Raw genomic sequence first — 123,845 nt, 5'->3', positions numbered from 1 at the left:
CCTACTACCGAACAAGATGCTGGGCCGGCGACCCGGACCATGAAGAGGAGCCGTGTTCCGGTCTGGCTCGTCAGCGAGGACCGGGTCTATTGAGGATCCTGTAACCATTCTATTTAGCTAGGGTTCTGCTTGGCTTTTAACTTGGCTTTGAACTAATGGCCGGACGGGCAGAATAGTTGTGAGGGTGGATAGGAGGAATAGCTACCGCAACAATATTTCTTGTTCTTGCTCATGCTTAGATCGCTAGTAGCTAGAATCTTACATATCAATTGGCTGATCAGTGAAATGTATGCCCCATAAAAGTCCTCAGGCAAAGAAGGCTTTGCCGGGATATATGACCGTGCCTACGCTCTTTGCCGGATATGCCGACAAAAAGCCTCCGGTCCGGCAAAGCATAATTCTCCAGTAGTGACTCCCGTTGCCTCCTATCCTAGACGTAAGCCCATGCTGCCCAGAAACTCTCCTCTAATACACACGCGCGTTTCACTGATCAACTCCTCTATGTGCTGCAGAGATGCTGTCTTCTGAGAGGGAAGTCTCGGTATTTATCAGTGAGAAAAGTTGGTGATGTGGCCATGAAGTAATAGTTGTGAACACCAACCACACATGTACTAGCTTGCAGACAACAATTGTTTTTTCTTTGCTCGCGGTTGCTGCAGAGCAAGTACGTTTGCAATCTTCTATGAACGTGTGCATTAACAGAAGTACAGAACTATCGTCGATGCATGCATGTGTAAATCTATACACTTCAATTTAAAAGAAAAAAAATAGAAGCTAAAATGTGAGGACACGCGGACACGTCTATGCATGCAGCCATATATAGATGGCTGATCACTACATACGTGCCCTTCCTCTCATGGTTGATTTTGCGGTCACCAGACTTGAAAGTTCAAAACAGCCATTTTCGCACATGACACCAGCCCACTGGTGTAATGGTGTTCATGAAAAATGAAGATCCTGCATGAATTTCGCTTGAACATAAGTTAAAGTGTTCAATGATAAACTGATTTAAATTAAAGCATACGTATGAATGTGATCATCCCATTGCTTGTTTTTCCATTAGCATTATCTCTTCTAACATGTTTAAACTGAGTGTTTATAAATCGTCCCAGAGGAGCAATGAATATCTGTGATCTCGGTTTGCATTTTGCCATTGCCATGAACTTGAAGTTCTATAATAACTAGAGATTCTGCGTCCCCCAAATTGATCCATCATTTCAACTCTGTGGGACTTCAACGTTTAATTGATCCATCATTTTTCTCAAATCGTTGCTTTCCAGCTGCGGATGTGATGTGACAGGATGGTTCCGAGAAAAATGTCGATCTACCACCGCCTCATCGATCAACAGATATGGAAGTATGTTTCCGATATAGATTTAGCTGCACGCTCTCCACCTCTTAACCGTGGTCCTGAAGCATTCCGTTCCAGAATTGTCATGGACACCGAGCGAATTGAAATCGATCTCTATCACCCGGCAAGCTTGTTCTATCTTGTGGGCTTAGTAGATGTGCTTGCAACGTTGGGAAAATAAGAACTTCGGTGATGCACCGAACTCGATTATGGATTGCATGCTCTGACTCACGGGTCCTTGCTTGCTTCGGAACTTATCTCAAGCAGTGCGGTGGCTTATTCAACGAACCCAACTTTACTGCCCAGAGTGAAGTGGATGCACCTTATGCGACCAATAAACTTCGTTTACCCAACTCATTTTTTTTATCTTGCGGAAATGATTGTCTTTTGCAAGAGTAGGCCTGCTAGTTTGAGAGGTGTGAGCCTGCGGACTGTTTCGTGGGCGGAGCTGGACCCTGGGCAACCTGGGCCGTTGCCCGGGGCGAGAGAAATTTCCCAATCTGTGTATATATTTCGATATTGGGCTTGGCTCGGGCTGCAGGGGAACAGTAGTGCCTAACGGGCCTAGTATTGCCGGCCCATTAAAACCAGGGAGCAGGAATCATGGACTGGGCCCACATCGATCGATCCATATTCCCGTGCGTGATTGATCGATCGTGATTCAGGAGGTTGTCTTGCTCGTTCGCTTCGCCGGAAATTCCCGCCGGCTGCTCACGGTCCCAGCTCGGCTGCTCCTGACTCCCTGCTCGCCAGCGCCGCCATGAAGCAGCCTGCTCCAGAACCACAGAGCAAACACTAGGCCTATTATAGATGTGAAGATCATGTATAAACCTAAGTAAGTATCTTCCCAAAAGACAAATTATAACTCTATGTATGTCTCTCCGTCCTAAGAGTACAACAGTGTCCAAGTGTGTGCCTGAGACAAAGTCAGAATCGAGAGAAGTATAACATATTTTAAAATGGTGTTCTTTGACATAACACTCTGAAATTATGTGCTTCCTCCGATCCATATTACTTGTCTCAAATTTTCCCAAATATGGACGTATCTACGTTTGAAAAAAGCAAATTTTACGGTACCCAATACTCCTTTGCAACTAATGGAGTATTAGGCAGGGGTAGTTTAGGCTTTGCGCAATTGAAAAAAAAGATTAATTAAATTATTCTTAATCGTTTCTTAATCGTTTCATGTCCCGGCCATATGCCGTCCGGCCACTAGTACAAAACGGTCTATATCTCACGACCCATCGGTAATGGGTCGCGACCCCGACCGTCACTGAGGAACAGACGGGGATCTGCCCGTCTCCGCCCAGCCATACATCGCGTGACCGCCACTGATGTATCATCATTCCCCGCGAGAGTCATCAGTGGCGGTCGTTGAATGGTCGACCGTTAGTGATGAGTGGTATATCACTAACGGTCGGTTGTGGCCCGACCGCCACTGATGAGTGGTACATCACTCATGGTCGCCCAGGCAGCGACCGTCACTGATGTCGCCCCTGTTATCAGTAACGGTCGCAGGTGTCCCGACCGACAATGATGATCAACGCGTTTAAATGCACTGGATAGAGCCGCAGCTGGTCGTGCTGCGCGTCTTCACTGACCAGCTGCGGCGCCTTCTCCTCCGGCGATGGCGGAGCCCTGCCAAAATTTCCCATGGCGGCCGACGAGCCCAGCTGCAGGTATCTCCCTCCTCCCTCTCCCTTCTTTCTATCTCCCCCGGCCAGCCCCTATCTCCAGATACGGCCGCCGGCTCCGGTGAGCTCCATTTTTGGATCTCCGGCCGCCGGCCGCCGGTGAGCTCCATTTTTCGAGCCCCGAGCTTCCTTCTCCCTTGCGAGCTCTCTCTCCCTCCTGATCTTTCTCTTGGGCCTCCAATTTCTCTCTGAATGTCCCCAATTTCAAATTTTTAGTTAGCCCCTTAACCCCGGTTAATTAACACCTTAATCCCCTTCTTAATTATTAGGCTAACTATTTTGCTTTGTGTTTTCTTGTGTATTGTGTTGTAAATCGAAGGACCGTTCTTGGAAGTATGCCATGGAAAGAATCAATGCTCGATGGATAACCGAATGGACAGTCTTTTTTGAAGTCGTCAAATGTGATATGGAAAGAAAAGGTCTTGTGATGATGTGTTGTCCATGTCGCAAATGTGGAAGCACATGCATGATGAAGCCTGATGATGTTCAGATGCACGTGCTGGCATCGGGTTTTGTGGAAGGTTATTCACGCTGGACTTGTCACGGGGAGGATGCGGTTGATGTCGGTAGCGGTAGCGAAGATGATCATGTCCTGCAGTATGATCTGGCGAATGATTCCGAGGAAGAAACAAGGGTCGATGAGGAGGCTAATGTGGAAGGTGAAGGAGCTCCACGTGGCAGGATTGCCGAAATGCTAGAGGACCCGTACCTACGGGACCAGCTGGAGGACCCCAAAGATGAGGCAGAGTGTCCTCAGTTCAAAAAATTGTTGGAGGACGCAAACACACCCTTGTATGATGGAGCTGGCGAAGAAAACAACGTGCTCGAAGTAACGCTCGAACTTTTGAGTCTGAAGGCAGCAACATGCTGGTCAGACAAGGACTTCACGGACTTGTTGAGTTACCTTGCTTCGATTTTTTCACAGCCAAACAAGTTGCCCAAGAACACATACGAGGCGAAGAAGATTACATGCCAGCTTGGATTAGATTCCGTGAAACATCATTCATGTCCAAACGACTGCATGGTATACATTGGAGAGTACGAGAACCATGAGAGTTGCCACATAGGCGGTGCATCGAGATACAAGAAGAAAAACGCCAGAGCTGGCGAAGACGATGGGGAAGAAATGATGAAAGGTAGGCTGACAAAGATTGTCTGGTATCTTACGGCAGGTGGCCGATTTGAGCGTTGGATGCAGAACATTAAGGATGCGAGGTATCTCGTCCCTCATGATCCAGCGCAGGCAGCATTCGATCCTGACGGGCACTACCGTGTGGAGGAACCTGGGATCCTAAGACACCCTGCCGATGGAACTCGGTGCAGGAACTTTGACACGACATTTCCAGATTTCGGCGAGGAGCCCAAAAATCTGAGGCTCGGTCTCAGCACTGATGGGATAAATCCTTTGGGAAACATGAACAACAAGCAAAGTACATGGCCTGTGATCTTGTTTGTCTACAACCTTCCTCCATGGTTAATCATGAAGAGAAAGTACATCCACTTGTGCATGCTCATACATGGTCCAAAGTAGCCGGGAGCTGACCTAAATGTGTATCTGCAGCTAGTGAAGGATGAGCAGAAGCAGCTTTGGAACCCTGGCAGAGTGGTTTGGGACGCAAACAGGAGGGAGTACTTCACGATGAGAGCAGCACTTCTGACCTGCGTGCATGACTACCCCGCGAATGGAAATACTTCATGCCAGGTGACACATGGCTACAAGGCCTGTACAAAGTGCGGGGAAAACACGACATCAGAGAAGTTGCCCGCTTTATCCAAAATTGTTTACATGGGCCACCGAAAGTGGTTGGATGCTAAAGACTCTTGAAGGGATGACAAGGAAAGGTTCAATGGGAAGACGGAGCACGGGACAACGCTGAAGGAGAAGTCTGATATGCAAATCCTCGAAATTGTGAACGATCTTGAGGTTGTCCCCGGAAAGATTGCTGGGAAGAAATATAAGGAACCTGAAGGCGTCGTGTGGAAAATGAGGTCCGTATTCTGGGACCTTGAGTACTGGGCACATTTAGAATGCCGCCACAGCATAGATGTCATGCACTTGGAGAAAAATGTATGCGACAGCGTGCTGGGGCTGCCGATGAACATTCCAAAAAAGAGAAAAGATGGACCCAATGCACGGAAGGACCTGGAACTCATGTCTATCAGAAAAGAGTTGCAGGGCAAAGATCAAGTGTCGGCAACCGACAAGAATGGTTTCGTGACGGTGACCACGCGGTGTTGTCTTGCATGTTACAACCTGTACAAAGACGAGTTGCATACGATGTGCCAGTGCTTGCAGGGCATTAAAGTTCCATCAAACTACTCGTTGAGCATCAAGCATCTAGTTGACATGAAGAGCCACAAGCTACCTGGCAAGAAGTCTCACGACTGTCATGTCATACTCACTCAGTTACTTCAAGTCACAATCAGAGGTATCATGGAGCCGCACGTCAGGAAGACAATAATGAAACTTTGTGACTTCTTTGACAGCATCTCGCAGAAGTCAATCACCATTAGACGATGCCAGATCCTGCAGGATAGTATAATACAGATTCTGTGCGAACTTGAGATGTTCTTCCCTCCATCATTCTTCGATATCATGGTCCATCTAATGATCCACATATGCGATGAGATCTTGTCCCTAGGGCCCTCGTTCCTGCATAACATGTATGGCCCTGAACGATACAACGGGGTTCTGAAGCGCTACATTCATAACAAATCGCGTCCAGAAGGTAGCATCGTGGAAGGCTTTAGGGTAGAAGAGTGCATCGAGTTCTGCACGGATTGGTTGGCCGATCAGAAATCAATAGGTGTTCCTGAATCACGGCACAAGGGGTCTTGGACATACATTCCTTAATGTCTATGGAAGAGGAAGGGAAGCTGACTTTGAAAGAGCACATTTGATTGTGTTGTAACTGTCGATTGCTGCCGGCCTTATCAGAAAATGCACATGGAACAACTCCGAAATGAAAACGTTAAAAGAGGAGAAGTATGGATCCACTGGGAGCACAATAAAACATTCGCAGCGTGGCTGAAGATTATTGGTACGGCAGGGAGACGACCAATGAATCTGAAGAGACGGTTGCATGTTTGTCACGGGAACCTGCTTACCATGTCTCTACTTGGCAATCATATGCGATCAACGGCTATAACTTCTACACTGCGTCTCAGGACCGTAAAAGCACGTATCAAAATAGTGGTGTAGTCATGACTTCTGAGACCACGACCGACGACAACAGCAAAACCAAAGCTTTCTTCGGCGTTGTCGAGGAGATCTGGAAATTGGAGTACTCAATCACAAAGATCACAATGTTCCGTGTAAGATGGACCAAAGGTGACAAAGAAGAAAGTCATAGGTTCACGACGATGGTGCTACCTCCTGAGATCCCTCGTAAACAAGTTGACGTGAGAAAAATCCCGGCAAGAGAGGAACCATGGGTCTTTTCTAAACAATGCAAGAAGGTATTCTACATAGACGACCCGGCAAATAAAGGCCGCGTCGTAGTAAGAAGAGGGGAAAAAAGCATTGTTGGAGTGGACGGAGTTACTTCACAAGAAGACTACGAAGGTTTCCTTGATCCGACCACCGCCGCAGATGATGAAGAAGCAGAACGCACGATATTAACGAGGAAAAGGAGAGGGAAAAGAAGAAGTGATGGGAGCAAGAACGAGAAAATACCACAAAAATCCTACCTCAGAAGCACTACTACGAGGAGTCAAGTTATGACTTACCGAAGGAAGGAGAAGGCCTAGTAGTCACATTGCAATGTACTTGTACTGAATTTGAATGCAAACTTTGTACTAAGTGAAATTATGTGTGATCGACGTACTTTTGTGTATGCATGTTAGTACATGGCTTTGTCACTCCCAAAAATTCAATCCAAATTTAGCACAAATACTAGACAAAATGCATGAATTTTTTCATCAAACTTCAACTTTTTTTGTTTCATCTTTTGAATGTGACAAGTACATGTCTTAAGACATTCAAAAGGACAGGTTTTAATTTTTTAAACGTTCCTGTAATTTAAATTGGTACAAAGCTCAACAAGTATAGAAGCTCATCAGTAACGGTCGCCTGGTTAGTCGCCCGTTACTGATGTATAAACAACCTAGCAGTAGTGGGCTCTCACCTAGCGCGGGCGAAGACCTGCTGGATCTCCGCGCCGCCGCCGCCAACGCCCTCCTCCGTGCCGAGGCCGATGCCGCCGTCGACCCCGCCCGCGTCCTCCTCGAGCCGCCGCCTCCCCGAGCCCGCCGCCGCCGTCGACGTCCTCCGCGTCGCGCCCGACGCCTCCTCCCTCGAGCCCGACGCCGCCACCCCCGCCCCCAATGCCTCCTGCCCGAGCCCGCCGCCGCCCCCGACGCCATCCTCCTACCCCGTGACACCGTCCTCCTCCTCAACCCTAACCCTAGGTGCGTGCGCTCCTCTACCTCCCTCTCCTCTGATTTCCTTTTCTTTTAATTGTTCTAACCCTAATTTGATTTAGGTTAGTGTTAGAGTTAGAGTAATTTAGGTTAGTGTTACAGTAATGTTGTAATATAATAAAATCATTACATGGGCCGGACCGTAATCCTACGTGGCGACAACCAAGTCAACGAATCCCAAAGACCGATCAAATTGCCAACTAGGCATAGCCATGCCAACTAAGCACCGGTCAAAGGAGTCAAAGGGTCAAGCCTCCCATGCCATGACAAAGGAGCTAGAGTAGGGGCCAAGAAAGCTCTAGGGGTGCATTTACCACTTTACCCTCACTTTCCCTCTCCCTCAACGATAGCCATGGTCTTTTGTCATGGACCCCTAAGCTATAAATACCCCCCATGGGGGCATGTATCATTCACTCTCCATTGGAATAAGATCAAAGGGGAGAGGGCTAGAGCAACCTAAGGAGCTCGCTCTCGAATGCTTGGGTCGAGCCTAGTCTCGACTCGACCTCGGGGACGCGACTTGGGAAGCCTAGTTTTGAGGTTCCGGGCCGTCTAGTACGACCTCGACTCGAAGTAGAGGGATCGGGTTAGAGTCTCGAGGTTATCCCAACCTCGCTACTTGGGAAGACAAGTTCGGCCCAAGTCCGAGGCGGCCCCTAGAGATCTCTCGCCATAGGTGACTTGGGAAGACGAGTTCGGCCCAAGCGCTTGGCTAACGACCCCCTCGAAGCCTCTCCTAACATAGGACTAAGTCTTACCCGTAGGGTCGACTGAATCTATTAAAAATATATCGACATGTCAACTTGTCCCAAGTGTACGGCGACCTTCGCTATAAGGCCGGCGTACGTCGCCGTACACGCCCTACATATTATTCTCGCATTTGTGCCATCGAGCATTGGCACCCCGTACTCCTGTTGTTTTCTAGAACAACAACAGTGGCGCCGCCCGTGGGGAAGCCTCTCCGCAATTGAAGATTTGAAGGCACCGAGGAAGCCTACTTCATCGGGTGTCCAATTTGCCGCGAAATCTACACTGTTACAAACGAAGAAAGCAAGCGCCTCAGGGGCTCCCGAGGAAGGAGAAATTCTCACCAATCCGGACGTCGTCGTAAGCATGGGTGCTACAACGGAGGTCGTGGCCGCACCCCCGCTCCCGGCCGTTCCCAAAGGAGCCGAAGCACTCGGAACCGTCGTAGGTGGTCCTTCGGTCCTCACCGACGTGGTGGCAAGGATCGGCGAGCTACCTGCGGTTACCGCCCCCGCAAGGGACGCAGAACTTGGTATGCCTCGTTCGATGGGCTTCGTGCCACCTCCCCTGCAACCGGTGGTAACCTTGCCCTCGGAACCTACAAGGGAAAACAATGTGGCATCAGGAGGATCAGCGTCGGAAAACCAAGGAGTCCCGGCTTACGAGCCCTCCAACCTGGGACTACCTCCATTAGCGCTCGCCGCGGTCGCCCATGGAGCTCCTTGGTACCACCCATATTGGGGACTTCCGCCGCATGGCGCTCTCCAAGTCGCACACGCTCCGAACCAACCTCGCTTTGCAAGCGCCCCGCAAGCGCCCCTTGCTCCCCCCGCCGGGGCCGAACAAGGTGGCAACCAAGCTCCGCCTAAGGATGTGCCCCGCGGAGAACGAGATCCTAACGTGCACGAAAACGAGCAAGTGGCGGAGTCCGGAGCCCTCGGCGGCTATGAAAGAAATCCTTGCCGATGCTCCGACCCTCCAAGAAGACGCCGAGATCCCTCTCCAAGTGACCCTTCTAGCGACGAGAGCGACCCCGACGAAGGAGGATCGCGTCACCGGAAAAACCGAAAGGGCCGACCATCTTGTAACCCACTCACGCAGGAGATCCAATACGCGGCTTTCCCGCCAGGATTCAAGCCGCTGACGATACGGCCATACGACGGAGAGTCCAACCCTCTTCAATTCCTGGACGTCTACTCCAACGCCATATGAGCGGCGGGTGGAGGCCCCACCGAGATGTGCAAGCTTTTTCCGCTCACGCTCACCGGGATGGCGCAAACTTGGTTTTATAACCTGCGGAAAAATTCCGTGCATTCTTGGGAGCGCCTCCAGGAGGTCCTCATCGCCAACTTCCACGGAAATTTCAAAGAATCCGTGCAAGCTCACGAGCTTTACGCCGTGAAACAAACGCCGGGATAGTCTCTCCGAAACTTCTTCCATCGCTTTGCGAAGGTCCGAAGCCAAATCGCTAACCCGCCGTCGACGACCGTGATCGACACTTGCATGCAAGGCCTTCTCCAAGGAGAAGTGAATCGTGCTCTAAGTCGCAACCCGCCAAAGACGACTGAAGAGCTCTACCGGATCTTGCAAAAATATGCACGGGGCGAAGACGGAGACATTGCCAAAAAGGACGCACCACGCGGCACGCCAGAAGGGACTCCTGCATCGGATCAGCCCCAGGCATCCACACCATCTTCCAAGAGGAAGAGGAGGCGGGGAAGAAGGCGCCCGGCGATCAAGCTCGAAAGATCTTCGCCGTCGAAGGGCAAAACTCGTCCCAAAAGACTTGGCAGCCCAAGAAGCCTCCTCGAGGGAGGCGCCGGAAGATGCCTCATCCACAACTCGGCGAGCCACATCACCGAAGAGTGCAATACCCTCATCGCAGCTCGTGAAGAGTTCCAAGCATGAATGCAGGCCCGACGCAGGGACGAGAAGGCGCCCGAGGCCCCGCGCCCCGCCAATGTCATCCTTGCCGACCCTGCGCCCAAGGAAGAGAACCTCCCGTTTCAAGAACCCGCTCACCATGTCGGGGTGATACTCGGGTGCTCCACCACAGGCCGAGGGTCAAAGAGGCAACGCAAGGAGTATGCGCGTGTAGTCAACGTCGTCGGAACCTTCACCCCAACGCCACCACCGAAGTGGGCGAGTATACCCATTTCCTTCACCGAAGAAGACGCTAAGGGGATACGCTTCCCACACGACGACGCCCTCTTCGTGGCGGCCATCGTCTCAAATTGCGAGCTCAAAAAAATACTTGTGGATGGCGGAAGCTTCGCCGACATCTTGTACCTGAGCACACTAAAGAAGATGATGGAGCCACAGGGAGGATACAAGAACGGTTCCTTGCAACCGTCGCTTTACCCCCTAACCGGCTTCGTCCCAGGCAAGTCCATCTAGCCGCTTGGCCAATTTGAGCTCCTCACGACCTTCGGAGATGCCACCAATCATCGGACCGAGCTCGTGCGCTTCGACGTGGTGGACATGGAGGTCTCCTTCAATGCCATCCTTGGCAGGACGACCTTGAACCGCTTCTGCGCTGCCGTCCACCACAATTTCCTATGCATGAAGATCCCAGGCCCAAAAGGCGTGATCACAGTCCGTGGTGAGCAATCCTCCGATAGGAAGACACTATATTGCCACGAGACTAAGTGCGCCGAGAAGGGAGAAGCATCCAAAAGTGCCAACGTGCTCTCAGGCATAGGGGATCGAGTCCAAGACCGATCACCTAGAGTGCTACATCCCTAAGCCCCTTCCTGAGGGAGAACTTAAGGAGATACGCGTCTCCCACAACGACGCCACGCGCATCGTGAAGATTGGGGCCGACCTCTCGACCGAACTCGAGAAAAAGCTCATCGACCTACTCCGGGAGAACTCCGACCTTTCGCCTGGTCTCCCTCCGACATGGGAGGAGTCTCACGCGACGTCATGGAGCATCGACTCGCCATAAGGCCCGACAAGGCGCCCGTGAAGCAAAAACTCCGGAAACTCTCCACGGAGCGAAGCGAGGTCATCAAGCAAGAAATTGCGAAGCTCTCCGAGGCCGGACTCATCCGAGAAGTTTGGCACCCCGAGTGGTTGGCCAATCTGGTCTTGGTGAAGAAAGCCAACGGTAAGTGGTGGATGTGTGTCGACTTCACCGACCTGAACAAGGCGTGTCCCAAGGACGACTACTGTCTCCCACGAATCGACCAGCTAGTTGACTCCACAGCGGGATGCCAGAAGTTGAGCTTCTTGGACGCCTATTCAGGGTATCACCAAGTCCACATGGCCAAGGAAGACGAGGAGAAGACTAGCTTCATCACTCCCATTGGCACCTTCTGCTATCGCAGAATGCCCTTTGGTTTGAGAAACGCCGGTGCGACCTTCCAATGCCTCGTCAGCCTCATCCTCAAAGAGCAATTGGGGAGAAATGCCGAAGTCTACGTTGATGACTCCGTCATCAAAAGTCAAGTGGCGAATACCCATCCCGAAGACTTGCAAGAAACCTTCAACAGCCTCCGCAAATATGGCGTGAAGCTCAATCCCGAGAAGGGCGCGTTCGGAGTTCGAGGAGGAAAATTCTTGGGTTTCCTCGTCTCCCAAAGGGGGATCGAGGCCAACACGGAAAAAATCCAGGCCATCCTAGAGATGGAGCCTCCTCACTCCGTCAAAGATGTGCAACGCCTAGCAGGGAGGAGGGCGGCATTAGGACGATTCGTCGCCCGATAAGCCGAGAAGGGTCTTCGTTTTTTCAAAGTCCTGAAGGGCCTCAACAACTTTGAGTGGACCGACGAAGCTCAAAGGGCTTTCGAGGAACTCAAAACTTATTTGTCGACTCCTCCACTCCTCACGAGCCCGAAGAAAGGAGAACCTTTGCTCCTGTACCTCGCCGTGACTCTGGTCGCTGTAAGTGCAGCCCTCGCAAAGGAAGAAGATGGGTCACAACGCCTGGTGTATTAGGTGAGCGAAGCTTTGGGAGGAGCAAAGGGTCGATACACCCAGATCAAAAAGATCGAGTACGCCCTCCTCATGGCCTCTCGAAAGCTCCGTCACTACTTCATGGGCCACACCATCATGGTGTCGACGACGTTCCCACTCAAAGAAGTCTTCGGCAACAAGGAGGCCACCGGGAGAATTGCCAAATGGGCAATGGAATTAGCTCCCTTCTCGCTGGAGCTCACCGCAAGAACGGCCATAAAATCCCAGGTCCTCGCCGACTTCGTTGCCGAGTGGCATGCGCCGCTAGCCCCGCCCGAAGAAACTCGCCCAAGGACGGGCCCCCCGAACCACATTGGATAATGAGGTTCGGCGGCTCCAAGCGCCTCAACGGTGCTAGGGCTGGAGTCTTACTCGTCAGCCCAAAGGGAAGATCTTGGAGTACGCCGCCCACGTCGACTTCAACGCAACCAACAACATGACAGAGTGCGTAGCACTCCTTCTCGGACTCCGGTTGGCTAAGGCCATGGGTGTTCAACGCCTTATCATCCAAGGTGACTCCCAGCTGGTCATAAACCAAATGGACAAGTCATATCAATGCCTTGATGAAAGGATGAAAAAGTATATTGAAGAAGTTCGCAAGATGGAACGGTACTTCCTGGGCATGGAGGCGCGACGCATCACACGAGGAGAAAATCACCTCGCCAAAGATTGGCCCGAACGGCCGGTTCCAAGGAACCTCTGCCACCCGGCGCATTCTTCGAGGTGATCCGTGCCCCATCCATAGGAGAAGAAGCCGATGACTCTGACGAATCCAACCTCTTGGATGACGCCAATTATCCGCGCCTTGAAAGGAGAGGTGGATGAGGAGGCGGAAGGCCCAAGCGCCAAAACTTTGCTTGTAAAAGCAAAGATGTACGTCCTCTTCGACGGCATCCTTTACAAGAAGGGTGCGGCCACGCTACTCAAGTGCATAACCCCCGGCAAGGGGGCTGAGCTCATCCAGGAGATCCACTCTGGAGTATGCGGCCATCATCTTGTGCCAAGAGCCACCGCGGCGAAGGCTTTACGACAGGGATTCTATTGGCCCACCATGGTGCAAGAAACAATCGTAATATTGCGAAAATGCGAAGCTTGCCAAAAAATGGCTAAGTCAATCCACGCGCCGGTGACGACCCTGAAGAATATTCCAATAACTTGGCCATTTGCACGCTGGGAAATGGACCTTCTCGGACCTTTCCCCACATGCATCGGGGGTTGCAAATACCTTGTGGTGACGATTGATTACTTCTCCAATTGGATAGAAGTTGCGCCACTCGGTAAGATCACGTCACATGCCATCCAGAATTTTTTCTGGGGAAACATCATATGTTAATATGGTGTCCCACGAGAGCTAACCGTGGACAACGACAAACAGTTCGACTGTGCGGAATTCATTAAATTCTGCAAATGCCTCGAGATCAAGCTGCACTTCGCATCCGTGGCCTACCCCAAGAGCAACGGCGCATGCGAGAGAGCCAATGGACTAATCCTCCAAGGACTCCGCCGAAGGGTAGAACACATGACCAGCAAGGCAAGAGGAGCATGGGGGGACGAACTCGCCAGCGTGGTTTGGGGCATACGGACCTCCGTAAGCCGTTCCACGGGCCGAACACCATTTTCTTTGGTGTATGGCACTGAAGCAGTTCTTCCCGCCGAGGTAGAGTTCCGCTCACCTCGGGTCGAACAACTCCAAGAAGCTACTCCGCTCGCCTTCATCGAAAATGAAGAGCATCATAAGACGGCCGTCAATCTTGCGGAAGAAGCTCGTGACAAAGCCCTCATGAGGCACGCCATCTACGACCAGAGCGCCGCACGCTTCTACAACACGAGGGTGCGGGAACAAGCTTTCTCCCAAGGAGACCTCGTGTTGAAAAAGAACGTCGACCCAAAACTCCAGCGCAAACTCGACCCTAAATGGGAAGGACCATACCGCATCGCCGCGGTGTTGGGCAATGGTGCATACCACCTCGAGAACATGGAAGGGAAAAACCTCGTCCATGCCTGGAACGACGACAAACTCCGGTGTTTCTACGCCTAAGGAGGAACCTCAAGGACGACCCTCGCCGCTCCGAAAGAAGACTATCAGCGCCCAACCGGCCACTTCCCTACGAGACTTCGGGGGATCGTAAGCGCCAACGAGGCCAAGTCTGCATAAGGCTTGTAAGTGCCCATCAGGCCATACCTTAAGACAAGCAAGCGAGGGATCAATAAAAACGAGTTCTTGATAAAGAGTGACACGAGACACTCATACGACCCACCGTCGTAAAGGGAACCCCATCGAGCAGCAATGTTATGAAGGGACGATCCCCAAAACTGAGTCGCTGCCCTACTGCCGCTCACCAAGGGACGCCGAAAGGCCTACGTTGGCTTAGGCGTCAGCTAAAAATGTAATCGGACATAAGTCGCCACCAGTGACCCGTTCCTTGGTGGATCCTAGTGTGCCTCGAGGCCATCCGCCAAGTAGAACCAAGTCCCCTGAGGACCGGAAGCTCCTTAAAATGCATTTAAGGAGGACCGTAAATAAGCGAGTTATGCATGAGCCTACTTATCTCGGAGAACCATGCTACCCGCGTGCGAGACGTCGCGCATGGGCCGGCATGATAGTAACCGAGTTAAGGCTCCATGTTGCTGGGGCTGGCCGACGGAGGCTGCTGGGGCTGGAGCAATGGCCCGCGGAGGAGGAAGAGGAGACGGGGAAGAGGGCCGGCAGCCAAGATCCGAGCGCCAGCGGCCAGTTCCCCGCCGGCGGCGGCGCGAATCTGTGGCAGCGGGGTCCTCTCGTGAGCCCTGACCTAGGGCACGGGGGGAATGGGGTCGGGCGCAGGGGAATTGGGATCGGGAGCGGGGGAAATTGGGGTCGGACGTGGGCCTTGGGGAAATTTTGGGCCAGTTTCTTAATCGGGCCGCATCGCGATTAATCGGGAATCGGCCGATTAATGGGTTGTCAGACCGGTTGTCGGACCGATTAATCGGCCTGGCCGATTATCTCCTACGATTAGCGTTAATCTGTACAATGCCTGCCCGATCAGCGATTAATCGGCCGATTTCTTGAACAATGATACATGTTGCGAGATGGTGTCTGGGTCATGCTTACCAAAGTCACGACACAACTCCTCCATCCGCGATGTTGGCCAAAACCTCTACTCATCAATGATAGGATCTACATGGCTGGGGCACCTTCGACGACATTCTTGTGTTGGATTTGGCGAGCTCCAATTTCTTCACTATTCAGCTCCCAGAAGGGGTAGAGTGGTCCTCTGCATATAAACATGGGATGGGATTTCTCCATAGAGATGTTGTATTCTCAGGGCAGATGATTCTAGGGTTTACCTCATCGATTTGAAGGAACTTCGGCTTCGCATCTGGCTCCACAAGGATGATAACTGGTTGCTGGTGGATACCATATGTTTGCGTGAGATGTGTGCTGCTTTGGGGATGTCTGATGGCATGGTTGAGGATGAGCATACTACTACTGTGCGGATGAACCAGGTGGGGGACAATGCTGAGTTTGTGTTCTTACAGATGGGTCGAAGCACACTCTACTTGGATATCAGGCGCAGGGTGCTGCGTAAAGTGTATGAGCTGAGAGATCAATATGTTGGTCAGATCCATCCTTTCATGACGATTTGGCCTCCCGCATTCCCAGTGCTCAAGGATGATTCTACAAGGTTTGTATTTGGCCTTTGGGTTATTACTGCTCTTGTTTAGATTATTATGTTCTGCAAATGAAATGTGAACTGTTTTAATCTCCTATTTTATGTTGCTTTGCTTTGGCATGTGCTGTATGCTTATGAGTGGTTGACTCATGTTTTTTTATCAACATACTATTGTGATCAATTAGTTTTGATCAATCCATTGGACATGGTGTCTGGTCATTGGTCAATGAGTGTGGAAGGAAAATTGATATATACATAAAAAAATTACAGACTTAGGGATTAACAATTGGAAGTATAAGAGTTCATCTCTTGCATCTTTGTTTCTCCTATGGTCATATATGTTGCATTACATGAACTCGGGCTGCCTTTGAACTGTTTACCTCAAACTATCATGTCTCAGATCGTTAATAGTTGTTATTTTCAGAATGTTGTTGACTTGTTGTGTAATGAAACCAACTTTTATGGTTCCGCATGCTGAAGCATGCCATTTTGCACACAGATTTCAATTGTACATTCTTATTTCACACTGCCACACTTGGCTTTATGCAGCCTCTCCGATTTGTATATATTTTGATGCTGATTTCCCTCCTATATGACATGTGTGTAATCTGATCTAACAATAAGTGTCCTGGGTGACTTTTTAACCTTATGCGAGCAGTTGTTTGTTCTTTTTGACAACCTGTTTAGGATATATAGGTGTTTTATATGTTTTGCTGAAACAAATACATTGCTTTTTGGCCTTTGAGCGCCATATAATAGTTGATAGCCATTGTAGTAGCCAGTTGTCTTATTAGTTAATTTGATATTCTGTTCTTAGTTATTTTCATCCTAATCCAATCCCTGCCGTGCTTTGCTTGAAACAGAAGTGCCGCTTGAAGAACAAGGGTTGCAGGAGGATCTTGGATGTTGTCTACGCCAGTGAAAAGGACACCATCAAATCGAAGATCAGTGGGCTGCATTTTCTTCCTTTCTGGTAGCCAAAAGTTCTTAAGTTGGGAGTCTAAACTATGTTATGTAAACTGGAGCAGATGATTAGGATAAGGCCACCCTTGATGTTTGTTCTGGATCAAGATATCTTATGTTCTGCTCGAGATCTTCCTTGATCTATGCTGCCCGACTCCTTGTATCAGACTTGTTTGCTGCTTCTTCTTCCGCTAGAAATGACATCAAGGTCTCTCTGAAGTCAGAACATCCTTTGACTGATAACTCATCCATCTGATAGTCCGGTACTTTTCAAATTGACCAACTTGAAATAAAAAGGGATCTTTATGAGCATGTGAATCAGCAACCTCCTTATCACACATTCCCTTTTTGATATATACATTTGCTCTCGCTGAACAGAATCATGCATCATAGTGCCACCACAGTTTGCCTGAAGGTTTTTATTTCGTGGTCGGCCTTTTGCTGCTGTCTTCTTGTAGCTTTGCTCAGTGTTTTTACCTGTTGAATCCCCAACTTTTGGTGGTCTGTGACCTGAGTAACCGAGCAATTAATCCCAGATGGTTCGTCTCCATCCAAGTTACCAGCAAGCATCCTTGTTAACAGCTTAATTCTTGGTTTCAAGTCCTCCCGGCACCATCCCTGGCAAAGGGTACGTCCTCTCACCCTGATCCTTACGTGCAATGAGTGGTCTGATTCCTTTGAGAAAGCTAGGCACACCAATGTATGGGGAGAAGCTACTACCAAGTACCAAGCACAACAAATACAGTGGAACCATATCTTGGCGGGCAAACTGAATATAATGATCCAATGTGCTTTACATAACCATGATTCAACTTGATACAATGTTTATGCTTTCATATATAGTATAGGGGTTGCATAACCATGATCAGAATTTAGAAAGCTAGTCCATAATGAACGCACCCATGCTATGCACTATATTGTTGTAGAGGAAAATAACTGGAATAATTGATGACGAATACAAAGATGGAAACAACTGTGCATGCGGGTTGTCCTACAGCTAACATCAGGTGTGAAAACATGTGGTTTAGTTTTGAGACTTTGGGTGGGAGGAGGTTAAGAGGTCCAGGAATTTAAACTGCGGCACTTGAAGGTCAAATGCTGGTACGTACGATTCTACACATGAAGAAAATAAATTAGCATTCATTATTCGTCTCTGTGCTGATTTTCTATTCCCCGATGCTTCTGCATCTTTAGAGTAAATTGCATAGAACTACTTTTTGTGTGCCTTTTAGAAGAAAAAAAAAATCATAGAACTACAACTTTTGGACTAACTCATTGCACTAACGACTTGTTGGACTACAAAATATGAACCTTCAAACTCCAGAAGTAAATTTTTTCCTGAAATAATTCTCAGTTTGGCAGAAACTGAAAACTGAAACAGTCCAGTCCAGTCCAGTCCAGAGAGCATTTATGTACCTTTTTGGAAAAAATAGCAGAACTACAACTTTTGGACTAACTGGTAACAACCTGCACTAATAACTCTTCGGACAAGAAAATTTGAATTTTGAACCTACAAACTCCAAAAGTTATTTGTTCCTGAAATAGTTCTGAGTTTTGACTGAAACTGAAACAGTCCAGTTCGGAGAGCACTTGTGGTTTTCTATAATTTTCATTTTTGCTGGAAATTTGAATTTTCAGCCAAAATTTGAACCTGCGAACTTTATAAGTTATTGTTTCTCAAATAATGCTCAGTTTTGGCAGAAATTGAACTAATCTAGTCTGGAGAGCATTTATGACTTTCTAGAAAAAAAATTGTGGAAATTTTGAGTTTTCAGCAAAAATCTGAACTCACAAACTTGAAATTTACTTTCATTTTTCCAATAAAGACTGCTGTGTTTTGGCTATAATTCAGCATTCCAGTCATGGGAACATTTACGATTTTTAGAATTTCCAGATTTGTCTAGACTCCCAGAGTGGCTTTGTAGTTTCTAGTGCGTCGCTATCTCCAGTGTGGTTATCCAGCTTGACCTGACCGCTGGGCCTATGATATTAGTTTTGCTGTCCGAACTGTGGTTAGTGCGATTAGTTAATAGTTACTCCAAAAGTTGTAATTCTGTGGGGAAAAAATCCAGAAGGTGCACCATAGTGTTACATGTCCCCTTGAAGTTATAGTTTTATACAGCCCTCTTTATTCCCTCCATAGTGCATATTGTTTGGTGTTTGCCTTGGCCATGGTTAGATCTGAGACTGCACTTTTCTAGATTCCTTCCACAGAAATTGATCTGTTTCATGTAAAATGCATGCGAAATTTCTGTGTTCCAAACATATGCCACTGATCACAGTTTGCTTGGTTGTTGTTGACAGGATTTCTGTGTTATGCAGGACCGACCAAGTAATTATCCTCGAGTGGAATGCCAGCAAATGCTCCTGGCGTATAACCTATGAATTTTTCATCAATAAATGTGAACGCTCTGCTGATAGGCTGATACACAGGTGCATCTATCGTGGTTCGTCGTCGCAAGATTGTGCTTTCACCCCTGCAACTGCAAGCTCTGGCGGTTTGCCATTTTCTGATAATAACCTATCATTTACTTGTGAATGCCACCTCTGATTTTCTGTTTCATGCCGCATCTGAATTTCATTAATTGCAAATACCACCTCTGATTTTCTGTATCGTACAACCTCTGAATTTTGTTCAGCTGGTGAAGTAAGGAGTTCTGTTTTGTGGTTGTAAATTTGAAGTCAGAAGCGCTGATTTTCTTGTTTGAGAGATATTAAAACATTCAACTTTCGTATTTGTGAGTTCCCTCTTTTTTTTTTCTTCTCTTCCTTTCGGAACAACGAAATGAGCTATGAAGTCTCAAGAAAGCTGTTTATGCAAGAAATAAAATTATCAATATATACGTCCTTTTGAGGGAACATGAGAGCTGTGTTAATTGGTCATGAGAAAGTTAGAAATTCATGAGAGATGTATTGTTCATGAGAAAGCTAGAAATTCATTGTACATACACATTGGTTGGGCACCTGTTCTTATAAAATATAGCATTACTCCAAGGTTAAAAACGAGACTAGAGTTCGACCTGGGAATACTAAACCCGCCCATTCTTTCCCGTACATAATAGTAGCCGTCGATAAACAGCAAAAGTGAAAGTACAAAATTAGTCTTGACTCTTGAGTAGTGAAGTTTCTCAAGCCGTTTCGGAGGGAGGCTTGGTTATTTCACCATTCAAGAAATCTTCGGATTAATCGCTGATCGGGAGGGGAGCGTGCAATTTAATGCTTATCAGCATAGGAAATTGCCCAAAATCCCGATTAATATTTCTCCAAAATAAGCCCCTGCCCAAAATCTCCCCGCCCGATACCCCATATTGAGCGCTGGCGGGAAAATTGGGAGGGAAACTGGAAGCGGGCAGGAAAATTCGGAGGGGAAGAAAGGGGGGCGCAGGTGAGAGAGAGAGAGAGCGAGAGAGAGAGAGAGGGAGGGGAGGGAGGGGAGAGGGAGAGAGAGAGATCCTCCCTGCCCAAGCGGTGACCGGGCGACGGGACAGATCTGCACGCCGCAGCCACAGCTTCCTCCTCCGGCGAAGTGGAAGCAGGGCGCCAACTTCCTCCTCTGGCGCAGGTGTCTCCTATCTCTCTCTCTCATCTTTCTTCTCCTCCGCCTCCTCTCCCTTCTTCCCGTGCCCTCCCCTGCTCTTCATCCGTCTTGATTTGGCTATAGGATAGGTGTACAGAAGGCAATCGGTAATTGATAGGTGGACAATCACCAATTATGATGCTCGACATCACTGCCACATGCTATAAAAATCGTGGTGCATAAGTCAAGTATCGACGGGATACAAAGTTAAGATGCTACATAGCAATCATGGTCAGTTGCCATCTTTTCCCTTGATTGCATTTTTATTTGCTGAATATGTAATTATATACACTATATAGTATAATGGTCGACCAATTAATCGGTTTGAAATCTGACTAATCGCTAACCCCTACCTGACCGAGCAGTCACCGATTACCGATTTCTTGAACAATGCTTATTGATCGATAGTGTTGAGAGGTTGGCACTGGGATGGTTGCCATAGTTGGATCCCTGGATGGCCAGCAACAATGTTGCAGCTGCAAGCACGACAAAGAAGAAATTGGCAGAACCCATGGTGTGGTGCCTGCACGAACAAGAATGTTGCAAGAAGAATCAGTTGATGATTTAGTTCTTGGAATATTCGGTAAGCTAGGTAGCAAAAAACTGTAGGTGTTGCAGTCAGGAATGGGCTTGCAGATCAAGGAAAAATTATCGCACCTGCAGATACGGAGCGGATGCATGTGAGCGCCAGAAAGATGGCCTTGCCACAGCAGGAGCTGCCTAGATCCGGACACTCTCGAAGTCTTGGTCTTCGTCTTGTACGGGATTTATGAGCTTTATGCGTCTAGACTGTCAAAGGTAGTCCCAAATGGTCACCGATTGGCTCTACAAAGTCATTGTCATCACAAATTGCTCGTCCATGCCTTTCAGCATCTTACTGTCAAGAAGAGCAGCTGTTGACTTGTCGGTCGGGACTGGGGCTGTGTACTTGGACCAAATGGGAGGATCGTGTAATCTTGACTTGCCCGTTGTGTGGCTTTAATCAATGTAAAGCCAGGCATTGAGCCTGTTAATTAAATAGGAGCAGATTTTGATGGCAAGAGAAGTATTTTCGGAGTAGTTACAGTTAGATAAGAAGCTTCCTGATTAAGCATGTAATGACAGCCTCCTTGCTATTTCCTTTTTTCTTTGCATGCTGGAAAATATTCTAGTTTGGGATATCAAATTGTGTGCTGGATTATTTTTTTCAGCAAAATTTTCCATGAAGTTCACTGTGTCTTTTTTAAAACAGGCAGATAGAAATGGAGTGCGGCTAGGCGTCGTGTGAATAAATTCCAAGGGACTGCCTGCTCTGCTCCACACCACCGCAAAGCGCCACATTGATAGGACTTTCGCCGGCAGTCCGAATTGATCCCCCCTGACGGCGGTCGGTGCCTTCACCCCCCACGAAACCGCTTTCCCCTCTCCTGATTCCAGGTGAGTCTTGTTCTGCCCCAATTTCGTTTTTTTCATGGAACCCTAGCTCGATTTTTCTTCTTAAACCCTACCTTTCCTTTCTCCTGCAGCAGAGGGGATCAGGGGAAATTACTAGAAGTGTAAGGTTTTGATTTTTCTTCCCCTCTGTTTCAAGAAATCTGTGTATGTCGCTAAAATTCTGCACCCCACAGAGATCGGATGAAAATGGATTTCCAACCCTTGCCGGCAGCGGCCGCAGCCGTCGTGTCCAAGGTGCTCGACGACGACCTCCTCCGCGAGATCCTCCTCCGTGTCGGCTTCCCCACCACCCTCGTCCGCGCCGCGCTCGTCTGCACGCGCTGGTACCACCACGCCGCCGACCGGGCCTTCCTCCGCCGGTTCCGCCAGCGCCACCCGCCCCGACTCCCTGGCTTGTACGTCGAAGATGTGTTGTTTCATGATACAACCGATTTCCGTCCACACTTCGTTCCGATGCTGACCCAGACCCAAGAACCGGAGCTCGCCACCGTCCTCCGCCTCATGGCAACGTTAAGCTTGGACATCGACGACGCAATAGCGATTCGGGGATGACGGAACGGCAGCGTCTTCATCTCCGGATTCCGGAACCACAAATACACAGATGAAGTGCACAACCTGCTGTTCCCTGAGAGAGGCGTGGTCGCCCTCCCACAACCTCCACGTGTCATGACAGGTAACGGCCAGATCTCTACCTTTGGTCTCTTCCTTTCCAGAGGAGGTGACGGCTGTTTATCATACATCTGGCTGGCAATGGAGATCAATGTGAGTAATTGGGTATCTACCGGGAAGACATTTGGGAAGGTATATATGCTGCAAGATGGTGTCTGGGTCATGCATACCAAAGCCATGACAGAACTCCCCCATCCTCTACGACAACCAGAACCACTACTCATTGGTGATAGGATCTACATGGCTGGGGGCACCTCCAACGACATTCTTGTGTTGGATTTGGCGAACTCGAGTTTCTTCACAATTCAACTCCCAGAAGGGGTAGTGTGGCCTTCTCGACATGAAGGTGGGACAGAATTTGAGAATAGAGATGTCGTATTCTCACGGGCAGATGATTCTGGGGTTTACCTCATCGATATGAAGGAACTTCAGCTTCACATCTGGCTTCACAATGATCATAAATTGTTGCTGGTGGATACCATATGTTTGCGTGAGATGTGTGCTGCTTTGGGGATGTCTGATGGCATGGTTGAGGATGAGCATACTGATGCTGTGCGGATAAGCCAGGTGGGGGACAATGCTGAGTTTCTGTTCTTGCCGATGGGTCGATGGACACTCTACTTGGATATTAGGCACAGGGTGCTGCGTAAAGTGTATGAGATGGCAAGTAAGGAACACCATGATGGTTTGGTACATCCTTTCATGATGATTTGGCCTCCCGCATTCCCAGCGCTCAAGGATGATTCCACAAGGTGTGTATTTGGCCTTTGGGTTATTCCTGCTCGTTTCTAGATTATTATGTTCTGCAAATGAAATGTGAACTGTTTTAATCTCCTATTGTATGTTCTTTGCTTTGGCATGTGCTGTATGCTTATGAGTGGTTGACATTTCTTTTTTCATCAGTACACTGTTGTGATCAATTAGTTTTGATCAATCCCCTGCTCATGGTGTGTGGTCATTGGTCAATGAGTGGAGAAGGATAATGTAGATATACATAAGAAAGAATTACAGACTTAGTGATTAACAATTGGAAGTATAGGAGTTTATCTCTTGCATCTTTGTTTCTCCTATGGTCAGATATGTTGCATTATATGAACTCGGACTGCGTTTGAATTCTTTACCACAAACTATCCTGTCTCAGATCATTAACTTGTTATTCTCAGAATGTTGTTGTATAATGGAACCAACTTTTATGCTTCTGTATGCTGAAGCATGCCATTTTGCACACAGATTTCAATCTTATATTTCTCACTGCCACACTTGGCTTCATGCATCTTCTCCGATTTGGGTATATTTTGATGCTATTTTCCCTCCTATATGACAAGTGTATAATTGATCTAACAATAAGTTTCCTGGGTGACGTTTTAACCTTATGCGAGCAGTTGTTTGTTCTATTTGACAAGTGGTTTAGCATATCGAGGCTTTTTATCCATTTTGCTGAAACAAATACATTGCATTTTTGGCCTTTGATTGCCACATAATAGTTGATAGCCATTGTAGTAGCCGGTTGTCTTACTAGTTCATTTGATATTCTGTTCTTAGTTACTTTCATCCTAATCTCTGCCGTACTTTGCTTAAAACAGAAGTGCCGCTTGAAGAACAAGGGTTGAAGGAGGATCTTGGATGTTGTCTTCCTTTCTGATAGCCAAAACATCTTAAATTGGCAGTCTAAACTAATAGTTTGTATGTTTTGTACTGTATTTGGATAGACTGTGTTAGGTAAACTGGAGCAGATGATTAGGATAAGGCTACCTTTGCTGTTTGTACTTGAAGATATCTTATGTTCTGCTCGACGTCTTCGTTCCATGCTGTCCGACTCCTTGTATCAGACTTGTTTGCTGCTGCTGCTTCCGCTAAAAATAATCTCTCTGAAGTCAGAATATCCTTTGACTCAGTTGGTGGTGCGTGTCAGTGCTAGTGAGATCAATGAATCAATCTCTACTGGCTTTGATCATATCCTTTAGCTTTGATCAATGAAAGCTGTTTGCCTGAAGGTTTTTATTTCGTGGTCGGACTTTTGCTGCTGTCTTCATTTATCTTTGATCAGTGTTTTTACGTGTTGAATCCCCAACTTTTGGTGGTCTGTGACCTGAGTAACTGAGCAATTAATCCCAGATGGTTCCTCTCCATCCAAGTTACCAGCAAGCATCCTTGTTAACAGCTTAATTCTTGGTATCAAGTCCTTGTCTTGGTCATCAAAAAACAGCACGAGTCGAACAAGGAGGATGATGTTAAGATAAGCAAGCAACATAGTATCACATTCTGTTATGGAAATGTCAGCATGATGTCCAAACAATATTATAGGAACATCAACTTCAATCCAAGATGACATTCATGACAAAATAAATAAATCCAAGATGACACTGCATGATCAATTTACAAAGGAAATGACCGGTTTGCATTTTGCCATTGCCATGAACTAGAAGTTCTATATAATTAAGCCCTCGACTGCACACTCTGAATCGAGGGGATGGTTTTGAGAGAAATGTCGATATGCCACCCCCTCATCGATCAACGGATATGGAAGTATGTTTCCGATACAGACTTACTTGCACGCTCTCCAGTCTCCACCTCTTAATTGTTGTCCTGAAGCATCCCGATCCAAAATTTCCATGGAGACCGAGCGAAGTCGATCTCCATCACCGGGCAAGCTTGTTCTATCTTGTGGGCTTGCAACTATGGGGAAATAAGAACTTTGGTGATGCACTGAATTCGATTATGGATTGCATGCTCAGGTTCACGGTTCCTTGCTTGCTTTGGAACATATCTCAAGCAGTGTAGTAGCTGATTCAATGAATGCAACTTTACTGCTCCAGTGAAGTGAATGTGTATCACCTGCTTGTACATGTTGCTCACCTCATGTGACCAACTAACTCCCTTTCCTCCAAAAATCTAGTCCTTTCCTCATTCCCAACAATTCTTTTACATAAAGATACCCTCCTCCCGCCAATGCTTTTTAGCCCTGTAAAAGTCCATTTTCTTCCTGACACCAGCTGTGAGCTCATAGAAAGACATCATACATCGAGAGATACTACTAAGGCTGGAATTAATCATTACTGTTCTCCCCCAACTAGAGATGATCTTGCCCTGCCAACACCCCAATCTGCTTTGCAATTTCTTTTTTACCCTTTTCCAATGCTTCCCATCCCTACACCTAATTGCTGCTGACATACGGAATTACGGAGGCGTTCTCGAAGAGTAATTCAGTACCTTTTGCGTGTTTCACATACACCCATTGCCTCCCATCTACACCTAATTGCATATTGTCTTCCAACCAAGTCCACGCTGCCCGGAAACTCTTCTCCTCTGCGTACTGCAGAGATGCTGCCTTCTGAGAGGGAAGTGTGAGTATTTATCAAGTGAGAAAAGGTGGTGCCGCCCTGAAGTAATAGCTGTTATTTTTATGAGACCATTCATGAGTTCTCTGGGTGAGTTTACATCCGAATGACACCAACCAGCCTCGTCGCCGCCACAGGAGCACTGGAGCATGGCCCTCGACGGCGGCTGGAATAGGGCACCGAGGCGGGGGCGGCTCGAGGCTCTAGAGGGACCATGAGGAGCACTAGAAGATTCAGAACCTGGACGCGGAGCCGAGGGAGTTGGCGTTCGTTTCCCAGACTCGCCGGACGAGGAGATCGAGCGGCGGCGGTGCTCGGCCGTCGTTGGGGAAGATGAACGCGGCGCCGGCAATTCGTTGAAGATGGCGTCGATTCCTCCGATGGAGAGCTTCACTACGTCAAGGCGGAGCTCGGGGACACATTGATGTGGCTCGGCGAGGTCGCTAGCCGCGGTGGCGCAAGGCGGCGGCGCGCGGACGCGCTCTGGACGTCAGGCATGCCGTTCGCGTTCCGGGCAGAACAAGGAACATGAGGAGGTGCATCTTGCGGATCTGGGTGCGCGGTGATGTGGTGGTTGCGGTGGCATGGATAATGGGTCGCGGAGGAAAGCGACGGCGTCGCCACCGACGATGGAAGGCGGCCGAGGCAAAGGGCCTGTTTGGTCGCGGAGGAAAGCGAATCCGTGAGCCACCCCGGATCTGCGTCTCGATTTCGTAGTTCAATTTTATTCAACGAATTGGTTTTGGTTTTGGCTGCGGAATCGATTCCCAATCTTGTAGTACACTGAATTTATTTTCTTAGTCGAATTGGGTTGCTGGCTGTTGGTTGTTCGGGTTGCAACCTCTCGCTGCAGCCGCGTGTCGGCGTCAAGCACCGTCCCGCGCAGCTATCTGAGGACGAGAAATCTGAGGACGAGAAGAGCTTCTGCTTTCAGCTTGGGCGAGCAGATGGTAAGCACCAGAAGTGGTGATGCGTCCAGGACACGCACGCATGCCGCCGGCGGCCATCCTCCCTGCTCTGAGTGCGGCGCTCGGAGGAGCGGCGGGAGGCGGCGGACGCGCTCTAGACGTCGGCATGCCACGTCAAGAAAGGTTAGTTGCCACGCTGGCAGTCTGGCACGCCACGTCGGCCTAACCGGCGGACCCGGCTAGTCAGATTCGGGGTTATTCGCTAGCAACCGAATGATTAGAGTAATTAAGTAGTTTTTAGCAACTAAAACGTAAACTGGTACCAAATTGAAAAACTAGCCAACAATGCAGTGGTTTTTTTTTAATTTACTCATTTTTGGAATTTTCAGATTGGTCAAGGGCCATGAGGTCGAAAACGGGGGCCTACATGCCAGCGGAGCCGGCTGGGCAATGGCCAGCTCGCGGCAAATTTGGGCCGTGGAAAATATGTAAAGGAGAGACGATGGAAAAAATATTACTGGCAGGGGAGTAGCGTCGCAGATGCTGGGCCAGGCTGGTGCGGAATGAAAAGGAAAGGAAAGGACAAATGAGAAGGTGGGCCGCTTAGAGCTTGGCCCGGTGCGGAGAATGGAAGGGAAAGGTGGGCCGCTTAGAGTTTGTCAGTTTGGCCCGGTGCGGAGAATGGAAGGGAAAGGTGGGCTCTGATAGTATTCAGGTATGAGCTCAGCCCAACAAACCAAACAGACCTCTCAAAAACAAAAAAGACTACTATGCCGCCGCCGCCGGCGATCTCTCCAACCGCTGGCCACCCCACTCGCTCCTCCATGGGTCGTGCTCCCGGCGCGGAGGAGAAGTCGCCCGCCTCCTCGATCCCGGGCTTTGTGTTCCATCGCCTGCGTCGACTTGAAGGTATGTTCGAACCCTACTCATGCTGATGCCTGATGGATTAGCGCAAGAGGGAATTTCACGCAATACTAATCCCATGAGACAAATACTGCTGATTAACTCGATACTACTGATCTTACAAGACAAAGTCATTTTGTCGGAGAAAATATGCAATATAAAATTACAAGTCGTCAAGTGTGAATGTGCGACAGATGGGTCATCATCGATCCCCTTTCGTCTCAGGATTTGTCCATCATGTAGTCATTGTCGTTACAGTTGCTCCCCTCTAGTCAGGAAAAGTAATCTGTTTACTCTGTCAAGGTATGCATTGATGGTTTCCAAGTACTAACCAGAAAGTTGATGCGGCTATGTATCGATAGTGAGATAAAGTTGCCGGCAGTCAGCTTAGGGAACCTGATCTCCCTACAAGAGTTGGGTACTCTCGATGTGGACAATTTTCTGGCGATGAATTAAAAGAGTTGGGCAGTCTGACAGAGTTGAGGTTCCTTAAGATTAGTTTTTACTGCAAAATGGATGAGAACCAGGATAAAGCTTTGGCGGAGTCCATAAGTAACATGCACAAATTGCAAAGTGTAGAGTTTGCTGGTTTGGGCTTCACCAATTTCATTCCAGTAAGAAGGGTAACACGTCTAACACTCCATCATTTTGATGAAGATTTGTTCTCTACTATGCCGAGTGCATCACTTCCGTTCCTCTCCTATGTATATATAAGTGTGGATCAAGTATGAGGAGATGACAATGTGAACCTTGGGATGCTGCCTGTACTTCGTTTTCTTTACCTGCATACTCGTAGTCGTAGATCCATGGAAGAGCTGACACAGCTGGAAAGAGGGTTTGTGTTCACAGCTGATGGTGCATTTCCGTGTGTGACAGATTGCACTTTCTTGGATTTTCAGACATTTCCATGCATGTTCCCACAAGGGACTATGCCAACGGTTCGATCCCTTCATTTCAGTTTCCTGCCACGTCAAATCTTCAGCTATGGCTTCGAACTGAGCATGAGTCACCTCCCTTCGATCCAGCAAGTCACGGCTGATATTTGGTGTCATGGAGCCAATGCTGGGGAGGTGAAGTTTGCAGAGACTGAGTTCAGGCGTGCAGTGGCTGACCATCCTAACCTTCCCACACGTCTAATCAACAGATACGGCATAGACCGGTGCTTGGAGAAACAGGTATCTCTTAAGTCCTGCTTAGAGTGCATATACTTTTTTGTGTGCTAGCCACTATTGCAGATTCACCTTTTGTAATCCATGCATATACGGAGTTCTTTTGGATAATGATGCATGTATGTGACCTTGGTTTGTTCCACAGGCACTGTAGCCATGTTGTGGCTATTGCCCAGATGGGGTCATCACCATCCTCTGTTCAGGCAAGTCCTAGAGCAGGGCAAACCCAGCTCTAACACCGGTACAAGAAAGCCTACCAAGCATGATGCTAGGAAAATAGCCTTGTGGTTGCTGGTCATCCACCACATGGACAACCTCCGGAACAAACGCCTCGAGCAACCACTTCTGGAGGCTTAGATCTCTGGCAAAAATCGCATCCGTGGGTCTCTTTATGTTATGCAGTTATGTAGTTTAAACAAATAGAATCTCTGTGCATCTTGTTTTGGCCTTCCAGTGCCACATCGTAGTTGACAGCCATTGCAGTAGCCACTTGTCTTATTAGTTCATTTGACATGCCGATGCTTACTTATCTTCATCCTAATCCTTGTCGTGTTTTGCTTGAAAAACAGAAATGCCGTTTAAACAAGGATAGCAGGCCGGAGGATCTTGGATTATCTATCAGTGACATGTGCTGATGGGCACCAACAAGGAAGATCAGTGAGGTGCATTTGCTTCTACCTGGTAGCCAAAACTTTTTAAATTGCGAGTCTAGAATCGAAATTTTCTTGTTTGTTGAGTAGCAGTAAGCGGCGGAGCAGGATATGGTATGGAACTGGATTAGGAGACGCTATGATTTGTACTGGATTAAGATTAGGCTATGTTACTGTTATGTGACTGGAGCAGATGATGTTATGATAAGACCCTTGCTGTCTGTGCTGGATTAGAATCTGTTACGTTCTAATCGAGATCTTCCTTCCATGGTCTTGGGTCGTGTGGTCTGCTCTGCTTGTTTTGCAGTCTGATACTGTACTGTTTGCTTGCTTCGGCATCGCAGCATGTGTCTAGTTGGCTGCAAATAGGATTTCAATTATCTAATCATTAGATCAAAGTTAACTATATGTTGATGCCCAGGTGAGATGAGAATCCTGAAATATGGCAATGCCCTGATGAGATGAAAACCCCTAAATAATATCTATAAAATAATTGCCTCACAAGGCAGTTTAGCAGATTACCAAACTCATGTAACCACTTCTAAAATGTGCCCTCGGACGAAATCCAACTTTAGTATTGATCTGAACCTGATTTGTTCTCTGGAGTTTATGCACAGCCTCATGTAACACAACCACTTTTCTAATTTGTGCCCTCCAACGGCATTTTGAAATTCAACTTTGGTATTGATCCGAGCCTGATTTGTTTCCTTCAGTTCTACCTTCGTCGTAACTTACTAAACTTTGACCAAATTTACCTAAACATCTACAACATCTACGCTTTTAAATTAGTTCTATTAAATCTGTCATGATATATATTTTCATAGTGTACTCATTTGATATTCTACGTGTTAGATACGGAATACATTTTTTCTGTAAACTTATTCAAACTTTAGGCTGTCTAGGACGAAACTAAAACTTTATTTAAAAACGGACGGAGCTAGCAAGTGGCGAATCATATGAAATCATATTATCCCCCCTGCTCTGTCCTCTCCAGCTCTCGCCGCCGCCCTTCCGTCCTGCCATCGGCCGCCCGCCGCCTGATTGAATCGCGTCACTCGACCCCCATCGCCGCTGGAGATTCCGCTGCATCAAAGGCTGCGGTCGCTCCAGATCCCCTGTTGTGCTGCAGGTGCGTACCTAACTAGGGCTTGTAAACCCCAATTTTTTTCTTTCTCAAATCGTAGATCGACTGTGCTCCATCCCAGTTATTCTTAGGCTTAGAAATCAGATTGCTTCCGCCTGGATTGACTCCATGGTGTTCCAACTGACTTTGCAATAAAATCATTGCAACTTTGCAAGGATGCTTCCTTAACCGTGCAGGCTTTGCATTGGGCTGTCGGTACTATATTCTCGGGTAGTAGACCGCTGTTAATATTCAGGTTAACCTCTCTTTATTCTAAAATTGACTCCTGATGCAGCAGCCTAATTATGCCACATATTTGATTCATATAGTTGAGGTGAAGACTGCTAGCGTCATTTGTAATTTTCCGAAGATTTGTTCTCTTATCCAGTTCCAAGTATACTCTACAATCTGAAATAGTTATTCTACAACTATCCAGATAAATCATATGTAAATTAGGTGGTCAAAGTTCATGTTTTTTCCTGAATATTTTCTATCACATGTTTTTAACTGGTCTGTATTTCCATTGATGCTAAAAAGTGGAAAATAATGTTTATTTTTTTTAATGCGGGTAAGGGTTAGTTTATAGAGAATAGTATTTTTCAATTGATTTTCTGAAGAGTATTAGTGAAATTTCAGAATAAAAGTATATCTGGAAAGATGTCATACCAAAATCTTTCAGATACTAATTTCCATTTGTATGATTGTATCACACATTAACATTCACAAAAATATTTCAAAGACATACAAAACTTAATCAAAATAACTTGTATTCGTTTCATCCACACATCTTTGTAGCCAATCATCAATGGCAAATAAATTATCGAGATTTTGCATGTCAATTGCTGAGCTCTACGTTCTTTGCACTAAAGTTCCGGGATAGACTATTAGGAACGGGCAATTAGTGCCCATCTCAAGCAAGTGCAACACTTATGCTGAGGAACCGAATCAGATGGTGATGCACTATTATGAACTGACAAATAGCAGCCCACATGGGCACTAGATAGCGAATAAGATCACGGATTGGACCATACGATTGTGCAAATGGCTGGTGGCTTTGGCATTGGTCGGCGGTGGACGACCAGTGGATTAGCAGCGGTGGCAGGATCAAAAGTCGTTACCGTCAAAACTACCCTTACAAAAACTAGTTTTTGGGTAAATATGTCCACAATACCCTAGAAAATCAACTGACAGACTTTACTTATACTGCACACCTTCCATTCCATTAAAAACCTACCTCATAGTGAGAGGTACAACTTCGCTCAATATACTGGCCTGAATTTCTCAATTCAAAACATGCGTCCCATGCACAAATAGTAAGGGGTAGGATACAAAATAGTTGTAAAAGTCAAACTCTATATGTTGGAATTTCTTTTCTGCATTAGCCACCCTTTTCACCGTGGGCCAGATAAGATAGATGCTTGACTTGGAACTGAATATGGGCATGGATTATCTTGAACAGACATCATTTTATTTGCATTGAGAAAACTTTGAACTATGCAAACTTCAACGCTTACCGTACCTTCCAAAATCTTGATCACTGTTGCCATGGAAGGCCTATGAATGCTATTATTCTGCAAGCACCAGATTGCAAGCTTCATAATTTGAATCACGTCCTCCTCGTGTGAGACCATATCATCACTTTTCGTATCGATCAGATCAATCCATTGATTGTGTTGAGCCTTTTCCCGTAATAAATTAATGAGCTGAAGGTTCTCCTTAGGCTGAGAACGGTCAATGCTTTTTCCTTCCACTTATTATTTCCAAGATAACCACTCCAAAGCTGCACACGGCAACTTTTTCATTGATTTGCGACGTTAACCATTCAGGTGCCAGATACCCCTGGTGTTCCTCTCATCATCGCACTGCCTTACTTTGATACATGTGTATTAACTTAGGTAGTCCAAAATCCGCAACTTCGGCATTGAAGTTCTCATCTAAAAGAATATTTTGTAGCTTAATGTCCAGATGAGCAATTTTTCATCTGCAATCCTCATGAAGATAGAACCTTGGCAATATCTAGAATGATCCTACGCTGAGTGGACCAGTCAAGAGGGGCATTGTTATGGCGGTTATAGATCTACCTATCAAGTGACCCTCTAGACATACATTCATATACCAGAAGCCGCTGAGATTTCTCTGCACAGAAGCCAGTAAGATTGACAAGATTTATATGTTCAATGCTTCCTATAGTTTCAACCTTTGCCAAGAATTTTTTTCTTTTCTTGTCTAGCACCTTCCAAAATTTTTAGCACAACTCTCTCTGTATCAAATTTCCCTTAAAAAACAGAACCAAATCTACCCTCCCCAAGTTTTTTACTGAATTCTTCAGTGCATTCTCAACTTCTCTAAAGGAAACCTAGCAGGCATTACGGATAATTGATCAAAATCAGAGTCCTCATCATTCTCTTCATACTTCCTCCTTTGTAGATAAAGAATGGCAACAATGACAAGTAATAGTACAAGAATACTTGTTGGAAGTGTAATTGTTAAAATAATGTTCCGTCAGTTTGTAGGAGCAGAAGTGGAGTTGGATGTTCTATACTGAACCTTGATGTAAGCAGTGGAGTTGTAATGAAGAGCTTCTGGTTGTATTGATTGCAAGGAGAATACCTTTGTCACCCAGAAACATTCCCCATTGGAATCGTCCTGGCCATACCTGAAAACAACTTCCCTGCAGGAACAATTGTGTTGGCAGGCTTGCTTACAATCATTTCTGTTTAAATTCACAACGGTACGTGTGGCTTTCGTCAAAATAAGAAACATCAATAAGAGTTAAGAGATGATGGTGTTGCCTGTCCTGACAAAAAATTGGAATCAGTGGCGTGCAACAAAGATTTGCCTTCCGCTCGTCTACCGGCGTAGTATTAATCGGTATTACTTCGAAAAAGACATGTGCACTGCCCATTTGCGCATATCCCATAGTCCCCACACAGCGGTTTGTAAGCACTATGCACGATCACGAGAGATCTGCATTGCATCAGACAAAGTCCATTGTTTTATGTTACCAGACCATTGATGCAGCCTTAGGTGCCCATCGGACTCTAATCTCATGTGCTGGCTGGACAGTGCGGGTGGCAGCATGATATCTCTAGGTTCACTAGACTGCATAATGATGCTGAGGCTGCCATTCTTGAAGGTAACCTTTATTGGATCATTTCGTGTCTTGTAATTTTGCACCGGTGCATATGAAAAGTAGAGTTGTGGTGGTGTGGATTCAACATAATAATATAATCCATCTGGGAGTGCCGTGATATAGTACAACTGACTCTGAGTCTGAGTCGAATTTGTTGCAGATGTAATAGCTGTTAGCCTCATACTTTGCGGAAGTGATTGCACGGGGGCCAATGAATCAGTCGATGATGAAATGACTGCCGCACAGTGGAATTCTTCTGATCAAATAGCACCAGGTTGCTGAGCTTCGTGATCTCCATGCCAATCATGGATTTGTCTGAAGTGGCACTAGACCAGACCATCTTCCCATGATCCCATCGGTACACGGAGGATGAGGTTGCCATTCCTCGTAAGCTCAAGGGTGGGGTTCTCCCTAACAGGGTTAGGCCAGCCCGGTTGGCCAACCAGATATCCTGTGGTCCAGTTGCCATGTCGTAGAACCAGCCGCCACTGTCAGTGCTTACAATGAAGACAGAAAAGAGAAAGACATCACAGAGGGAGGCACAGAAGAACCCTTCAGCAAAGGACCACCCATCAAAAGAAAAAGGCCGTGCCCTTGGTGAACGGAGGACGATGTCACGGACAGTTGTACCGTCCATGTAGTTCAATCCGTTTGGGAGGGAGGCTTTTTATTGATCAACAGTGTTGGGAGGTTGACAGTGGGATAGTCGCCATAGTTGGATCCCTGCACGGCCATTAACGATGCTGCAGCTGCAAGCACGATGAAGAAGAAATTGGCAGAACCCAAGATGAGGTGCCTGCACGAATAAGAATGCTGCAAGAAAAATCACTTGATGATTTAGTTCTTGGAATATTAAGCTAGGTAGCAAAAACTGTAGGTGTTGCAGTCAGGAATGGGCTTGCGGATCAAGGAGGCCTGCAGATACGGTCATACGGAGCGGATCCATGTGATAACCAGAAAGGTGGCCTCGCCACAGCGGAAGCTGCCTGGATCGAAAGACTCTCGAAGTCTTGGTCTTTGTCTTTGAGTCTCTCCGCATGATTTATGAGCTTTAGGCGCCTGAACTGTCCAAACGAGTCCCAAAATGTCACTGATTTGGCTGTTCAAAGTCATTGTCATCACTGGTCCCATGCTTTTCAGCATCTTATTGTCAAGAAGAGCAGTTGTTGACTTGTCGGTCGGGACTGGGGCTGTGTACTTGGACCAAATGGGAGGATGCTGTAATCTTGACTTGCCCGTTGTGTGGCTTTAATCAATGTGAAGCCTTACTGTAGACAGGAGCAGGTGCTGATGGCAAGAGAAGTATTTTCAGAGTGGTTACAGTTAAGTAACAAGCTTCTAAGCATGTAATGAAATCCTCCTTGCTATTTCTGTTATTCTTTGCATGCTGGAAACTATTCTAGTTTGGGATCTCAAACTGTGCGCAGGTTTTTTTTTTTCTCAGAAAAATATCTTTGAAGTTCACTGTGATTTTTTTTGGAAACAGGCAGATAGAAATGGAATACGGCTAGGCGTCATGTGAATGAATTCCATGGGAGAGTCCCATGGTGGGCTCGGCCCGAGGCTTATTTTTTTAGACCAAGCCGAGCCTACAAAAACGGCTCATCACATCTTCAGGCTGAGCTGAGCTGAGCTCGGTCCAGGTCGGCGAGCTGGCCATTTTGGCCCCCTGGCGGCCCATGCTCAGCTTTCATGGCTCATAGATGCCTCCAGCCCAGTCCAGTCCCGTTTGCCTAGGTCAAAATTAGCTGCTTCTCAGTTCCTACGAACCCTGACTCTCCTACGCAGCCACCACCGCACAGATTGCAGCTAGCTCGGACCGAGCCAGACCGGCGTCCACCTTGAGACGGGACTTCCACCGGCATTCCGAATTGAACCTCCTGACGGCGGTCGGTGCCTGCGCCCCCACAAAGCCGCCTTCTCCTCTCGCGATTCCAGGTAAGTCTTGTTTTACCCCAATTTCGTTTCTTGCGCGGAACCCTAGCTCAACTTTTCTTCTTAAATTCCTACCTTTCCTTGTTCCAGCAGCAGAGGAGGGGAATGATACCATAAGTGTAAGATTTTGATTTCTCTTCCTTATTCAAGGGATCGGCTGACAATGGATTCCCCACCCTCGCCGGCCGCGGCCGCGGCTGTGGTTTCCAAGGTACTCAACGACGACGACCTCCTCCGCGAGATCCTCCTTCGCGTCGGCTTCCCCACCACCCTCGTCCGCGCCACGCTCGTCTGCACATGCTGGTACCACCATGCCGCCGACCGGGCCTTCCTCCGCCGAGTCCGCCAGCACCACCCGCCCCGACTCCTTGGCTTGTACGACGAAGATGTGTTGTTTCATGATACAACCGATTTTCGTCCACACTTCGTTCCGATGCTGACCCAGACCCAAGAACCGGAGCTCGCCACCGCCCTCCGCCGCATGGCAACGTTAAGCTTGGACATCGACGATGCAATAGCGATTCGGGAATGCCGGAACGGCAGCGTATTGATCTCCGGATTCGGAACCACAAATACACAGATGAAGTGCACAACCTTCTGTTCCCTGAGAGAGGCATGGTCGCCCTCCCACAACCTCCACGTGTCATGACAGGTAACGGCCAGATATCTACCTTTGGTCGCTTCCTTTCCAGAGGAGGTGACGGCTGTTTATCATACATCTGACTGGCAATGGAGATCAATGTGAGTAATTGGGTATCTACCTGCGGGAAGACATTTGGGAAGGTATATATGTTGCAAGATGGTGTCTGGGTCATGCATACCAAAGCCATGACAGAACTCCCCCATCCGCTACAACAACCAGAACCTCTACTCATTGGTGATAGGATCTACATGGCAGGGGGCACATCCAACGACATTCTTGTGTTGGATTTGTCGAACTCGAGTTTCTTCACAATTCAACTCCCAGAAGGGGTAGTGTGGCCTTCTCGACATGAAGGTGGGATAGAATTTGAGAATAGAGATGTCATATTCTGACGGGCAGATGATTCTGGGGTTTACCTCATCGATTTGAAGGAACTTCAGCTTCACATCTGGCTTCACAAGGATGATAAATGGTTGCTGGTGGATACCGTATGTTTGCGTGAGATGTGTGCTGCTTTGGGGATGTCTGATGGCATGGTTGAGCATGAGCATACTGATGCTGTGCGGATGAGCCGGGTGGGGGACAATGCTAAGTTTGTGTTCTTGCTGATGGGTTGATGGACACTCTACTTGGATATTAGGCGCAGGGTGCTGCGTAAAGTGTATGAGATGGCAAGTAAGGAACACCATGTTGGTTTGGTCCATCCTTTCATGATGATTTGGCCTCCCGCATTCCCAGCGCTCAAGGATGATTCTACAAGGTGTGTATTTGGCCTTTGGGTTATTGCTGCTCTTTTTGAGATTATTATGTTCTGCAAATGAAATGTGATCTGTTTTAATCTCCTATTGTATGTTCTTTGCTTTGGCCTGTGCTGTATGCTTATGAGTGGTTGACATTTCTTTTTTCATCAATGCACTGTTGTGATCGCCCTGCTCATGGTGTGTGGTCATTGGTCAATGAGTGGAGAAGGATAATGTAGATATACATAAAAAAGAATTACAGACTTAGTGATTAACAATTGGAAGTATAGGAGTTTATCTCTTGCATCTTTGTTTCTCCTATGGTCATATATGTTGCATTATATGAACTCGAACTGCCTTTGAATTCTTTACCACAAACTATTCTGTCTCAGATCGTTAACTTGTTATTCTCAAAATGTTGTTATATACTGGAACCAACTTGTATGCTTCTGTATGCTGAAGCATGCCATTTTGCACACAGATTTCAATTGTAGATACTTATATTTCTCACTGCCACACTTGGCTTTATGCATCTTCTTCGATTTGGGTATATTTTGATGCTTATTTCCCTCCTAGATAACAAGTGTATAATCTGATCTAACAATAAGTTTCCTGGGTGACGTTTTAACCTTATGCGTGCAGTTGTTCTATTTGACAAGTAGTTCAGGATATCGAGGCGTTTTATCCGTTTTGCTGAAACAAATACATTGCTTGATTGCCACATAATAGTTGATAGCCATTGTAGTAGCCGCTTGTCTTACTAGTTCTTGATATTCTGTTCTTAGTTACTTTCATCCTAATCTCTGTCGTGCTTTGCTTGAAACAGAAGTGCCGCTTGAGGAATAAGGGTTGAAGGAGGAGCTTGGATGTTGTCTTCCTTTCTGATAGCCAAAACATCTTAAATTGGCAGTCTAAACTAATAGTTTCTACACCCGCAACAAAAAAAAACTAATAGTTTGTATGTTTTGTACTGTATTCGGATAAACTTTGTTATGTAAAGTGGAGCAGATGATTAGGATAAGGCTACCCTTGCTGTTTGTACTGGAAGATATCTTATGTTCTGCTCGACGTCTTCCTTCCATTGGTGTCCGACTCCTTGTATCAGACGCTAAAAATGACCTCTCTGAAGTCAGAATATCCTTTGACTGATAACTCATTAAACCTTACCTTTTCCAATCTCTGTTGTTCCTGCCATCTGGTATTCTGGGACTTCTGAAATTGATCAACTTGAAATGAAAGGGATCTTTATGAGCATGTGAATTCAGTTATATTTCAGTTATCTTCTTTTTAAATTGAACAGACCCACCTTGCCTTTTCCAGTCTTTGTTGTTCCTGCCATCTGATATTCTGGGACTTCTCAAATTGATCAACATGAAATGAAAGGGATCTTTATGAGCATGTAAATCAGCAACCTCCTTATCACGCATTCCCTTTTAGATATATGCATTTGCTCTGGCAGTAAGTCTGAAAATCCAGACAACTGGATATGAAAAACTCAGTTGGTGGTCCGTGTCAGGCTGTCAGCGCTAGTCAGATCAATGAATCAATCTCTAATGGTGCATAACAGAATAATGCATCATAGTGCCAAGAGTTTGCCTGAAGTTCTTTATTTCTTGGTCCGCCTTTTGTTGCTGTCTTCATGTAGCTTTGATCAGTGTTTTTACCTGTTGAATCCCCATCTTTTGGTGGTCTGTGACCTGAGTAACCGAGCAATCAATCCCAGATGGTTCCTCTCCATCCAAGATACCAGCAAGAATCCTAGTTAACAGCTTAATTCTTGGTATGAAGTCCTTGCAAAAGATGCAGATCTTGGTCATCGAAAAACACACTCGAACAAGGAGGAGGATGTTCAGATAAGCAAGCAACATAGTATCACATTCTGTTATGGAAATGTCAGCATGATGTCCAAACAATATTATAGGAGCATCAACTTCAATCCAAGATGACATTCATGTTTAAAAAAAGAGCTCTTTTACCGTATTCCGGAATTAATACGGACCGTCTATCCATCGAGATCCAACGGTTACTTTTGTCTGGCACTCCAACACAAACCAAAAGAAGTACCACCCTGATAAAACTAGGAAATACCTTGCTTTTAGGGGTAAATGCGTAATCACGATTGTAGTTTACCTATTACTACTCAATTAATCGACACGATAAATCACTCCATTAAAAATAATATGGATTGCTCATCCGTATACGAACACTAACAGAAGTACATACTTCGATCCCCAGTAATTTACGGCAAACCCTAACCCCGAAATCAGACACTCTGCATGGTCCCATCCCCGTAATGTTGGTTCTGCGTGCCTGGGATGTGTATGCCCCTTGCCGCCGGCGTCCGGCTGGGCGTGGAGGTCCGCAGCATGCGCATGTGCAAAAGGGCCGGGGATGCCTCTGATGCATGGATTAATGTCCGGTCGAGGGGAAACATCAAGAAGAGCGAGTCCATGGCTAGCGAAGCTAGATACGATCGTGGAGCGAGGCGGCGGCGGACGGCCGGATCGATCCCAATGTGCGGGTGGTGAGGCAGGCGGCCGGATAGATCTCAATTCGAATAGAACCGAGGTTGACGAGGCAAAAAAAAAAGTCCAAGTTACCCTTGAAAACCAACCGGCCAGATATTCTTGGTACTCTGTCTTCTGTTAAGGAGTACCGGGGTACCTCTAAAAAAAAATCCAAGATGACACTGCATGATCAATTTACAAAGGAAAAAGTTGCGCATGAGAAATAATTGACTGTGATTAGTAGTGGCTGGAGGAGGAAGCCTCGCTCAGGCGCAGGCTTTTGGAGGCCTGATCCAACGTGCCTGGCCTGGATCAGGGAGGTCGGTAGGAAGGCAACCAAATAGGGTTGTGGCAGCTTTCAGGAACCACCAGGGACTGAACCAAACAGGCCCTTAAATTGGAGCCAACACCCAAGACGATATCATTTTTTTTTCACCCTGCAGTGTTATAAAGAGAAGGAGACATTGCATTGCTAGAGGTTCAAGTTTGAAGCCCATTCCGGACGTTCAAAGTCCCCAGTTGGAGGAAACAGTCCTCATTTGACTCATCTGGAACGCCGCCCAAAACTGAGAGTCGACACACACACACACATATATATATGATACTGAACCTGTGAAAGAGTTTTCTTCTCTTTGTTTCTGAGAGCATGCTATGAAAAACTCTGTCTTCAGCGAATAATTTGAAGAGCTAGTATTTGCTTCTTCTTCTTCTTCTTCTTCTTTTTGCGGATGAAGAGCTAGTATTTGCGAATGAGACGTTTATGTTTAGCTCAAGATTCTGAATTCCAAAAAATATTAAAAAAATTGAACAACTCGGTAGCTAGGCTGGTAAAAACCGGGTTCACGAGAAACACATAAGTTGAAATGTTGAATGAATTAAACTGCCCGCCAAAAGGTCAAGTCTTATGTACTCCCTCCGTTCTAAATGTAAGAGCAACTCCAGCCGCGCCCCCCATTTGGCGTCCGGCCCAGCCATTTTTTAGCCGTTTGGGAGGGTGCCGGCGGTTTTTTTTTGTTTAGGGTTCCGCCGTGACCCAACCGCGCCCCCAATAAGAATCTCCCCAAAATTTCAAAATAGACAAAATTTAATTCAATTCGGCGGAATTTAAATGAAGTAGGCAAAATTTAACTAAACTCGGCGGAATTTAATTAAACATAAGTTTTTTCATTACATAATTCTAAAATAAAAAAAGCCGCCTAGCCGTCGAGGTCGCTGAAGTAGGCGAGGTACGACTCGTCGAAGTCAATTTCGACCGGCTCCGTCTTCACCTCCGGCGCCGGCCTCTTCCCCGCCTTCTTCTTCCCGGCAGCCTCCCTCTCCGCCTCCTTAGCGCTCCACGCCAACGCCTCGGCGTCCGTCATAGAGAGGCCAAGGCATTTTGCCTGCTTGGCCTCACGCTCGCTGGCGGGCTCAGCCGCCCGCAGCCCCGGGAACTCCTCGGGGTCACCGTCCTGGCGCCATTCGAGCACCAGGTGCTCGTACTCCGACGTCGGCGCCCACTGCGGCTCCGGCTTTGGCCGGACAAGGCGGAGGTGACCGCGAGGTGGCTCCGGCCCCCGTCGACAGGAAGAAGACGGCCCCGGCTCCAGCTCCTCCTTAATGCGCAGCACCGGCGAGGAGGCGCTGCGGGAAGAGCCAGAGCCGGGGTAGTGGGAGGCGCCGGAGCCGCCGTACCGGTGCCTTCCCGCCGGTGCCGGTGGGGAGGCGGGGGAGTCTCCAAGCGGGGGTGATCGCCGGCGGCGATGTGCGCTTGCACCGCCGCCACGGATTGCCCGCTCCAGAACCGCCGGCGGTCGTCGATGTTGAATAGACCTGGCGGCAGGCGCTCGCCTTGGCCCTCGTACCGGGCGATGTCGACGGCGTGGCGGTCGGCGAAGAACGCCGCCCAATTGGCCCCGGTGGCGCGGTTCGACCCGGGGTCATCGCGTTCCACCGCCGTCAGCCCGTGCCACCAATGGGCGTTGATGGCGGCGCGGCGGTCCAGGCACGGCTCGTCGGCACTGGCGGCGTCGGGATGCCATCGATGCTGAGCGTCCTGTGCACTCGCAGCCGACAATCGGGTGGCGCTCGGTACTCGTGCTCATGGAGGGCCTCAGCCTCCTCGAGCGTGAGCATTGCCCAGTGCCACGTCTCGTCGCCGTCAGCCATGGACTCGTCGACGGGAGGGTTTAGGTCTATAGAGAGAGAGGGAGGGTTTGGGCGAGAGGGAGGAGAGGAGGCGCAGCAAGAGAATTCCAAATGCTCGCCGGTGGTCGCCGCTTTTTATACCGCCGGAATGTGAACCGGCAGGTGTGTGAACACGGCGATAAACATGGCCACGTGGCAACCGGAGGGCTACCGCCATTAATTTCCACTCGGGAGCCGAGGAGGTTGGCCCGCCGCCGTAACGCATTGCGCCGGCGCCCCCGCTCCCCCCCCCCCTCCATTGGGCTGGGTTCGGCCTGGGGACGCCGGATAACTTTTTGAGCCGCGCCGGATGAAAAACAAATTGGGGAGGCTGGCTAGGTGGGCTTTTGGGCGTCGGCGCCCCCCAAGCCCGTATAGGGGGCCTTTAGGGGGGCCGGCTGGAGAGTCGCCATATATATATATGATACTGAACCTGTGAAAGAGTTTTCTTCTCTTCATATTTGTTTCTAGGAGCATGCTACGAAAAACTCTCTCTTCAGCGAATAATTTGAAGAGCTAGTATTTTCTTCTTCTTCTTCTTCTTCTTCTTCTTGCGGATGAAGAGCTAGTATTTGCGAAGGAGACGTTTATGTTAGCTCAAGATTCTGAATTCCAAAAAAATTAAAAAATTGAACAACTCGGTAACTTTTTTTTTGAGAGGGAACAACTCGGTAGCTAGGCTGGTAAAAACCGGGTTCACGAGAAACACATACGTTGAAATGTTGAGTGAATTGAACTGCCCGCCAAAAGGTCAAGTATTATGTACTCCCTCCGTTTTAAATGTAAGAAGTCATAACTTTGTACTAAGTCAAACTTTTCCCAAGTTTATAGAAAAATTTATCAACATCAACGACTTTAAATTAGTTTTATCTCCATCATGATATGTATTGTCGTAATATACTTATTTGATATCAGAGTGATTTTTTATAAACATGATGAACTTTTAAATCTTTTTTATTTAGCACAAAGTTAAAGCTGTCATATTGGCATGCGTTGGCCTGGCCAACTAACGTCGAAAGAGGCAAGGTAGTCGAGAGCTTAAGCCAGCTGCTTAATTAATCGATTACTCGATTGTCACGGTAGTATTAAACGAGAAAATTAGCATGACAAAAGAAGAACTTGTACGTCCAATCACTAACCAATGAGAATGTGGCTAATTTTTTTTAAATAATACGATTTTTTTAATCATTTTTAAAAATAATACGTGCTTTTCAAAATTTACAAAAATAATATGGCCTCGGCCTGGGCGAGACCAAATGGGCCCAGTCAGCCTGGCCCACACCGATTAGGCGCCAGGCCGGCTGCCGAGCGCGTGGGGCCCCCACCCACTAGTCGGCCTGGCCCAGGGCGACTGAAGCCCAGTTGGCTTCGCCCAGGCCGACTGGCCCAGTTGGTTTGGGCTCGGTTTGGACCAGGCCGATTGGAAGTAATTCCAATTTTTTTCTTCGGATCCTTGCGCCGATTCGAAGTAATTCCATTTTTTTCTTCGGATTCTTCCGGTCTTTTGAACTAAAATACTCGACAACATGGATAAAAGTAACACGCCGAATCCGATTGGAAGTAATTATTCTTCGCCGCTAGTTCGTTGCATGATCAACGCATACACGGCCGATGCCCATTTTTTGTCTCGAATCCTTGCGGTTTTTTGAACTAAAAGACTTGACAACTTGGATAAAGAGTAACATATATCGATAATTTGCTGGACAATTTCTGTGTCGATTCTTTGCGGTTTGTTTGAACTGAAAGACTTGACATTTGGACAAATTAACATACATCGATAATGTGCTGGTTACGGAACCAAGGCACGACTAAATTAACATACATTGGTAATACCGCAATTGGACATAATTAAAGATAGCAAATACATTAGAAACACAAGCACTACTGAGTCCACTTAGGCCATTTTCCGCTCGTATCGCCACGTTCTTCTGCAGCCTTTACCATGGCGGCCCTTTCTCTTTGCCTCTCCCTTTCTGCCTCACGAGCATCCTTGCGCCTTCGTTCCTCCTCTTGCATCTCAAGCGCTTTCTGAAAGCGTAGTGCCATACCCTCCTGCCAATCAACCGGTGCCTGCAACGGTCCTATGGGATCACCCACCAATGGTAGTCCCAGCAGCATCGACATATCCTGGAGAGTAGGAGCCATCTCTCCCCAGCGAAAGTGAAATGTGTGTGTCTCGGGCCTCCATCTGTCCACTAAGCAGCTCAGCAGCGAGTGGTCAATTTGTAGCCGTGTAGAGTTGAAGCCTCGTCGCTTGCCCTCTACCATTTCCGCACGAGTTGCCTCAACAAGTCGTGCGAAAGGTAAAAGGCCAGCCCACTTCAAACTGCATAAATAAAATGGACATGTAAGGGATGAATAAATAAAATATAAATGCAAGGGATTATTGAATGAAATGTACATGCAAGGGATGAATAAGTAAAATGGACATGCAAGGGATGATTGAATTAACACTTAGTTTCACAGAGTACAAAATAAAACTTAGTTCCACATAGAGTACAAATTAACACATAGTTTTATAGAGTACAAATTAACACATAGTTTCACATATAGTACAAATTAAAACATAGGGTACAAATTAACACATAGTTTCACATATGCATGATAAGCCTAGTTTCTTCCTCTCCCTCGTCGTCCACGTCTCCCTCTTCCACGGGCAGTAGCTCCACCAGTACCGAAAGTTGGACAATAAGTGTCCCTGTGGCCAAAATGGTTGCATAGAAAACATTGTCGTGACGGTCCTCCGGCTTTAGATTCATCCATATCATTTCGGATGCGCCTGGACGGGCGTCTGCCTGTGCCTGTCCGCAGTAGCCCGGGGTCAGGGATGTACCGCCTTTCACCAGGGGTTACCTTGTTGAAATTGACCATTGCACGAAACCCTAGCATCTGACCCGTCCATGTGCTAAGCACAGACTCTTTCAGGTAATAGGGAGACACAAATGAGATTGCGTCCATCCCTAGCTGCCCGCAAGCAGCAAGTACATGTGAGCAAGGAAGGTGAAGCAACTTTGGTTTGTTGCAGGTGCACTCACACATTGGCCACGCTTCATTTCCAATCTTCACCTCCTGTGTCCTCAATTCATTTCCAACGCCGAACTTGTCAGTTGGCAAGCGCATCTCAAACCTGTGTTCTTGATTACCGATGGCGATGACAGTATGAGACCTAGCTTTTTCCATCTTCTCATCCATGTACTTCATAATCTTTTCACAGTACGGTGTATTTGGGCTGTTCATGATATGCATTTCAGCTCTCTGGCGTCTTTCTCTGAAATACTTCACCGTGCCATGGAAAATACCCTCGACGATGCCTGTAAGTGGTAAATCCCTATTTCCCCTCAGGACAAAGTTGTATGTCTCTGCCAGGTTAGTAGTCATGACGCCATACCTAGCGCCATGTGTGTCGTGCAGTAAAGACCACCGCTCCAGAGGCTCGTGCTCTATCCATTGCTGAAAGTTTTTGATCTGCCTCCCAACCCTTCTCCTAGTGCCGGGTGGGTCAAACCCTGGCAAGTCACAAAGCCCAACAGGTTCTTCCTCAGATGGTCTTGTTCCAACTGCTTTCTGTGCAGCCACTACTGCTACATGTGCTGCTACCGCCGCGTTTCGTGCCGCTGTCCTCTCCCTAACATGTTTCTTCGTGAACTCATCAAGATAACCACGTATCCTAGTGTACTTCCATTGTTGGTTCTGTTTGCAGAGTTTCTTGAATAGATTCATAAGTGACTTGTTCTTGAACTGCGAGAAGAAGTTGGCCCCCAAATGCCGCATGCACCAACGACTCTGCATGTCCTGCCATGGAGTCTGTTCATCAGGCCCAGGGTTTGTCAGTGTCCTTCTCGCACTGAGTATGCCTGCATGTCTGTCATGAAGGATGCACACATTCGGCTTATCATGCACAACTGCTGTCTTGAGCTGCCTGAAAAACCATAACCAACTTTCAGTGTTCTCACCCTCCACGAAAGCATATGCGAGCAGAACGATTTGATTGTTGCCGTCTTGACCAATGGCGGTCAAGATCTGCCCCCTGTATTTGCCAGTGAGAAAAGTGCCATCTACGCATAACACCGGTCGACAATGATGGAAAGCTTGGACGCATACACCGAAAGTGAAGAACAGTCGTTGCAGCACCCTCACAGTTGGATACTCTGGGTGCAGGAAGTGTTGGATGTCGACATAGGTGCCTGGATTACGGGCTTGCAGTGTATGGAGGAGGCGGACAACAGAGTCGTACGAGTCGAAAAACGAACCAAATCTTTCCTCAAGAGCCCTCTGCTTAGCCCTCCAAGCCTTGCCATATGAAATGTTGTACTTAAACCTTACCCTGACCTTATGCATGATGGCCTTCACTTCCATTGCTTTGCTCTCCACTATCTCCGTGTAAAGCAACCGAGCAAGAAGCGTCGACGAGTGGTTACGATGGTCTTGAGGGATAGTGGGAATGACACATGTGTGCAACACCAAGTCACTCACAACCCAATCTGTGTCATACTTAGAAACATAGCCATGCACCCTCCCGGGACAATCTATTTGTTCGCACTCCATTGTCAGATATTTTTGTGAAGAGACTGTTGTTTTGAAAACCCTTTGTGTGGACATTGCCCAAGCAACTATGGCATCCTGCAGATGTTTCTTGTCAGGAAATCTGGCACCCTTCGCAATGTTGTTCTGATGATATTGCCATGCAGAGTCGTGCCCATCGTTCACGGTCATAGCTGAAGAGAAGTGCTGATTCCATGATGCAGGAATCACCACCTCCTCTTCGTCCGACTCATGAGACTCATCGTCATAACAACTATGACCATCTGTATCTTCATCCTCCATCTCGTTCTGCAAGTGACCATCTTCTTCGTCCGCATCTGCCTCCCCAGTGTACTCATCCTCTCCTACTGCCCCGAAGCTCTGGCCTGATTCATAACCACCACCTCCAGCATTCAACACAGAGTTTGTATTGGACAAGTCATAACTTGATTCACCCTCGCCTTCAGCTGGATTGGTCTCATGAGCGACAACCTGGATTAAGGCGACAGGTGTAGTTCTCCTTTTCTCGCAACTTTCTAACCAGTGCACCCACTTTGATGTCCGGTCTATCGGCCTCAAAACCCAGAAAATATTTGAACTTGACTTGGTCCACAATGCTTGCACACGGACGGTGTATGTTTCAGGATTGACCGCTAAACATCCTAACAGCCATTCCTGCAGCTGACTAAATGTCCATGTTTGAGGGGCCGTTAGATCCAACTCCACATACTTAAACTGACTCAGATCAGCTCCGTGCTCGGTTGTTAAGATAGTACCGGAACTGTAGTAAAAAACAAACTTCACTACACCGGACATCTCTGATGCCTAAAAAAATGTTTAGACGCGTCAAATACTAAGCAGTACGGCATATAAAAAATATTATGACGCGTCAAATACTGAGCAGTACGGCATATTAAAAATATTTAAATACTAAGCAGTACGGCATATTAAAAATATTATGACGCGTCAAATACTAAGCAGCACGGCATATTATATGACGCGTCAAATACTAACCAGTACGGCATATTAAAAATATTAACACGCGTCAAATACTAACCAGTACGGCATATTAAAAATATTAACACGCGTCAAATACTAACCAGTACGGCATATTAAAAATATTAACACGCGTCAAATACTAACCAGTACGGCATATTAAAAATATTAATATGCATCAAATACTAACCAGTACGACATTAACCGTTGTCCAAAATAATGAGCACTACCAAACGCTAAAACATACTTCTGGGGTCACCACCATTGCTCCAATCAAAACATATACATTGAAGCGGTACACACGTATCCTCATAAACATATACATTATAGGATAAATACGTGAGAGATTAGGATTTACCCTTGAAGCGTGTGAATCCAACCTCGAGCAGCCTCACGGTCACCAAATGAGCACCACCACCTCCAAACTCTTCCAAACCACCAACATTGGTCCAACTTTGCACCACAAAATTAGCTCCACATGGCCAATGAAAACAGTAGATCGAGGTGTCTTTGGGTGCCAACTAGGTAGGGGATGTGATTTTGTGGGTTAAATGGGACCAAAATGCACTAATTTGGGCTAGAAAATGGGGGCATTTGAGGAGGAAATGAAGAACAAGAAGAAACAGAAGAGAAGAACGAGCAGAGGAGGAAGAAGCAGGGGGCGTGGCTGGGCTCACTCGGGCACGGGAGAGATGGGAAGGAAAGGGAAAAAGGAAAAAGGGAAAGATTCCCCGGTCCTGAACCCACCAGGCCGCAGTAGGCCACGGCGAGGCCGACTGGCCAGTCGTCCTAGGCGAAGCCGACTGGGCTTCAGTCGGCCTGGGCCAGGCCGACTGGCGGGCGGGGGCCCCGTGCGCTCGGCAGTCGGCCTGGCCGAGGCCGACTGGGCCTAATCGGCGTGGGCCAGGCCGACTGGGCCCATTCGGCCTCGCCAAGGCCAAGGCCGCATTATTTTTGTAAATTTTGAAAAACGCGTATTATTTTTGAAATCGATTACTGAAGAGCACGAAGGAAAAATTAATTAACAAACTGCCTCATGCATATGAGACCTATCACCTATCCTTCCTCAAAATTTGAGCATCGTCGTCTAGCTCGAGCTCGCTCTCCATTCGTAAACGGCCTTTGCCCCCCGTTTCTTCGATTAGCTAGCAGCTGGTCTTCGATCGATCTCCAGGTTAATCAAAACTGTATGCAAACTCTTGCTTAATTATTTTATCTGCTACTATTTACCTACTTTTTATAAAAAAAATATAAATTTGTAATAAAAAAGGTTGTGTGCATGCATAGGCCGGGGTTCCGCCCATTTTCGAAGAAAAAGAACAGAAGGTGTAGCCTGCAGCTCTTTTTTTTTTTGAGATGTGAGCCTGCCAGATCTGCTCTAGGAAGCGAAGCGGCTGAAAGAGTCATTAGATGGACACAGCCCACGCACGTACACTGTTAGGCCCGGCCCAATTAAACTGTTGATGTCTTTCGCTCGCTCGGTGTTGTGGTTGCGTCAAGGGTCCGGGAAGCCCAACTCAAAAAAAAGCTTTTGGAACGAGTTGCAGCCCACGACTAAGTTTTATTTCGTGTCCCCCAGCTCCTTCTTTTCCGGCTAAATTTTACTTTACTCCTACCCGGCTCTAGGTCCAACGGCTGTGTCAGCGTTTTAATGAACTCAAATTCATTGTTCGCAAGGAGCATCAATGGATATTAGATTATTTTTTTAATTTTTTTGCGGGTAAATGTATATCAGATTTGATGGTCTGTCGATAGGACAGGAGCATGCGCCGTTCCGAAATGAACCCCAGCATATGTACCACCGGCAGGAGGTCTCCATACCAGCGACCGGACTATCTTAGTCATTTCACATCGCGCGTTTTCTATCCCCTATTTGTGTGTTCTCGAGTTCTCTTGCTACGAGGGGCTAAACAAGAAATCGGAAAACGATGAGGTGCACTATAGTAGTAGTGCAACTAAGCATCGATAATTTCTCCAAAGTTGGGGTATAGATGTGCGATCAAGCTATACAATTTCCAGAGAGTGTAGGGCCTTCTCTCGGAAATTGCACCTCGGAAAATACACAATTTGTGCACTTGTTTGCCTGTCGTTTTGTCTTGTCCTAAGTTTCAACGTTATCCATCGACCGAGACATCTACATGGGTCAATTCTACGGCTTAACCACTCTTTACAAAATTAATGTAGCCAACTACCCGAGTAAGTTAATTAATCAAAGTAAGCCAAAATCAAACAGTGTAGCCAACTACCCGAGTAAGTTAATTAATCAAAGTAAGCCAAGATCAAACAGTATAGCCCTCACTTGTATAAATAATTGTAACTCTAAAGAACATTCTCTTTCTTTTCTTTTTTGGATTTTACTCTTTGGGCTCACAGGCTTATTCGTGAACCAGCGGCCGATCAAGTCGCAGCCAGCCTGCCATGGCTATACCTAATCTCACGCGTAAGTGTACGTGCCCCTGTAATCAGTAATCCATTCATTTTGAAAATATATATATGGCAAATTCTCCCGTATCCAATACTTCATCCACCTCCAATGGAGCATTGGGAAGGGCATATCAGTCTTTTCACAATTTTGTATTAGTAAAAATAAGAAAAACTGCGTCGTCTCCTCAGTCATCACCACCGAGCCGTCTCTCCTCCATAATTTCCTCTCCCCCGAATTCTCTCTCCGCCGCCGTCCTCCTCGCCCCAGCGCCCGCCGCAGCCGCCTCCGCCCTACACCCAGCCCGCGCCGCCGCCTCCCTGGCCCTGGCCCTCACCCTCGCCCCAGCGCGCGCCGCCGCCGTCCTTCACCCAGCCCGCGCCGCTGGATTACGCCCTCCTCACAGCGCGCCGCCGCCCTCATCTTCCCCCATATCAACAGAGCAACCGTCCTCCTGCCCAACGAGACCGAACCACCTACAAGCCCGAGCACCCTCTCCCGAAGAACACCGGCCACGCCCCGAAGTCTGCATTGATATTCTCAACTATCATCAATTTTTTTGGCTGGATTTCTTATGTTCTTGCATGCGCTCACTTTTTATAGTGGTCGTTTACTTTGCCTGTTAGCTTGCCTTACTGTCCACTGGAGCGATTGACATTAACTTGTATTTCTACCATAAAGAAGAACCAGGTGTTATGTACCAACTGCATCATATTTTTAACAGTAATCTGTTATACTGGAGCATTTTTTATAACTCAACTGGATGTTACTCATCAGCTGCATCATGTTTTTAACAGTAATTTATTATTGTTTGGCATTTTCTATCCACTCTGCATCCTGTTGTTCACTTAGTAATTGAGAAAGCAGCATTATGTTTTTCCTAATTTGCTATGCAATTTTTGGAGAATCATTTGCACAGGCCGGTTTGTTCTTTTACGGTCTTGCTTTATAATTAACTAGGCATATCATTTAGAGGCATCTTAACCAGTCTGTAACACTTAAGCTTGAGATACTTGTGTCAGTCTAGATCCTTCACAATATGCATGAATAACGATTTTATATATAGGAAGTGTTGCAGCTAGCAGAGGAACAGAGTGCAGAAATAATGATTTTTCCAAAAGGTGCTCCATGTAAGGAGATATTGAAACCATTCAATGAGAAATCTAGGAAAACCAATGTGGACGGGAAAAGGATCGGAACTTGTAGTGAATGTGGCAAACCAAATCACGACATGCGAACATATCCTGTCCTGAAGTAATCATTTCTATTTTGATGTTGTATGTACTTGTTTTATCTATGGTCTAGCAGATGAACTTACTATTTTTCTTTGTTTAGGCCACCACCTGCGACGTGATGAAGTTGAGTGGTGTCCGGCTGCTTATCTGGTGAGCTCATGTAAAAACATGGATGCTGATTATGCTCCACAATGCCAATCTGCCATGTATATCTTCCATGTAGAGATTTCCATATAATTGTTTGATAAATTGTCCATTGTAAGAGTTAGGCTATGGCTTTGGAAGAGGATCCAGCAGAACCACATAGTTAAACTTTGAAAAAACTAGCCTCCATGTAGTTTATAATACATAGTTACATCTACCACTATAGAGTAACCTGCACACACAAAATATAATAGGTTGCGGATCAAGGACATCTAAAATGATCAAATTACATAGTTACATCTAGCATTCAAATTGTGACTATACATTTCCCATCTAATTAGTTTTGTTTTTATGCTGTTGAGATAGAACCACGCATATGTTCTCATTGATCCCATTCAAGTATTCAACCACAATATTGTGCTTCCTACAAAAGCTCGACTAGTGCTCCTGAAAGTGATCAAATTTCTCTGATAATTTTGTGACTATCACTAATGACCAAAGACCCATAAAAGTTCATCCGACTAATTAAGGTCCCCAACTAATAACTGGTTGGCTGTGATTTAAACATGCACAAAAGATGCAAGATAGAAAGTCTGCAATAATGGTCGGTCTAAAAATCAAGTAAGATAAAGTTGTCCAAGTTAAGCAGAAAAGGACAAGGTTCATATGAGAATCAAGCTATCTCTTCACCGTACTCCTGAATGGTGTCTCTGAATTCCTCTCATGGTCCATGCCTGCCGTTTGAACCAAACTAAACTAGTTTTCATGTCTTCCTAAGAATTTCAGTTTTCCTAAACAGTAACCTCATCTAGAGAATTCCAGTTGTTCCTGTTTCAGTTATCTCATGTAAGCGATTTGATTAGACGAGTGCCGTCATAGAAGCTAAACTGAGAGCGACAGGCAAAAATCAACTCACATGTCATCCATGAACTTGACGGCGGTGACCACGGCGGTGATGAGATGTAGGAGTCCACGGCGGCGGCGGCGGCGGCGCAGGAGGCGGTCGAGAGATGTAGGCCACCACAAACCACGTGGGGCTGCAGCCCGCGAACCACGCCACGTACGCGCGCACTGAGATGTGGGCTTCGTCGTCGCCGTTCCGGCGACGCGGCCGCCGCCAGATCCTGCTCCTTGCTATAAACAAGGGCGCCACCGCTGTGTCCCTGGCCCTCGCCCAACGCGCGCCGCCTTCCTCGCCCTGACCCCAGCGTGCGTCGTTGTGTCCGCCGCTCGCCGCTAGATCCCCCTCCTCGGCCCCCTTGCTTTCGATGCTGCTCTGCGAGGTGGCCGACGGCGGCGGTGGAACATAATGCGAACGGGTGAGAGAAAGATGGATGGGGCGAGGGGACGGGGAAACCGTCAGTCGGGGGCTTCGGGATATTATTTTTTTGTCCGACTACTCCATGTCCTGCTTTGAATACTCCACGTCATTACTCCACACACCTCAATTGAAATATTAGAAGTATCATCAAATCTGAACCCTTGGATCTAAAAAATAGACAGTTCAAATTAATTCTGAGATATTATAGAAGAGCTCATATATAGATGGGAACCCTCCCTAGTGGTTGCATGAAAAACATTTCCATCTAACGTGCATTTATTCCGTCCTAGATGTATACTGTGTACCTTTAGAAAATATTCCAGCCGTTTCTAATTATATGTACATATGGAGTTGAATTTTGACCAATCTTATAGATAAAAATACCAAACAAATGCAATATGAAAATGTACTTAATAGTGGTCCTAATGGTACTAGCTAGTTTGGTGTTACGTATGCTTGTGGTTTTTCTACAAATTAAAGCTGGTTAAGGTGACAAAATTTGACTTAAATAATCCTAAATGTATAAATATTTAGAAGCAGAAGTACTACACATGATTTTACTGTAGTTTTGTCCTAGATTCCATCGATTTGTCGGGAGATATGTCCATGTCTATAGCTTAACCACTCTTTACAAAATGTAGCCAATTGCCGAATAGTATAATCAGGATCAAGCCATGGACAGCCCACCACATACTTCAACAAGATTATCGACTGTAATTTGGTCGCTAGCTAACTAACATAACATGAAAGGTGCTAATTAACTTATGACTAATGAACATATTTACCAATATCAATCAAGAATAGAGCATTGAATGTAATACAAGAAAATAAAATATTTTTCTTAGAAAATAATAATATGGTGTATCATTGCAGCTAGCTAGTAGTATATAAGCTAGTGCACATGCTGCCTCCTCTTGCATATTTGTAGGCAACGTACGTACGGTAAAAAGTTGCTCTCGTCTGTCAGGACAATTAATTTCTTGACTTTTTTTTGTCAGACCACTCATGCGAGCGGTCATTTGCGCAGATCGACGTACGAAGCTGCTTTGTTTGGTAGACAAATCAAGGGATTGTTTTTGCATAAAGTAGAAAGAATTCATGCACGATACCAAGTCCCCGTAGAAAAAAAGTCTTGATACCAAGTCCTCATAAATTATGTTTGCAATTTTCGGCCCCCAGTAATTAACTAATTACCACGCCCCAACCTTGAATAATCAGCCGGCCGGTTGATGGTCTTGTGTGATTGATTGTCATTCTGTATTCGTATATGGTAGCATATCAAGTCTTGGTAATCCCTTTTTACCTTTTCTTCTATCATTTTTTTACCATATCATGTTTCATATCATTGTCTGGATGCTGACGAGTTTGTCGTGCTATCTCTTTTTTTTTAGTCTTCGTACAAGATACCCCAGTACATTTTTATGTTGTGTGTCCTGCCATTTTTTGCACCTCACTAATTTGAATAGTCATCCGGCTGAGCTTCTTGTCGATGTCATTGTCATTCTGTATTATGCAATATAGCATAAATCAAGTCTTCCTAGTTTCTAATTCATTTTGTGTCTATTAGCTGCACGTTTTCGAGGGAGTCTACTGCACATTTGGAGGGATTTTACTGCAATTTTAATCATGGTATACCTCATTCTTTGGTCACTATTCTACTTCATTTTCAATGTTGGTCTGTCTACTGAACTTTTTGTTGATGTTTACTGTATTTCTAGAGGCTCATGTACAATAGGGTATGAGCCACTAGAAATTCAAACATCCACAAAAAGTGCTTTTCTCTCGTTTGAAGGCATGTACTGAAATTCTCAGAATTAATTTAAGCAACAGCTATGCACAGTAATAAAAATATAGAAAGAGGCTAAAAAAGATCTAGTATAGTAAAAGAAGAAAAGAAACTACCAGCAATTGTAAAAAAAAAATTTGTAAAAATGAATGATAACAAAGGAAGGATAGAGAAGAAGGAAGTAGTACGACTGCAAGGAATCGCCTATTAGAGGAGTGTTACCCTATAAAAAACTGGCAACATGTGTGCATTGCATTATCCTAATGAGTCACGGCAAAAGCTAGTGTTTATCTTGTTTCCGCCCTCTCGGCACAAATGTGCAGTCTTCCCTTTTGAGCATCAATTTTCTCTGGTTCCATGCATCTTGCAAGAACACAACATAGTGTCTTACTACTTCTATCTGTGCTCACCATTGGTTCCACAGGTTTTCTTTGGTCCATGCTAAAGCAAAACACCACGAGTTGTTACCAACATTATTGTCCCTCAAATTAGAATCTGGCAGAGTATTATATAGATGTGTCTAAAAGCTACAATTTTAAAGATTTTTGTTAATGTATCTTGATTTATTCCTACCCTCTGGCGGGATTAGTAGTCTCATATTGCAGGTTTTACATTTTAACTCTAAATCGCATCACCATTGGATCGAAAATAAATAATACAAGAGGTGGCTCATGAATATTATAAAACAGTGCTGGTCATAATTAAAATAATGAGTTTAACACATTTATCAAATTAACATCAGTTTTAACAATTAATTCCACACCATAAAAAATGACATCCAGTGATACCAACCTTTAAAAATGACACTACCATTAAATATTATATTCTCTAGACAAACTTTCTCACCGGTAACCTTTTATTCAGCTAAGCACTTTTAGCAAGACTGTTTTGGGCAATTATCATTACCTAATAGTGCAAAACATAATTTAAACAACAATCACAAGGTCAATGTGTGTGGCATACTGAACTATGGCTTAATAGGATTGATAGGCTACCTATACCAATTTGAAGATGGGTGACCAACCGGGAAGTTTTCCCCGGGAGCACATGAGTGAGCACAAAGTGCGCTGAAAAGACATGTGTTTATCTGTGGGGCCAGTCTTGAAACCTAGAGACCTGCCAGGGTGACGTCAGGGCGTTACAATGTGCTCACAATTAAAAACAACTTTCACTCTACCCACACATCAATATAGAGAGTTAGAAAAACCACCACCAAATAGGAATTATTAAAAATATAGGTATAGATATAGATGATTCCATGTTATCTCATCAGGCTAGCTCTTTTGTAGATTGTATTTTGCCATTTTCCTTTTTTTTGAGAGGAAATAAAAATAGCAAAAATACAAACCAAAACACATGTTGTTTGTAAAAGATACCAATCCTTGAATCAACCCATTTTGTTGCCAACTGTCCCGCCAACTGCCAACTGTCTGGTGTTTTTATGGATGCTCAGGAAAATGTTCGCCCGCAAGGGCAATATGGGGTATTTTGGCTCAAGTTTTCAGATCTGGTCTGAAAAATATATTCCGGGTCAATCGATTTTACGAGATCTGTTTGGTTCATTTTTTTTTCCGGCCAAAAGCATAGAATAGAGGTTATTTTGCAGATCGGTCCAATATACGGGATTTGCTGGAGACGTTCTTACTAACTCCAACCTCTCCCAAAAATAAATCTTACTAACTCCAACTTTGAATAATTGGGCGGCTAACCTTCTTGTCTCGCTGTCAACCACGCACATAATTAACTAACTAGACGCATAGGATCTACATAACACTGCAGGACTGGACATGCATAGAAGCCGCTGGGGTGTATTTCCTAACCTTGAATGGAATTTATAATGAGCGAATGTTCGCTCTTTAGTTTCCCGGAGCAAACGTTCTGCTGGCCATCTGATCGGGAAGACTGTGATTGAGATCGCGCCACGTGTCTTGTGGTGTGACGACTTTAGTTCTGTGAGATGGCAACTTTAGTCTGTGAGGATGACAACATTAGTTCTCTGCGGTGGCAACTTTACCCCTGCCTCGCCAAAATGTTAGGGAGCGAAAGTTTAGTTATGTCGTGAGGTGGAAACTTTACTACTGTGCGGACGACAACTTTCTATGTGAATATGTGAATGACAACTTTACCCGTTGCTGGACCTGCAAGCGTGCGAAACGTTCACTCCCTCCATTCCAACATTGAATGGAATATTCGCCTCAAATGATAGGCACGTTGGCGGCTGCCCTGTCTTGCTTTCATGCTGTCATTGTTGTCCAGATCGATGATGTTTGCTATCAGACATCAGGTTTGTCTGACCTGTCGTGCTCCCTTTTGTACGTAGTTAAATAAGGCACAACTTGTTCTGCATAAAGTCGAAACCTTCATGCAAAGTACTCATTTTTGTCTTGATACCCGAGCTCATTTTTTAGCATTTATTTCCTAAATAAAGCAAACCTTCAATAATCAGCGGCCCTTGTTTGTGTGGTGTTGCAAAGTAGCGGTCGCTTTGTGCTTGTCTGCAGGCCTATTGCATGATTGCCAAAATGCTAATGATTGATCTATATATTACATCGATCTCTCACCTTCCAAAAGAAAACAGCACATTTTTAGCCCAACAGTGTATGCCAAAATCCAAGAGGCAATTAACCGACTGGATTAATTGTGACCTAATTCTCATACGCGTCGTGGTAGTAGACATAGAAGAAACCGCAAAAAATTAAAAGGAATGCAAATACAAATTAAACAAATGTTGCGAAAACAAGATATGGAAGTTGCAAGATAAGTTTGCTAGGGCAGAAAACAGGAAAACAGGAAAACCGTCCGAATTGGACGATCTTAGTTTGCCGTAGGTGGACTGGCCGCAATTAGGAACCAACCACGGGAGCTATATGCTCAGTTCACATTTAGGTAGCTAGATCAATTCACTGGAACTCCGAATTGGACGATCTTAGTCATTTCGGTGAACTCAAATACGTATACGATTTCAGATTAATTTCTTTCTTTTAGAACGTCCACTCTTTTCACAAACTGAAGTCAAAATCAATTTTACAATTTCACGGTATTATGATTCCCCTCCAGGCTCTTGCTCTTCCTGAAAGCAACTAATTAAACCACCCTCTTCCAACTTTGGTTCGAACAAGAAGTGTGGCTATCGCTTTTCTCAAGCTCCACACGGCACAAGTAGCTAGATCGAATCACCCGCGGTCTGCAGGAATAATGGCCGGATGGTACTTGTGCTCCCAGCCAACCAAGGACAAGTTGAAGCCATGGCGCGTGCGCTTAGGAATCGTCTTGGCTGTAGCCGTGGTTCTCGCAGCTACGGTTCTCCTGGCCTTGCGCTACGCTGTGATCCCCGAGGTCAAGGCTGCCATCGACGACGCCCGTCTCGACAGATTTGCCTTGGCCACAACAAACGACAGCTCCTCCTTGGGCTTCAATGTCTCGATCGCCCTGGCCGTTCGCAACACCAACAGGGCCATGAGCGTCAAGTACACGGAGCCCGTGGTGGCCAATTTCGTCTTCCACGACCGCCGACTGGGAACCGCAGCCGTAGCCGGCGAGGGGCACGAGCACCCGCCGCGCAGGAGGGAGGTGCACCTCCTGCGACTCGGCGGGGAGGTGCCATCGGGAGTGATCGGCGACGCGGCGGCGGAGGAATTCAAGAAGCAGAACGCGTCGGGCGCCTTCGATGTGGAGCTGCGGTTCGACGTGGAGATCTCGCTTGGCATCGGCAACACCCGTGGGATGAGCTTCAGCTGCCCGCTCAGGCTGCAGCTCGCGCCGCCGGGCCCCACGGTCGTCGTGTTCCGCCGGGTCTACTGCATGCATGAGGAGCAAGAGAAGAACTACTTTTGATCAACACATGCATATGTGTCTTTATAGAACAATATGTAATTTCCTTGTTGTTTTTGGCTATATATATTGTTAATCTGGAGGTTTTTTGTAATAGTACTGTGGATATGCAACAATGACAATGGGTATGAATTTGCAGTTGTTGTTTCTTTCGTGAGACTGAAAGCGGCAAAACAGTTGTGGCATCACACTGACTGCAATAGCTAAAAATTTAGCTTGTGCCTCTGGCTCCGGCCGGCCGTGGATAAATATATGAATTTGCAGTTGTTGTTTCTTTCCCACCATCGGTGGTGGCAATGTTAACCTGCGGCAATTTATGTCGCACAAAAACATTGCACCAGTATGAATTTTAATTTCTTTACATACATGATCGAACACATTTCATTACAATGCATATAATGCATATAAGATCCAAGATATATATATACACACCTACAAGCTAAACAGGAATCGGTTCCTGTTTAACTAAACAAGGAACGATCCGAACTTCCTCGCCTGCACGACTGAACTTCCCTCGCTGCGGATGTGAACTTCCCCTCGCTACGCTATACTCCTGACGGTCTCTGAACCTCCGTCGGCTGTAATATTTTGCCCGTGCCGGAGAAGGAGGAGGTGTCCAGACGTGAATGTACTGAACTTCCCTAAATACAAGTGTGAACTTCTTATTTTATAGACCGTGAACTTCCCTGGTACAAGATTTTTGGCGAGAAAATTTTGCAAATCCAGATTAACAAGGCTACTACACCCCTATTTTTGCAGCGTGCCAGCTAGTGAACTTCCCAAATAAAATTTGCCAACTCCCATGAAACTAGCTAGTGAATTTCTCAGTCTAAACAAACGAAACTCCCATGAAAGAGCATCTAAACTTCTCAGTCTAAACAAGTGAACTCCCATGAAACTAGCTAATGAACTTCTCAACATGAACTTTCCATCGACCACACGAGTGAACTTCCGTTTCATAAACTGTGAACTTCCTGACGATCTCTGAAGATCCGCCGACTGTAATTTTTGCCCGCGTTAGAGAACAAAAAGGTCTGCGGGCGTGAACGTTCTGAACTTTCATCGATACACGAGTGAACTTCCGTTTCATAGACTGTGAACTTCCTGGCGGTCTCTAAACCTCCGCCGCTTATATCTTCCTCGTTTATACTCTATGAACTTCCTGACGGTTTCGAACAGCGGACGGTAATTCAAAATCTGCTCTTAAACCGTAAGGAATTAGCAAAAACTTTATACATGAAAAAGTTGCGTCTAGTTCATAGCTTTCCAACGCCGTATCATTTGCATCATTCCGACAAATGCTTCAAAATATATCGTAAAAATATCGTCCGCTGTTTTTTGTTTGGTCGTAATCCGGCGGACGGTAATTTGCAAACTGCTCTTAAACTGTTAAGAATTAGCAAAAACGTTATAAACAAAAAAGTTGCGTCTGGTTCATAGCTTTCCAACGCCGTATAATTTGCATCATTTCGACAAGAGGTTCAAAATATATCGTAGAACTACCGATTGCCTCCGCCGCCGCTCGCTCGCCCGCGCCGGAGAAGAAGGTCTGCTCGCCCGCGACGGGAGGTAGCTCGCCATTTCTATCCCGGGCTCTCTCGCGTCGGCCTCCGCCGCCACTCGCTCGCCCGTGCCGGGGAAAAAGGTGGTAGCCGGGGGGCGCGTCGGGAGGAGGTGCCGCGGGCGGCCGCCGCGAGCTCCCTCGCGTCGGCCTCCGCCGCCGCTCGCTCGCCCGCGTCGGTGGTAGGAGGTGGTAGTTGGGAATAGTTCCTGTTTAAGGTAAATAGGAACTCTTAGGGTAGGTTCCTGTTTAGACACACACACACACACAACCCCTACGGCGAAGCGTCGGAGATGACTTATCTGTGTGGCTGCCTAAGATATATATATGACATATCTTTTCAAAGAGCGAAATGGCTTAGTAACATTTTAGCATCAATGATGAACTTGAAGGGATGACAAGTCTTGTACTCCCTGAGTACAACAAAGGATGTCTCAACTTTGACTAAATTTGAATGCATCTATACACTAAATCACGTCTAGATACATCCAAATTTTGACAAACTTAAGACATCTTTTGTTGGACGTAGAGAGTAGTAGTTTTCGTGCATGTGGGCTAGAGACCTGACTTAGCGGGTCCGAGATTGTGTAAAAAATGGTACTCCCTCCGTCCAACAAAAAATGTCTCAAGTTTGCGAAAATTTGAATGTATGTAGACATAACTTAATGTATAGATGCATTCAAATTTAATCAAAATTAAGACATCCTTTGTTGGACGGAGAGAGTATCAAAGCCTAATTAACCGTCTGTATACATATCTCGATGGACTCGGTCAGGTCTTGCGTGGTCGGGGGGCCAGAATGGCTAAGAGTGAGAATATGTAACCACCCGATCCTATCAGGATAGTCTTAATTTTGGGGTGGGTGAGGGTAACCCCTCCTACTAGACTAGTTTTTTTTTATGAAAGGGACCAAGAATCCAAGACCACTTACAAAGCTTGTGTTGCTCTCCAGTTGAGACTAGGTGATGCATGTGGACATGGAGATGCTGGTTTTGCGAGCCCAAGATTGTGTAACATAACTCTATCCGCCACCAGTCCGGAAGAGGAATCCTGGCCATTTATTCCACAGAACATGGTAAAAGTGCTTCGCAAGCTAGCCCATCTCAGACTTTTATTCCATAGTACACAATGTCACAATACAGAAACAGTAGGATCTCACACAAAACAGAAGATGCGGCAATATTAATAGCATGGTTCTTTACAACAGCACCAAAAGCAGAAGAAAAATTAAGATACAATACAACCATATATATCAGGACTAGCAAGCAGGGGAGGAACTTAATCACACACTGCACACCCAAAAGCAAGAGATAACATTTATAGTGAACTTTCTCGTAAAATCAACTGGACTGTTGATACCAAAAGAGGGAAATAGTAATGCACCAACGACATTGCAGAACCGGAAGCTATTATGGCTTCTAGTCATTGGCTCGTCGTAACTCTTTCCACTGCACGTCTGCACACAATGAAAAAGATCCCCTACATCACGTACTATTATTATATCTAGATAATCGAACTATATGCCGCCCAGCAGCAATTAGGAGAAGAGAAATTATAAGCAGGAGGATGACATGGACAAAAAAAACTGACCGCACTGATGATTCTTAGCGGAGGATTTGGACCAACTTGCATTAAAGTGTCTGAATGGACACAATTTTGAGATTAGGGCGATGGCGGCTTGCAGCAGTTTCCCATTCCTTTTTTATTTTATCAGCAACTCCAGAATGGAGTCCGACTTCCTTTAGACTTTCGAGGCTTTCGATCTCGATGCCGGGAAGATCACCTAGAGTTGCACAGAGCAAATGGAGTGAGGCAAGCTGACTCAGATCTCGAATCGTTATGTTGTGGAGACTTTGCTCGCCCACAAGGCAAATCCGCTCCAGTCTTGCGAAGGGAAGAATATGGTCTAGCATTGAGAGCCCCCCAAGTTCTTTCTCAACCAGCTTGAGAAATTTCAGTGGACATGTCAACTTACTCAGGCCTTTTTGGATTGCAGCCGCGCTTAGACCAGTCATTGAGAGGCACAGCTCATGTAGACTATTCAGGTTCGGCTTTGGATAAACCAAACCGAATTGTGCCAGATCACCTGTCAACTTGAGCGAGGTAAGCCTGCCAGGATATCCTAGGAAATCAAGGAATGATTTTGAGCACCCCTTGAGATCAATAGACAGGGAGTAATCAACAGTGGGCATACTGATTCCTCGACTCATGAATTCCTCGATGCCTTCCTTAAGCCCAGTCAATTCTGTCTCCTCGATTTTGGTGAAATCAGACCATATCTTCACCTTCCTCAACTGTCCCATATGACAAAACAGTTGTGGAATTCCTTTGCCGTCGCCAACGACAAATCCTGCTAGGGTGCCCAAGACACATTTTGTCCCCAAGAAAACCTTAAGAGCAGAAAAATCATTCTTCATCCCAAGAAGCTTCTTTGCCCCATCCATCAGGTTTAACTCTTTAGATAGCTGAAACTTCCCAAGGAGGTGTTTCAATTTGGGCAGCATGAGTACTTCTGGGTACATCGTCACTACACCAGTTGTCCTCGTCTCGAGTGTCTCTAACTCTTGCAGCCGCCATATTTTCTTCGGAATCCGACCGATATTGTCCCCGAGGCTCAGATATTTCAACAGCGACAGCTCGCATATTCTTCTCAGATGGTCTTTATTCACATGAGCACACTCTTTCAGATCCAACACCCTCAGTAGCTTAAGGTTGTCAAAATTCAATATATCACCATATCCGGCATTGGCGGTTGGGAAGACCACCATAGTCCGGAGAGAACATACATCTGGCATTACGACTCCACCATTTGCAGCTCCGCTGTAAGGATGGAGAGAAAGCCGGCGAATATTTCGCTGTTGGGTGGTCTGATTCTGACTTGCACCACACATTAAGGTTATAAAATTCTCGACCACGGCCTTGGCACAAATGTAGTTAAACACCACACCAGGAGTTTTGCATCTCTTCACCTTCCCATTGTTGCTTTTTTTACTGGTCTCGATAAAATTGCTGCTGATGAGTTTGTCCAAAAGCTCGTCCACGATATCATGAGGAGAACGGTATGCATCCCCAGGGACTGGCACTGCATGTTCAAGTAGTCCTTCAGCCAGCAGCCGCCTTATTAGACGATTCCTTGAGACATCGCGATGGCGTGGGAACATGGTGAAATACAGCAAGCAGTCCTCGAGAGCAACACCCTTGTAGTCACTGGTATACGACCCTTGCGTTCTTGCTAGAGCGGACGCACATAGTTTGAAGCGGGCCTCTGACAACACCGGCCTTGTATTAGTCACTGATGGACCAACCTCTTGAACCAAAACCATGGGTGTGCTGATATCTGGAGCAAGTGGTGGTAGATTGTTGTCACCACAACTGCAGGGTCCTGCTGCTGACCAGATGGCCGTGGTCACGATAATTCTGCCGTGCACTCTTTCATCCAAAGGCCAAGGGAAGTCAGATATTGTATTGAACAACTCTTCTGTTGCCACGTCGTCAATTACAATCAAATACCTATATAACATATAGACTTGTATTAAATTCTTCTCTGCAGACATCGGGGTATATATATATCAAAAAAATGATCAAGATGATAATATGATGGGTTGTTAAGGTTATTCCCCAGCCTATGAATGACATGGATGTGACCAACATCAAAAGAATTACAGGTTGGCTAAATAGGATTTAATTTGTACACCGAAGGACGAAGGGGCCGGGTTTAGGTATTCAAGATCTAGACCTCAAAAATAAATGTCCCGTTAGTAAATACTCACTCCATTCACAAATAAATGTACATCTAGGTTTTGTCCAAAGTCAAATATATGAAAGTTTGACCAATCTTATTGGAAAACGTAGCAACATTTAGAGTAAATTTCAGATAACCACATTTTTTGCGGCAGTGGTCTCACAAAACCACAGTTGTTGCTAACAGTCTCACAAAACCACAACTCTTGGGGCAGTGAGCCTCAAAAAATCATAATCTCGATGATTAGGCGGCTTGATGGTGTTGCTGACGACCCGGGCCCACAAGTCAGTTGCCACGTCAGCCTCCCCGACCCGTCTACAATGCCACGTTGTGGGCCTGGGTTGTCAGAAACACCCTCAAGCCGCCTAATCATCGAGATTAGGGTTTTTTTAGACTCCCTGCCCCAAGAGTTGTGGTTTTGTGAGATCGTTAGTAACAACTGTGGTTTTGTGAGGCCACTGCCACAAAAAGTGTGGTTCTGTGAAATTTCCTCCAACATTTATGACACTAAATTAGTATCATTAGATCCGTTTTCAAATGTAGTTTCGTAATATACCGATTTGATGCCAGATGCGTTGCTACTTTTTTTTCAACAAAATCGGTCAAATCTAGAAAAATTGGACTTAGGACAAAACTTAGAAATACACTTATTTGTGGATGGAGGGAGTAGCCTTTTAAGCTCACCACTAAGGATGGAGTATGGCAATTGCTAGTTAAGAAGAAATATGTAGGGCCATAACCACTTTCCCAGGTCAAAATCAAATCGTCTGACTCCCACTTTTGGAAGGATCGGTAACATTCCTCCAATTTGGATCTTCTCAGGTTCAGACTGGAGAATCCTTACGGTTTTGGGAGGACAAATGGCTACTTCACGCACCATATATGTACCCTTGGTCTTTAGTATTGTGCTAAACACAAGCCTGCTATTTGTTGTCACGGTTTTGGGGACTATACCTCTAGATTTACGGCAAACACTCATTGAGTAATTTTTAATGGATTGGCATGCCATAATGCTGAAAGTATCAAATATTGACTTGCCTCATGAATAGCATACTTTCAACTGGAATTTTTGCATACAACAGGCATATATCTTCATGGTCCAGTCGATGTATTCGGCGTTGATAGACTCGCATGTTAGGTTTAGCCTTAGACTCCCACTGACCATCGTTTTTGTTATGGTACCTTTGTCGTGGGAGTGATTGATTATCTCATAAGTTCTTGTTGTTAGGATTATATCTAGCAGCATTAGCCAGACTTTATTTGCAGATGGATGTGTAATCAAATTAATAGACGATAATATATAGAGAGAGAAAGGTTTGCCCCGATCGAGTAGACTCACTTGTTATCGCTTAGGCGTGATATGAGCTGACGCTTCAAGTCGGAGCCGGGAGGAGGGAGGACCGGCGTATTTTTGCGGAAAAAACAGCTCAGGATGGGCATGCCCCAGCAGCCCCGCAGCCCAGCAGGGGGTACTTTGCTGAGTATCTCCGTCAAAACTTCATTCATTGTCTTGCCCGCCGCGCTAACCCAGGCTTGCCGCTGACTGAATTGCTGCTGGACTTCATCATTCGTGTACACTTGCCTTGCAATATCAGTCTTCCGGCCACCGAAGCCAGCTACAGCGATCACCTTCACCCTGTTCTCCGATTGGTCCTGTACAAGAGCAAGGAGATGCTTACCCTCATCCATCGACGCAGCAGCATCTTTTCCCATGTTTGAGGATTTGCTCGCCTGCTCTTCATATCTTTTTAGCATATCAGACGTATGATCTGCTTTCTGCTTGAGTTGACCAATCTCTATGGCATAATAGTTGTCACCGCCGGTGGTCTGCCCGAACTGGAAGCGGTGCTTGCAGTCTTCAATTTCGTCCGCCAGCTTTCTGAGTTGCACGATCCAGAGCCTCCGTATATCACTGGTTTCTTCGCCTCTCCATAAAGGATGCAGAATGGACCCCTGCATACGCTGAAGCTGGCGCTTGATGGAATTAACATCCTCTTGCACCTGACTGTTCCTTTTGTCACGTATGAATGTCAACAGCGTCGGCAGTGTACCGAGCGCTCCGCTCAGTATGGCTCCCACTATGGCAGCCTCCACCATCTCTAGTTTCCTTGCTGGGTGATAAATCACTCAGCTAGATCCTCCATACCTAGCTCTAGCTACATCGGCATGTAGGCGTGCTCGGAGAAGTGGGTTATATGTGTGGCCAGAAAGCAAAAGGAAAGAGTATCAAGGCAGATTGATTCCCATAGGGAGGACAGGATACACGCACCCATCGTATATGTATGTAACAGGCCACTTCTCTCTTCTTCTCTCTGTCTCTCCTGCGTGAAGAATAAAGTGTTAATTTGCAAAAACTTGAGTGAGATTAGCTAGGCACTTTTAGCTAAACCTAAATTCCTATAAGTTAGAGTGCTGATATGCAAATTCATAATTTCGAAACAACGTAGTGTTGATCTTGTAAATGCAGACTTAAAGAAATACTAGCACACATGGAGTACATTTAAACAATTGAGTGACATATGTTGGTCTTATCAACATGACCTGTACCATGCTGTAAACAAAAAACATGCCATGTGCACTTTGATTTCTAATGGGTTGAAAGGGAGAGGATAACCTTCTCTTAAATCATTATTATTTTACAGTTCTTAGAGGCTAAGAGAAAAATATGCTTTTCTCTATTGTAATAGATAGATGTCATCATTTCTTAGTCATAAGCATTATGCAACCAAGACAATATATAGCGCTATCTCTGGCTGATGTGTCGCGTTAAGAGAGGACTGTACCTTCTCGATCACTGTACAGGCAACACAATCATAATCTTGTTTAATTAAACAGCTGTGCGCAACGATTGATGCGTAGCGTCCTCCATCATCTCTTCTCCCTAAATACGCTGCAGGCTGGATCAGGGCCAGGTTGAATCGTGGTTTATCCTCCTATATCGTGCGGAGCTCTTGAGGATCAACCTGATCATCTATTGCGTAATGGTTTCCCCCTTCCTACACACACGTTCTTGTGCTCCTTTTGTATGACGACTCTGATCACTAACTAAGCTATATTTACATGTTGTCTTGTGCTGATCATCTTCAGGTGGAGATCCGTGCTTGACTTCAAGCCTTGTTTCCGTTTAATTATGTCTTGGTTAGAGACATCCACGGAGGAGGAGGAGGATGCTTGGCTTCAGGGGGCCATGGATCTGCCTGTTAGTGTTTCGCTCGGCCCCATGGGCACCGTCTTCCATCAGCTCCATTCGGCCATGGATTCTCGAGATGCTCGGCTGAAAAGGGTCAAGGCCGAGATCCAGATGCTCCAACAAGGATTTGAGGGATTATGCACCGACCTCAAAGATTCATCTCAGCCGGAGGACGATAAGGAAATCATCGCCTTAACAGGCAACTTCTGGACGAGGCAGGTCCGGGATCTCTGCTATGACACGTCAGATTACCTCGACGATGTTCTTATGCAACCCCTTCATCAGCCCGTTGATGCCAGCGGCCGGAGTTCCGGGAAGCGAGGCCCAAAGATTGCAAAAGATTTATCACAACTGATAGCTCGCGTAGAGGAAGCACGCAAAAGCGTAGAGGAAGCACGCGAAACACGGAAAAGATTCAACCTCCGCCTTGCTGAAGAAAGTACCACCAAACCTGACTCTGGACATGCCGGTGTCAGCCACCTCAATCCCCAACTCTCACAGGTCCAAGTCGACATCCACGTCAACAAGCTCATAAAGCTGTTGGGCGCCTTTGAAGACCATGACGGTGACAGCAGCAACCACGACGACGATGGGACGAACAAAAAACTCAAGGTGACAACTATCTTTGGTTATGCAGGTGTTGGAAAGACAACAGTTGCCAGGACCTTATTTCACCAGTATGGAAGGAAGTTCCAGTGCCGGGCTTTTGTGCGAGTGTCTCGAGATCCAGATATGATGAGGCTTCTCACCAACATGCTATCACAAATCAAGGCACCACTGCCCCAGGCCCCTTCGGATGTCCAAGGACTTCTTGCCAGTCTCACCAAACATCTACAAGGCAAAAGGTAGTTAATTTCTGTCCTCATAATAAAGAAAACTAGCAAGGTTTCCGGTAGGTTAGGGCTACGTGCCTACGTCGACCGATTATGTGTGCTGACCATGTCAAAGCGGCGCTAGTAATATATGTGGTTCCAAAACGGCTCTACCAATCCAATCGGAATTATGTTGCAGCCTAGTCAGTTTTTGTGGCAAAGCCGGCTATATGTACGTTCGGGACTACTTTGCAGAATTAGTGTTTGCTAATCTCCTCCACACATAAAACAATATAGATATTCTAGAATTCCTAAATTCACGTTCCAACACATTCAAATCCATCTCATTTATTCATCACTGTTTTCGGAAAAAAAAATCGTTTATTCATCCATATATCTCAATATCATTTCAAGGCATTCACATCCATCTCATATACATTCATTCACATATTGTGTGTATATGTATAAGAAGACATAGTATTTCACAAACTGCAAATGCCACAAAAGAACTATATTTCACATATCCATAGAACTAAGCAATTGTACAAGAAATGAATGAAAGCCATAAACTAAGCAAAGAATGAAGAATGTACATGTCTTCACACTCCTTTGTCTAACCTCTACCGTAGATCTCTAATTCTTTGGTATATTGCCTACTCGTCTCCTTCTAGGTTATGCCACTGATTTCTCGCCTTAATTTTATTGAGCTGACTTCTTGAGAGCAGTAGACGGCGTGGCCATAAGTGGCATGAACAGCCTAGTCTTATGGATTCATATTTCCTAATTCATGGGTATGCATTGCAATATCGGCTAGTTTTACAATCTCAACTCATATGTGTGGATTCCTTGATATTTCTCCATCCTCCCAAAGCTAACCTGGTTTTCTCTTAGGACATCAAGGGTGCGTTCTTTTCGGCTTCTATACTAAATTTGGGGTGCGGCTTCTCCAAGAAGCTGGGAGAGCGCAGCTTCTCAGAGAAGCCGGTCCAAGAAGCCGAAAAGAACTGGGCCTAAGACTTCGGACCTATATATAAGTTTATCGGTTCGCGATTATTGCTTGCATATTTTCGAGTTGTCATGTCATTCCCAACGCATCATGCAAAATCAAGAGATCTAATCATTTCATCCTGGCAAATCCTTAACGGTATCATGCATCTCTATCTCGACGATGCTCCTAGATTTTTCTTAGACTTGACATCCAAATCCTATAGCTAGTTTGATTACAAAAATTGTAACAAGACCAAAGGGTTCTCGTTCGTGCTGGATGCTTTCAGGGGCTCTTCAAGTCTGGCAGCTCAGAAAAACAATAACCCTTTCGCCTTGTTGCACATACTCTTTGTGATCAAGTCATCTAGGACTTGCACGTGTAGTCCTAGCCAAGGCAGGCAGGATCACCAAGCGCGGGCCACATCGTTGTCATGTACAATCACCACCGTCATTTTGCCAAAACTACCATCATCTATACCAGATTAGGTGGTTATTGCAACCAACCCGTGTAGCATCTCAATGTGAGAATGTTGAACGGGTTCACTGAAAGAATTTATAGCCATTGGATTTTTTCTCAACGGTAATTTTTCTCAATTTATGCCTAGTGCAAATAATAACGCCTTAAATAGCCCAAATACGCTGTAAACCAAGTGCTTGTAGAATGACTTATGGATTTAATGAAGAGAAAAAACATTTTTTGTCCCTCCTAACTTATTGAAAAGTGCGCAGATAATTGCTCAATTTTTTTCTCGCCCAGCTGTCAAAACTGGACACAGGTGGTATCTCCAACCCATCTATAGTGGTATTAGTGCCGACGTATCATGGTTTCGGCCTCGGATTTGTCACGTCATCATATCCTGCCAAGTTGGCATTAGTTTCCTTTTAGCTTCTGAGTCGATTTGTTTCCGCCAGAAAAAAACATGAGCCAGCATGGCAATTCCTGGGCCAAAACCCTGACACTTGGGCACTAAAACCGCTTCACATTGGATGAGGGACCATTGATGTCCAGTTTTGGCAGTCAGGGACAAAAGTATACAAAAAAGTTGAGTGGACCATTTGCATACTTTCTGACAAGTTGGGGGAGAAAAATATTTTTTTCGATGAATAATAAATTTATAAGACTGAACCTTACTGAGTAGATGTGATGTGCCTAATTTCAGTTACTACTGAACAAATACGCCCAAAAACCAGGGCACACGTTTATTATGCATCAAGATTTAAATTGTCCTGTTGGAAAAGCTAGCCTCAATATTGTGCACATACCGACATACGTATAATCGCTGTTATCAGATTTAAACTATCTTGACATCATTAATTATACACACATACAATTAGACATCTGGCGGTTTCTACAGTGGAAATCAATGGGAGAAATCAATGGGAGAAATCAATGGGAGAGGCCCATTGTTTAAAGGAAATATATATATAATCAGATAAAAGCAAGCATGTCATTTTTTAGATCAACCTAACACTACTAGATAAGCTAAGAAATTATGTACTGAGTATATACTTTAAGAGCTCCACATAATGTGCACTTACACAGAAAACCAGCAATGACCAGAGTTACTTACATTTTTGTCGAGAAGGAGGGAACACCTCTGACCTCTGCATCGATTGCTATCACAAACATAGAACAAGATTATTAAAAACTTGAAAAGTTTACACTTCGCCGAGCCTATTGTTGTTGGCATGCCACCCAAACTGGTTGAAGAAGTAGAAAATTCATAATAACGTGAAATTCATGAAACATTTTGAATACATGGCACTACTATGCAGTCATAATCAAACTAAATGGATTCATGGACAACACTTAGCTTTCAAGCATCGCATAATCAAAAATAATCACAGAAGCAGCATCTATTCACATAAACAAGCCTAGGGTTTGCACCTCAAAGGCTCAAACCATCAGAGAGTAGAGCAATTATAGCATCTATCATATCAACAAGCATAGGGCCTGGTCCGTGACAATGAAGACCAAAAATATTTACCTTTATCTTTTATGTACACTTTAGCAGGCAGTTATCTCTTTTATCTTATCGTGTTTATTTATCTTTTTTTTGGTCAACTTGACATAATATTGTATTTGTTCTGGACAATTTTTTTTATGCAGATACTTGATTATAATAGATGATATATGGGACACAGCAACATGGGATATTATTAGCCATGCTCTTCCTGGTGGGGATTGTTGCAGAATAATAGCAACAACACAAGTTGAGGACGTAGCATCGGCATGCTGCGGTTATCAGTTAAAGCATATATACAAGATTATTCCTCTTAATGATGATCAATTAGAAAAATCTGAGGGTGATTATACTACAAATCATAGTTCCGAAGGGCTGAAAGAAGCTCTAAAACTTGTGTACAATAATCTTCCACTCCACTTGCAGACATGCTTGTTATATCTGAATATGTATCCAGAAGGATACACGATCAGAAAAGATGAATTGGTGAAGCAATGGGTAGCTGAAGGTTTCATCCGTGCAGTACAAGGACGGGACATGGAGGACGTTGCAGGGGGTTATTTTGATGATCTCGTCAGAAGAGGAATGATCCAATCCGTAGATACTGATCATAATGGCAAAGTGTTGTCATGTACACTTCACCACATGGTATTGGATCTTATTAGGCAGAAATCCATGGAGGAGGATTTCGTCACAATTGTGAAATATTTTCAAAGAACTCTTGGACTCCCTGACAAGGTTCGTCGACTGTCCGTCCAGTTTGGTGGTGCAAAAGGTGCAAATACTATACCAGAAAACATCAGAAAGTCCCAAGTTAGGTCGCTTGCATTTTCTGGATACTTCAAGAGTGTACCTTCCCTTGTGGACTATGGGCTTCTTCAGGTTTTCGTTCTTCATATTTGGGCTGATCAAGACAAAATTGTTGATCTCAGCAGTATCGATGAACTATATCGATTGAGATTTCTGAAGATTGAATGCAATATCACCGTCAAGCTTCCAGACAAGATTCGAGCGCTGCAACACCTCGGTACTCTGCAAGTAGATGGATTATCTAACGTTCCATCTGATATTGTTCATCTGGAGAAATTACAGCACCTTCGCCTTCCATCCGAGGCTATTCTGCCCGACGAAGTCGATGGCATGACATATCGTCCCACTCTGCGGTATTTTGGTCTAGGCAGTAACTTACAAGATAACGCGATGGATCTCAGCATGCTGGCCAGTCTCCAAGATCTTCAGCTGACCTGTTCTACAGTGAAGCTAGCTGAAAATATGGTAGCCAACATGAAATACCTGGGTTTGATTCTGGAGAAACTGAGCAACCTTAAGTCTGTAGTTCTGGCATCTCAAGTAAATACTTCAAGCATGCACATTTCCTGTGATAGCTTCAGCAGCGTGTCCCCTGTTACGGTCAATCTTGAGAGGCTTGAATTATGGCCACGGATCTGCATCTTTCCAAGCCTCCCTAAGTGGTTCAGTGCACTCGACAAACTCTGCATTCTGAAGATAGCAGTTAGAGAGTTGTCGAACATTGATATTGATATCCTTAGAGGACTTGTTGCCCTCACTGCTGTCTCCCTGTATATCCAGACAGCGCCTGGACTGGTTGTCTTTGGCAAGGCAGGATTTTCAGCTCTCAAGTACTTCAAGGTCAAGTGTAGTGAACCTTGGCTCAAATTTGAAGCCGGTGGAATGCCTAATCTTCGTAAGCTCAAGCTAGTCTTCAATGCCAAGGAAGTCCAACAGCATGGTGCTGCACCGATCTGCATCGAGCACTTGCCAGGGCTGAAGGAGATCTCCGCAAAAATTGGGGGCTCAGTTGCTGCATTGTCGATATCTGTTAGCAATGATCCAAGAAATCCAAAAATCATCGAACAAAGGCTGGACTGGAATTTCTGTGCTGACAAAGATAGAAGTATGCGGGCGATGCAAGAGCAAGGAGGCGAGATTATAGAAGAAAAAGGTGAAATCCTGGAGGAAAACATCTTTGACGTACCCCAAACCCAAGACAAGTACCAAGGAGAAGATGGGAGCAGCCAACCTTATACTCACAGCAGGTACGATCTTTCCTTCATTTGGTTCATTATTGAACCAGATTTTCTCGTGTCACACTAATTAAACGCATGGTTGCTGTGATCAGGATTTCTACGTTTATGGAGTCCTCTTCCCGGCCACCTCCGAGACGCCCCAATCGTCGTCGGGAGCTCCTCTCGATGTGGGCCAGGGACAGCAGTCCCGAGCTGGTGAGCTCTTCACCACCAACATCGTCGTCTTCAAGGGGCCCAATAATCCGCTCGACGATCCAGCGCGTGCGGATTAGTCCGCGAGACCGCAGGGGTGCTGAGGGCCCAAGGCCTCCCAATTCACTGCAGACCAGCTCTTCCCCCACCTCCAAGTCCAAGGTGAGTCCCCAAATGCACCTTTGCTCTCTTACCCCGGCCCATATAATGATATAAATGTAGTGGTGATGTCGTTTGATGCGAGTTAAGCCTGAATGCCTGATCTGTGCAGAAGCCACAGGATCTCTCCGGCAGGGCATGACAAACTGACACCCTCAGGAAGGGAAACAAAGAGAAGCTCAAGACTGTCTGCCTGCTCTACTCAAAGCCAGAGGAAGACTCTGCCTGGGGGTTTAGTTCCAGAAGCCTCATGCATGGATGTCCTTTTACTTTTTTTTCACCAGTTTTGTAATATGCAAAATTTTCTACTCACTCCATTCCATAAAGATTGGCACGAATTTGAACTAGAACTAGTTCAAAGCCACGCCAATCTTTATGAAACGGAGGGAGTAATTCCCTGGACTCTTTCTTTGTAATCTGCAAAAATTATATTTCCCAGGACTCTTTCTTTGTAATGTGCAAAATCCTCTAATCCCTGGACTCGTCGCTGCCAGTAAGCTACATTGATGGATGTGTTTTGGTTATCGAAAAATTGATGACTGTAACCAGATAGATGCAGATGCGATTTTGGTTTAGGCACGAGAATGGTCGGTATAATTTGATAATACGAGGTTCAATACCTAACCGTGGCGGTGATCACGCTGGGATGAAGCCACCACGGCCGTGCTGCCGCCGTCGTTCCCCGCCGCGGGTAAGCGCGCCGTCGAGGCCGCGAGCCGCTGCCGCTGCTTGCCGGGACGCGCGGCCGCTGGCCGTCGCGAGGCTCGGGCCACCGTGCACCGCCATCCCCGCGCGTTCCACTGGGCATTGCAGCGCGACGCGTCCGCCACCGCCGCGAGTCGCAGCTGCTCGCCGTTGCCTTGGACGGCGCAGCAGCTGGTCCCTGGGGCCTCTGCAGGCGGGCTGGGGGGGAGTGGGGTGGGGAGGCGCCAGCGTGGCGGCCTTGAGGCGCGGGGCGCAGCCACGGTCCGGGGCGGGTGTCCGCGGCAACGGCCTAGGTTGGAGAGGGCGCGGCGGCGGCGGCGTGGGATCGGGGGAGAGATAACTGTCGGCCCAGTTTCACCGTCTGGGCCGTGCGAACTAACACGTGGGCTCAAATTAGGTGTTCCGAAAATACCGCCTGAGCAAGCGAAACGTCGGTCACAACCCATTGCTAAGAACGAGCTAAGAGCATTCTGAAAAAAAAGGGAAGGAGCTAAGAGCATCTCCATTCGTCCCCGTAAATCGTCCGGCGTTTGCTCGTATGGGAGGCGCCGGCTACTTTTTAATTATAGGGGGGATTATGGACCAGTCACATCCCCATATCAAAATAAAAATTGCCTGGCATTTTCACAAACACCTCGAGCGTGGTCAGACGAGCAGGGGAAAAAGGACACGGCCCCGCGCAGCCACGAGCGGGAGAGAAGACCGCGGATGTCCACCGGCGCGCCCTGGTGCCGCGGCATTAGGACCAGAGGCGGCACGCAGGACCCGACGACCCCTCCTCCTCCGCCGCGTCGAAATACTCGCTCCCCTCGGCGTCTCGTACGTCGGCCGAGGAGATCGGGCCTTCGTCCGAGGGGGTAGACGGCGGCTGGGGCACCCGGGCGACGCGGCGGAAGAAGCCGTTGGTCACCTCCTCCAAGACCTCGTCCCCGAAGTCCGCGACGTCTCGAACACGTCCCCCTCGTCGTCCGTCGACGACGATAGCTGCGCAGCCACCCGGGGCGCCGAGCACGGCCGCAACAGTGCGTGGGGTCCCCAGGAGGGCAGGGACGAGGCGCCCGAGGAAAGCGAGGAGGCCGTGCTTGCGTGGCGCCATAGTCGTCATCATCGGGCACGGAGAGCCCCGCGCGGATGAGGAACGCCATGCCGATACCTGTGGTGGGTGGTGGTGCGGGTCAACGTCTTCCTCCGACCAGCCTCGACCGTCCGTCCAGCCTCGCCAGAGGCACCGCCGCCTCCATGGCCCCGAGCCCTTGCGTGTTCGCGCCCTGCTTCGGTGAGAAAAGGAGGAGGGAGAGAGAAGATGCTCTAGACACGTGTGTATTTTTTCTTTTGGTTACTGTGTTTAGCCGGCATCCCGGCTTGCCCTCCTTTGGCTAGGGGTGGCCTGAGGGGCACCGGCTGTTTCGTTGGGCCACGACGGATGAAAAAACAAATTGAGAGACACGGTAGGTGGGTTTTTAAGCACTGGCACCCCCGTTTGGCCTTTGGGAGGCCTTTAGAGGGGACGACTAGAGTTGCTCTAAGCAGTTGAGAACAAGGGTCTAGCCACTGCAGCAAGTTTTGCGAAGAAATTTTCCTGGCGCAAGTACTTGCCGCTGCTCCAAGTAAATATAAAATTGTTGTTGATTTTGGCGGGGCCCAACCAAAACTCGGTAGTTGGCCAACAGCTCAAAGCCAACGACTCTTTTCAAACAAAATCACTGTTGTTATCAGCCGTTTTCAACTTTGAGCTATACACATAGAGAGAGCTCGCAAACAACACATCAAAAAATGGAGCTCAACCGGCCACCAAATTTTATAGCCATGCTCAACTCTGCAACGACAATTGTAGATCCAGAAAATCAAATTAGCCTAGACCAACAACACCTCCAACCTGCTCCCATGAACTTGCTTGCATCCTTCAATATCCCTCCAATCTGCATTCCCACCATCCAGTCATCAATCCCTTTGCCCAATGCAAGTGCCACTCTACATCAAGACAAAAAATGTGTATGCTAGTGGTCATTCAGAGGAAGGACGAATGGCTTAATCTCTACATGGAAAAAGACCTGGAAAGAAAGAGACACACTTGAAAGTTGAAACGGAGGTAGCAAGTAGCAAATCATTATGAAATGGAATTATGTGGAAGATTTTGAGAAGGAAGAAGTCCACATAACCCCATCAACTATGTCAAACCGGCTACTTAACCCTCTCAACTATAAAACCGGGCACTTAATCCCCTAATCTTTTCAAAACCGGGCAAATCACCCCCTCAGGCCAAATCAAGTCCAGCGTGGCATCACCCAAAGTTGAGGGGGTGAGACAAGGTGGCATCTGCAGTGTGAGGGGGTGATTTGCCCGGTTTTGAAAAGATTAGGGGATTAAGTGCCCGGTTTTATAGTTGAGGGGGTTGAGTAGCCGGTTTGACATAGTTGAGGGGGAAACGGAGGTACTCACTCTAAATTTCTGTCGTTGTTTTAGGCAGTGTCTGGGTCCAAAGTGAGATGAAATGGAACGGTTCTAGTCCTATATGAATGAAATATAATGAAACGGTTCTATTTATTTTTTATTCTAGAACCAACCACTTAAACCTCCTACTCCCTCCATCACAAAAAAAGTGACATGATTTTGTATAGATTTTTATACAAATTCACATAACTTATTTTAGACGGAGAAAGTATTTTTTGAAAAATAAAATTGTTAATAATATTTAAGGAATATTCTTTTTTAAAAGAATCATATGGTTTCATTCTAGATTTCTCTATTCTGAGAACCAAACACAGCGACCATCTCAATTTTACCAACTGGTACTGCCCTCTGTCCTCTCCACACCTCTCGCCGCCGCCCTTCCATCCAGCCACCTCGATCCGCCGCCCGCCCTCCCTCGAAACCTCTGTCCCCGCCGCGGGCTGCACAGTCCGGGTGGGGGCCGCGTATGGGCGACCATCACGCTGGGCTGGGGGATTCCGCGCTGCCGCCGTAGCGTCGCCGCGTCAAAGGCTGCGGTTGCTCCAGGTTCCCTGTTGTGCAGGTGAGTACCTAGCTAGGTCTTGTAACCTGATTTTTTTTTCCTTCTCACATCGTAGATCGACTGAGTTGCCGCTGCTCAATCGTGGTTTAGTTCTTAGGCTTAGAAATCAGATTGCTTCGGTCAGGATTGACTCATAGGAAAGGCCGGTGTTCCAACTGACTTTGCAATAAAAGCATCGCAACTTTGCAAGGATGCTTCCTTAACCGTGCAGGCTTTGCATTGGGCTGTAGGTGCTGTGCTCTCGGGTTGTACATCGACTGTTAATATTCAGGTTAATCTGTATTTCACTAATCTCTCTTTATTCTAAAACTGACTCCTAATGCAGCAGCCTAATTAAGCCACATATTTAATTCAGATAGTTGAGGTGAAGGCTGCTAGCGTCGTTTGTAATTTTCTGAAAATGTGTTCTCTTATCAAGTTCCAAGTATGCTCCAAAATCTGAAATAGTTATTCTACAACTATCCAGATAAATCATATGTAAATTAGGTGGTCAAAGTTCATGTTTTTTCCTGAATATTTTCTATCACATGTTTTTAACTGGTCTGTATTTCCATTGATGCTAAAAAGTGGAAATCAATGTTTATTTTTTTTAATGCTGGTAAGGGTTAGTTTATAGAGAATAATATTTTTCAATTGATTTTCTGAAGAGTATTAGTGAAATTTCAGAATAAAAGTATATCTGGAAAGTTGTCATACTAAAATCTTTCATATACTAATTTCCATTTGTATGATTGTATCACACATTAATGTTCACAAAAATATTTCAAAGACATACAGAACTTAACCAAAATAACTTGTATTCGTTTCATCCACACATCTTTGTTGCCAATCATCAATGGCAAATACAATTATTAAGATTTTGCATGTCAATTGTTGAGCTCTACGTTCTTTGCACTAAAGTTCCGGCATAAACTATTATGAACGAGCAATTAGTGCCCATCCCAATCAAGAGCGACACTTATGCTGAGGAACCGAATCAGATGGTGAAGCACTATTATGAACTGACAAATATAGCAGCCCACGTGGGCACTAGATAGCGAATAAGATCAGGGATTGGACCGTACGATGTGCAAATGGCTGATGGCTTTGGCATTGGTCGGCGGTGGACGACCAGTGGATTAGCAGCAGTGGCAGGTTCAAAAGTCGTTACCGTCAAAACTACCCTTACAAAAACTAGTTTTCGAGTAAATATGTCCACAATACCCTAGAAAATCAACTGACAGGCTTTACTTATACTGCACACCCTCCATTCCGTTAAAAAACCACCTCATAGTGAGAGGTACAACTTCGCTCAATATACTGGCCGGAATTTCTCAATTCAAAACATGCATCCCATGCACAAATAGTAAAGAGTAGGATACAAAATAGTTGTAAAAGTCAAACTCTATATGTTGGAATTTCTTTTCTGCATTAGCCACCCTTTTCACCGTGGGCCAGATAAGATAGATGCTTGACTTGGAACCGAATATGGGTATGGATTATCTGGAACAGAAATGGTTTAATTTGCATTGAGAAAACTTTGAACTATGCAAACTTCAACGCTTACCGTACCTTCCAAAATCTTGATCACAGTTGACAGGGAAGGCCTATGAATGCTATTATTCTGCAAGCACCAGACTGCAAGCTTCATAATTTGAATCACTTCCTCCTCGTGTGAGACCATATCATCACTTTTCGTATCGATCAGATCAATCCATTGATTGTGTTGAGCCTTTTCCCGTAATAAATTAATGAGCTGAAGGTTCTCCTTAGGCTGAGAACGGTCAATGCTTTTTCCTTCCACTTATTATTTCCAAGATAACCACTCCAAAGCTGCACACGTCAACTTTTTCATTGATTTGCGACGTTAACCATTCAGGTGCCAGATACCCTGGTGTTCCTCTCATCATCCCACTACAGATACCTGTATATTAACTTAGGTAGTCCAAAATCAGCAACTTCGGCATTGAAGTGCTCATCTAAGAGAATATTTTGTGGCTTAATGTCCAGATGAGCAATTTTTCGTCTGCAATCCTCATGAAGATAGCATAGAACCTTGGCAATGTCTAGAATGATCCTACACCGAGTGGACCAGTCAAGAGGGGCATTGTTATGGCAGTTATAGATCTACCTATCAAGTGACCCTCTAGACATACATTCATATACCAGAAGCCTCTGAGATTTCTCTGCACAGAAGCCAGTAAGCTTGACAAGATTTATGTGTTCAATGCTTCCTATAGTTTCAACCTCTGCCAAGAATTTTTTCTTTTCTTGTCTAGCACCTTCCAAATGTTTTACCGCAACTCTCTCTGTATCCAATTTGCTTCAGGTTGTATTGATTGCAATGAGAATACCTTTGTCACCCAGAAACATTCACCGTTGGAGTCGTCCTGGCCATACCTGAACACAACTTCCCTGCAGGAGCAATTGTGTAAGCAAGCTTGCGTACAATCATTTCTGTTTAAATTCACAACGGTACGTGTGGCTTTCGTCAAAATAAGAAACATCAATAAGAGTAAAGAGATGATGGTGTTGCATGTCCTGACAAGAAATTGGAATCAGTGGCATGCAACAAAGATTTGCCTTCCGGTCGTCTACCGGCTTGAGGTAGTATGAATCGGTATTACTTTGAAAAAGACATGTGCACTGCCCATTTGTGCATATCCCATAGTCCCCACACATCGTTGGGTAAGCACTAAGCACAATCACGAGAGATCTGCATTGCATCAGACAAAGTCCATTGTTTTATGTTACCAGACCATTGATGCAGCCTTAGGTGCCCATCGGACTCTAATCACATGGACTGGCTGGACAGTGCCGGTGGCAGCAAGATATCTCTAGGTTCACTAGACTGCATAATGATGCTGAATCTTCCATTCTTGAAGGCAACCTTTGTTGGATCATTTCGTGTCTTGTAATTTTGCATCGGTGCATATGAAAAGTATAGTTGTGGTGGTGTGGATTCAACATAATAATATAATCCATCTGGGAGTACCGTGATATAGTACAACTGACTCTGAGTCGAATTTGTTGAAGATGTAATAGCTATTAGCCTCATACCTTGCGGAAGTGATTGCACGGGGGCCAATGAATCAGTCGGATGATCAAATGACTGCCACACAGTTGCATTCCTCTGATCAAATAGCACCAGGTTGCCGAACTTCGTGATCTCCATGCCAATCATGGATTTGTCTGAAGTGCCACTAGACCAGACCATCCTCCCATGATCCCATTGGCATCACGGAGGATGAGGTTGCCATTCCTAGTAAGCTCAAGGGTGGTGTTCTCCCTGACAGGGCCAGCCCGGTTGGCCAACCAGATAACCTGCGGTCCAGTTGCCATGTCGTAGAACCAGCCGCCACTGTCAGTGCTTACAATGAAGACAGAAAAGAGGAAGACATCACAGAGGGAGGCACAGAAGAACCCTTCAGCAAAGGACTACCCATCAAAAGAAAAAGGCCGTGCCCTTGGTGAACGGAGGACGATGGCACGGACGGTTGTACCGTCCATGTAGCTCAAGCCGTTTGGGAGGGAGGTTTTTTATTGATCAACAGTGTTGGGAGGTTGACAATGGGATAGACGCCATAGTTGGATCCCTGCATGGCCAGCAACGATGCTGCAGCTGCAAGCACGATGAAGAAGAAATTGGCAGAACCCAAGGTGCGGTGCCTGCACGAATAAGAATGCTGCGAGAAGAATCACTTGATGATTTAGGTCTTGGAATATTCGGTAAGCTAGGTAGGAAAAAACTGTAGGTGTTGCAGTCAGGAAGGCTTGCAGATCAAGGAGACCTGCAGATACGGAGCGGATGCATGTGATAGCCAGAAAGGTGGCCTCACCACAGCGGAAGCTACCTGGATCCAAAGACTCGAAGCCTTGGTCTTCGTCTTTTGAGTCTCTCCGCATGATTTTATGAGCTTTAGGCGCTTGGACTGTCCAAACGAGTCCCAAAATGTCATTTATTGGCAGTTCAAAGTCATTGTCATCACAAATTGCTCGTCCCATGCTTTTCAGCATCTTACTGTCAAGAAGAGCAGTTATTGACTTGTCAGTCGGGACTGGGGCTGTGTACTTGGACCAAATGGGAGGATCTTGTAATCTTGACTTGCCCGTTGTGTGGCTTTAATCAATGTGAAGCCAATCACTGAGCCTGTTAATTACTGTAGAAAGGAGCAGGTGCTGATGGCAAGAGAAGTATTTTCAGAGTGGTTACAGTTAAATAACAAGCTTCCTGATTAAGCATGTAATGACATCCTCCTTGCTATTTCTGTTATTCTTTGCATGTTGGAAAATATTCTAGTTTGGGATCTCAAACTGTGCGCAGGATTTATTTATTTTATTTCTCTGAAAAATATCTTTGAAGTTCACAGTGATTTTTTTTTGGAAACAGGCAGATAGAAATGGAGTACGGCTAGGTGTCATGTGAATGAATTCCATGGGAGATTACCTTTTCTCACCCTGTCCTGGTGGGCTGCCTGCTCTGCTCCACACCACCACGAAGCGCCGCATTGATGGGACTCAGGGTGGACGTTCGAGCTGGGCTCGGTGAGCTGGCCCGAGCCCGTGGCGAGCCGAGCCAGTTCGCCCCGAGCCTGATTTTTTTAGACCAAGCCTAGCCCACGAAAACGGCTCGTCACATCTTCAGGCCGAGCCGAGCTGAGCTCGGTCCAGCTCGGCGAGCTGGCCATTTTGGCCCACTGGCGGCCCACGCTCAGTTTTCAATGCCCATAGATGCCTCGAGCCCAGTCCAGTCCCATTTGCCTAGGTCAAAATTAACTGCTTCTCAGTTCCTACGAACCCTGACTCTCCTAGGCAGCCGCTGCCGCACAGCTCGCGGCGAGCTCGGACCGAGCCAGACCGGCATCCACCCTGGCACGGGACTTCTGCCGGCGGTCCGAATTGAACCCCCGACGGCGGTCGGTGCCTGCGCCCCCACAAATCCACCTTCCCCTCTCGCGATTCCAGGTAAGTCTTATTTTGCCCCAATTTCGTTTCTTGCACGGAACCCTAGCTTGACTTTTCTTCTTAAACTCCTACCTTTCCTTGTTCCAGCAGCAGAGGAGGGGAATGATACCATAAGTGTAAGATTTTGATTTCTCTTCCTTATTCAAAGATCGGCCAACAATGGATTTCCTGCCCTCGCCGGCCGCGGCCGCGGCCCTCGTGTCCAAGGTGCTCGACGACGACAACCTCCTCCGCGTCGGCCTCCCCACCACACTCGCCCGCGCCGCGCTCGTCTGCAAGCGCTGGTTCCACAACGCTGCCAACCGGGCCTTCCTCCGCCAATTCCGCCAGCGCCACCCGCCCCGCCTCCTCGGCTTGTACGTCAATGGCGTGTTCTTTACCGATACACCCGAGTCGGCCAAGGTTCTTCCTCGCTTCGTGCCGTTGCTGACCCAGACCCAAGAGCCGGAGCTCGCCTCCGTCCTCCGCCGCATGGCAACCTTAAGCTTGGACACCATCAACAGAATAATGATTGAGCAATGCCGGAACGACAGTGTCTTCATCTCCAGATTCCAGAACCACAAATACACATATGAAGTGCACAACCCGCTGTTCCCTGACAGAGGCGTGGTGGTCCTCCCAGCACCAACACGTGCCATGACAGACGACAGCCATAAACCTACATTCTCTTGCTTCCTTTCCACAGGAGGCGACGGCTGCTTATCGTACATGTGGATGGCAATGGAGATCAATGTCATTGTTGGAAGATCTACCGCGAAGGTACACATGTTGTGAGATGGTGTCTGGGTCATGCTTACCAAAGCCATGACACAACTCCCCCATCCGCTATGGAGGCCAAAACCTCTACTCATCAATTATAGGATCTACATGGCTGGGGGCACCTGTAACGACATTCTTGTGTTGGATTTGGCGAGCTCCAGTTTCTTCACTATTCAGCTCCCAGAAGGGGTGGAGTGGTCTTCTGGATATAAATATGGGATGGGATTTCACAGTAGAGATGCTGTATTCTCACGGGCAGATGATTCCGGAGTTTACCTCATCGATTTGAAGGAACTTCAGTTTCGCATCTGGCTCCACAAGGATGATAACTGGTTGCTGGTGGATACCATATGTTTGCGTCAGATGTGTGCTGCTTTCCAGATGTCTGATGTCATGGTTGAAGATGAGCATACTACTGCTGTGAGTATAACCCAGGTGGGAGACAATGCTGAGTTTGTGTTCTTGCAGATGGGTCCATACACTCTCTATTTGGATATCAGGCGCAGGGTGCTGCGTAAAGTGTATGATGAGATGACAGAGAAGGATCGATACGTTGGTCACATCCATCCTTGCATGATGATTTGGCCTCCCGCATTCTCAGTGCTCAAGGATGATTCTACAAGGTTTGTATTTGGTCTTTGGGTTATTACTGCTCTTGTTTAGATTATCATTTTTTCCAAAAGAAATGTGAACTGTTTAAATTTCCTTTGGTTTGTTGCTTTGTTTTGGCATGTGCTTTATGCTTAGTAGTGGCTGACAATTCTGTTTTGATCAATACACCATTGTGATCAATTAGTTGTGAACAGTATCAGCATTTCTGTACTGACAATGCTTCATTACTTTTCCCAGTGGTGCGTAATGATACATTGTTTGGTATAACTGTAATGGTGTAGGCATATGATTGATTCCTTAGGACACTTTAAGACGACCACTTCAGCAACAATATTTCTGCCACATGTCGAGTGATAATTTATAAACACTACAGATTATTTGTGTTTCGTCATAATAGAAGTTGTTTATTTGAGTTATTATCAAGGAGAAACTTGCAGGATATGGGTGTAGCATGGGACTACTGTATGATAAGGGCATCCCCTGCGCATGGTGTGTGGTCATTGGTTTGTGAGTGGAGAAGGAAAATGGAGATATGCATAAGAAAAATTACATAGGGGTCAGCAATTGAATGTGTTAGAGTTTATCTCTTTCATCTTTGTTTCTCCTATGGTCATATATGTTGCATTATATGAACTCGTTCTGCCTTTGAACTCTTTACCTCAAACTATCATGTCTCAGATCGTTAATACTTGTTATTCTCAGAATGTTGTTGTATAATGGAACCAACTTCTATGGTTCCGTATGCTGAAGCATGCCATTTTGCACACAGATTTCAATTGTAGATCCTTATGTTTCACACTGCCACACTTGGCTTTATGCAACTTTTCCGATTTGGATATATTTTGATGGTGATTTTCCTCCTATATACTCTGTATATGACAAGTGTATAATCTGATCTAACAATATGTCTAAACTAATAGTTTGTTAGCCGTAAGGGGAGAAGGGTGTGGTGTTTGACTGGATCAGGGCATGCAAATGTTTTGTACTGTATTCGGATAGACTATGTCATGTAAACTGGAGCAGATGATTAGGATAAGGCCAACCTTGCTGTTTGTACTGGATAAGATATCTTATGTTCTGGTCGAGATCTTTCCTTCCATGTTGTCCGACTCTTTGTATCAGACTTGTTTGCTGTTTCTTCTTCGGCTAAAAATGACATCAAGCTCTCTCTGAAGTCAGAACACCTTTTGACTGATAACTCGTTAACCGTGTTTTTTCCAAATCTTTGTTGTTCCTGCCATCTGATATTCTGGGACTTCTGAAATTGACCGACTTGAAATGTAAGGGATCTTGATGAGCGTGTGAATCAGAAACCTCCTTATCACACATTTCCTTCTTTATATATACATTTGCTGTGGCAGCTACCTAAGTCGCAAAATCCATCTCTTAGATTAGCTGATGTATCCACATTTCTTCAGTAAGTAACAAGTGGATATGAGAGGTTGTCACAAGCAGCCGATGGCGGTGCCGCAAGTTGTTATGTTGTTGCCTCTTTATTTGTGGAACTTCATTCGGCGTGTACGCTCTTTTCTATACTGGTCAACTTGGCAGAAAATTATACTGAGAATTTATATGACTTCTGTTTTTAACTCTGGCCGAGCGTCATACCATGAAAATGGCACATGTGTATAGTTTTGGGTTATTAAGTAGATACTGAAACTTAAGTTTATTTAGTGAGAGTTTATGTTGCAAGTTGTTTTGAGGAAGTAATAAAAAGATCCCTTTTTGTTGCAATCTGGCTTTGCCGTGATCTACTAGAGGTAGTAGTACCGGTCCTAGTGTCAACAAAATCCCACTTTGGTATACTTGGCCAAGAATAAGATCTACAATGATTATTGTTGTGAGCCTTGATAATAGTTGCGAGGTGACACATAAGTTTAAAAATGATGAAAATATACAAGTCAATATGTGCGTTTGCACAAACTAGTAAATGAAAATGCACCGGGTTGCTTACAAAGTACAACAGTCAGCCTCGCATGTTGGAGTCAACTCCGGCCGATTTGAATATTTAGTTGAGTAACTAGGTTTTTTAATCCTTGAGATGAAGTAAGCTTCTTCTTTTTCTTTATAAGGTAAAGAGCTTCTGCTTATTTTAGTGGTAAGGAAAGTGCATTCAAGCAAGGCGACGTTAATTTTTCTTTTTTAGTTACAATCTGAAACCCAAGTGCACAAATGCTGCATTCTGAGAGGACAAAGAGTGCTTCGGGCCGAATAACAATTTTTTGGTTAGGATCTGGAACCCAGGTGCACAAATGCTTACACTGAGACAAAGAATGCTTCGGGGCCAGAATAACATACTCCCTACTCCAATTTTAGTTAGAATCGGGAACTCTAAGTGCACAAATGCTACCTCTGAGAGGACAGAGTGCTTCGAGGAGAGAATATCTACTGCGGAGTTGATCGCCGTATGCAGCAAAAATGCGAGAACAGGGAATCCAAACGAAAACTTTGGAGTCAAGATAGCGAAAGAAAGTAGAGTTGCAGTGGCTAATGCTATAGGAGTACGAACAAAGGGAAATTTAGGTTGAAATGACCATGCTCTAACTCAGCGGCAACAAGGGGAAAATCTGCTTCGGACAAAAGAACCGGAGAAACCTATACTGTGCAAAAAAGAAAGAAGACCTAAACTTATGACATGACTAGAGGCGGAGGCTACGCTGCTACTCCCTCCGTTTCATGTTAAGTGACTCAAATTTGTCCAACTATGGATGTAACAGACGTCTAGATACATGTAATAGAATGTCATTTTTATATGGGACAGAGAGAGTATATAATAGGAAGTAGCAGAACAAAAACCAATTGCGAACAAATCAAGGGAACAAGAACATGAGAGAACAGATAATAAGTTGCAATCTAAGAACTCGCATCCCAGAGAAGTTAAACAAGGGCACAAGCATCAGAGCACACAGGTTTTAACCGAACCGAAATAGGAGTACAGTATTTAAACGACAGACATGAACATTGCTTGCATTCCAAGAGTCTCAGCAATAAGAGCAATGCACATAGACAAAACTTAAGAAACACTAAAACTGCAGCCAGACATCTCAATCCACAACACAGGACAAATCATTTCTTCTTGGCAGCCGCCTTGGTGACCTTGGCGCCAGTTGGGTCCTTCTTCTCCACGCCCTTGATGACACCAACAGCAACTGTTTGTCTCATGTCACGGACAGCAAAACGACCAAGGGGAGGGTACATAGCGAAGGTCTCCACAACCATGGGCTTGGTGGGAATCATCTTCACAATACCAGCATCACCGTTCTTCAAGAACTTGGGCTCCTTCTCCAGCTCCTTACCAGATCGCCTGTCGATCTTGGTCACCAGCTCAGCAAACTTGACTGCAATGTGGGAGGTGTGGCAGTCCAGCACTGGGGCGTAGCCGTTGCCAATCTGACCAGGGTGGTTCATGATGATGACCTGGGAGGTGAAGTTGGCAGCCTCCTTGGCAGGGTCATCCTTGGAGTTGGATGCCACAAACCCACGCTTGAGATCCTTCACAGCAACATTCTTGACGTTGAAGCCAACATTGTCACCCGGAAGCGCCTCCTGGAGAGCCTCATGGTGCATCTCAACAGACTTGACCTCAGTAGTCAGACCAGTAGGACCGAAGGTAACAATCATACCAGGCTTGATGACACCAGTCTCAACACGGCCAACAGGCACAGTTCCAATGCCACCGATCTTGTACACGTCCTGGAGGGGAAGACGCAGGGGCTTGTCCGAGGGCCTCTTGGGCTCATTGATCTGGTCAAGAGCCTCAAGCAAGGTGGGGCCCTTGTACCAGTCAAGGTTGGTGGACCTCTCAATCATGTTGTCACCCTCAAAACCAGAGATGGGGACGAAGGGGACCTTGTCAGGGTTGTAGCCGACCTTCTTGAGGTACGAAGAGACTTCCTTAACAATTTCATCATAACGGGCCTTCGAGTACTTGGGAGTGGTGGCATCCATCTGGAACAGATAATAAGAGATTCTCCATTAGTTAAATGCAACATGTAAACTTAATAGCTAATGAAAAGCTGCAGTTAAATATGATAAATAGCTTATATATATAGTAAACATTTGATAGTGGGGTACTAAAAAGTATTGAGCGAACAAGCATTTGCATTCCAAAATTTAGATACAATCATACCAAGTCAGCAACATATAGAATGTAAACAGAGCAAACAAGCAATTATATTTCCAATGGAAGATATGATAATACCAAGTTAGCAACAGATACAATGCAAACAGTCTGTACAAAGAATAGAGCAAAGCGATGATGAAATCAATAGAATTTCAAAAGATATATAATCCATGTCAGCAACATATAGAATGTAAACAGAGCAAACAAGCAATTACAATTCCAATGGAAGATATGACAATACCAAGCTAGCAACAGTTATACAATGCAAACAGTATGAAAAAACTATAGAGCAAAGCTATGATGAAATCAATAGCATTTCAAAAGTAAGATATATAATCCAAGTCAGCAACATATACAATGTGAACAGAGCAAACAAGCAAAGATATGATCATAACAAGTTAGCAACATTTATACAATGTAACCAGTATGTACAAACTACAGCAGAAAGCGATGATGAAATCAAGTCAGCAACACATACAATGTAAAACCGTGATGTACTATCTACACAGTGACGTGATGATCTGACATCACCCAAGACTGAGCACAGTAAATGGTGTTCAGTTTAAAAGGACACTACAGTACTAATTCACTTAACATTTACAAAGCCATTCTGAAGGTATATATCAAGGCGATAGCACAGCATCACATTGGATCTGAATGTTAATCAAAGAATCTTACACAGCAACACACAGATGCATAGAGAATTGGACTTGCAAGTATACCTTGTTGCAGCAGCAGATCATCTGCTTCACTCCAAGAGTGAAAGCCAGGAGGGCATGCTCACGGGTCTGGCCATCCTTGGAGATACCAGCCTCAAAACCACCAGTTGTGGAGTCAATGATGAGCACGGCACAGTCAGCCTGGGAGGTACCAGTAATCATGTTCTTGATGAAGTCCCGGTGTCCAGGTGCGTCGATGACCGTGCAGTAGTACTTGGTGGTCTCGAACTTCCACAGGGCAATATCAATGGTGATACCTCTCTCACGCTCGGCCTTGAGCTTGTCAAGCACCCACGCATACTTGAACGACCTCTTGTTCATCTCAGCAGCCTCCTTCTCGAACCTCTCGATCACACGCTTGTCAATACCTCCAAGCTTGTAGATCAGGTGGCCAGTGGTGGTCGACTTGCCAGAGTCGACATGGCCAATGACCACGATGTTGATGTGAGTCTTCTCCTTACCCATGGCTGAAACTGCAAAATCGAGCAACAGGGATTAGAAACAATAGACCGACAGCATCACGCGATTTTGATTACATCCGATCGAGTACAACTAGCAGGCACCAGTTAGATCAAGGTAACAATATCAGAAACACTACGACATGGAAAAGCTAATTCTACACCATAACTAGCTGTAAACAAAAGTAACAAGGGTCTATTCTAAGATAGGCATATCAGTACACAATTTAGTAAATGATGTCAATTCTAAGCGACAACCACAAATCCATCACAAATAGACCGACAGCATCACAAATTCAACGCAATTTTGATTACCACAATATACAACTAGGTGGGCAGACAGATGGAGAAACAGCCATCGAATAAAATTAGCAGGCACCGGTTAGATCCAAGCAAGAAATATTAGCAACATTACAGCATGGAAAAGCTAAATCTACACCACAACTAGCTGTAAACAAAAAGTAATAAGAGCCTATTCTACAGATAGGCCGCATATCAGTACACAATTCAGTAAACGATGTCAATTCTACACGACAACCACAAACCCATCGACCAATAGATTCAACTAAAACAGGACGAGTAATCTGCAACGAACCGCGCTTCCAGCTGCTGCGCCTACAAAATAACAGAGAGCCCCTCGCGACAAAGTAAACATAAACCCGAGGGAATCCTACAGATCGATCGATGCTGCGTACGTACGAGCTCAGAGAGCCTCCACCGTATCGCACGCAAAATTAACACGAATCGGCGCAGAAAAACAGAGGCACGCGCGTAGATCTAGAGCTGAACAACACGAACAAGCAGCAGATCTAGAGCTATTAGAGCCATGAACAACGCATCTGAGAGGGGGGGATAGATGGATTCGGGATGCGCACCTCGAAGGGAGAAGGAGACGGAGGTGGCGGCGGCGGCGAGGGGGAGAGGGAAGGGAATGGAGAGGCAGGGCAGGGAAGGGGGTTTTAAATGAGATAGGTTTCGGGGGGCGCAAGTTTACGCGTCGAACGTGGACCCTACAGGTTTTTGTACAGGGAAGTTGGATTAGGAAGTACTAGTATAGTAATTTTCCAATACAGTATTCTTCTTCTCCTTTTTAGCGAAAATAATAATGACCCAAACAGTTATCACCATCTCTCCTCCACTCGGGATCGTGCAGTAGCGTATCGATTTAACCGTGCTTCTTTAGTGATCTGATGGTATTGTGCCATGTCATTCCGTCTTGTGGGGACGATTGGTCTCATTATGTTGATCGATCAAGGTTCCGTGAAAAACAAAAAAAGTTAGAGCTTGTATTCGGTTTAGAGGGTTTTCATAAAAAAATACAAAGGATAGAGGATTTCACACGAAAATTCATTGTATAGGAAACGAGCAAATGGTTCACTAGAAATCCCATTGATTTCCTGAAAAAATAAACACTAGGCCCAACCTCCTTTTCTAGGTTGGACAATTCTTAAAAACCGCAAGTGCCACCTTATGAGAATCCCAAGTTTTTCTCTTTTTATATGCTTTACTTTACTCAAACCGAATAAACACCTAATAATAAACTAGCATTTTGCTCGTGCCCTGCCACAACATGCTTCGCTCCACTATCGCATGAGTGGGAATTTCCTATTGGCACAGAAGCTAATTTTTTATGACAAATGGGACCCGTTGATCAGAAGTTTGATAATTTCGGAAAAGAAAGGCTTGGGGGTTTGTGGGCTGGTTTGGCTCAGGCCCAAAGAATGGAGGGAGTGGCCAAAGGCTTAAGGCAGGGTTTTGGAGAGGTAGTGGGCCTTGAAGGATAGCCCAAGTAGGAAGGCACAAGAACAGAAGGCCAGCGGGGCGCGGAGACGAGGGACCGGTGTCCGAACCTCTCGCCCAGATCGTGGTAATCGGTAGCTCGAAATTGAAGACTCGGGGAGCGGATTGGACTTGGCGTGCCTTAATCGCATGGATCTGGGCCGTGGCATAGACGCAAACGAAAGGCCCACAAGGGCTGACCGAGCCATGACGAGCCAGCGGGCTGGACCGAGCTGGACTTATGGGCTCGTTCCTATTCGCTGATGGGCTAAGGCCGAGCCGCAGTCCCTTCATAATCATTTCATAATCATTTTGATCCTAGTTCATGCATGGGGATTGGGGAGTTTTTTTTTGAGCCGATGGGGATTGGGGAGTTGGGATAGAGAGAACGTGTGATCTTTGAGATAGTCCGTGAGCGCAGCTTGAAGGCGATGTTGGCCACCAGCATCCATGACCTCGAGGTTCTCACCAGGATGAACTTGCCGAAGTATATCGTATCCCACCGACCATGCCGCCGTCGATCTCGAGCGACGACGACCAGCAACAGCATCAGTGTCGGTACAAGTCGGGTTATTTGGTGGTGCATGCCCCACCCAATGATTTTTAAACGAGATTTATAACGAGCTGACATTAGCTCGTTGGTCTTGACGCGCAACGTGCTTGGCGTCGTCGATTTGCAGGTTGACGGTTCATCTTTTGACTTGCATGTATATATGTGAGATGCATGCATCTAGCCATGTGTGGTCGCTTGGAAACCCAAAAGGGCGGTGTCACGCTAGAAAGAGAAACATATATAGCGTGTTTGCCTCACCCAATATTAGTAACGCAGTTCCAGTTCTTTGTCCCATCCGATAGTGTAAACCTAGTCCGCCACTGAGCAGCATCAATCCAGCCTTTGCCGGCTTCCACAACTACAATATCTCATTTGGATGACTCCCTTGTATATGCCACAAATTACAATGGAGTATCTGGTGGCATATAATTCATGGACTGTAACAAGCACCAAGCCCAAGTATTTGCTATTTGCATCGTCTTTGAATGCAATTCGATCGGGTGGGAGAGGGGGCTGCCAAGACCTTACAGCAGCATGTCATCCAGCACTAAGATTACCCCAATATATCTTTAACGAAACCAACAAAACAGCAGACATCACAGGTAACTATTGCCAGAAAACTTGTTTCTTCCAAACCTTCTGATTGCACCTACAGGGCTCAACTATCAGCAGAAGCCACATGCTTGCAAGAGCAGCATCAGCCCTTAGCCTGTTGCGCTACTGGCTTCGTTTCTGAGGATGAGCCCAGAAGGCAATCAGAAATACGCGAAGACCTTTTGTCCTCGGGGAAGACAGCTATTTGCCCTCTCTACGATCAAGAGCTCGAAACCATCGACCATTTTCTTATGCAATATGCATTTTTGCGAGATCGATTTGGCACGATATGCTTAGCGGATGGGACCGGGCGCTCTAGACTCCGAGCCCCCCGATCTACTCCTTCAGGGCCCGTTCGGTTCCACCCATTCCCGGAGGGATTGAAAAGAATTTGAACTAAAATCCCAACAATTCCTGTCAATCCCCACCGGGATTCTCTCAACCGAATTAGGCCTCAATGGTGGACAAGCCTCTTTCATTCTTGTCTGGCTCGAGCAAGTGCGGGCCAATCCTGTTAGTGCTTCTTGAGATTTGGTTAGAACGTAATGCCCGGATCATTCTGAGGTATTTGTCGTTACTGCTTCCCACCCATGTCCTCAGCTTATCCATCTCGGAGATACATTCTCGGTCCAACAAAGAATGTCTCAACTTTAACTAAATTTGAATGCATCTATACTATACACTAAGTAATGTTTAGATACATCCAAATTTTAACAAATTTGAAACATCTTTTGTTGGACGGAGAGAGTATATAGTTTTTTAGGCTGTTTTTCTTGTGCCTAACGTTATCTTGCCAAAAATTTGGTTATCAAAATATTATTGGTCAAGAGTTTATTTGCCCATGAGCTTGTCAACTTTACACAAAAAATGAATTTGAGTTGGCATGTCAAAAAGTTTGGCAGCCAGCATCCACGGATTAATTTGCTTGCTTGATCGCGACGTCTCGCTTATTCTGGCTCCATTAATTCCGGCAACTTCTGGACAAAGCTACCACGGTCCGGCCGGGCGGGTTTCGTGGACACGGTGTAGAACACCTGGGGCTGGGCGCCGGACGTTTGAGATCAGAGGGACGGATATACGAAATTGACATCAAGATTTTAATTTTCGAAAAAAACTGACGACCGCGATGGAAGGCTTGGTCGACCAAATCAAGGTGATGGTGATCGATCCTATCGATGTTGGCTTCTCCATGTATTCGATCGGGCGGCACCGTCTCTTAATTAACCTTGCTTTGTCTGTCAGCTGTCAGAATCATGGTCACTTGTTCAACACTGACGCTGCCGCTGATGTGTATATATATCAAACACTTTTTTAAGTCTTAACAAAATCAAGGTAATTGTTTACGTGAATCAATGATGTAGTTTTGTTTGTCGTCGATCGTACGTGCCTACCATTCGGCAAAAGAATATAAGAGCATCTTCAGCAGGAGTCCCTAAAAAAAGCCCCTAAACAGCCTTTAGGGGCTCCCCTCAAATTCTAGGGTCCCAAAAAAATCAACCAACTTCAGCAGTAGCCTCTATTTTCCAGCCCCTTTTTTCTTTAGGACACGTGAGACCTACTTGTCATTGACAGACGTTTTTCTTTCTTCTTTTCTTTTTTTGATTCCTTCTTCTCCACTGAAATTCTCCACCTCAATGAGGCTTCTCTCTCCCAACCATGGCTGCCACCTGCTACTAGGCAAGGTGGGCGCAGGGCAGCCAGGGCGTGGGGGCTGCGGAGCACGGGGCCGCGGACGCGGGTGCAAGGCGGCGTGTGGCGACGGGGCGCGGGCTGGTGCGGCTGGTCGCGAGGCGGCGCAGGGCATGGGGCGACGCGGGGCGGCTGGTCACGGGACGGCGGGGGGCGGCGGGACGGCAGAGGGCGTGGGGCGGCAGGTCGCGGGACGGCGGAGGGCGGCAGGTCGCGGGGTGGCGGCGGAACGGCGGCACGCGGGAGCGAGGAGGGAGGCATGGCAGCGGATGGGAGATGAGGCGAACCGGTGGCGGCTCGGGGTTGGATCAGCGACGCACGAAGGCCTCGGGGGCGGCAGAAGAAAGAAGAGGCGCGCAAGGAAGATGGGATTGTGCGTGGAGATGCTGACGTGGCATGGATAGGGGCTGCCTTGGGGAGCCCCTGGGAATGGGGGCTTGAGGGGGCATTCTAAGGCCTTTCTATTTTAAGGGCTTGAATAGGAGTCCTGTTGAAGACATTTTTTTGGTCTTAGCCTCTAAAAACAGGATAGAGGCCCTGCTGAAGATGCTCTAAGGCAACACAGTCAGACGACTGCGCTCGTACTTGTATTATATGCAAAAAAAACAATTTGGCTGTTGTCATGTATGATGTCTCGTCTTGGTGTCGTCTTTGCTGTACAATACCCTAAGAAATGCGTACGTCGTCCACTTGGTGAATGAATATTTCATGTACGCTAGTAGTTGCCATATCGCTAGGTGCACCTAATCACATTACTAATTAACTACTAACTGTCCCAGAATAACATTTGTAGAGTACTACGTAATTGTTTTTTATTCAACCACGGTGTTGGCCTTAGACCAGCCTGAATCAGTCAGTTACCAACCATGAGCAGCCCTAGAATTAAGGGGTTCGTATGTTTGAATAACCTTGATCTCTTTGTCTAACAGAAACTTCTAGTGTCCATGGGTCACGATCTAGATCTGAAAATTTCTATGTACGAGCGTTGAAAACAACCTCTCATGGCGACTAGAAATTGTTTAATTAACCTGGTATACAGGAGGAAATTAGGCGACTAGGTCCAGCAAGGAACATGCGCGCATGGGTACCTACGTCAGACAGGAACCACCGGTAAGATTCCACGTAGAACAAACAACATTGCTTGTTAGATGCCGTCTAGCTACGTAGCACAAAGGAAATTAAAAGAAAAGAAAAAGGTGCCTATCGCGTCAAGTTAATTCCAACCCCGGCTGGGCTATCTAGCTGGTGTCCCTCTGATTATATATGTTCAAATTAGCCTGCCTCAAGCTTCTCCTAATGGCTGTCTGAACAACCACCTCAACCAGCGCCATAAAGTTGAACGACGTACCATGCATCTAGCGCTAGCGGAAGGGGTCACCGTCTAGGGGGCCATGGAGTTCACGGTGATGCTGGCGATGAGGGCCATGGGCTCCCTCATCCCCAAGCTGGAGAAGTTCAAGGACCCGGACAAGCTGCGGGAGAATGAAGTGAAGAATGATGTGGAGTTCCTCTCCACGCAGATGAAGACGATACAGGCTGCCCTACGCAAGGTGTCAGAGGATCAACGGGACGATGCGGAGTTCGTCCGTATGCGTGAGGCGAAGAAGGTTACCGAGATTCTGTTGGCAGGTATGGCCACACCGGAGCTCAAGGTACTCTCCGTTGTTGGGCTTGGAGGACTGGGCAAGACAACTCTTGTCAAAGTGGTCTATGACACCCTCCGATCGCAGTTCGATTCCAAGGCCTTTGTCTCCTTGTCCCCAAATCCTGACATGAAGAGAGTTTTCAAGGAGATGCTCCATCAACTTGACAACAAGGAGTATGTTGATTTGCTGGCTGAAAGAGAACTCATCTGCAAAATCAGAGAATTGCTTCAGGACAAGAGGTAATAAATGTACTGACCACACCAATCCTACTACACATTTAAGCATGCTAGTAATCTGACCATGCCTTGCAACGGAATCAAAAATATAAAAAAGTTTCTTGCAATGGATATCTCATCTCGAGTTTTAACAATAGAATAAATCGATACATGTTTCTTGTTGCATCTCTTTGATACAAATATGGTGACGTCCTACGCCTCCCCTTCAACCTGGATCCGGATTCGGTGAAGCTGTAGAGTGAAGTCACCATGAGACTTAGCCACCCCCATCAGCCATCAAATCCAAATCCAACGGCCTGCATGAAACCAATGCAAAAATAGGATAAAAAATAGAGTACAAATATAGAAATACCGAATAACATGCAGACGGAGTCTCATACACAAAACGAGCCTAGATGCCAAGCAAGCAATTTGTCAAACACCTAGGGCTCATTCGGTTTGAAGAATTCTTAAAGGATTTTTACATGGTTTCAATCGTCAAGCTTTTTTCCTATGTATAGCATTCGTTTCATAGGAATAGAGATGTTAGATTCATATGGATTGTATCCAGATTGATCTAATTCCTAAGAATTCTAATAACTAGGTAAGGCCTTATTTAAAAATCCAAAGGATTGAAGTGTGCATGCATTCCAATCATTCACTTTTCCTTTTCCTATGATTTCCAAATCCTGCCACTTCGGGCCTGTCGACCGTTGCAAGACCCCGCTCGGTCCGGCCATGGCGGAGAAAGACTCGGGCACCGTCACTGCAAGAGGAAACAGAGGGGAGCTAGAGCAATGGCCGGCTGGGGAAGGGTCTCTAGACGGAGTGGTTGCCCTGCCGCTTGCGTTTGGCGCCTGCGCCTGCTGGTTTGGGGACCGCTATGCTTTGGCTGTGATTGGGGCCGCACAACGAAGCAGTCTATCATTGGTGCTTCGGCTGGCTCCATGCTGAAGTCAGGCGGCTGGGCGAGGTCGGACGGCGTGGGGCAAAGTAGATGGCGCAGAAGCAAAAAAAACCGAGCGAAGATTTCCCTCCCATCAACCGGATTGTTGTGTTTGCGGATGCGTGCAAAACCGAACTCCCACCCGGCTATATTGGGATTTTTGGGCTAGCATATTCGGATCCCCGAAATAATTTTTTTCTGGATCGGGCCGATTACCCGGGATGTTGGGTCATTTTAAACCGATCAAATACGTACAGTAGCGGTTATTTTGTGGATCGGGCCGATACATGAGATCTTCTAGAGATGCTCTCGGTAGGAATGAGGGGTTGATGATGATGCACCCATGCATGTTTACATGCACTTGACGGCAGCGACCCTATGTTGTGTCTCCGATGCTTTTATTGCAAATATGGTCATCTTTTGGGGTGACGCAGTAAAATGTTTTATATGTCTTGCTTTTCTAACTTTATGTTGCATTATTATAGTCTTGATGTTGAGGGTTTTTATGTTTAAATATTGTAGTGTTCGTAAGCTGATTTTGCAACTTGATATATCTTCTCTAGTGTTGCGTGAGATTACTTTTTTGTGTAGCAGTGGCACTGTTGTACATTGATGTTGCACTTAAATAGTTAAGGTGTTTTTAATGGGCAAATCCTTTAATATGTTGCATCAGATTATATTGGTTGCCACAATTATGCTTCAAGATGTTGTGTGTTGCAATGTTGCCTATTGTTACGACTGTTATTTTTAGAGTTTTTCCACTGACTTACTGGAGCGGGAGGATGCATCGGCTGAGATCGAGGGCACAGGGCACACAAGTAGATCAATAAGCAGTGGAAGAGGTCTATATAGATATTTTCAGATTAATTCCCACCTGGTTGATATGTTTCTTGTTTTCTATATAATTATGTACTACTATACTATCAACAGTTTTGCTAATTGAAGGCTCTTGCATTGTCATGCACATAGGTATCTGATTGTGATTGATGATATATGGGATCTAGAATCATGGGGAAGAATGAGATGTGCCTTGTTGGATAGTAATTGTGGAAGCAGAATAATCACGACTACCCGCATTACTGATGTCGCTACAACGGCCGATAAAAGTTACGAACTAGGACCACTTTCTCCGGATGAATCTAGGATGTTATTCAATACAAGATTTTCCAGTGGTACAGGCACACACCCTTGTCCTATCTTGGATGAGGCAACAAAAAAGCTTTTGCAGAAATGCGGTGGCATACCTTTAGCTATAATCACAATAGCTACTTTATTGGCTAGTAAACCAAAGGAGGATTGGTCTACGGTGTACGACTCTATTAGCTTTGCGTACGGTGATAACAAAGATGTCAAGGACACGGCAAGGATATTTTCATTCAATCACTTCTCTCTTCCCATCACTCTGAAGACTTGCCTTCTGTACTTGGCGACATCCCACAAGAAGAAAAGAATTGAGAGGGGCAGCTTTGTTAGAAAATGGATCGCTGAAGGATTCGTGTCCGAAGATGGGTCGTACAGTCGTGAGGAAGTGGCAAATCGGTACTTTCGCGAGCTTGTCAACATGAGTATGATTCAGCCGGTGGGGCATGATGACAGTCTTGGGGAGGTGACCTACGAAGTTAAGTATGGAATGTTCGACGATCTTAGGCTAGTATCTGAGCGAGAACATTTTGTTACCTTCCTGCCAGCTGGCAATCGTATTTCAAATACCTCTCTGACGGCTCCTGTCCGTCTGTCTATCCAATTCTCTGACTCAGAGGGTTCTATTGGCAGTGGCACGAAAGAAATGGATCTATCCCATGTTCGATCTGTAACTATGTTTGGTTCTGCTCCTGCAGACTTGGTTCCATTTAAGCATTTGGGGTATCTTAGAGTGTTGGATCTAGATGGCTGCAAGGATTTGGACAACTCTGCTGTGGATGATATCTGCCGTATGATCCAGCTCAAGTACCTGAGTCTGAAGCAGACGCAGGTCACTGAGCTCCCTTCACAGATAGGGAAACTGCTTCACCTGGAGACCCTGGACGTAAGGCAGACAAGGGTGAAAGAGCTGCCCCAGGAAGTTGTTAAGCTCCCTAAACTAACACACCTTCTTTTTGGTCAAACTAGTTCACTTGGAGGTGTGAAGTTGCCGGCTGGGAGTAACCAGTTGAAATCAGTAATGGTTCTCGGTGCCGTCGATTCGCGAGAATGCTCGGCAAGTGTCATGGAGGAGATCAGCGAGCTGAAACAAGTAAGGGAGGTTGCACTCGTGCTGCATGATGGGCCTGCCGACAAGGAGCGGAATGATAAGCTACTGTCTTCCATAGGCAAGTGTGCCAATCTGCGGCTCCTGGAAATTTATGGTGATTCCAGCCCCAGCGACAAGCTTCCAGCATCCCCCAATCTTCCTCTACTGGACGAGCTCAAGGTGGTCGGGACATTTCTGGAAGTTCCCAGGTGGATAGCACAGCTCAGAGCTATTGAGAAGCTACAGATGAAAGTATCCAAACTAGAGCCAAATGATCTGATCATACTTGGAGGTCTGCCAGGCCTCACAAGCCTTGCACTTGCACTGGTTGGTATCCCAAGGAAACCAGTGGCCATTACTAGCGGTGCCGGTTTCCCGTGCCTTGAGAAATTCAATTTCGACTGCAGGGCGCCGTGGGTAACCTTTCAGGAGGGAGCTATGCCATGTCTGAAGCACCTCCAGCTAACGCTCTATGTTTACCCAGCAGATAAAAGCCCCTCAGGCATCATGCACCTTCAGGGTCTCAACAAGATTACCCTCTGCTACTCGTCACGCTACACAAGCGCTGAGGGCGTAGCTAACACAGTTGCTGTCATCAGAGAAGAAGCTTCTCGCCATGGTAATCTTATCGAGCTTTCCATCAATGGCAACTATGAGAATTATTTCCTCTCCATACCCAAGGCCAAGGTTGACACCGGGACAGCTGCAACTGAAGTCAACACAAGAGTTAGCAAAGTGATTACTGGATCCGAAATCGAAGAGGAGTGGTAGCTTCTGCGTGACTCCGTAGGTATGTCGCATAATAGGTATTGGGTAGTGTTATATTTCAAGACTTTCATCCAGTTAACGTGTGCAGTATATACCCAATTGACACTTGCATTCCATTTCTTATGCTGCTAGGTATTGATCGAATGCTAGTTTGCGGCATTCATTCCGAGTCCGGATGCGGAGATTTTGTTTCCTGGACAATTCATCAATACAACTTGTCATCATCGTTGGTTGCGGGTGTATTGACGAAAAACTTGTCCTCATTCTCTATATCTGTATTGTATTCCTGTATCTGCTTTTATGCTATTTTCATCTATTTTCAATTTTGGGAGAATTAGCTAGTATAGTGTTTCACACAAGTGCACGAAAATGTTTTGTAATCACGACTAAAATTTGATCTCACATCGGTATGTATTATCCCTGCCATTTTGTTGGCAGAACATCATATTACAATCAGATATTATGTTTGTACGTGATATTACAGGAGTCCCTAAACCTAAGTATGCTTCGTGACCTTGAGCTCAATTGGTTGTTTGTGCATGCAAACAAAGTAGGGATGCTTAGACGGTTGGTTGTTAATAGATACTCCCTCCGATCCATAATAAGTGTCTCAAATGTAGTACAATGTAAGTACTCCCTCTGTTCCTAAATACTTGTTGTTTGCACTAAAGCCATGACAAGTATTTAGGAACGGAGGGAGTACAAAATTGTACTAAATCTGAGACAATTATTATGGATCAGAGGGAGTAGTATATAACAGACTCTTACATCAGTGTGCGGATTAATTGATCGAGTTCACTACATCAAAAAATATGAAAGTACATCGATCCAGTTGCTCATCATTTGCATTATATAAGACCAGTAAGGGGCAGGGCTAATTGGTCGGCGACCACCAAAATCAGAAGGAGGGGACGAATTCCCGACAGCCCAAAAAATGGGTTGTCGGAATAAGTTTTTTTTTTTTGCTTCTTTTGTCCAGCTTTTAATTTTCTTTTCTCCTTTTACTTTTAATTTTTTTTAGCGTTTGCTTTTCCAACATTTAATTCTTACTTTTCGATTTAGAGCTTCTAATTTTTACTTTCTATTTTACCTTTTATTTTTGCAGAAAAGTTAAAAAAAAGGGGGAAAACTCACCGCCGATGAGGATGGAGGCCGCCGGCACGATCCGCGGCGGGGCCGCCGGATCCGCCCATCAACGGCGGCATGGTCCCCAGCGGCATCGGATCTCGTCGAGCCGCCGCCGGATCCCGGCGCCCTCGCTCGGATCATGTCGATGGCGGCGGTGACGGAGGAAGGAGAGGCGGCGGCGACGGGAGAGGAGGAGGAGGAGGATTCCGCGGCGCTCGACGAAGGAAGAAGGGGAGGAGGCAGCTGCGTGGGAACCGGAAGCGGCGGCGGCGGATGGGGACGGAGGAGGAAGAGGAGGGGCGCCGGTTCGGGAAGGGAGCGAGTGGGGAGGGAGTAGACCAGGCAGTTGTTTCGTCCACCCGTGGTGGAGGAACAATACTAACAGCATAGGTGGCCATCGGGCCGGGCCCCGGAAGCCCGCCCCGGCCCGGCATAGAGTTAATCGCCTCTTCCTCAGAAATAAAAATGTTTTGGCCTTGGCACTCAACCTGATACCTCCTTTGAAGTAACCATATATTATTTCATTAGACAATCCACTTGCAGAGATTACACATATGGTTACAGTATGACACAAACATGTTTATTAAGCAACTTCGCACAAAGTAATCCACAAAAAGTAAAATTGCAATTCCAGCTTTAGAGAAACTTGTGTCTCGTCAAAACTTTGTCCACCATCGTCCTCCGCCGCCACCATGGTGGCGCCCAAAAAAGAGGTAAACAGCCGTCAAACCCACATCAGGGAGAGCATCATCGCGTACAAGGATGTTTTCTGAGCCGATGAACAGGACCGCCGCAAGCAACGAGACCGAAACTTTGTGGCACGTCGACCGAGGATCTTCCCCGTGGTCACCAGAACTTGACGCCATCAACTTCATCCAACGCAGTTGAAGAAGAGGAACACCGTCGCCTACCATCATCCACTCGCCCAATTGCAAGGAAGCAAACACAACAATAGCAGACGACATGATCGCCACCCGTGAGAGTGCCGACCGACAACCACTAGACACGAATCTCACCAAATCCAGAGATCGGCGAGATGACTGGGCCACCTGCCCCTCGACGCCACTGGTTGAAGTGACGCCAAAATGGAGGAAAAGCATAAGCAAATTATTCCGATGCGGTGCCGTCTCCTCCATGGAAGCAACGCCCGAAAAAAAAACACAAGGCCAACCCTTATTTGTTCTGCAAAGTTCTAGAAAAGACCTTGTTGAGCCATTTTCATTTGCTGCCATACAAAAAAAAGCTGTCGGGCTGGTTCCTTCAAGGGGCCTCTTTAAGGTCCGTCGGGCTTACCAGGCCGGCTCGAGCCGTGCCTGGAGCCGCGCCTGGGCGAGAGATTGTCTTAAGGTGCCAGCCCGGCCCGGCACATTTAATACCGGGCTTCATCGAGCCGTGCCCGGGCCAGACCCGATTAACATGTGCTGGCCCGGCCCGGCCTGATGGCCACCTATACTAATAGCCGTCTGTAATAACAGAAATCAAATCACACGGTGAAAGCCATCTACCAATTGGTCAGGCTCACCAAAAGCCTGTCAGCGGACGATCATCGAGGCCCCTGGTCCACCAACCCACGCATATAAATTTAGAAAGAGTGAATCGGTTTTGTTATTGATAATTCTGCCTGGTTTTTGTTAGAGATCAATCGACATGTTAACCAGTCATCAGGGGCGGAGCTACGTGTTGCGTGCCCGGTGCACATGCAGTATGGTCCAAAAAAAATTAGTGCTAATTATACCTAGATTTTGATGGTGCTCCACGGATTAGCAGCATGAGTGCACCGGGCAAAGAGATTTTTGGTTGAAATTGCATATTATTTCATATGAATGTCAAAGTTGTGCTCCTGGGTATTTTTTTTCCCTAGCTCCGCCCCCTGCCAGCCATCAGATCTTGATCCAACCATAGCAAGTGAAAAATGAGAGAATAGAGATGACCCTCAGATCTTAATACAACAGCTCTCAAACGTCGACTGATATCTAAGACTCATTTCTTAAAAAATAGACTACTTGAAAATAGCCAAACGAACACATCAGTGGCTAGGACAGTCTGGCATGAGCTTGAACTTCTGAAAATTATTGAGGAAGCTTGTTTATTTGATCGCTCGGGCTCATCGATCATGGAGTTTCTTCCATGCCACCCATCTCGTTTTAGGTACAGATGGACAACATCAGAGAAAGGCTAGCCACTGCTGCCTAGTTTCTGCGGTGGAATAAGGCGGTGTTGTGTCCAAGGCGAGGTGATTGGAACACCGAAGCGATCCGCCTTCTCTATCAATGCTCTCGTTGCCAACTTTGTTGGCGCTCCCTCCCGAGAAGAACAATCGCCAGGCATGGCTGGACCAAACCTCCATCTGACTGTGTGAAGTTAAGATGTGGATGCCTCCTTTGATGCGGACAATCTCTGCGGAACAGCAGGTGAAAGATCGAGTACGTCACAGAGGGAGGGTGAATGGGAGGGTGAATGTAACCAGTTTTAAGATTCTTCAAAATATTAAGACTGAAGACTGACAACAGTCACAACAGCAGAGATTTTAACTTAGCAAATTTTAGAGTTGCAGCGGAAAGAAGAATGTAAAACTAGAGTATAGCAGCAGCAACAGAAGTAAGAACAGCAATAACATATTTACTTCAACCGGTGCAAGAATACAGGAGTGAGGAACGATATCACCAGAACACGAAGACACGATGATTTGTTTTCCAAAGTTCAGATTGTTGGCACAATCCTACGTCTCCGTTGAGGAGGTTGAGTCACACAAGACTCGCGGACACACAAGTCCACCCAATCTTTCTGAGCTAAGACCGAAGTTTCGCCTAGTTACTCGTGGTAGATCCTGAGGTGATCTTCAGACCTTCACAGACTGGTTGATAGCGAATCACAAGCTTTGATTGCTCTTCAACACTGACTCCTAGCCGTCTAGGTGATGTCAGTCACCAAGAGTAATAAGCTTCAAGTGCTCAGCTAGAGAATGGATCCCATTCTTCACGCTCAGTTCAGCTCTAAGGGTTTTCTTCAAGTGTATTTCAAAACTGTTTCCTTTGGGGTCACCGTCGAATCCGTTCAGGGTGGGTCGACTTATATAGCCTCGGCTTCGTAGATCTAGCCGTTCCGACCCGTTGGATAAAGTGAGCACTGAGACCCCAACTCACACTTTATCCCGTTGTCTCACAGCGGAAAGATTACGTGATCAAATCACAACGCGACAAAGATTTTCAAACACATTTGAAATCAGAGTGAAGACTTCACGCGGAAGTTTCTGTGAAGTTTGAAATGCTTCATTCTTCATTCCGATGAAAAACACTCACACACACAAAAATGGTTTTTGCCTAAGTGAACATGAAGAAAAGGTTTCACCTAAACCAGCTTCACATTTCAAACCCTCCTTAATAGTACGGCATGCCTATACTCAAATGAAGAAAAAAGCTACGGAAAGACTATTAAGAAAGCTACGCTTCAATGTTCTTCTCCGTTCTTCACTGAGTTCTTCATACTTCAAGCCTGTAGCTGTACTTCAATTTTTAGGGGTCGTCGATGCTGGCTAAACCAATTCTTCTGAGGAACTAAAACTTGAAACACTCCGTGTAACTCATTAGTTCATCAACCATGTTGTCATCATTCATCAAAACTCATACATGGGCAAAGTTTCCCTTTCTGCCGGCGATGTGATCCGCGACCTTTCTGGGGGGTTTATCTTTGCTATCACATTCAAGCTGTAGGTGGTGCAAGATGTGCTCTCAGCCGAAGCCCACGCTCTCCACATCGTCTAGGGCTAGAAGCTCTCCGTATTGCCCTCTCCTCGGACAACATGGACGTCGTCCAAGCTATAATGAAGATGGACAAAACTACTCTACCACAACAGCTATTTTTGATGATTGCTCCAGTTTAGCATCAGATTTTGTGAACATCTTTTTTAGCCACTGCCCAAGGGAGGCCAATTCGGTGGCGCATCAGCTTGCAGCCCCCACCCACCCACCAGCGTAGTACCTCTCTTGATTAAAGATGTAACTATGATTATTAATGAATAAAGAGGTTCTTGCTGTAAAAAAAAACGAACGCATTTGTGACTAGTTTCAATATTCCATACCATTTTTCGTAAATTATTAAAAATAGTTTTTTTTGCGCTGGTTGCTTAGGAGAGCCGAGAAAGCCATCATGGCTAACATCGTCAATTAGCAAAGGAGTGCGAAAACTTGGAAGATTGTCCAACCAAACATTCGGTGGATCAACCCGGCCTAAACTAAGATCATGCGCAACTTGATTTGCCGCTTCAGCAATCATGCATGGCATCATGACAATGAGGATGAAGCGATTCCTCGCACCCACAAACAAGCCTGTAGCATCCCTGATAACAGCACCAGTCGCACCTTCCTCAAACAAAATAAGCATCCACATTGAGTTTTTGCATACCATCACCAGGTCTTTGCCAACCACGGCGCTGCATACCACTTGGTTTCGAAGTTCGAACAGGAACGAGCATAGCCAGCGCTCGGATCGATAAAGCAGTCTTGGCAGGCGACTGGATCGGCTCTCCATGCATCAGTTGTCTCCTTTCCCACCAAAAATACCAGCATGCAACGGCCGAGAGCTTCCCAAATGTCACCGGTGTCATATGTCTCAGTAGCATGAACACCAGCTAGAAGATCTTCCAAAACAGCAGAGCCTGCACGGTCCAACATCAGACTTTGAGCAATGAGATCGGCAACTCCCAGTGCATTCCAGACGTACAGCCTGCGCTCTTGAGCTAGAAAAAAGTGCATGGCGGAGATCTGGTGGAGGGCGCTCACGTGAAATTGCGAGAGAACAGAGAGAGTTTTATGACAGCTATAGGTGCCGTCATGATCTAGAGGATGTATCAGATGAAAATTTTCATTCAGTGAAAACCTGAAAACTCTCAATCCTAACCATTAGATCTCAAATGAACGAATCAGATGAAAGTGGAATGTCTAATCGCTTAAATGGTTTTTTATGAAGAAAAAAAACTTGGACCTCTAATTATGAGGAGGTTTTCATAATAAAATGCGTTAAGTGCCTTTAATCCAGTCCATGATCTAATGGTTAGGACGGATTTTTTTTTTAACTTTTCACTGAATGTAAGTTTTCATCCAATCCGGGATTTAGTACAACAAGCAGAGTAGCCTTACATAAGCAAGGTCGAGACATCCGATGCACTTATATTATTGTGTTCATTTTGTTTGGAAATAAACTGACTCCAACAAGAATATGGATACAAGCATGAACCAGGGAAACAGAAAATGTACACAAATATGTGTTTGCAAAATGAAAGTACAAAAATATAAATATGAAGGCATAATCCAAAGTGATAAATGGGATCAACTGAATGTGGATAACAACAACGTAATAGAGGAGCGATGTAAGGGAGAGTAGAGTACCGTAAACACACAAGATGATTGCCCTACCAGGGTATTATTGATTCAACCACCTCCCTGGATACTTTTGGCCTGTTCTCGTGCTTCACTGCCGTCTGCTTCCAAGCTTCCAGTCCAACGGCATCAACAGAATGGTGGAGTACCACTTCCTTGAGACGGTGGAGATGTTCGATGCCCTTGACGTTACGCCATCCTGCATATTCCGGCAGACAGAGCAGCCGCAGAGAGGTGAGATTGTTCATGGCTCCTTGTTTGATGTGTACTTCTGGAAGCATTGGAGCCTCTAAGCACAGCCGTTCAAGGCTTGGGAATCCACCACTTCGGACTTCAAAGATACCACCAATGAGTCCCTGGCGAACCTCAGACAGTTTCAGGTAAAGCAGGCAGCGTAGGTTTTGCAGGACAGATAATTCTTCACAGCTCAGACCAGTAAAGGAAAGTTGCAACTCTGAGAGAGTACTATCAACAGACGAAAGGAATTTAGGCAGCTGGAGTAGAGTCCCACGCAGTTTGATGGAGCTGATCCTACAGGGACCTTGTAGAGAATGGAGGAAATTCGTAGGATAACTGTCGGAATCGATTGATATAGACTCGAGAGCATTATTGCTACCAGCAAAGAGCTTCTGAATGGAAGAAACATCATATTCTATCGCACTGGTGGAGCACGGGTATCTTTTGCACCATATCTTAACCTTCCTTAAGGAGCTCATGTGAAGCACTATGGACTCAAGACCACCATTCTTCTCCATGACAAATCCTGATAATGTCTGCAATCTACTTTCTTCTGACAAGAACTTCTGAAGCTTACTCTTTTCCATCTCATATCTGAGCTCTTCAGGTAGCTCAAAACGGCCAAAAAGATGAACTAATCGTGGCAGCATCATAGCCTCCATTGGCAAATTATTCACCTTCGTCCCTCGAATATCCAGCGTCTCTAGATGGCGTAATCTTCTTATTCTCTTGGGGATTTTGCGAACATCGCTACCCCTTAGGCTTAGATACTTGAGAATCAGCAATTGGCACACTGCGTCCAGAACAATGTCGTCAAGGCCCTTGCAGCGTTCCAAATCCAAGACGCGAAGCAGCTTGGACCTCTGGAAATCGAAGGCCTCACTGTTGTTGATCGTTAACGACCTAATGAAAGATAATCCAATTCCAGTGGCAATACTTCCGCTTCCTGTGGTGCCGCCATCGCCTTGAACAGATAGCCGGCGGATAGGATGGGGATTTGTGTAGCTGACAGGCTCATCCTTCCGAATCAGAGTGGCAAAATTTTTAGAGATTGCTTTGTTCACGACGAACTCGAGCATTGCACCATTAACTCGACACCTCTTGACTTTGGAATTGTTGCCAATCAGCACTGGCTCTATGATACTCCGGTTGATCAACTCACTGAAGCGGGCAGCAGCAACTTCTTCCGCAGTGTGTTCGGCATTTCCAGCAACCAATCCTTCAGCTATCCATCTTCTGATAACACTCTTCCTGTTAATTTGATGACCATGTGGAAATATGCTCAGAGAAAGCAAGCATGTCCTGTGACCATTGTCAGGCAGGCTGTTGAAGCATTGGACAAACACTCTATTCATTTGCCCAAAGGCTTCCTGGTAGTTAGTACCAAACCTTTGAATCCTCCCCCCCTGGTGATGCTCACGCACGTAATTAGCCACGCTAACCAGTGCTAGAGGCAAACCATCACATTTTTTGAAGATGCTTGCTGAACCATCAACCAGGGCAGGTGCAGGTTCAGTATCAAAACCATAAACTTTCCTCCAGAATAACTTCCTTGAATCAGCATCGCCAAGACCTTGCATTGCGTAAATATAACTGTGGGAGCTGAAGAAGCCAGCGGCGGTGGCCACAACAGACTGAACACTCGTGGTCACTATTATTCTGCTGTCAGGAGGGAAGGCACGTGATATATCGTACCATATTTCTCCTCGCTCAGCCTGATCAATGACGACCAAACACCTTGAGTACAAAATATGAAACAAACTTGTCAGAGGAACATAAAAACTCAGCTGTGGACATTTTGCCACTTTATGTAAAGTTATACAAACTAACATTATGGACCTAAATAATTTACATTCTTTTTGAGGAGATAATTTGACTAGCAAAATGAATCATATTAATTAAGAAATGGACACGCATTTTTAGCCCAACCCAAACTGCCCTGCCATAGAGCAGACATGCATTTGTTGCACCCGACTACACTTTCAGTCTTGCTTCATATAAAAAGGTTCACCCAGAAGTAATGTGTCTTAAACAAACATGGTTTGTAGTAACTTTAGTTAACCTGACAACTGGTACTAACGAAGTGCGGTGGGAGGAGGTTACCTTCTATCCTGTAGGATACACGTTAACCCGTAAATACTGCGGGTAGTCTTGTTCTCCGGATCTAGTTGTTGGAAGATCTCATCTAGAAGGTCCCCCGAATTTCTGCACTCTGACGCCACAACCCAAGCACGGCCATCAAATTCTTGGCAGACACGGTGGTCGTTGTAGACTACTGCTGCAAGGGTAGACTTTCCTGAGCCACGACACCCCACGATGGAGATCATCCATGGCTGCCTGTCATCAGCATGAATAAGCAGCTGTAGAAGCTCATCTCTGGGATTTTCGATGCCAATCAGATCATCCTGCCGAACATAACAACGAGGAGAAGTTCCAGGGAAGGACCTGGGCATAGCAGTAGAACCAGTGTCTATGATCTTGCTCGATATATCTGCATGACGCCAGTTCTGTATGCTCATGATCCTACCTTTCAGATGCTTCATGTGGCTCATGTGGGGAATGATGTGTACTGACAGTCTGGTCCTCAGCAGGCTGTAAATGCATATGTAGTCCTCAATATCATAAACCAACTCCTGCAGTTGTGGGACCCATTCCTCTTCCAGGTCATCCTCCTTGTTTCCCTCAATTATGGAAGACATCTGCCGCATTTCTCGCTTGATGAATTCGAGGTCGTCACCAAGATTGAGTGGAAGCTTCATGATCAGGTATGTAACTCCTCGCAGAGGCTCTGCGTAAATACAGTTAAAAAATGTAACTCCTCGCAGAGTCTTCGTGAGATGGACATTCATTTGCCTCCATCTCTTCTTCCCCCCTGCCAGAAACAATTATATCAGCAAAAATGGCAGGTCTCAGAAGTACAATGTTTAACTACTCCATCTTTCTGGAAATGAAATTCATGTTTGACTTTCATGGTCTCGACTAAACTAAATTATTCTTCCATGGCCAATCCATATACCATTGCACCTATTGGCTGTCAAGTGTAATCATGTGCCTTATAGTTATGGACGGAGGGAGTATTTTTGTGTAGGTGTGTCTATTCATGAGTTGAATGGAATTTTCATAAATTTTAAGTCTTTGTTTAAGGTTGTTGGATCAACATATAAGTATAACCATCATACTCCCCAACCTTATTCCATACTACGCACTAAAAATTGCAATAACATACTTAGCTTAAAAGTATCATAATTTAAGTGTCCCTACAGAGTATTACTGCAATTTTTACTTGATAAGTTGTACAGGGGTGACAACTGCAAGGGCAAAAGAACTTTTGTAGTTAACTTGTTGGTTTAGTGCAAATGACCAATCAGTCAACTCGCTATCCAAAACATGGACTGATCTAATCGCGTGCAGATGTTGAACTGATAGGCTCACGATATATATTTCAACTTCATAAAATTAAGATCACTCACTAGTTGCTCTAATATTGATGTAAATAGCATAATATCACGCACCTACGTTAGTCTCAAAAACTGGAAGTGATTAAATTTTATGTACGCCCGCAGTTGTCAGTAACAGAATGCAAGAACTACACAACATTATATAGTAAGTCTTGTAATTAGTTGTGAAACAGAACTATTTCGATTATTGAAGGCAAAAACTGCCAAAAATTAATATCACACCAACTTCTCTGTTCGAAATTGTTTAGCTGCAAGCCTGCAACCAACGGTTAGAACAAATGGGGTTGGCAGAGTTGAATTCTAAATGTTACCTAGTATTTGTGGATACGAAGAGAGTTCCTCTCTTGGCAAAGAGACCCTGGTAATAACATAAAAGAACCTATTAGTAGCTCTCATGCTGCTTACAAAAAAGTATAATGATTGGGTGCATACAGTAGAGAAATTGAAGTATATGTAAAATGGAACAGAGGGGCCATGTGAAAAAAGAATTGTTTGAAGGAGATTCCGTACCTCATATGAACTCGTTTATGTTTGTCGCCCTGAATAATTCGATCCACCAATTGCACATTGAAGATAGGCCTGCTTGGGTGCTTCCTGAAGATGTCCATCAGTGCAGATTTGCTGTCAGATTCATCAGCACCAATGCATCCGATTTTCGCAGAGATCTCTTTAAGACCCGTTAAGTGTTCGAAGCCAGCACGTACGGGATCATATTTTTCCAATTTGTCAGCATTGAATCTTAGCTTGAGTCTCTGCACATTGGACATTGTTCCTTCCGAGAAGGCCATGCATAGTGCAGTGCACGTGAACTTGAAATACCAGAGAACCTTGAACCCCTTGTCAAAGACAATTTGTTCTGCAGGGGTGATCCCGACATACAGCGAGAAAGCAGTAAGAGCAGGCAGTCGTTTCAGGATATCCATATCCTCCTTGGATAGCTCCCTAACTGCAATCTTTAGGACGCAGAGGCTATTGAGTTGTCCTAACCACTTGGGGAGGCTGGGAAAGATGCAAGCCTGGGGAAAAACTTCGATCCTCTGAAGATGGACCGGGGAAGGGGACACTCTGCTCAAGCCATCACACAAAATGCTCATGCTTGAAGAGCCACTAGCATCATCCAGGATCAGAGATTGGAGGTTCTGGCACTTACCCAGAATTGAACCAAGATGCTTCATGTTGCGAACCACACGGTGAAGCGACCCAGCACAACAGGTCAGATGAAGATCTTGCAGATTGGTCGGATTATCAAGGTCCAACACATTGTCGCTTGGAAGGCGAAGGTGCAGTAAACTCTTCGCACAATCAATATCTGATGGAACAGCAGACAATCTTGCATCTACCTCCAGTGTCTCCAGATGTCGGAGCCCTCGAATCTTGGCTGGAAGTTTGACGGTGATATTACATTCAATCTTCAGATACCTCAGTAGCAATAGCTCATCAATTTGAGTGAGGTCAAAGCTCGTTTTGTCATGATCAGCCCAAATATGAAGAATAAGAACACGAAGAAACCTATACTCCACAATGGAAGGCACAAGTTTCAAGAATCCGCAGAATAAGAGTGATCGAACTTGGGATGTTATGATATTCTCCGGTATCTCTGCAGTTTTTGACCCTCCGAACTGCACAGACAGTCGACGAACCTTGTCAGCGAGTCCTGGAGTTGTTTGAAGATTGTCCACAATAATAATGAAATTCTCTTCCATGGATTTGTACCTAATAAAATCAAGTACCAAGTGGTGAACTGTACATGACAACACCTCGTCATGACAATTGGTATCTACGGGTTGGATCATTCCTCTACTTACAAGCTCATCGAAATAAACCCCTGCAGTCTGCTCTTTGTCTTGCCTTTCCCCAATGAAACCTTCAGCTACCCATTGCTTCACCAATTCATCCTTCCTGATAGTGTAGCCCTCTGGGTACATACTAAGATATAGAAAACATGTCTTCAAATGAGGAGAAAGATTAGCGTACGTAAGTTTTATAATTTGTTTCATCCCTTCTGAAGTAGGATTTGTCTCCAAAGCAGATGATAAAGAATATTGCATATGCTTCCATTGATCCGGTAAGAGGCAAAACGATAACAGGCTGGCTATATTGACAATTGCTAATGGTAAACCACCACATTCACTGATAATCTCATATGAAACTTCTATGAGATCTGCAGGACAACAATCTTCAGAGCCGAAAACTCTAGTGAAGAACAATTCTGCTGATTGATCGTCATTAAGAGGATTCATCTCATATCTATACGTTAGGTGATAGCTGCAGCTTGCCAATGCTACATCCTTAACTTGTGTGGTTGTTATTACTCTGCTGCAATCACCATCAGGAAAAGCACGGTTAATAATATCCCATACTGATGTAGTCCATATATCGTCAACTACGATGAAGAATCTGCAAAATGTTCTCAGGTTAGGGTAAGGAAAATGAAGGAAATAATTACTTGAAAACTAAAAACTGCACCTGAATGAATCTGTGTAAAAACAAGTTCAGTACTTACAAATGTTTTATTAGAACATTTGAAATTGGTTTTATGCCTACAGCAGAAAAAATGATCTTTTCTCCATAAAACTATGCAAGCACACACAAAAACTTGAATACTTAGACTTGTAATTGCTTCACGATTTTGAGACACCTTTCAGCATTTTTTTAGTTTAATGGTTCTAGTAAATACTCCATACTATTCATTTTCCTGAGATAGTAGGTCTGTTTGGTGGCAACCCTGAGCAACAGGCCTGAGATTATTCCATGCCTGAGAGTAACCTGACTGGCATGGTTGCCCTCCTGATTCCACAAAGTGTTTGGTTTATTATTTGCCTGTGATTACATTCATCACTTGTTATACGTGTAATGATATCACCATTTCATCAGTATTAGTGTCACGCATACTAAACCAGTATTTTCTTGAGTTTACCGCAAGAACCAGAAGCATTGCATAACTTATAAAATGTTAGAGTAATACAATAAAAAAACATGTAAAAGTTCTAACAATTTTATTATTTACTACTGAAGTAGCATTGTTTATTTCTATCAAAGATACTCCCTAACAGATTCGTATCTCATGGAAAGCAAAAAAGAGGGGAGAGAACAAAATAAGGGCATAAGGTTTTATATTTCTACCGACGATTGTAGGACAAGAAGGAGTTGGAGTTTAGCAGTCTGAACAAGAAGAGAAATGATGAAATCGGGGGCGAAACTTGCAATCAATGTGCTTGACCAGGACACGAACAAAGCAACCCTGCAAAAATTCGATAGGTCGAAGTGTAGCGACCACCGGGTCTGCACATCGTAGTAATTCCAGGCAAGGAGTCACCATCTCCATGGATTGATTTCTTGGTTTTTCTCATCCGTGAAAAACCCTAAAAGTGAGAGGGAAAGGGGGGGTAAACTGACGGAAAGAGGACGAAAGCGAGAGGGGAAGCTGCGATTTCACTTGCGGCCTGGTGCCTGGTGGTATAGGTGGCCATCGAGGGGCGGGCTTTTTTGAAAAGCCCGGAAGCTCGGCGGGCTTGGCCCGTTAGCGCCTGGCCCAGCACACATTAAATCGGGCCGGGCCTGCTCGAAGCTCCGCCTGTGCCGCGCTTGGGCCTCAATCCCAGGCCCGTCGGGCCGGCCCGGCACGGCCCGTTTAGCAATTTTCTTTTTTTTAATATACAAATCGGTGGTGGGAATAAAAACTGGCGCAAGGGGGAGTCGAACCCGAGATCTCCATCAGTCAGCCTCTGTGTTTGGTTGTACAACAGACTGTTTTTAACCATATACTATGGCTGGGCGGATAGAAAAAAGCCTGTTGGGCCTTGGTGACTTCGGGCCTTTTTAAAGGCCCGTCGGACTTAGCGTGCCAGGCTGGCCTGAGCCGTGCCTTGTGCCGCATCTGTGCCTGCAGATCACCTTTTGGGCCCCTCTAAAACCGGGCTCCACCGGGCCAGGCCCGAACAAATAGTGCTGGGCTGGGCCGGCCCGATAGCCACCTATACCTGGTGGAGTGGGGTTTGCCCGAGAAAATAGAAAAAGGATGGGGAGGTGGCTCCCCGGTCCACATGTCAGTGACTTTGCTGCTTTATGTTGGGGACTTGTTTTTTTAGCAAAATTCCGAGCTAGCAAATCCTTGACAGCTCTTATGTCATCCGTCATGAAATTCAATTTTTGATAGAATTTCATTTGGTTGGATTTGAATTCTGGATATAAAGATCATATTTGTCTACCACCTGAATTTGTAGAGTGAGAGACAACCGCAAAAAATGATGAATTTTGAAGAGTAATTGGGTGTGATTTAATGAAATTTGAGACTGGATTTCTGTGGCCAATTCTGTATCTATCATACAAGATGGTTTCTGAAATTCAAAATGAATTTTAGACCAAAATAATCGGTGCAAAACGAGCTGTAATAATCAAGAAGTGGGACATAAATGGTCTCGTCTGTAGTAATCAAGAAGCTATAATATATAAACGAGCTGATGCGCAACCATGCCATCGTGATCTGATGCGATGGCGAAAGCCACGGCCGGCGTGGCACGGCAGTATCCGCCTCTACTGCGTCGTTGACGGCGGTGCTTCTTCGGCGCGGCTGATAGCAAACGACAGCCGCGGGGGGTGGGGGGGTGGGGGTGGTACTTCAGGGTGGACGCCGAGCCAGCTCGGCTGGCTCGGTCCCAGCTCGCGCGAGCTCGCCGGCCGAAAATTTGCCGAGCCATTTTTGCCAGCTCGGCTCGGTCTGGCACCCAACTCGGGCTCGCTCGGTCCGGTGCCGCCATGAACGCCATGGCGAGGAGGAGGAGGGCGACCAAGCTACGGCGTGGAGGACGATGGCACGCAGCGGCAGCGGCGATCAGAAGCAGTTGCACGTAGTAGCGGCGTTGCCTGCGAGCAGAAGCGGGTGCGGCCTCCAGCGAGGAGAAGGTGCGGCGAGCGGCGGATGCCACCAGCAACCATGGGACATGGCGCGGAGCAGCAGCTAGGCTGGAGGCGGCGTCGGGCTCGGGGAAGACATAATCGATCTGCTCAGGATATTGCGGAGGCAGGCGCGTGACTCGCCGGCGGCGGCCTCAGGGAGACGACGAGACGGGAGAGGAGGAGACGAGTCAGGTGGAGAGACGAGGCTCAGGCCTTAAGCGGCGCGGACGGACGGGAGAGAAGGAATGGGAACAATTGGAGAGCCTTCGATCGGGTTGCTACAGTGTTTGGGCGGGCTCGCGAGCGGGACGGAGCCGAGCCTGGCTTGGCCCGAAGGCCAAACGAGCCTGTTTAGAGGCTCGGCTCGGGCTGAATTAGAGGTGAGCTCGGGCCGAGCTGGCCCAGCTCGCGATGGGCTCGGTCCAGCTCGTCGAGCTGGGCTCGTTTGTCCACTCGGAGATGTACTAGAGTTCTGGTATCAATTTCTCTGAAGATGGGAACATGATGTGATGGAATTGTTTGAGACAATTTATTCATTGACGGGTCCTATTTGAATGCAAATTTGACATCATCTCCATTGCAAGAAAATTAAAATTTAGCATCACCGCCAAACCTATGAATGCCCTAAACAGACTAGCATTGATTTTCAATACCGCACAAAGTACAAATTATTTTCTACAATTTTTTGCACGCTACTGTTAAATTTTACATGGTTTACATGCACTTCAACCGAGGAAAATCCTACACAAATTGTTGTCCTTATTTTTTCCAATGTTCTTTCTCAGTGAAGAATCGAAAACAACCCCTAAAATACAGTATGAAGGTTTAAAGTGAAGTAAATACCTCTTGTCTTGCAGATGTTCCCTGATACTAGCAGTAAGGATCTGCGCATCAGGGAAGCCACGGACCTGGGGTGCCTTGATTTGCGAGAGGATGCTGGTGAGCAGCCTCCTTATATCCGGATTCCGGGACACCCGTAGGAAAGCCCGGCACTGGAAATCCCCTCCAAACTCATCAAACAAGGCCCTAGCAGCCGTCGTCTTGCCAACACCTGCAAGCCCAAAGATGGACACCACCTTGAGTTGTTTCTGGCTCTCGTCATCGAAAGCGAGCAGCTTGACGAGATCATCCATTCGCCGGCACCAGCGACGACGGCCGCCAGTCATGTCCGTTGGGACACCGGCGGCCTCCCCTGCAGAGCCAGCAGCTGTGGTGATCTTAGGATTGGGAGCAAGAAGGAAATTCTCCTGTCTTTTACTCGCGTCCTTCACACGGGCCATTATTTCAGAGATATCACTCGCGATGTGCAAAGGAGGACTAGTCAGCTTGGTGCAGATGCAAAGGAGGATCCGAGCGGCGATGCCGGCACCGGAGTAATGCAACGTGGTAACCTCGTCGAAGTGGTCCTCGGCGTCGTAGCAGAGTTCTCGAACCTCCTTCATCCACCACTTGGCCGTGAAGCTCAAGCTGGCGTCCTCAGCCTCCGACAGACCTTTGAGAGAGACGAACAGTCCCTCCATGAGGCCTTGTTCCACGAGCTGCTGGATCTCGGTGTCAATATCGGCCATTGGGCGGCCCTGCTGCTCGCGGGCCGCGGGCCCGTAGAGGCGCCGGATCAGGGGGCCCATGGGGCCCAACGGGGCAGTGACTGGAACATCCATGGCCAGCTTAAGCCAGGCAGGGGCATGATCCATCGCCACACAAGTTGAACTTGAACCCTCCATCATCATCATCCCGCCTCTGCTAGCACAACACAACATGTCATTTCTATGTCAAACTGTGTATCTGTATGTGTAACCCATGGAAGGCGCAGGAAATTTAAATAAGATGTGAAGATCAGAGGAAACCGTACCCGAGGTAATCACAAATCTGACGAGCTAGAGCACGATGCTCGATCGGGTGATGTCCAAGGGACAAGAATGGTGTGGAACGAACACAGCTCAACAACGACTCTGGGCATCCGCCAATATATTCCGTTGTATAGGGGAAAGCACCAAGGTCGTGCTGCTCCCGCTACCCTATGGACGGTAGCACAAATTAAAAATACTACGTGCTAGTACAATACAACTCATCTGTCACCAAAATTGTTTGTTTGAATGGTGAATTCCAGACCGGCCTGGTTTTGTTTTCTTCCCCGGTCACACCGAAAAATGGATATTCTGACCGATTCCCAACCAGAATTTTGAATCTATCTCTAATAATAAAAGCAGGAAGGTTTCCTTCATCATCGTCCACCGTGCATCAATTTCCGTGCATGTTTTGATTTTTCGTGTCTCCTTACACTCCATCGAACCTTTCTTTTCATATTCCCACAGCGTTGCCTTCCGGGCCGTCGCCGCCGACTCAACTGCCCGCGCAACACCTCTCTGCGGTGACCGCTCTCGATACGCGTTGGCGCCGAATTAGATTATCGTGCAAGAGACGAGTAAAGGGGTCCAGGGCTGATCGGCGCTATCCACCGCCGCACAGTTCCTTGTGCACTGCACCACCGCGTGTTCTGACGTCAGCCACGGCCGGCAGGCGGCGTGGACTGGGTGCCATGTCCGTGACCGCGGCTGCTAGCATCGTTCCCGAAATCATTTTGATTGAATATCCAATTATATTGTTATGTTTTGTATAAACATGAGTTTTCGTGTGCACATGTTTAAGACCACTGTGCTACGGCTACTATTCATATATAGAATCGAAACAACTTGCCTGATGACTCCCATGTCGACGTGTCCTTCTGTTGGATGACCCTAGCTGCATGCTAGATGGTGAAACCCTCTCACGATTCACGAAGGCGACATGGACTCTTCTCCTGGCGTCGGTGATTTTTCATGTGGTGGGAGTCAGTTTTGACATGACACGTGCCCGCCCATCTCGAATCGGCTTGCGCATTTGAATCTTATCTGTCCTTTCGCTAAGGCTGTCTGATTCTTACCGTAGAGCTGACACTGCTGCGCTTCACATCATGTTCCCAGGAACATGCCCTCCTTATAAAGTTTTTCCCTCTTGCTTAATGGAAATTGGAAAAGGCAGAACCAGGTTCGTAAAAAAAACAAGGTAATCATGCTTATTTTCACAATAAATTTATTTGGATATAATTTATCAGAGAATTTATCTATTTTCAGAAAATAATCGATAGGATGTTGTCATGTTGCCCATACCACCAGCTCAGTGTACTCCGCGGCCTTCATGGACAAAGGCGATGACCCCCTCTCACATGCTGGGTGGAAGAATTACGCGACGAATAACTGCCGCATCTTCGCTTGGCTCGCGCTGCGAGACCGGCTCTTCACCAAACGAATCAACGATCGCAGATTCCGTCGTGGTATTGCAAACTCGGCCGCATGCCCCCTTCTGTGATCAGCCGGAGACCACTGTGCATATGCTCATTCAATGCCACTCTGTCCAGCCGGTTTGGACCGGTCTTCAAGCTATTCATCCTCAGCCTTCCACCTGTTACTCGGTTGCCGATCTATGGAAGAATCCAGGAACGGATAAAGTGCGATCCACAGTCATTTATCTCTATTCTATGGAACCTCTGGAAAAGAAGAAACGCCATGGTTTTCAGGCATGAGGATGAAGATATCCACGTGGCGGTTCAGCGCTGTTCTAACGAACTCCTTCTTTGGGCGTCTCGATGCCCCTCGCAACCTCGCAAAGATATTCTGACGGACTGGGCCATCATGTTGTCCCATCTAGCATCGGGATTGTAATTTTGGTTTAATTTTGTATATTCTTCCTCCTAATTGCTTGTAAAAATTTCTACTGCTTCATTTAATAGATTTGTGGTGCAGGCTGGTTTTTGCTCACCGTAGTTTTCTTAAAAAAGGATGTTGTAAATTTTGGAAATTAGAGTAAACAATAGCCAAAGTCTGGAATTCTTTTTCGAGTAGAGAAAATCTACAACGGGAACAAATACAAATTAAGTTCCGACCAGGCCGCAATCTGCACAAGCGGGAAGATTCAAAGGTGCATGCATTTGTTCATCAAAGGTCATCGCCCGGTCAAGATTCAAAGAGTTGGTCACACACCGCGTGCACTGGTTACGGCACTTGTAAAATAGTACGACTGCACGTCTTCGTGAGAACGTAACCCGCATATCTGAAAGCACGAATTTGCGCTTACGTCTCTCATTAGATACTCCGTATTTTTTAATTAGTCATTTAATTTTATGTGTGCGTACGTAGCTACCCTGTATTGTACTGTATATATGTATTCCCTGCAAGCCTTGCCGGCGGAAAATAAAAAAGAATCACAACGCGGTGGTTAGTTATAGAGGATGTACGTATCTAATCTTGTATATACATACATATACAATAAGAGAAACACGTTCACGACTCAAGAGGGAGACCCAGTCAGTCGTCGTGTATTGGAGCTGCATTAGGTGCGCGCATGTATACCGTATACTCCGCTTCAATCTCTCCGTCCAAACTGGGTGCCAATTAATCATCTGAAGATCTCCAGCTAGCTCGAGCTAGGGAACAATCCCGATTCCTGAGAGAGTTCGATGGAGTTTGGCGTGGCCCTGTTCGGCGCGTTAGTGACCAACGCCCTGCCGAAGCTGCTGGCGATGATGGAGAAGAACAAGGGACACCCTTCGCCGCTCAGGGAAAACGTTCGGTCCATCCACGAGAACCTCGGGCTGATCCAGGCTGCCATTCGAACTATTAACGTTTCCTCGATCGGCAGAAATGTCACTGAGCTGCAGGCGGTCGGGATCGCGCAGCTGGGACGCCTGGCCGCCGACATCGAAGACTGCATAGATTGCTTCCACATTGGGAAGATGAGCCCCAAAGACTTCTCCCGGAAGATCGAGCAGCTCAAGGGGAGAACAAAGGAGAAGCACGAGGAGTTACAGAGGTCCATCAAGACGGCGAATGAGATCACCGCTGGGCCAGCGACCTCCTCTGCAACTCATCCGGCTGTCGGTGCTGCTGCTTCTGCTGCTGTTCCCCGGCAGCTTCAGGTGCTTCTCGGCAACACCACCGGCTCTATGCCTTCTAATCTCAACTGCTTGCTGTATTTCTGCATGTTCCCTTGTGATCACCATGTCGAGAGGAACTCTCTGATACGGCGGTGGCTGGCCGAAGGGCTCGTGATCGCCGAACGAGACGATCGCAGCAGTCTCCAGGATGTCGCGGCGCGGTACCTGGAGACCCTCATCACCAACAAGATCATCCTGCCGATTAAAGAGAGCAACAACGGGAAGGTGAAGCGGTCCGAGACCCCCGAAGAGATTCTCGAGTACATTTCCCGGCAGTCCAGGTCCACGAATTTCATGACCTTCTATGGCGACAGGGAAGAAGGGATGGGGTATATCCGAAGGCTTTCTGTCCGTCCCAACAGTGCTGCTGGGAATGGGGTGCTCAACGTGCCCCATGAGTTCTGTTATGTCCGGACTCTGGCCGTGTTTCCTGCCGAGGAACCAGGAAATTATGACGATGTCCTCGACTTTCCAAAGTATGAGGTGCTTCGGTTGTTGGATCTGAAAGAATGTGCTCATGTGGGTGACGATCATCTCAGAGCCATATGCGACCTGCTGATGCTGAAATACCTCAGCCTCGGGAGCAGCATCGTCCGTGTTCCGAGGAGAGTGGAGAAACTGAAGATGTTGGAGACAGTCGACCTGGGCAAAACCGTAGTGGTTACCGTTTACTCTGAAATCCTTGAGCTGCCCTATTTGAGACACCTCCTTGGGAAGCTTCACCTGTGTACAGATGACATCTGGTTGTGGAGGAAGGATAACCTACGAAAGTTCTTGTCCAAAGATAGTAGGCTGGAGACGCTTTCAGGATTTGTCACCGGCAAGAGCAAAGGGTTCATAAAGCTCATGAGGCACATGAAGCGGTTGAAGAAGGTCAAGATATGGTGTGATTCTGCTACAGACAAAGCTAACCTGAAGAAACTCAGACAATGCATCGAGATATTCATTGGGGAAGGCGTTGGTCGCTCCCTATGCATCGACTTCCAGGAATCCTCCGGCCAATTCCTGGAATCTCTCCAAGCTCCCGGCAGCCGACCTTCTCCCGGCAGCATTGCGTCGCTCAAGCTGCGAGGCAAGCTGCCCAAATTCCCAGACTTTATTGGACAGATGACAGGTATCAAGCAGGTCTGTCTTTCAATGACTAATCTGAGCGGGGATGAGATTATAGGCGGCCTGAGCACTTTGACTATACTGGAATACCTGAAGCTGGTGGAACAAAACCTGGAACCTCTGGTCATCAGACCTGCGCAATTCCCAATCCTGAAGAGGATATGCCTTGTGGGCGTTACAAGTCTCGGCATAGAAATCAAAGCTATGGCTCTCCCTGCGCTTGTCTCACTGCATTTGATCTGTGAAACTCTTGGTGCTCATCCTGGGACTCCTAGCGTCGAGATCATGCACATGGCAGAACTAAAGGAAATCGGGCTACATTCTGCACTCTCGCTCAATGCAGTCATAAGGGGCAGATGGGAAGCAGCTGCAGGGGGGCATCCGAACACACCCAAGCCTTTGGTTTCATTCATTACATGCCCCTAATGTGTATCATCCCTCTTCGCTTATAGCGGCATCAAGGTCAGTTGTCCTTCTCCTCCTGCTTGTACTTCCACTAGCCTCACTTGTGTAAGTATCATTAGTTTTAAAATAGAATCCTACTCTTGTCATTTGCAGTGCAAAGAGTTGCAACCATTAACCATTAATGGAGACACCTCTGGCTTCGCTTCACGATCCTCTCGCGCATGAATTCAAAGGATGAACCATCTGGATGTACGGTCCAAGTTTCTATGTCGTGTTTTTTTTCCCTTATGGTCAATAAGTTACCATGTTGTTATCAACTGATTTGCCATTTTCAATAAAAAAAATTGCTCCGTATTGTTAATTATTGTTGTATCTTCTTATTTACTATGAGAAACCCTTGCTATTCTGAACTGTATTCAAGTGAAGAACCGCTGTTTTATTCTCACCAATAAAATGTAACTTGTCAGTGATCCTCGTTCGATTTGATGCATACTAGTAAAATGGATCTACGTATGAGCCATCAATCCCTCATAGTGATTTGACACTCTCATTTATCTGATACTCCGATCCGAGAGCTGATCTACCAACCGGTAAGAGAATATCTAGTGTTAGCACCCATTGGTAGCACGGTGGCACCCTAAGAAAAACTCAAAAAATTTGAGTGAGTTCATTAAGTATGTGTCTAGCTAGAATTTCACAAAATTTTAAATACAAATTCTTTATACACAAAGAGAAAGAAAAAAAGACAAATCCAAAAATAATAGTGTCTAAATTTTTTTTTCGTGATTTTGTCTTTTTGACACACTATTCACAATTATATTTGTATTTTCATATTTCTACATGTATAATGAAGTTGGATTTGAATTTTTGTGTGATTGGAGACACATAGGTAATGAACTCACTCAAGTTTTTTTTTAAAACATGAAATATTTAGAGGTGTGAGCACAGTGTATCTTCTCTAACACCGTGGTGTACTGATCTGGTTGACGTGGTTAGACAAGTGCCCTGCAGCGCAGCAGGCCTATTTGGGCGATAGGTGGTTCACCTGACTTCAATGTTTTCTTTTGTTGCCATTTTGGCCCCTATGAAACCGAATTAACAAAAATGTCCCCCTCCCAAACCAATTGCCAAAAATGGCCTGACGGAAGGCCCGGAAAGCGCCACGTAGGGCTTTCCGCTAACTAAGTGTGTGCCCAAACCTTCCGGCCAACTCCATTGGCAGAATAGTCTTAAATCCATCTCAATTGGCGGAAACGCTTTGGCTCGGTCCCTAGGGTGTAGGGTGGAAGGCAAGGTGGCGCCACGTAGGGCTTTTCACAAACTCAATTGGATTTAAATGACTTCTGCCCGGACATTTTCAGCAATTGGTTGGGAGGGGGCCATTTTTGTCAATATTCATGTTAATGGTTCCTAGCGATGTGGACATAGGTAGGTAGGCACCGCGGCAGTGCTCAACGTGGGTGGGTGCTGCGGTTCAAAGGGTTGTGGGCTGATGTGCGGGTCGGAGAAGCCGGTCGCGCGCAAGTCTGGACGGTCTCAGTCCTAGTGTGTGTTACAAATACTATAACATCTCGTTTGGGAGGCCTCACTTCATTTCACTTGGTAGATTTTGTTGGTTGAATTTGAATTTCAAATTCAAAAATCATGTTTGTCTGCCACGTGGATTTGTAGAATGAGAGATAATTGCAGAGAAACAATGTCTTTTAAATTAGAGAGGAATTGAGTTTACATATAAGAGTGATTACATGAAATTTCGTATTGAATTCTTGTACCCAATTCCATAACAGCCAAACAAGTTGACCCATGTTCTTAGAGTTTTGCTGTACCAAACTTATTTATCTCCAGCTTGATGCATGTTGCCGCCAGCTATTTGCAGCAGTACTTTTATTTTTACTTTTGGACAGCGAAGGTAAATTTATTGACTAAGAAGAGTTTTTCCACTATGATGATTGGCACAATAAAACAAAGAGGATCCCTGCATCCAACCAAATAGATGGTGGAGTGTCCCGGGCTTGTTTGACAACTTCATGCACTACTTTATTTGCAGCGGTTGGTGCTACGGTAAATCTATAATCAGTTCTATTCTTATGTTTCTATTGGTGACTTTGAGGCTGCTATCGTTAGGTATAGCTAGTCTTGTAGCTACATCAGTAGGTGGCAAGGAATGATTTTTGTTTTATCTTTGCCGCTGGATACCCTGGATCTTATATTCAGTTATTGTGAGATAGTGGAAACCCGGCTAGCGTGTCGTATGCAAAAATGAAATAAAATGACAGATCACCCTCCCTGTCTCTCCGCTTCGTTTGTCTCTTGCTAATATTTAATTTTCGCTGAATTCATTAACTGAGAAAAAGATGCTCGACTCTTTCATACGGTACATTATATCGCCAGACCATCGGCGGGATGTTATATGTTCTGGCATTGATATGTTTAGAGCCGAGATATATAAACTATTTTTAAACACTCGGCACATGCCTGATACTCCTCGTGAAAAGCTCTGCCAAATGTGATACTCGGTATTTCGCACTTGGTCGACAAAATAGGTGTTTGGTAATGTTTTTTTTTCGGGCACCCCACAAACACCTACTCTAGAGGCTGACTTGGCGAAGGAAAGATCGACTTACAACACTTGGCAACATCATCACATGAATCTGATGAAAATAAGATGGAGGCTGACTTGGCCAATGACAGATCGATAGACTTGAGAAAAAAATTGCAGGACAAAGCTGACTTTACATTCTCCGTGACGAGCATATAGAAACACGAGTACATACATGAGCGCGCACACACAAGAAAATTGTAGAAAAGGGAATTAATTAACCCATATATTACAGAAACTCAGGAACGATGGCCCTTTCTTTTCAATGCGATCATTGAAAGCTTGGACCTCCGTGAGATTGAACTTTCTGGTAGGTAGTTTACTTGGGCTAATAATCTTCCCATCCCGACTTACGAAAAGTTGGATCGGGTTTTAATGAGTACGGAATGGGAGGCTAAATTTCCGCTTGTCTCGGTGCATGCTTTGCAGCGGTCTCTTTCTGATCATTGTCCCTTGGTGTTAGATTCTGGGGATGCCGCTCATCTTGGTAATCAGGCTAGTTTTAGTTTCAAATTATCCTGGTTGTCCAAAGAAGGTTTTTTGAGACTATTGCAACTGAGTGGAGGAAGGTTTCTCGGGGGCGGTCCTCTATTGAACGTTGGCAAAATCGTGTTCGACATATTAGACAATTTTTAAGGGGTTGGGCTAAAAATCTTAGCGGTGTTTTTAAGCTTGAGAGGGATCGCCTTTTGCGGTTGGTTGAGGAATTAGATTTGCGGGCTGAGCTTGGTCCCTTGTCCTGCGATGATTGGGCGGCTAAGCGCCTCGCTAATGTCCAGTTATTGGCTTTGTACCGTGATGATGAGTCTAAGTGGTCACAGAGGGCGAAGGTTAATAGTGTCCGTAATGGTGATAATAATACGGGCTACTTTCACTTGGTTGCTAATGGGAAGCATCGTAAGAAACGAATTTTTCAGCTTGAGCAGTCGGAAGGTACGATTGTTGGTGATGAACAGCTGAGACTGTATATCACCAATTATTACAAGCAATTGTTTGGTCCATCAGAGGCCAATACAGTTTCTATGGATGAATCAATGTTGGCTGACCTTGAGCATGTTAGTCTGGAGGAGAATACCATTCTTACTGCGCCGTTTACAGAGGAGGAGGTGCGTGAGGCGGTCTTTCAGATGAAGCCCAACAAGGCTCCGGGTCCTGATGGTCTCCCGGCTAAGTTTTATCAAAAGTTTTGGGCTGTGATTAAGGATGATTTGATGGCGCTTTTTGTTGACTTTCATGCTGGATCTCTCCCAATTTTTCGTTTAAATTTTGGCATAATTACTTTGTTGCCTAAGAAAGAGGATGCTTCTCAGATTCAG

The 123,845-nt window shown here is 46.1% G+C and overlaps 9 protein-coding genes, 2 long non-coding RNA genes and 4 pseudogenes across 25 annotated transcripts; 8 read left to right on the top strand and 7 right to left on the bottom strand.

Moving 5' to 3' along the window:
• Positions 1–19,966: 19,966 nt before the first annotated feature.
• On the top strand, positions 19,967–24,444 carry LOC100830136 (annotated as a pseudogene).
• Positions 24,445–27,293: 2,849 nt separating this feature from the next.
• On the top strand, positions 27,294–29,844 carry LOC112268917. Of its 2 annotated transcripts, XM_024455192.1 has the most exons (4): positions 27,294–27,356; positions 27,411–27,625; positions 28,496–28,794; positions 29,358–29,844. In XM_024455192.1, the coding sequence occupies exons 2-4, from the start codon at positions 27,487–27,489 to the stop codon at positions 29,421–29,423; spliced, it is 504 nt and encodes a 167-aa protein (XP_024310960.1). In that variant the 5' UTR covers positions 27,294–27,356; positions 27,411–27,486; the 3' UTR covers positions 29,424–29,844. The 2 variants fall into 2 exon arrangements, 1 of the variants encoding a protein (XP_024310960.1); XR_002960450.1 differs by lacking the exons at positions 27,294–27,356; positions 27,411–27,625 and adding an exon at positions 28,934–29,167 and having other exon boundaries at positions 28,654–28,794.
• A 598-nt stretch (positions 29,845–30,442) lies between these two features.
• Positions 30,443–33,083, bottom strand: LOC112268916 (annotated as a pseudogene).
• A 2,568-nt stretch (positions 33,084–35,651) lies between these two features.
• On the top strand, positions 35,652–38,188 carry LOC104584473 (annotated as a pseudogene).
• Positions 38,189–49,809: 11,621 nt separating this feature from the next.
• On the top strand, positions 49,810–58,098 carry LOC106866635. 5 transcript variants are annotated; one of them, XM_024454861.1, is made up of 4 exons: positions 49,815–50,878; positions 50,960–51,009; positions 53,892–53,953; positions 57,333–58,098. In XM_024454861.1, the coding sequence occupies exons 3-4, from the start codon at positions 53,951–53,953 to the stop codon at positions 57,942–57,944; spliced, it is 615 nt and encodes a 204-aa protein (XP_024310629.1). In that variant the 5' UTR covers positions 49,815–50,878; positions 50,960–51,009; positions 53,892–53,950; the 3' UTR covers positions 57,945–58,098. The 5 variants fall into 5 exon arrangements, 4 of the variants coding, with proteins under 4 accessions (XP_024310626.1, XP_024310629.1, XP_024310628.1 ...); XM_024454860.1 differs by having other exon boundaries at positions 57,233–58,098; XM_024454859.1 differs by having other exon boundaries at positions 57,168–58,098.
• LOC112268760 lies at positions 51,259–52,912 on the bottom strand. Its single transcript, XR_002960196.1, has 2 exons — positions 51,920–52,912; positions 51,259–51,831 (listed from the first exon to the last, which is right to left on the bottom strand). It is a non-coding gene; the product is annotated as an uncharacterized LOC112268760 (long non-coding RNA).
• A 2,486-nt stretch (positions 58,099–60,584) lies between the features above and the next one.
• On the bottom strand, positions 60,585–73,233 carry LOC100824331 (putative disease resistance protein At1g58400). Of its 3 annotated transcripts, none has more exons than XM_024454406.1 (4): positions 73,217–73,233; positions 64,584–65,565; positions 61,093–63,012; positions 60,585–60,958 (listed from the first exon to the last, which is right to left on the bottom strand). In XM_024454406.1, the coding sequence occupies exons 2-3, from the start codon at positions 65,339–65,341 to the stop codon at positions 61,134–61,136; spliced, it is 2,637 nt and encodes an 878-aa protein (XP_024310174.1). In that variant the 5' UTR covers positions 65,342–65,565; positions 73,217–73,233; the 3' UTR covers positions 60,585–60,958; positions 61,093–61,133. The 3 variants fall into 3 exon arrangements, with proteins under 3 accessions (XP_024310174.1, XP_024310173.1, XP_014757711.1); XM_024454405.1 differs by lacking the exon at positions 73,217–73,233 and adding an exon at positions 69,805–70,348; XM_014902225.2 differs by lacking the exon at positions 73,217–73,233 and adding an exon at positions 66,028–66,166.
• On the top strand, positions 66,085–73,076 carry LOC100828923 (putative disease resistance RPP13-like protein 2). The gene is made up of 5 exons (XM_024454404.1): positions 66,085–66,222; positions 66,332–67,279; positions 70,344–72,254; positions 72,338–72,599; positions 72,709–73,076. The coding sequence occupies exons 2-5, from the start codon at positions 66,375–66,377 to the stop codon at positions 72,736–72,738; spliced, it is 3,108 nt and encodes a 1,035-aa protein (XP_024310172.1). The 5' UTR covers positions 66,085–66,222; positions 66,332–66,374; the 3' UTR covers positions 72,739–73,076.
• Positions 73,234–76,063: 2,830 nt separating the features above from the next.
• Positions 76,064–83,467, top strand: LOC100828316. 6 transcript variants are annotated; one of them, XM_024455059.1, is made up of 3 exons: positions 76,064–76,314; positions 78,623–78,724; positions 80,684–83,467. In XM_024455059.1, exon 3 carries the CDS (start codon positions 82,048–82,050, stop codon positions 82,678–82,680), a length of 633 nt encoding a protein of 210 aa, XP_024310827.1. In that variant the 5' UTR covers positions 76,064–76,314; positions 78,623–78,724; positions 80,684–82,047; the 3' UTR covers positions 82,681–83,467. The 6 variants fall into 6 exon arrangements, with proteins under 6 accessions (XP_024310827.1, XP_024310826.1, XP_024310828.1 ...); XM_024455058.1 differs by having other exon boundaries at positions 76,064–78,493; XM_024455061.1 differs by lacking the exons at positions 76,064–76,314; positions 78,623–78,724 and adding an exon at positions 79,387–80,536 and having other exon boundaries at positions 80,684–82,640; positions 83,067–83,467.
• Positions 78,565–79,803, bottom strand: LOC104584930 (annotated as a pseudogene).
• A 1,989-nt stretch (positions 83,468–85,456) lies between the features above and the next one.
• LOC100822582 (elongation factor 1-alpha) lies at positions 85,457–88,961 on the bottom strand. The gene is made up of 3 exons (XM_003577268.4): positions 88,805–88,961; positions 87,475–87,944; positions 85,457–86,577 (listed from the first exon to the last, which is right to left on the bottom strand). Exons 2-3 carry the CDS (start codon positions 87,934–87,936, stop codon positions 85,696–85,698), a joined length of 1,344 nt encoding a protein of 447 aa, XP_003577316.1. The 5' UTR covers positions 87,937–87,944; positions 88,805–88,961; the 3' UTR covers positions 85,457–85,695.
• Positions 88,962–93,792: 4,831 nt separating this feature from the next.
• On the top strand, positions 93,793–98,825 carry LOC104584929 (disease resistance protein RPM1). Of its 2 annotated transcripts, none has more exons than XM_024455171.1 (3): positions 93,793–94,429; positions 96,321–98,371; positions 98,482–98,825. In XM_024455171.1, the coding sequence occupies exons 1-2, from the start codon at positions 93,936–93,938 to the stop codon at positions 98,350–98,352; spliced, it is 2,526 nt and encodes an 841-aa protein (XP_024310939.1). In that variant the 5' UTR covers positions 93,793–93,935; the 3' UTR covers positions 98,353–98,371; positions 98,482–98,825. The 2 variants fall into 2 exon arrangements, with proteins under 2 accessions (XP_024310939.1, XP_024310940.1); XM_024455172.1 differs by having other exon boundaries at positions 96,321–98,387.
• LOC112268900 lies at positions 97,964–100,009 on the bottom strand. Its single transcript, XR_002960406.1, has 2 exons — positions 99,484–100,009; positions 97,964–98,290 (listed from the first exon to the last, which is right to left on the bottom strand). It is a non-coding gene; the product is annotated as an uncharacterized LOC112268900 (long non-coding RNA).
• Positions 100,010–103,576: 3,567 nt separating this feature from the next.
• LOC112272497 lies at positions 103,577–115,417 on the bottom strand. 2 transcript variants are annotated; one of them, XM_024463512.1, is made up of 7 exons: positions 115,296–115,417; positions 114,287–115,183; positions 109,058–110,944; positions 108,859–108,905; positions 107,193–107,961; positions 104,862–106,826; positions 103,577–104,131 (listed from the first exon to the last, which is right to left on the bottom strand). In XM_024463512.1, the coding sequence occupies exons 2-6, from the start codon at positions 115,174–115,176 to the stop codon at positions 104,885–104,887; spliced, it is 5,535 nt and encodes a 1,844-aa protein (XP_024319280.1). In that variant the 5' UTR covers positions 115,177–115,183; positions 115,296–115,417; the 3' UTR covers positions 103,577–104,131; positions 104,862–104,884. The 2 variants fall into 2 exon arrangements, with proteins under 2 accessions (XP_024319280.1, XP_024319279.1); XM_024463511.1 differs by having other exon boundaries at positions 104,889–106,826.
• A 2,372-nt stretch (positions 115,418–117,789) lies between these two features.
• LOC104584928 (putative disease resistance protein At1g59780) lies at positions 117,790–120,291 on the top strand. The gene is made up of 2 exons (XM_010240755.2): positions 117,790–119,987; positions 120,084–120,291. The coding sequence occupies exon 1, from the start codon at positions 117,939–117,941 to the stop codon at positions 119,949–119,951; it is 2,013 nt and encodes a 670-aa protein (XP_010239057.1). The 5' UTR covers positions 117,790–117,938; the 3' UTR covers positions 119,952–119,987; positions 120,084–120,291.
• Positions 120,292–123,845: the final 3,554 nt, after the last annotated feature.

Source organism: Brachypodium distachyon, chromosome 4 (assembly GCF_000005505.3).
Source record: "Brachypodium distachyon strain Bd21 chromosome 4, Brachypodium_distachyon_v3.0, whole genome shotgun sequence".
In the NCBI taxonomy this organism is placed as follows: Eukaryota; Viridiplantae; Streptophyta; class Magnoliopsida; order Poales; family Poaceae; genus Brachypodium; species Brachypodium distachyon.
The sequence above is the reverse complement of the archived record's forward strand: the minus strand, read 5'-3'. Positions and strand labels throughout refer to the sequence as shown.

Excerpts from the sequence above, each read along its gene's own strand:
- LOC112268917 (XM_024455192.1), top strand. The coding sequence starts at position 27,487 with ATGCCGCCGCCGCCGGCGATCTCTCCAACCGCTGGCCACCCCACTCGC. Across the intron at positions 27,626-28,495 it reads TCGCCTGCGTCGACTTGAAG|ATTGCACTTTCTTGGATTTT; the intron begins GTATGTTCGAAC and ends CGTGTGTGACAG. Across the intron at positions 28,795-29,357 it reads ACCGGTGCTTGGAGAAACAG|AAATGCCGTTTAAACAAGGA; the intron begins GTATCTCTTAAG and ends CTTGAAAAACAG.
- LOC104584928 (XM_010240755.2), top strand. The coding sequence starts at position 117,939 with ATGGAGTTTGGCGTGGCCCTGTTCGGCGCGTTAGTGACCAACGCCCTG.
- LOC100828316 (XM_024455060.1), top strand. The coding sequence starts at position 82,048 with ATGCTTACCAAAGCCATGACACAACTCCCCCATCCGCTATGGAGGCCA.
- LOC100822582 (XM_003577268.4), bottom strand. The coding sequence starts at position 87,936 with ATGGGTAAGGAGAAGACTCACATCAACATCGTGGTCATTGGCCATGTC. Across the intron at positions 86,578-87,474 it reads TGATCTGCTGCTGCAACAAG|ATGGATGCCACCACTCCCAA; the intron begins GTATACTTGCAA and ends TATCTGTTCCAG.
- LOC100828923 (XM_024454404.1), top strand. The coding sequence starts at position 66,375 with ATGTCTTGGTTAGAGACATCCACGGAGGAGGAGGAGGATGCTTGGCTT. Across the intron at positions 67,280-70,343 it reads AAACATCTACAAGGCAAAAG|ATACTTGATTATAATAGATG; the intron begins GTAGTTAATTTC and ends TTTTTTATGCAG. Across the intron at positions 72,255-72,337 it reads CAACCTTATACTCACAGCAG|GATTTCTACGTTTATGGAGT; the intron begins GTACGATCTTTC and ends TGCTGTGATCAG.
- LOC100824331 (XM_024454406.1), bottom strand. The coding sequence starts at position 65,341 with ATGGTGGAGGCTGCCATAGTGGGAGCCATACTGAGCGGAGCGCTCGGT. Across the intron at positions 63,013-64,583 it reads TCACGCCTAAGCGATAACAA|GTATTTGATTGTAATTGACG; the intron begins GTGAGTCTACTC and ends TATGTTATATAG.
- LOC104584929 (XM_024455171.1), top strand. The coding sequence starts at position 93,936 with ATGGAGTTCACGGTGATGCTGGCGATGAGGGCCATGGGCTCCCTCATC. Across the intron at positions 94,430-96,320 it reads GAATTGCTTCAGGACAAGAG|GTATCTGATTGTGATTGATG; the intron begins GTAATAAATGTA and ends TCATGCACATAG.
- LOC106866635 (XM_024454858.1), top strand. The coding sequence starts at position 57,306 with ATGGCCGGATGGTACTTGTGCTCCCAGCCAACCAAGGACAAGTTGAAG.
- LOC112272497 (XM_024463511.1), bottom strand. The coding sequence starts at position 115,176 with ATGATGATGATGGAGGGTTCAAGTTCAACTTGTGTGGCGATGGATCAT. Across the intron at positions 110,945-114,286 it reads GAACATCTGCAAGACAAGAG|ATTCTTCATCGTAGTTGACG; the intron begins GTATTTACTTCA and ends AACATTTTGCAG. Across the intron at positions 106,827-107,192 it reads TGTATCCTACAGGATAGAAG|GTGTTTGGTCGTCATTGATC; the intron begins GTAACCTCCTCC and ends TTTGTACTCAAG.